Source organism: Dromiciops gliroides, chromosome 1, assembly GCF_019393635.1.
Source record: "Dromiciops gliroides isolate mDroGli1 chromosome 1, mDroGli1.pri, whole genome shotgun sequence".
NCBI classification, from domain to species: domain Eukaryota; kingdom Metazoa; phylum Chordata; class Mammalia; order Microbiotheria; family Microbiotheriidae; genus Dromiciops; species Dromiciops gliroides.
The window spans coordinates 136,689,445-136,833,623 of record NC_057861.1 but is presented as its reverse complement, the minus strand read 5'-3'; the positions used below and the strand labels follow the sequence as shown (position 1 = coordinate 136,833,623).

General features: G+C 38.5%; 3 protein-coding genes across 3 annotated transcripts; 2 read left to right on the top strand and 1 right to left on the bottom strand.

Moving 5' to 3' along the window:
- The first annotated feature begins 29,020 nt into the window (after positions 1–29,020).
- Positions 29,021–54,940, top strand: CTHRC1 (collagen triple helix repeat containing 1). Its single transcript, XM_043977305.1, has 4 exons — positions 29,021–29,295; positions 41,955–42,176; positions 50,378–50,594; positions 54,570–54,940. The coding sequence occupies exons 1-4, from the start codon at positions 29,134–29,136 to the stop codon at positions 54,710–54,712; spliced, it is 744 nt and encodes a 247-aa protein (XP_043833240.1). The 5' UTR covers positions 29,021–29,133; the 3' UTR covers positions 54,713–54,940.
- A 9,239-nt stretch (positions 54,941–64,179) lies between these two features.
- Positions 64,180–87,265, bottom strand: SLC25A32 (solute carrier family 25 member 32). The gene is made up of 7 exons (XM_043979258.1): positions 86,763–87,265; positions 79,646–79,796; positions 73,304–73,389; positions 71,523–71,680; positions 67,548–67,661; positions 66,818–66,963; positions 64,180–65,549 (listed from the first exon to the last, which is right to left on the bottom strand). The coding sequence occupies exons 1-7, from the start codon at positions 86,914–86,916 to the stop codon at positions 65,414–65,416; spliced, it is 945 nt and encodes a 314-aa protein (XP_043835193.1). The 5' UTR covers positions 86,917–87,265; the 3' UTR covers positions 64,180–65,413.
- A 115-nt stretch (positions 87,266–87,380) lies between these two features.
- DCAF13 (DDB1 and CUL4 associated factor 13) lies at positions 87,381–121,926 on the top strand. The gene is made up of 12 exons (XM_043979640.1): positions 87,381–87,508; positions 96,768–96,967; positions 97,533–97,640; positions 98,710–98,799; positions 100,026–100,181; positions 101,423–101,500; positions 104,767–104,849; positions 108,140–108,304; positions 113,569–113,704; positions 114,392–114,555; positions 116,018–116,130; positions 119,483–121,926. The coding sequence occupies exons 1-11, from the start codon at positions 87,439–87,441 to the stop codon at positions 116,103–116,105; spliced, it is 1,338 nt and encodes a 445-aa protein (XP_043835575.1). The 5' UTR covers positions 87,381–87,438; the 3' UTR covers positions 116,106–116,130; positions 119,483–121,926.
- Positions 121,927–144,179: the final 22,253 nt, after the last annotated feature.

Sequence of the window (144,179 nt, the reverse complement as noted above, 5' to 3'; positions counted from 1 at the left end):
GATAATACATGTAAATGTACTAGAGAAATTTATATTGGATGTGAGAGGCAATAAGAACCCATTGGAATTTGTTGAGAAGGGGAATGAAATGCATTTTAGAAAAGTCAGTGACAGCTTTGTGAAGGATAGATTGGAGTAGGAAAAGTTTCAAGGCAAAGAGACCAAGACACTAGTGCAGTATTTCAGGCAGTACATGATGAGAGTCTAAACTAGGGTGTTGTTATATGGGAGGAGAAAAGGGAGAGAAGTAAGAAGTGTGAAATCCTTGACTTAATAATTTCAATTTATTAAACATTGATTTTATACTTGCTATGGTAGAGAATAGGTACACAATGTTGGTTCCTTAGGAGCAGGGATACTGTCTTTCTGGATAATTGAAATAGCCTTCCAGTTGGTCTCCATGTTTCAGGTTTCCACCCTAGTACATCTTCCATTCATCTGCCAGAGTTCTTAAAGCATAGGTCTGACCACATCACCCCAACCCTCTACTCAGTAAACTCCAGTGGCTCCCTTTTACCTCTAGGATCAAATATAAAATCTTTTTGATGACTTAAAGCCCTTTACAAACTGGCTTCTTCCTACCTGTCCAATCCTCTTACATTTTACTCCCTTCCATATGACTATAATACAGTGACCCTGGCCTTTTTGTTTTTCCTTGTCCCAACTCCTTGTCTTTTCACTGGCTATACCCCAAGCCTAGAAAGCTTTTTCTCTTCACATCTGACTCTTGCCTTCCATGACTTCCTTCAAGACTTAGCAGTGAGTGACATAGGAGGGATGTACTATGTTTGGATTCCTTCCAATACTCCAATAGAAGAATGCATCTCTGCTCTCTAGATTATCAAGGAGAATGAATTGTTCTTTAAAGGAATGGAAGAGGCACTTCAAGAATGAAACAAAAAAGGAAAAGTCTGTAAAGAAGAATGGCATGCTAAACTGTACCAGAAGATGAGAGTGGAAAAGAATGATACAGGAAAGCAAGGGAAGGTTCACTGGAAAACTACAGGGAAGTGATGAATGCTGTGCATTTTGCTTATACTTATTCTTTTGTCCTTTTTCTCATGATAGTATGATACTCTGGTCTTCATAACCACCATAACTAAGAGTCCCTAGCACATAGTTGTTACCTTTTAAGAAGATTGTTAAGTGAAATCACTTTAACATTGATTAATTGATTCCTATGGAGAGGGAACTTCGCTGTCTTAGAAGAATGTAACTTCCTATGCTCCAAGGAATCCATAGTTCTTATTAAGTGAGAGCTCATCCAATAATAGCCAGAAAATGAAAAGGAGAATAGTAGAAACTGACAACATCTTTCTGAGCAATGTGGAGGTGGCTTTCCATCACCCTAATAGTAGCTGCCATCTTCCTAGAGAATATATCTGGGACATTGTACTGACTTACATTATCATTGATTTAGAGCTGGGAGGTACCTTTGGAGTCATCACCTCAAAATGGTTCATTTTAAGGAGGAGAAAACTTAAGTCCCAGATAGGTTATGGGTGTTGATGAATGTCAGGCAGGTAATAGGAAGCATTGCTGGAATTTAAACCCAGATCATTTCACTCTAAATCTAGCACACCACTATATGAAAGCTTAGATGTCAAGGTTTCAAAACTGGATACCTCCTAGATAATTGAAGAGTTGGGGGAATTTATAAAGAACTTTCCTAACAACAACTTTTATGAGGTATGTAGTGAAAGGACTATTTTATAGCTGAGGAAAGTAACATTCATATCTGTCTATAAATAACTTATACGAGATCATATAGCGAGTAAGAAGTAAAGCTGGAAACTTATACCAAAGTCAGTGAACTCCAAGTTTAATGTCCTTTTCCTTATACCACACAAGTAGTTTAGGGCAAGAAGTCCAGAGTATGGAGCATCTGGAATGGCTATGCCTTTTTGAGGTTATAGAAGTGTCATTCTAAAGATGGAATGTCGAGAGAGTATTCTAACATGAAATTGAAATTCCATTCCTAAATGCCTGGGAGGTGAAATTATCTTTCCCACTGTTGGAGAAATTGCAAAGGACGGGTTGAGGAATTGGGCAGATAATTGAAGTAGATTTTGCCAAGAAATTCAAGTGAAGGAATCACAGAGGAAGAAAGACACTAGTTGCAAAGAAATGGGTACCAATGGAAAGGTAGATCCAAGTCATTTTAAAAAGTAAATTGAACATGATGAAATAAGGACTAATTCAGAGCTCCAGCAGATGTAAGATCTATTAGTATACCTATACTTATGAAATGAAAATAGGGAAAGTACATTTGATTATTTTTGTCTCAAATGTATGAGAGAAAAAGAAGATGGACTGGTCATTTGATTCAGAGGTAATGCATAGGGCATCTAGGTGGTGCAGTGGATAAAGCACTGGCCCTGGATTCAGGAGGACCTGAGTTCAAATCTGGCCTCAGACACTTGGCACTTACTAGCTGTGTGACCCTGGGCAAGTCACTTAACCCTCATTGCCCCACAAAAAACAAAACAAAACAAAAAAACTAGTCAATGCATCAATCAAGTTCAGGTCTGACAATATGGGCAGTGTTCCACCCTCCTGGTCCCCCACCTCTGCAGAGACAGGAGGAAGGTGCAATCTCATATCTCTTTGAGGGTGTGTGTGGTAAATTTAGTTTAAATATATGTAAAATACCTTTCAAACCTTAAAGTACTAGATAAATGTTAGTTATTATTATTAGTGTTTCATAGCATTTGGTTTTGATTTTATGTGTATGTTATTTTCATTTATGTTGCCATAGTCATAATGAATATTTTTCTGGTTCTGCCTATTTCACTCTATATCTTCTGAGTCCTCTAGTCCTTCTGAGTATTTTTCTTACAGTATAGTAAAAGCCCATTTTATTCCTATATCGCAGTTTGTTTAGCCATTCCCCAATTGATAGACTCATAATTTGTATCCAGTGTTTTGCTACTACAAAAGATGCTTCTATAAAGCACTATGGGGGGGGGCAGCTAGATGGCGCAGTGGTTAAAGCACCGGCCCTGGATTCAGGAGTACCTGAGTTCAAATCCGGCCTCAGACACTTGACACTTACTAGCTGTGTGACTCTGGAGAAGTCACTTAACCCCCATTGCCTAAAAAAACAAAAAAACAAAAAAAGCACTATGGGAACTTTCTATCTTTGACCTTCTTAGGGCATATGCCTAGCAGGAGAATCTTAGTCAAAGAATATAGATGTTTTACTTATTTTCATACCATAATTTCAAATTACCTTTTCAGGATTACTGGATTAATTCACAGTTGTTTGTCTTTTATTTTTGAAGCAGACCAATGACATCACAAGGTGATGTCTTGACTTCTGTGTGAATTCGATTTAAATGAGGCAAACTTGCACAAAGTTGTCAGTCTCACTTTCTCTTCCAGAGTCATCCAAGTCCAATGGCAAGACAAAAGTCAGGACAATTAGTAATGGTTCAGGATGGCATCACGGATATCCAACCAAGCTCTAAGCTCTCTCCGCAGCACCTGCATCAGCCATCTTTATGGCAATTGGAACAAATTGTTCTCATCCACTCATTCTGCTGGGGCAAGTCTTCAAGTGGTTGGGGCAGATATCCCCCAACTGACCAAAGGATTTGAGACCCCAACCTTCAACCTGAAACCCTTCTTCCTAGATGATTTTATAAGGAAGTGGCCACTGTTCATGCTACAGCTTCTTGGAGCCACTGGTAAGAACTGGGTGACCTAACCTGTTGGACACCCTGAAAAGGGCTTGGCAAGGCCTCACATCAGAGGTTCTAGTTTTCCTTGAACACCCTGTACATCCCAATTCACAGTTACACCAACAGTATTTATTATGCCTATTTTTCTAGAGCTCCTCCAAGAACTGCTAGAAAAAACTTTAGTTCGGCAAAATTTGGTTTCGATGAATATCTTACATTATGAACCACAACAAATTCAAAATGCAGACTTGACTTGAATATTAAACATCACATTATTAAAATATTAGATTAGAATATACATGACAAAACAGACACAGGAACTATATGAACTAAACATAAAACACTTTTTATACAAATAAAGTCAGATCTAAATAATTGGAAAAATATGTATTGTTCATGGGTAGGTAAATCCAATATAATAAAAAATGATGGAGGGCGGAGCAAAAGATGGCGGAGGAGAGGCTATGACTCCTACAAGCTCCAGATAAACCTGTTCACTCACTCCCAAATAATGCGGTAAAAAACAAAACAAAAAAACCCAGAGTGGCCTAATGCACATAAGAACAGAGTGAGACTATTTTTCAGCAAAAGAGGGCAATTGCAATCACCTACTGATCAGGCAGAACAGCTCAGCATGTAGTCTGGACCCAGCCAGGAACAGACTGCGTCCAATGCCCGTCAGAGTCTTCAGCGCCAGAAGCTTCTGAAGCTCCAATCAAAGACTGGTGAGGGGGTCCGGTGGTAGGTCAGGGTAAAGTGAAGGCAGTCTCTGCTGGATTTGGGGCAAAGCACCCTGGTTCTGAACCAGTGGGCTGAATGTAGTGGTGGTGGCCAAGTGGGGGAGGGGCACAGGCACATCAAGCTTCGGACCATAGAGAATCAGAGTTCAATCAGACTTCTGTTTCCAGGTCAAAGAGAAAGAGGCCATGGTTACTCACAGGCCATGCAGCCTGAGAAGAAGCCCAATCACCCCCTGGGCCATGCTGTAGCTCGAACAGTGTGTCCTGGAAGCAGCAGAACAGCAGTACACTTAAAGAAGGAGTTAAAAGCCAAGAAATAGCCAGCCAAGATGAGTAAGCAGAGAAAGCAGCAGACCATTCCTTAATCTGAAGTTTTGGGGGTTTTTGACTGTTTTCTCTCACAACCTAGCTAATGTGGGAATGTTTTCCATGAATACTCATGTATAAATTATTTTGAATTGCTTGAGTTCTTGCGGGTGAGGGTGGGAAGGGAGGGAGGGAGGAGAAGTTGGAACACAAAGTTTTAAAAAATTGATGTCAAAATTTGTTTTTACATAAATTTTGGAAAATAAAATTCTATTCAGTAGAAATGCAAAAAAATGACCATTTTACCTATTTATTTAATGCCATTCCAATTAAATTACTAAAAATTATCTTACCCAGGTAGAAAAAAATAATAACTAAGTCTATTTGGAAGAACAAAAAGTCAGGAATTTTAAAGAAACCAGGAGGAAAAGATGTAAAGGAAGGAGATTCAGTAGTGTCAGATTTAAACTATAAGGAAAGAAACATTGTTGAAGTGTAAAATGGATAATTTTGATTATTTTAAATTAAAATTTTCTTGTATAAATAAAACCGATGTAGCCAAGAATAAAAGGAATGAAGAAAATTGGGGAAAAACTTTCATAGATCTCTCAGATATGATCTGATTGTGCCAGATAGGATCTGATTGTGTCAGAATATTGCTGTGGTGTAAGAAATGATGAGCAGGTTGATTTAGAAAAACATGGAAGGGGAAGCTAGATGGCACAGTGGACAAAGCACTGGCCTTGGATTCAGGAGGACCTGAGTTCAAATCCAGCCTCAGACACCTGACACTAGCTGTGTGACCCTGGGCAAGTCACCCTCATTGCCCCACAAAAAAAAGAAAAAAGAAAAACATGGAAAATTTGGATCTATGAAGGAAGATTCTAGTCACCTTCAGAGAAAGAGATGACAAGTGGAAATATGCATAGTAAGGTCTTACATATATGTGTATATGTTTATAGGTATCTACGTATATGTACATATGTGTGTGTATTTAATTATAGCCTTCTTTAGGACAGGGTGGGGGTAGAGGGGAAAAATAAAGTAAAAAGTGCACAGCAGAGAACAAAAGAAAACCTATAAGTTAACAAAGGAAAGTTGAATAACTTTGAAAACAATAAATAGTATTTATTATATAGGTTTTATTTAATGGAAATTTATTGTTGTATATTCAATCCTCTCTTATGTTCTGCTGTGTACATGTTTTTGTTTTGTTTTGTTTTTTGCGAGGGGCAATGGGGATTAAGTGACTTGCCCAAGGTCACACAGCTAGTTAAGTGTCAAGTGTCTGAAGTTGGATTTGAACTCAGGTCCTCCTGATTCCAGGGCCAGTGCTCTATCCACTGTGCCACCTAGCTGCCCCTTGTGTACATGTTAATGTTCTTTTCTTTTCCTTTTTCATTTTGTATTTAAGTTAAAATAAATTTTTTAAATGAAAAAAAAATAGAAGCACCAGATTTGAGATCTTCCATAGCTATGGCTACAAGAAAATTTTTAACCAAACAATATGATAGAGGCAATCACAAAATATAAAATATATATAACAGAGATCTGATAACTATGTAACATTTTGTGATCTATAGTTCAGAGATATAAGCATTCCTCCTCTCAGTCCTGAGAGCTACATTGGACTATCTCACACTTTGAGCCAGAAAGTGTACTTAAATTATTCCCAGGACACACAGTATGAGAGACATGGACTGAAGGAAAGGTCAGGGACTTCAAGAACTATCAGACATGCCCCAAATCCACCTTCCAGTTAAAAAATCTCAAGAGTCTCAAATCACTCTTATAGCTAAAAGCAGAATGCTTATGCCTCTGAACTACAAATCCAAGGACGCCAATAAGCCCCGATTACGTAGATAATTTGAATTACATGACATTGAAGATCTTTTATGTGAATGAAATCAACACAACTGTTATAATCATAGGACCAAAGATTTAAAACTGGAAGGGATTTTGTAGATCAGCAAAAACAACTCCCTCATTTTACAGGAGAGGAAACTGAGGTCTAGGCAAGTTAAAGGATTTGGCCAGGCAAATGTCCAAGACAGTTCAGATTTTCTTCATTCCCACTCCAGGGCTTTTTCCATACTACACAGCCTCTCATAGTAGGAAAGAGAAGTAGTCAACTGAGTTTTTAAAAAATTGCATCAAATATTACTGATAAAGTCTGAAATCCAAAATATACGGTGAACTAAGACAAATACACAAGACCAAGAATCATTACCAAATGGATAAAGTGGTCAAAGGAGATGTACAAACACTTCTCAAGAGTTCTAGCCATTAACACTCATGTTAAAGTTTGCTCTAAATCACTAAGAATAAGGGAGATGTACTTCAAAACCATTCTGAAGTTTCATCTCACACCCAGCAACTTGGTAAACAAAATATGGAATAATCAATGTTGGAGAGGTTATGGAAAGAAACCTTTAAATTATAATGACTAGTACAAAAATTACTCAGAAAATTGAAACCCCAAAGTGAAAAGATAGTAAGAGAACACCTAGGTAATCTATGTGACTTCAAGTTTCATTCAGTTCAACAACTGTTATTAAGGCACCATGCTAGATACTAGGAGTATAAAGGCAAAAATGAAAACAGAATCTCCTGTAAAATGACTTGACTTGGTGAATAGACTCAGTGCTACCAGCTTTCATTTACCCAAGTACTCCAGCAAACTAGGGGACCAAATCAAATCATGATCGAGAAATCCAGAGGAACTACAGTAAGAGATTTCATCCAGCTCATGTCTGAATAAAAAGATAGCCAGAAGTCTACATGTAGTTTACGAGCAGAAAAGCTGGGGTGAGCATAATGCTAGGAAGCCTGCTAGCATGGATCAGAAAATAAGAGCCAACATTTATATAAGACTCTGAGATTTACAAAGCATTTTACCTTACTATCTCATCTTATCCCCACAAGAACCCAGGGAGGTAATTACTTTTTTTTGAGGCAATTACTTTTTACAAATGAAGAAACTGAGGCACATTTAGATCTTCCCAACTGAGGGTCCAGCACTCCATCTGTTATACCATATAGTTGTCTTGCTATAATAACAACAAATCTTTCTGATGAGGAACTTATATCCTACTGGGGAGAAGCAACATGTATACAGGTAAGTAAATATAAATACAAGAACATGGAGGGAAGTAAGGGAAGAGCTAGAATGGGGAAGTCAGGAAAACCTTAATGAAGGAGGTGTCCCTTGAGATACATCTTGAAAGATATGGGATTCCCAAGAAGCAGGGGGAGAAAGGAGAATATTCTAGGAATGAGGGGCAGCTTAAGAAAAGACATGGAGACAGGGAATAGTGAATAGGGCAGTTTGGCTAAAATCAGAGTTCTAGAGAAAGTGGGAAATAAGTATGGAAACAGGTCAGAAGCTGTATTAATACAAGTTCATCATTTCCTATATAATCCTTTTTTTTTGTACTTTGTATATTAGAATGCTCCTGTTGATGATTGTTACATCCATAGCAATAAAAAGGGGAATTTTAAAAAGATAGATTGAAATCAGATAGTAAAGGGATTTAAATGCCAGAGAGGATTGTGGTTTATTCTATAGGCAAGAAGGAGCCACTCATGCTTCTTGAGCAAGGGGATGACATGATCAGACTCATACTTTAGAAATATCAATTTAGTAGTTGTGTGGAGGATGAATCAGAAAGGGGAGAGATTTAAGGCAGGAAAACAAATTGCAACAGGCCAGGCAAAAAGGTAAAGAGGGCCTGAACTAGGATGATATGTCAATTTAGTGGAAATAAGAGGGAAGTGAAAGGGAAGAGTTGAGAAATCACTCCAAGGTTGCAATCTTGGATGACTAGAAAGATGGTGGCACCCTCAATAGAAATAGTGAAATTAGGACCAGAGTAAGTTTGAGGAGAAAAATTATGAGTTCTATTGGATATATTGGACATGTTGACTTTGACATCCAGATGATACCCAGAAGGTGATTGGTAATGTGAGCCTAGAGCTCAGAGAGATGAGAGCTGTTTATATAGATTTAGGAGTCGTCTACATAGAGATGATGACTGAACCCCACGTCAGTCTCCAGACCCATATAATTAAGTAATTAAAGGTACAGAAAGAACTTCCCAGTGTGAGTGCTAAATTGCTACAAATGATTTTTGAGGAATATTGAGAAGTGCAGGGATAGCATAGTATAGTGGATAGATTACTGGGCTGGAAGTTAGGAAGTCTTGGGTTTAATCCTGCTTAGATCAGTACCAAATCTCAAGCTACACTACAAAGTAGTAACAATTTGGTATTGGCTAATAAACAGAGAGGTTGATCAGTGGGACAGATAACTGCAGTTGCCTAGGAGCACTGAGAGGTTGGGATGATAGGATTATAAAGCTAGAAGGGACCTCAGAGGCCAGCTAGTCCAACCCTCTGATTTAACAGATGAGAAAACTAAGGTCCAAGGGAGGGAAATGACTTGCCCATGACCACACAGCTAAGAGTAGCTGAACCTAGATCTCCCTGACTCCAAGGTCAGCCTTCTATCCACTGCATGAAATATCCAATCAGCATATTATTTATTTTATCTTTGTTCCCAGTGTTTCACTTAAAACTAATGTTGGGTGAATGATTGATGTCTCTGAAGGGAATTTCTTGGAACTGTTCTAAATGGTTTAGTCCTCTACTGTCTAGTAAGCTAAATATTTCAAGATGGCTTTAGCCAGGCAAGCTTGACTGTTGGTATGCAGACTTGCACGAATCTCTTTAGAAGAATAATAATTAAAGCTGTTACTTTGGATGTGCAGCTTGGAAACCACTGTATCTGTTAAACATATTACCATGAGTCATAACCACATGAGTTAAATGCACTAAAGAATTAAAGGTTTAGCTCCTAGTACTTGCAGGGTCAGTGTAATTCCATCAGGAAAATTGTAGTTTAATTAGTCATATTGGATTGGATTTGACTTTAAGTTCCAATTTTTCGTTAATATAAATAAAATCTTCCAATGCAAAGAGAGGAGAGAAGTCTTCCTGACTTCATCCTCCTAGGGTTTCTGATAGCAAAAGAAAAATGCCAGCAGCCATGGATACAACTTGAGACCCTTGCGAAGTAATAGGAGCATAAGGTTTTCAAACTGGAAGGGATCATCAAGGCCATCTAGCGCTCCACCTTCATTTTATAGATGGGGAACCTCAGTGTTAAATGGCTTGACCCAGATGACACAAATAGGAGGCAAGATTCAAGCCCAGATCCTCCCAGATCAGAGAAGCAACAGCCACTGTGGTGCTGGCAATAAATGGTTCAGGTGAGGTGAGAAAGAATCCAAGGAGTTTCCCTTCCATTGTTGCCAGTGACCTTACCCTTCCCTGGCCAGACACTGGAGGTAAGTTTTGAGGAAACAGAGGGATTCTAAGAAGTGGAGGTAAGGAAGGAATACATTACAGGCCTGGGAAACAACCCAAGCAAAGGCATGGAAACAGGAGAGGGAATGTCATGTATGAGCAACTTTAAAGTAACTGTAGAGTTCTTGAAGAAAAGTATTGTGTCCTAAGACTGGAAAGGTAGACTGGAACCAGACCTGGAGGCTTTAGAAGACAGAGGAATTTATATTTCATCCTAGAAATAAGAGGGAGCCACAATAATTTCTTGAGTGGAAGAGTGATATCAGACCTATACTTTGGGAATATCACTTTGGCAGTTATGTGGAGGACTAGAGAAGGGAGAGAGAGAGGGACTGGGCATAAGTAGGCAAATGCCATCTCATACAAGTAATCCCAGACATGATGAGGACGAAGATGAAGATAAGGGCACTTATAGGAGAAGTTATAATGGCATAAATTAGATTTGGCAATGGGTTGGGTACATGAGGTGAGAGAAAAAAAGGGACTGAAGAAAGATAGAAGTGGAATAAATTAGATTTGGCATCTGATTAGGTATAAGGGTGAAGGAGAGAGAAGAGTCAAGGATAACTCAGAATTTACCAGCCTGACAAACTAGAAGCATGGTGGTTGGTAACAACAGAACTAGGGAAGGTTGAGGAGTGGGTTTGAGGGGAGAATATTATGAGTTCTATTTTAGACAAGTTTGAGATGCCTATAGTTTGAAATGTGCAACAAACAATTGGTGATGCAGGATTAGAATTTAGGAGGGAGACGAGTTCTGGATCCAGGAGTCATCTACATAACGATGAAAATTGAATCTGTGGGTGCTTATGGACTTACTGAGAGAAAAGAAGAGGGCCAAGAATAGAGCCTTGGAGGAACATCTCCCAAGGGAGAAACCTTGGTTAACATAAGGAATGGATAAGGGTATGGCTGAAGTTCCAGAAAGAGACCAAGAAGGAGCAGTCAGGCACATGGAAAAACCAAGAAATAACAGGGTCACAAAAACCTCCATAGACCATTGACTAGGGAATATCCAGAGAAAGAGGGTGATCAACAGTGTTAAATGCTGCGGAGAGGCCAAGAAGAATGGAGATGAGGAATTGCTATCAGCTCTGTCCATCAAGAGATCCTGGCTAACTGAGGAGAGCAGTTTCAGAAGAGTGATGAGGTCAGAAGCCAGATTGCCAAGGATTGAATACAGAGAGGGGCAGGGTAATGAAGGCAGCAGATAGAAGAGGGACCTTTCTAAACGTCTGGCTGTGAAAGGAAGGAGAAACAGGACAATTTTCTTATGAAATAGGTTTTCAAAGAAATGAGGGAGTCCTGAGCATTTTTGTAGAAGTAGCAGGAAAGGAGCAAACAGATAAGGAGAGATTGAAGGTTTTGGGGGTAGGGATGATGGTGGAAGCAGGGTGCCAGGGAAAATGAAAGGGCATGAAATGAAGGGGTGATGTAATTTTTCCTATATTTCTAGTGAAAGAGACTAGGATAGGCGTTCAATCTCAGGGTACTGTCCTGAGGTGTACGGGATGTTATGGGAGGACTAGCAATTCTGATATCAGGGTTTGCTGAGCCCTTTTTAGGACTGCTCATCCACTTTTGGTGTCCAACAGGTCACCCAGCTCTTACCTGTGGCTCCAAGAAGCTGTAGCATGCAAAGAGGTCACATCCTGTAAAATCATCTTAGCAGATGGGCTAAACCAGTTTGAGGGTAACCAACAGGCCTCAAACCCTTCAGTAAGGTAGGAAGATGTCTATCCCAAGCATGTGAAGACTTCCCCCAGCAGAATGGGTGGATAAGAGCAATTTGTTCCAATAGCCATGAAGGTGGCCGAAGCAGGTGTTGTGGAGGGCTTAGAACTTAGTCAGACATCTAAGATGCCAAGTTCACCCAATGCATCCTGGGCCACTGCCAATCATCCTGACTTTTGTCTTGCCTTTAGACTTAAATGACTCTGGGAGAGAGAGTGAGGCTGACAACTTTGTGCAGTTCTGCCTCAATTCATACACAAGTTGACATCATTCTTCGATGAAACACAAGAGACAAACGACAACCACACTGTCCTAAAAGTCTAGGTTTTCCTCAGAAGGTAAATGAACTTGAGGTTGTAGACAAACAACCACCTGACTTTCTGGTGAGTTCCACCATCATCCCCCTCCCCCACCCCCACCCCAGGAACCTTTAAAAGCTTCCACACTTATGGGACTGGAAGGATAAAGAAAAACATTGTTTCTAGAGAGGCAATCTCCTTTCCCATTGGACTTGTACCATTTGAATAACTCATAACTTGCAGAAAGCAAAGTCCAAGATTTTGCTCTTCTGTATCCTGGCTCAGTTTCTTACTGTTCCTCCAGCTCTGGGGACACATGCTTCATCCTCAGGCCAGGAAATCTGATGTGGATACTCTTCCAGAAGGCTAGGGATCAGGAACTCCCAGAACTTGGGCACAAGACTCCCCTTTCCACAGCTGCCATCACTCAAGTTGAAAAGTTACAACTCCACATTTCCAAGGCTAGATCCAAGAACTTGGGATCCCACAATTTCCTTGGGACCCACCATTGCCTCTCATTTCTACCTTTCAGGTGCATTGATGAAACATGCACAACTGCAGTGTGCTTCTGCCCTAAGGTTGCCAAAAACAGCTCCCCACAGAGGGGATGGAAGGATCCACGGGCTTTTCCCCAGCCCACCCTGGGGCCACATCTCAAGTCTTTGGTTCTCTCTGTCTCTGTCTCTGTCTCTGTGTGTCTGTGTCTGTGTGTTTGTGTGTGTATGTGTCTGTCTGTCTGTCTATGTGTCTGGAAGGTTCTTGTTCAAGTGCAGACCATACAAGATAGGCATTCGGGCCCCTTCCAACTCTGAGATCTTGTGATTCTGGAAAGGCCTGGATGGGTCACAATTTGTAACACTGTAGGCTATCACCACAATAATGAGATCATAAATCCTTTGAAGGGCTGGAGTATCATTTCTTCCCTCTTCTCTTTTTTATGCTTGACAGCTACAGTTCCCTCATGTCTTCTTTATGTGATATGATTTCTTTTTTAAAAAATAAAAGTATTTTATTATTTCCAGTTACATGTAGAGATAGTTTTCAACATTTTTTATATATGATTTCCAATTTCAAATTTTCTCCCTCCCCCTCCCCTAGACAGCAGATAATCTAATATAGGTTTATATATATATATATATATATATATATAACATTAAACATATTTCTACATTAGTCATGTTATAAGAGAAGAATCAGAGCAAAAAGGAAAAACTTCAAAAAAGAAAAACAACAGCACCAAAAACAAAAGAAATAGTATGGTCCAATCAGCATCCTTATTCCATAGTTCCTTTTTTTCCCTGGATTTGGAGAGCCTTTTCCATTATGAGTCCTTTGGAACTTTCTTTTACTGTTGGTTTAGTGAGAAGAATCTAGTCTATATGTGATGATTTCTAAAACCTGAATCATCTTCATCATCACCCCTTACCCCTTGAATGTCCATCTTTTCTGGAACTGTCTGGCTTTAAAAATGTGGTGCTCAGAAATGAACATAACATTCCCAAAGTGGTCTGACCAGCATACAGTCCCATGTGATTATCATTTCCTGTGATCCAGACATTGTATTTACATCAATCCAGCTAGAGGTTTCCTTAGCTTTTTTAGCAGAAACATCACACCAATGATTCACATTCAGCTTGTGGTCAAAGAAAATCCCCAAATAGTTTTCAAATGATCTACTACCTAAACTATTTTCCTAAATACCCTTTCCTCCATGGACAATTGATTTTTTGAACCTCAGTTGAGGACTTTTTACATTTTCCCTGTTAAATTTCATTCTAGTTGCTATCACCAAGATGATACTCAAGAAACTTGTCTGTCATCAGTTGTATTTGTTCTTCCCCTCCCTCCCCATCCCACCCATTAATGTCATCTGTAAGTTTGATCATTGGCTGTCCTATACCTTCTGGAAAGAAATCAGAGTAGGTAAGGAGTTCAGGAAAATGTGAACTAATAGTCCAAGCTAGAAGGAAAAAAAAAACCATGTCGGATCTGAAAAAAAACTCCCTGCCCCCTGGGGAAGGAGGCATTGGGTTCCAATTTTTGTAAGTGACAGTTGTTTAGATTCCTTTTAATCCTGAAGGTTATAACACCAGCCATTCAGAGGTAGCTTTTAAGTTCTAGCACAGATGGAGTCAATACAGCTAACTTACAAATTTTCTCCTGACTGATAAATCCAGCTACTTCGTTGTGTCTAAGAGCAAGATGCCCTTGTTTTCCCTTTCCTTCTGCTATCTACTACTATCTCCCTCCTTGTTAACATCTCTACTCAAAAGTGCTTGACAGCAATGGAGAACAGCCAAGATGCTGGTCAATTTTAATACTTGCTAACAGTTTTGGTGTGACAAGGGTGTCTTTGTAACACCTGGAGATTTTCACTATCCACATTCTTCCTCTCTTCCCCAGCCATGAACTGGTTTTTATATCAATAAAACTCTCACATAAACAAGAAGAAAGGGAACATGAAACAATGATACAGTTGCTTCTTGGTGAGTGAAGACATGCAGGGGCGGGGGGGGGGGGGGGGGGGGGGGAGAGAAACTGAATGCATGTCATAAACCTAATGACGTCAAGATGTACTTCCAAAAAAGGCTCCTTAATTTGGCTTTCTCTTATCACAAAACAGGCTGCTCTTTGTGCCTTGAAAGAGACACACAGACTGCAATGAGCCATCTGAATTGGCCCACAATCTCTTCCATCTTGACCATTTTCAAACACAGATCTCTGTAGTTCCCAATTTTCTGAGGAATGTTTTTACAATGCAGAGTCTGTTCTGAGGATACTGATTTAAGAAGCATGGGGAAGGTGTGTGGGGGAGGTTTATGTGTAATTTAATAAAAAGGGGAAAAATCACCAGGAAATGAAAGACTACCCACAGTGAAAGCACATAGAATGTTATGACTTTAAATAAAGGAACTTTAAATACTCTAGAGCCATCAAAAAAGCCAGTGGTTACCCTCAAGGCCTCCACAGAATGAGAATTCCCAGGTGTCTAAATATTCACAACTTGGGAAGGAAGCTAGGAAAGTTCACATATAATGTTGTCTGGCAAATTTGCTTGGAGTAGTCTTTCACCAATGAATTTCACCAAAACATTTCTGGTTTTCTATTAATAATAATAATAAGTATTTATTTTGTGCTTTAAGGCTTATAAAGTACTTCATATAAATTATAAGATATTGTTTATATTACATATTTATTACATATATTAGCTCAACATTTGTTCTGCAAAATGACTTCTAAAGCAACATTTCCAGCAGGCCTGGTTCATAGAAGCTCTTAGAAAGTTAATCTCTATCAGGAGTGGGTGAATGAGAAAAGTGGTCATATATCCAGTATCAACCAGGTAGGGGTGTGCTGCGCCTATTGTTAAATTTTCTGTGTCAGCATTTACACCTCAGAAATAGGAAAACACTTGATTTATTTATAAATCTATTTATTTATTTATATTATTTTTTGATTGATTTAGGAGGGATTGATTTATTGTTTTGTTGATTATCAGGACTTAAAAAAGTGAAGGAGAAAGTAATACAGATTAAATAAACTTGTGCCTGTGTAGCTACTTTATCCTGAGAGTTGGTACTTAAACATTTACCAGCCAGCTCCTTCGACTAGGACAGTCTACTACAGAGGAGGCAGCTAAGTGGCACAGGAGTCTGGAAAACTCAAATTCAAATCCAGCCTTAGATGCTTTCTACCTATGTGACCTTGAGCAAATCATTTAACTTCTGTTAGCCTCAGTTTCTTTAACTATAAAATGGGAATAATAATAATGATGCTTACCTCTTAGGGTTGTTGTAAGAATTAAATGAGACATTTTAAAGCTCTTATTACAATGCCTAGCACATAGTAGGTGCTGTATATAAATTAGCTATTTATCATAAAACATGCAGCTTGTAGCACTCATGAGGAGGACCAAATTAAAATTTCATTAGGAAATATTTGACAAATTAAATAAAAATACAATAGAACATTGAAAATGTTAATATGGGTTTTCTAAGTTAACATGAACTTTCATGGATCCTTGAACAGTAAACTGTTCATTTTAAAATTTTAAATTTATTTAGAATTTTCCCCAAGTTACATATAAAAAGGTTTTTTCACATTGATTTTTTAAAACTTTGTGTTCTAAATTTTCTTCCCCCCTCCCTAAAAATCAAGCAATTCAATATGTCATACATGTGCAGTCATGCAAAACATCTTCACATTAGTCAGTTTGTGAAATAAAACAGACAAAATAACTTTAGAAAGAGGACCTAACAAATAAAATTATACTTCAATTTGTATTCAGATACCATCAGTTCTTTCTCTGTTGATGGTTTGCATTTTTCATATATCCTTCTGATAGCATCCTGCTCATCATTTCTTTCACAATTACTATTGCTAACTGTATTACCATCCATCCTATTCCCTCTCCTTGATATTTACTCTATCTTCTTTCATCCTATCCCTCCTCAAAAGTGTTTTGCTTTTTACTGCCCCCTCCCCCAATATGCCCTTTCTTCTTTCACCTCTCTCCCCTTATTCCCTTCCCCTCCCACTTTCTCTCAGTGCAAAATATATTACTATACCCACTTGAGTATGTATATTATTCCCTCTTTGAGCCAATTTTGATGAGAGTAAGGCTCACTCACTCCCCGACTCCTTCCCCATCTCCACTCTATAAGCTTTTTCTTGTTTCTTTTATGTAAACTACTTTACCACATTCTACTTCTCCCTTTCCTGTTCTTCCAGTGCATTCCTCTTACCCCTTAACTTTATTTTAAAGATGTCATCATGGGTTGGCTAGGTGACACATTGGACAAAGCACCAGCCCTGGACCCAGGAGGCCCCGAGCCTAAATCTAGCCCCAGACTTAAGCCACCCCCACCCTGCCTGTCCCACAAAAAACAAGGATAAACAAAAAAATAAATGATTTACAGATATCATACCTTCATATTCAGTTCACACCTGTGCCCTCTAAGTAAATTCCTCTTAGCTGCCCTAATACTGAGAAAGTTCTTATGAGTTGCAAGTATTATCTCCCCATGTAGGAATGTAAACAGTTTAACCTTTTAATATCCCTCTTGATTTCTTTTTCCTGTTTACCTTTTTATGCTTCTCTAGGGTCTTGTATATGAAAGTCAAATTTTCTATTCAGTTCAGGTCTTTTCATCACAAATGCCTCAAAGTCCTCTTTTTCATTGAAGTCCCATTTTCCCCCTGAAAGATTATAATCAGTTTTGCTGGGTAGCTAATTTTTGGTTGTAATCCCAGTTCCTTTGCCCTCCACAATATCATATTCCATGCCCTCTGGTCCTTTAATATAGAAGCTGCTAGATCTTGTGTTATCCTGACTGTAACTCCACAGTATTTGAATTCTTTTTTTCCTAGTTGCTTGCAATATTTTCTCCATGACCTTTTAGGAGCTCTGGGATTTGGCTATAATATTCCTGGAAGTTTTCCTTTTGGGATCTTTTTCTGGAGGTAATTGGTGGATTCTTTCAATTTCTATTTTACTTTCTGCTTCCAGAATATCAGGACAATTTTCCCTGACAGTCTCTTGGAAGATGATGTCTAAGCTCTTATTTTGATCATGGTTTTCAGGTGGTCCAATGATTTTCAGATTATCTCTCCTGGATCTATTTTCCAGGTCAGCTGTTTTTCCAAGGAGATATTTCATATTGTCCTCTATTTTTTTATTCATTTGGATTTGCTTTATTGTGTCTTGATTTCTCATACAGTCATTAGCTTCTATTTGCTCTATCCTAATTCCTGTGAGAAAATAATGGGGTTTGGGGATTCCAAGAGGGCCCCCACCCCTGGCCTCCACTCAACGGCCTAACCCAGATAGCCTTGTCTGACCTTTCTCGGGGCCAGGCCCGAGTCAGGAGAATTTCAGAGGAAATGTAGATTTACCTTGCTGATGAACTCACTTAAAGTTAACTCACTTAAAACCATACCTACCTGAAAGTCTTGCCCCTCAGAGGGTCTGTCCTCTGAACTCTTACCTCAGCACATTCTGCTCATGCACCACCCTCAAGTCCAGCAAACCAATAGATTTGAATGATGCTAGCCAATTAGCTTTGAACAGTGTGGAAGGGCCACCTCTACTGTGGAACAGAAGGATGGGGGTACACTTGGGGACACACTCTTGGAAGGGGACTTAGAGAAGGAGGCAGCCACGCTGAGCTCTAGCTCTCCTGTCTCCTAGACAGGCCCTTCTGAACTTTCTCAGCCATGTGTTCTCTTTTTACTAATATTTGATATGCTTTAATAAATACTTAATCCCCCAAACTGGTACTAAAGCCTCTAATTTATAAGTAGCATTATATTAGGAACCGCAGCTAAGTTTCCCTAATACTTAGGACAAAAAATAGGGTGACCACATATAATTTAAATGTCATATTCTTAAGCAATGGTTTTCTTCAGAGAGCTTTTGCACCTCCTTTTCTATTTGGCCAATTTGGCTTTTCAAGCTGTTGACTTTTTTTTCATGACCCTCTTGCATCACTTTCATTTCTCTGTCCATTTTTTCCTCTACCTCTCTAACTTTTCCCTCTACCTCTCTTATTTAATCTTCAAAGTCCTTTTTGAGAGCTTCCATGGCCTGAGACCAATTCATATTTTTCTTGGAAGCTTTGGCTGTAGGAGCTTTGACTTTATTATTATCATCTTCTGAGGGTGTATTTTGATCTCCTTGCCACCAAAGAAACTTTCAATGGTCTGCTGCTTTCTCTGCCTGCTCATCTTTGCTGCCTGTTTCTTGGCTTTTAACCCCTTCTTAATTTTGTAGTGCTGCTTCCAGGATGTACTGTCCCAAGCTACAGGGGGTCCCAGGTGGTTAGATTACGCTCATTCTCAGCCTGCCTAGCCTGTAAGTAACCACAGCCCACTTTCTCTTTAACCCAGAAACAGAAATCTGATAGAAATCTGATTCTCTATGGTCATAAGCTTGGTGTGTCTGTGCCCCTCCCCAACTGGGCCTGCTGCTGCTCAAGTCTGCTTACTGGTTCAGAATGTGGGTGCTCTGCCTTAGCAACAGCAGAGACCACAGCTATTTTCCCTGGCCAACCACTGGACCCCCTCACCGGTCCATGAGCTGAGTTTCAGAAGAAGCCACTGACCCTGAAGATTATAAGCCTCTGGAGGTGTGGCCTGCCTGAGGCTGCATCTGCACTGTGCTGAGCTTCTCTCTTACCCTGAACAGCCAATGATCCCTGTTGCCTATTTAAGTCATCTTTGGCTGCAAAATAGTTTCACTGTTCTTTTGTGGGTTTTTCTGCTCCAGGAGTTGTCTTATGGCATTTTTTTTTTGGAGGTATGTGGACGAATTTGTTGGGAGCACAGAGAGTCACAGCCTTTCCTCTGCCATCTTCAGTAAACTGTTCAATTAAAATGTTCCCCATTTGTACCTGCATTTGATATCACTGGTCTAGGATTTCAGGCCATTCTCTGCCTTAGTGTTTAGGAACCTAGCATGAACCACCACTGTTGGATTCCTAGGCTTCCCAAACTAACAAGGTCAGTAGGTAATTAGATGTGGGGTGGGAAGGGGTGGTTTAAAATTGAATTTTGTTGAGTGGAGTCAAGGGACTCTTACTGAGTCACTGGTGTCCTATTATATTTTCCTTCCTCTTCAGTAAAAGCAAACACTGTATTTGTTTTTACAGTGATACAGAGCACTGTTAGGCACTGAAAGAGATGTAAACTTTAGAATGATACCTCTGCCTACATAGAACTTACATTCATATATGACCAAAACCCACCAAAACAAATTGCTAGGATATACAAAGAATATGGCAAATGGATTTACTCTGTGGGGTCCAAAAGGGAATGTCATCACTGATGGGGAGAGAAGCAGGGAGAGCTTCCTAGAGGAGAAGGCATTTGGATGTTGGACTTTAAGCAATAGATAGGATAGTGGTGGGAGGGAAGGCCTTGTGAGTGAGTAAAGATGAGGAAATGCAGAGAGGCAGGAGGCTCAGTGAGGAGAGTAGTACAATGGGGCAATTTCTCTTACACCACTTCATGAGTGTAATAGATTATTGTGAATATGTTTCAGCCTATTTGCTCTCATTGTCTGTCTCCTTGTGGCTCTTTGGTCCCTCATCCATAGAATGCTCTTCCTCTTCATCTCCTGCAGGCTTCCTTGGCTTCCTTCAAATCCCATTTCAAATCCTACCTTTCAAAGGAAGCCTTTCCTAGTCCCTCTTAATTCTAGAATCTTCCTTCTGTTGATTATTTCCTACTTGTATCTTGTATCTAGTTTTTTTTATAATGTGTTTTTTAAATTATTGGGGCTAAACTGGACTTTTTAAAAGTATTGTTACTAGGGGGTAGCTAGGTGGTGCAGTGGATAAAGCACTGGACTTGGATTCAGGAGGACCTGAGTTCAAATCTGACCTCAGACATTTGACACTTACTAGCTGTGTGACACTGGACAAGTCACTTAACACCCAAAGTATTGCTACTTATAAATTAATGGCTATTGCATACATTTTGGCAGTAAGCATTTATTGTTAATTAATGTTACATATTAGTAAAATATTAACCCATTGTCTGCCTGGCTTCCCCACTAGCTTCAGGCCTACAGGTCTAAACAATTACATACCCCTAAGAGACAACATTCCGAGTCAAGAGGGTGAGCAGGGAGTGAGAGAAGAGAGTAAAAGAGACCCTGGTGTGCCCAGGAATTTAATCCCCCTTAGATAGAGGTGGGTCACCATATATTGATCTAAGCTAATTGGTTATAGCCTCATTTGGTTCCCTTGATTGACATGACTTGGGGGGTGGTCTTCTTCCCCTAGCTAAACAAAAGAATCAATCTGCATTCCTTTTGTTCACCTGGGCTCAACCCAGGCAAGATTTAAAACTTCCTCCTAAGAATTGAACTTTCTGAGGTGAGGGGGAGAGAGCAACTAAAACTGGGTTTCTGAGTCTCCAAGAAATCCATCATTAATAATTATTTTCTCATAGGACATAATTGTTTGCATGTTGTCTCCCCCATTAGACTGTGAGCTCCTTGAGGGTAGGGACTGTCTTTTGCCTTTCCTTTTATCCCCTGCTAAGTATAGCTTGGCACAAAGTAATCCAATAGCAATTTATAATCATATAACATCCCTGGCAGAATTTCTTTTTTTCTACATTAGACTTATGATTTCCTTGACACAGAAACTCCTGGTGAAGAAACTCTCTCAGATCTGCAACTGATGTGCATCTAATGTTCTTAGAGAATTGCCCCGAGGGCCTTGAGCGGTTAAATGATTTGGTCAGTCTCATAGCCAGTTTGGGTCAAAGCCTGGACTTTGACCCAGGTCTTCCTGACTCTGATATCTACTCTCTACAATTACACACTGCTTTTTTCCCCTAGAAAATATTGATGCTTGAGAGGAAAATGACCTCTGCTCAATAATTCTCTGGAACTCAGCAGCAATGTGTCAAAGGCTCATTTATTTTCATTCTCGAGAGAATGGACACTTGCAAATAAATACTACAGCCAGCAAGTGCAAAGCATAGGGCTGCAAGCCCCATTTCAATCCCTAGTCCCTAACTCGAAATAGACCTTCCCCTTGTTCATCACTGGCCGATCACTTAAGGGTTACAATCTGCACACAAAAGCTAGTTAACCAGAACACAGTATTCTTTTTTGTTTTTTTGTTTTGTTTTGTTTTTTTGCAGGGCAATGGGGGTTAAGTGACTTGCCCAGGGTCACACAAATAGTAAGTGTCAAGTGTCTGATGCCCAATTTGAACTCAGATACTTCTGAATCCAGGGCCGGTGCTTTATCTACTGCACCACCTAGCTGCCCCAGAACACAGCATTCTTAACCCTAAATTGCATAATTATTCTCTGAGTTCTCAGGTAAGGGGGAGGGGACACAGGAACATTCCTGGGAGAGGACCTAGTTGAAACTAGCTCAGGGCTACTTGAACCATGTGATCTTATTTGCCAGAGGGGAGGGAAGGGGGACTGAGCCCTTTGTCCTCAGACAGGTCCAGAGGAGAGTAATTTGAATGGAGACCATTCATTACCCATTTCCTCACATGTTCAAAGATAAATTTTTGTCTCATGGAAAAACTCTTTAAAAGAAAATTAGGGGGCAGTTAGGTGGCGCAGTGGATAGAGCACTGGCCCTGGAGTCAGGAGGACCTAAATTCAAATCTGGCCTCAGACACTTGAAACTTACTGGCTGTGTGACCTTAGGCAAGTCACTTAACCCCAATTGCCTCACCAAAAAAAAAAAAAAAGAAAAAGAGAAAATTAGGATAACTTTTGTTTAATTATGGATTGGCCTTGATGGCCTTTGAGCTCCTTTCAAACACTGAGATTCTGGCTGGAATCTGGAAATACTGGTGGGGAGTACTATGAGAAAAATCTGGGAAGTTAGCATAATACCAGATGGTGGAGGACTATGAAAGTCAAGCTTGAGGGTGATGGGAACAATACGGATCAGTTGTAATTTTTCCAGCTGTCTCAATTTTCCTGTTGGAAGAGCATAGGTAGAGAGAAAGGGTAGAATAACCCAGACTGCCATCAATTATATTCTCTGTCAGTTCACATATATTCACTTAAATGTCTAGGAAAAGCATCATCAGCTTTAGCATCTTTCCCCAATCAATATGGTGAGAGAATGAGAGCACCACCACCCTGCTGAGAAAGACATTATGAGAACCAGGGCAGCTCCGCCCTTAGGAGAAAGCATGAGGTGACCTTTCTGAGATGTCGAAGGTCAGATTGTCATCTGGAAGTTACATCTACCACCTGTAAGTCATGTCAATCAATGGACCAGCCAATTAGCTTGGAGCTGTGTGTGGGGACTACCCCTCTTCCAGTCCACAGAGGGCTTCTGCTCTAGGAGACTGAGGCTTTGCCTTTTTCATTGGGGAACAGCTGTTGGTGGCAGGGACAGGCAGAATAGAGAGTAGACAAATCTATTTATTCACATGTTCTCTTTACTAACCCCTAATATACTTTAATAAATACTTAATGCCCAAAGATTGGTACTATGAGTTTCTAATTTAAGGTGACCACACATTAGATTTTTTAGACATCACAGTTAGATTTTTAAGCTTCACAGTGGTTAACAATACATCATATGGTAAGAGAGAGACTGACTGGCAGACAAGGTGAGCAAAAGGATATCTCCTTTCAAAATGGTTCTGGGGGCAGCTAGGTGACGCAGTGGATAAAGCACCAGCCCTGGATTCAGGAGTTCCTGAGTTCAAATCTGACCTCAGACACTTGACACTTTACTAGCTGTGTGACCCTGGGCAAGTCACTTAACCCCCATTGCCCTGCAAAAAAATAAATACAGAATGGAAGGTTCTGCACTTGTGCCTTCAGCAAATACACCTGATGAGCTTCAGAAGAGTGAAAATATGTTCAAAAAACAAGGAGTCATCAAAGCTCCTTCTCACACTACGTGACAATCCATGACCCTCGAACCAAAGATTTCAAGCTGTAAGAGACCATTGGAAGCCATCTAGTCCAAATGCTCTCATTTTACAAATGAAGAAACTGAGGCCCAGAGAAGGGGAAATAACTTGCTTGTGGTCATACTGTTATAGATTTAGAGCTGGAAGATGCCTTAGAGACCATCTCTCTCACTTTACAGATTAGAACTGAAGCCAGTAGAGGTTGTGACTTTTTCAAGGTCATGTAGGAAGTAAGTGGAAGAGCCACAATGTAAACCCAGGTCCCTAACTCCAAATCTAGCACATTTTCCACCACACCAGAGTGCCTTACCAACTGAGCAGCTAGGAACACATGTTCTTTTGTAGAATTTTGGCAACTGGTTTAGAAAAAAAAATTACACTTTTCCCACTGTTGACCATAGGGGCTAATGTAAATATTTCTTCCATGAATGCTTTCTGCCAAGGTGCTTCAGACCTCTTCTCTCATCTACAATGAACCTTATTGAATCAGCCATATTTATATGGAGCACCAATTACATTACTGAGCTACAGAATGCACTTAAAAGTGCAGCTGTGGGGACTATTTGTTGTCTTCTCTCCCCTCCCTCTGCCTCCCCCCAAGTCAAACAATGTCACCTTTTATTTTTTTTTGCCTTTTATTTTGTTCTGTTTTTATAAGCCTTTTATAAGCCTTATTCATTCTCCTCTAAATGGAACTTTCCTTTGTAACAAAATAATTCAGACAGCAAGCAAAAATCTATGAGACAGTGACTGAATCTAATATATACAATATTGCACTCTAGTAGCCCCCTATCCCAGCTGAGGAAAGGGAGAATACACTTACTAATTGTGCATTCTCTTAAATCAGAATATTCACAATAGGTCAGAATGTATCATTTTGTTTTATATAGCAGTCAGAGTAATTCAATATTATAGAATTGTAGATTCAGAGCTGGTGGGGACCTCAACAGTTGTCTAGTCTAATGCTCTAATTTTACAGTTGAGGAAAATGAGGTCTATATTGTGACTTGTCCAGGGTAACATAGGAGGTATATATAATGTGTCTGTAGGACTAGTGGTGTCACTGTTGTTTAGTCATGTTTGATTCTTTGTATAAGAATTGATTGCAATTTGGGACCCCATCTTTGGCTAAAATTAGAAACCCTGCACGGCTCCCTCCGCCCTGGGCATGCCCCGGCTCCCTCCGCCCAGTGCGGGTATGCACGGAAAATCCAAACACACTCTGGCTTCCTCTGCCCAGCAGGGATACACAAGGAAACCCCATGCCCCAGGTGGCCTTGGGTGCCACTCCTAGGGGTGCCAACGAATTAGCTTGGGGTGTGTGGGTGGTCGGCCTGGGTTTCCTGTAAGAGAAGGGTTTTTTTATTCTGGGGGAGTAGAGAAGAGGGAGGAGGAGGAGATGAGGAGGAGACGAGGAGGAGAAAAGGAGGAGATGAGAAGAAGAGAGAGAGAGTTCAGGCGGCAGGCAAGAAAGTTAAACAAGGACAGACGGGGGATAGAGAGAGTTAAAGGCGAAGCAGCTGAGTGGTGAGTTTACAGGTCGTATTTCCTGCTTTTCTTTGTCCTTATTTCTAAATTTGTTCTCATCAATAAACCCTGTTCTTATTGTTTATTTTGAAAGGAGGCTTTTTAATCTCCTTTCTTATCAGTCTGGGAGGAACAGTTGGGGAGGGGGCAGCTCTTCCCATATTAAATTTGGCCCTTACAGATTGGTGGCCTGTACAGGGCTTAATGAACCTGGGGGATCTTTTAAACCCCCCCCCTTACTTTTGTGACCCCATTTAGGTTTTCTTGGCAAAGATACTGGAGTGGCTTTCCATTTCCTTCTCCAGCTCACATTACAGATGAGGAAACTGAAGCTAATAGGGTCAAGTGACTTTCCCAGGATCACACAGCTGGTATCTGAAGCCAGATTTGAACTCAGGCAGAGGAGTCTTCCTGACTCCAGGCCCATTACTCTACTGTGCCACTTAGCTGCCCCTATTACAGTGCCAGGATTCAAACCCAAGCCTCTGATACCAAATTCAGTGTTTCATTGTCTCTCCTGCTTTTCTTCCTAAAATACTCCTTTGCCAACCCACTGTTTAAAAACATCACTAGTTTCCAATTACATACAGGATAAATCTCAATTCATTATCTTGGAATTCAAGGCTCCTGCACAATTTAGCTGGATCATAGTGATTATGTAAATGCAGCCCAGCCCAAGGAGGGTAACCAGAAGGGCATGTTAAAGGGATGAAGGATATTTAATTTGAAGAAAAAGAAGTCAGGGAGAGGCATAACCAGATAACAGTCTTAAAGTATTTTGTTTTGGTGGGACAATGAGGGTTAAGTGACTTTGCCCAGAGTCACACAGCTAGTAAGTGTCAAGTGTCTAAGGTCAGATTTGAACTCAGGTCCTCCTGAATCCAGGGCTGCTGCTTTATCCACTGCACCACCTAGCTTCCCCCTTTAAAATGTTTATTGTTTGTTTAAAGTATTTTGAAGAACAGTTATATAGAAGGGAGATTAGGTTTGTTCTGTTTGGCCCCATGGGATAGAACTAGAAAGAAAGGTAGAAGCTACAAGAGACAAATTTTGTCTTGATGCAGAAACAATCTCCCTAAAATTTAGAAACATCCCCAAATGCTACCTCAGGAGGTACTGAGTTCCCCTTCTAGATCACCAGAGTTCTTTAGGTTAGAGCTCATAAATGTAGAATTGGAAGGGGTCTAAAAGTTTCCTGAATGTAATCTGTTCATTATACAGGCGAGGAAAGAAAACACAGTGAAGTTAAGTGAGTTACCCAAGGTCACATAGAACTCAGTTCATTTGACTCCAAAATCAATAATTTCTATTATACTTCTCTAAGTAGAAGCTAAATGCTGAAACTTTATAGAGGGGATGCTTGCTTGGGAATAGACTGACTTTAGAGATTCCTTCCAACTATGAGATACTCTGATTTTGTGGTTTTGTCTTTGCTGTGGACTTCTCTCCCTTTAATACAAACTAGTCTACTAACTGATAAAAATCCTAGAAGACCAGCCAAGATGGTAGAGTAGCAGGAAGCAGTACAGTCAAACTCTCCCTCACAACTACACCACAAAGATCTATCAGACTGAGTCCTAACTAGGGAATCCAAGAAAAAAAAATCACTAGTCATTTTTTCCAGTCCATATCAGAATAGGGAGAGAGAGATTTTATTTTAAAAATAAAACAAAATGTAACTCTAATCCCAAACCTCATTTGTATGGGACTCTCTCCTTATTGGTGAAGATTAATTTACTGAGCGAGCGTCAGGAGAAAGATGGAGGTGGCAAGAGTAGGAGAGAGGGGACCCCTTCAGTTCTTATCAAGTATTCTTTGAGTTGGCTTTAAATCATTTTGGGTATTTCTGGCTTCCAGCTTCAAGAAAGAAGATGGAGGACAAGGCAAACCATACCAGGTGCTGAAGGAAAACTTTGGGAAGACATGAGAGGACTTGGCAGTCTTCACCATGTCTCTATCCTCAGTTTGCTACACTAGAAACTCTGTGGAACTTTCCCTTGGGTGAGATGTAGGACTCTCCCTAGTGCCTTTCACTCCATTTCTTACATGTGAATTCTAGTATAATAATAGCTAGCATTTATAGGATACCTTAAAGTTGCAAAGTGCTTCACAAATATTATCTTAGTCAATCCTCATGACAACCCTAGGAAGGAAATGCTATTATCTCAATTTTACAGATAAGGAAACTGAGGCAGACAGTGGTTAAGTGACTTGCCGAGTCTCTAAGGCCAAATTTGAACTCAGGTCTTCCGGATTCCAAGTCTAGCACTCTCTCCAGTGCACCACATAGCTGCCACAGTATATTGCTAGCATTAAATCAGATTTACACTACCATTGAGGATGGTATTATTACATTGTGGATTATTCAGTCTAGTTCAGGCAAACATCATTTTCAGGCCACCACCAGGAAGCAGTACAGTGTGCTTGAAAGGACACTGGCCAGGGGACTCTGGCACAAATTAGTAGTATGAACTTAGAAAAGCCTCAACTTTCTTGGGCTTTAATTGTACCATGGTTTACATGATTCCTTAAGGTTCATTCTTTCCACAGTGTTAGTATTTGATAATTCTGCATGAAGTCAGATCAAATTCAGAACAGGGTCTTGAAGTAGCTGACATTATTGCTTTCCTTAGTGGAGAAGCTGCCAAATGAGTAAGTCATCTAGGAGACGGAGGTTATGAATAATAATAACAAGCATTCGTATCATACTTTAGGGCTTACAAAGAACTTGCATTTACTTTTGCATTTGATCCTCACAAGAATCTTGGAGGGGGGTGTGGATGCTATTATTATCCTAGTTTTACAGATGAGGCAACTGAGGCTGAGAGAGGTTCATCGTCCAGTGTCACTCAGCTAGTCTGGCACTTTAACCACTGCTTATATAGACCCATGCCAGTTTTATTGCTGCATCATCACCACCACCACCATTGGCATCACTAGCATTTATATAGTGCTTTAAGATTTGCAAAATGCTTTACATATATTGGACTCTCACTGTACCTTTAATTCAGATTTTCATCCTTTCTTATATAGTCATGTCTCCTAAGATATTTCATGGCTCTGAAGAACATTCTCCAACCCATCCTGAACTTTCTCTCTCTCCTCTCTCCTCCCTCCTCTCTCTTCTCTTCTCTGTCTCTGTCTCTTACACACACACACACACACACACACACACACACACACACACACACACACACACACACACCTCTTTCCCTCCTTCCCTTCTCTCTCTGCCTCCCTTCTTTCCCTCTTTTCCCTCTCTTCCCTCCCCCCCTCCCCCGAGATCCTAGAGACAGAGTGAGAGATTTAATAGATGGTTCGTTACAATATCATGTAAGGCTGTAGCTATTCCCTATGTCTTCAGCTACTTCTGCTTGAGGATATCATCCATACAAACTTTTTATCCTGGAGTTCCAACCCCTTTCACCAGTCTCGAATGCCTAGCTTTGCTGGGGTACGGCGAGAACAGCGCTGATTTTGGAAGCAGAAATCTTGGGTTTAAATCTGCTTCTTAATACATGTGTAAGTTTGGGCAAGTTATTTAACTTCCCAGGGCCTCCATGCCTTATCTGTAGAATGAGGAGTGAAAACAGCTGTCCCCTAAAGACCCTTTCAGCTCGAAGTTTGTGGTCCTCGGCTTCCTTCGCTGCGCGGCGTCCGACCCTCTCCACAAGTTTCACCTACCCGCCTCCCCCCAACGATCTTCCAGTGCCCTCCCCTTCCCCGGAGGGTCTGTCTGCTTTCTGGCAGCAGGAAGGGGCTCCGGGGCGTGAGCCAAAGGGGCGGGGTCCCCAGCAGTCTCGGCCCGCCCCGCGGCCAGGCTCTGGGGGCCGGGAAGGAGGGGGAAGAAGGGGGGCAGCAGCGGACTCCCAGCCTCTCACAGGATGGAAATTCCTGGTGTCCGCAGGGAGGGTGCGAGTGTGAAAGGCGCATTGATGCGGCCAGAGGCAGCGGCTGCAGAGAGCGCTAGGGCCAGACACTGACCGATTCAGCCGCTTCCCACCCCGTCTTCCAAGCCGGCCAGAACTCAGCCGCGCCTCTCAGCCGCTCCTTCGGCGGGACCATGCGCTCCTCCGACCCGGCTGCTGCCACCGCTTCTACCCGGCTGCACCTCTGTCTCCTGCAGCTCCTGTTGCTGCTGCTGTGGCCCGCGCCTTTGGGAGGCATGGAGAACCCCAAAGGAAAGCAGAAATCGCAGCCCCGCCCCAGGGAGGTGGTGGACCTGGTGAGCCCGTCTCATCCCGTCCCCTCCAGTCCACCCCGTACGGTCCAGTCGACTTCGTCTCGTCCCGTGGGAGGGCTGCGGGCCCAGGGAGTTGGGGAGTAGAGGCGAGTTAGGACCTCAGGAGGCTAAGGGAGTAGATGGAGGTGATGGAGACTGGCCCCAGCAGTGTGGGGGCAAACGGGGCGGTATTGGCAATGCTGGAGAGGGAGCTTGGGTCCTGAGACTGGAGAGATGATCAAAAGCTACAGATGGTACCGTTGGGTGTGTCTGCCAGCCTGCCCCACTGCCTCCTTTATGTATGCTTTTGTCTGCTTGCCTGCTTGCCCATCCCTATGTGTCTGCCTGCCTATTCCACTTGGGGGGCAGGAGCAGGGATGGGTCGTCTAAAGTCTGTCTACGTGGAAGGAAGGACATGTGCTATGGGGCTTGGGATTCTGGAGAGGGAAATTAACTTGAAGAGGGAGAAATCTTGGAGTAGTGATGGCATTGTCAGAGTGAAGAGGGTGGAGCTCCCCATAAAGAACTTGCCCTACCCATTTAGGTTAGTACCTTTGCAACGGTCTTAAGGGGTTGAAAAAACCAGGGTTAGCTCAGTGCCTGGATGATGCAGTGGAGCAAAACTTTTTTAGGTCTCCCTATGGGTTACTAATGAAATATCTGCAAATTTTGTTAGTTACTAGAAGACACTCAAGAGGATTTGGAGTCCAAGGACTTGGGTTCAAATCCCAGCTCTGTTTTTTATAACCCATGCATCTCAGGTCGCTACTTAAAGCTGGGCTTCAGTTTCCTCATTTGTAAAATAAAAAAAGCTAGAATAGGTGATCTCTAGGGATATTAATTCTATGAGCCTATGAAATCATGTATCAAGGGATCCTCTGGTGTTGAATATATATTCTTCTCCCTGGTGGTTTTGTCAGGAAAAAAGTTGTATGTATGGTAAGGCAGTTTTCCTCTCTCTGCTCCTGGTTTCCATTAAGATCGTTTACTTTTAGAAGGAAAGTGGTTTGAGTAAGCAGACCCCTTTTTGCAGCTCTCTTGAAGGATTTCACCTTTCAATTGGAGGTTGTTTCCCCCACTCCCTTGAAATCACTCTGTGTATATTTTGTACTTATTTGTGGATCCAGTTGTATTCCCACCAGGGACAATGTAAGCTCCTTGAAGGCAGAGATAGTGTCCATTCTTAATATTCCTATCTCCAGTACCCAGCACAATTATCCCCCTTATCCTATGTTTTCCTAGTCTAGTAAACAAAAAAGGGTTGGGAACTTCAGGCAATTGCACTAAAGTGACTGGAAAGGCTGCATATTTAACTAACTATGGTTCAAATCAGAGCAAAATTTGCCTGTTAATATTTAGAAACCTGATTTCTCCCCCCTTCCCTTACAGTGAACTCTTCCTGACCATTGCTGTGGTCACCAAAAAGAAGTAAATTGCAGCTCCTACTCCCTGGGTAGATGACCCAGAGGCACTCTTCTCTCCTGGTCTTCAAATTACAAAGGAAGTTAGACAACATGGGTTTTGTGGATTGTTATTCTTTTCTACTGGCAGAGAGGTTCACTTCAGCCAAGAAAGGACACTTTGCATGGTCCAGTCCTTAGTTAGGGGACTAGGACAAATCAAGGATTTCAGTGCAGGAAAGTCTCCCTGTCCTTCCATTCTCCACTCTATTTCCTCCTTCCTGAAGACTTCCAAGCTTCTCTTCTACCCATCTAAAACCTACTTCCTACATTGATGAAAAAATAGGGCAGGGGGAAAAAGTAAAGATGAGGTTAAAAAAAAAAATCACAGAACAATCGAGCTGAGCCCATGGTCTGGAAATCCTAGCTTGAGTACGTGGACTAGGTAAGTGCAAAGACTTAGCCACATTAGTCACAGGGTGGGGGGTGGGTCAAGAACAGGATAAATATTGTGGAAGTAGCAACTCAACAAGACTATCTGACCCAGTGAATGGGGTTGTATTCCTTGTGCATGCAGGGAGGGCCCACACCATGGGAATCACAAAACCTTCAAGTATTGAAGACACAATGGACATTTCCGATGATGAAAGGATTTATTTATTAATATCTTCCTGTGCTTAACTCTTATAGCAAGGAATAGTGGAAAAAGTACTGAACTTGGAGTCAAGAAGGCCTGAGTTCAAATCCTGAACCAGACACTACTTGTTTAATTTTGGGTAAATCATGGCACCTCTCTCAGCCTCAGTTTACCCATCTGTAAAGTGGGGGTGATAATAATAGTATCTCCTTGCCAGATAGGTTGTGCAGTGGATATAGTACTGGGGCTGGAGTCAGGAAAACCTGAGTTCAAATACAGCCTTAGACACTTACTAGCTGTATAACCCTGGGCAAGTCATTTAAACCTGTTTGCTCATCTATATTGCTCATCACTTAACTCAGTTTCCTCATCTATAAAGTGAACTGGAGAAGGAAATGGCAAACCACTACAGTATCTTTGCCAAGAAAACCCCAGAAATATGTCACAAAGAGTTGGACACAACTTAAACAACTGAACAACTTCACAGAGTTGTTGTCAGGATCAAATAAGATAGTATATGTAAAGCACTTTGCAAGTCCTAAAGTGCTATCTAAATGTTAACCATTATTATTATTCTACCGTAGGTGCTTACAAACTGTGTGAAATTAGGCAAGTCACTTAAACTCATCTGTAAAATGGCTGAGAATAATAATATTTACCTAAGAAAGCTTTTGGGAAGACCTAATAAGGTACTATACATGAAGGCATTTAGCAAGCCTTAAAGCACTATACATGTGAATACACAATATATATGTATACATATAAGTATATATATATATAGTAAGTATATAATAACCATATTTAAGTATATGTTATATATTTATTGTATATAAAAATGTATGTGTGTGTATATATATGTATATATGTGCAGCATGGTGTTATGGATTAAGAGTTGACTTTGAAACCAGGAAGACCTCTGTTTCTGACAAATACTAGTAAGCCACTTAATCTCTCAATTCTATAGACCAAACTAGATGTCAAACTCAAATAGAAACAGGAGCCAGTTAATCGTACATGAAGATTCCTATAGCTATATATTGACTTAAAAAAACGCAAAATAACATTATGTTGTATTGTATTTTCATTTATTTTGTTAAATATTTCCTAATTATAGTTTAATCTGGTTCAGGTTGCACTTGGGAATGTTGTAAACTCCATGGGTGTTTGACACTATAAACTGCAGAAAAGACACCTACTTTCTTTGTTTTGTTTTGGTTTTTTTTGAGAGGCAATTGGGGTTAAGTGACTTGCCCAGGGTCACACAGCTAGTAAGTGTCAAGTGTCTGAGGCCGGATTTGAACTCAGGTCCTCCTGAATCTAGGGCCAGTACTCTATCCACTGTGCCACCTAGCTGCCCCAAAGATACCTACTTTCATTGGTAGACTCTCTTCACTCTATACCAATGAAATTACAGGTCCAGTCTCTATCCAGGAATTTCAAATATTCCACCTGTCAACTCTAGAAGTCTACTAATTTGTCTGGTGTTGGCATGTCATTTACATGGTATAGATTTAAAATCTCTTTCTTTTGTTGCTTTTCCTTTAAAGTAGATGTGGTAGGCAGTGCAGTGTAGTGGAATGGGTATTTTGACTTTGAATTAAGAGAGACCTAGGTTAAAATCCTTCCTCTGATTATTAGTTGTGTGTGATCATGGTGAATTATTTAAAGTTCAGGAGCTCAGCCACTTTGTTTGTGACATGTGGATCATTATACTTTTTATACTTCCCTCACAGGACTGTGATGAGGTTCAAATGAGATGTATTGGTGGTATATTGTAAGACACTAAACTTTGTGTAAATGCCAGCTATTATTATTGAAGCCCCTGGCATTTCTGTCCCCAGCATGGATATGAATTTGACTAGATATCCTCTGAGATTCCTTCTAATTTTAACATTTGGTTATTCTTTAAACCCTCTCCTATGCATGATCTTTTTGCTATAGTCACCCAGGTTGGATCCGACCCATTTCAAAAAGCTATTTTGGACACTCCAGCATGCATTCTCTCTCTAAAAAAAGAAAACAAACCAAACCCCTAATCAACTAATATATACACATATGTATACACATATGTATATGTGTATGTATATGTACATATATGAATATATAAAAATTATTTCTATATATAAATTAAAAGCTGGAAATGGCCAATTTATTGACTATCCATATTTCTTACAAGGATTTAATTTTTCTTTTTTTGGTTCAATTGAGGGGGGTGGCATGAGAGGGAAAGAAAAGAAATGTTTTTATTTGAACTAAATTTAGTGTCTTACAATAGAAACAGGATCTTGAATCCATCACCTCTCTGTGAAGTGGTGAATAAAATTCTTAATTTTCAATCCTCTGGCATCATTGTTGTTCATTGTCTTGATGAGAGTCCTCAAGTATTTCAAAGTTGTTTTTCTTTATAATGTTGAATTCAAGATGGAAGAAAGCATGAAAAAAGCTAGTGAAGTTTTGACTGAGTAAGGTCTGAATAGAGTACTTCTGAAAGCCAAAGAAAATCCTGATGATGAAGAAGCCCAGAGAGCAAAGCAAAAGTTGATGTCTACATAGGACTATGGAATCAGTTGACCCAGGAATAATTCATATCTCACCCACTGTCCTAAGTAAAATTATTCGCATGATAAAGATCAAAAGACTTGGAAGCACATTATATGTGGCAAATCCGAATTATAAAGTTGGCTGGAATAAATTGAAAGAAGCATTCTGTATGGTTGATGTACTATTTAGAGTAGACATTATTGAAGAAGAAAATGGGAAAAGTCATGGAATCAACACTGTTACTTTTGAACCACTAATTGAAACAGTTTATTCTACATTAATATACAATGATCAGCTTCTGTTTTACAGACCAAGACATGTGAAAATGGATGAGAAAGCCTTACCGAAATGGGGGCTTTTTGTTTTGGAGTACCTCTAGTAACTCTTTTATAGAATTGATAGCATTGACATGAGACTAAAACTAGAAGAAATTCCCACAGATGCTAATCATGTAAAAAAGAAAAAGATAAAAGAATGGCAAAATATGACCTGAAGCAATAGAAATAGAAGGCATGGGTTTAGAATTAAAGTTGGAAGGTTCTTTTAGTTGTAGTGGCATGAAAAACACGGGTCAGTTTAGATCTAGAATGAATGTGGGACAAATGAATAAAATGGATTGAGGAATGGCTGGAGGATTTGAGAGAAACTTTGCTTGAAATGAGATGGGAATGGCTCACAATTTTTGAGAAACTCTTCTGAGGGGAATGGGTGGTAGCAGTGGCAATGATCCTGTAATCAAGTGGATGGGCCCCGAAATTGACCATATAAATGGTACTGACATTAAAAAGATTGGTCTGGCCTAGTCCATGGAATGGACAGAATAGGGTCTAATATGAAGAGAATGGACCTTGTCATGGATTGAATGGTGTCCACTTTAGAAGAAATGGGATCAGGAATAGAGCAAAAAGATCCTTTTGAAATGGGCTATGTGACCAAAAGTATTGAGATGATGGGTAAACTATAGGATACATATAAGGGTAGAGGAAATGGGAGCTGTCCTTGTGTTTTGGTATTGAGAGAATGGCTACTCCTGTAAGTTGGGTTGGTTCAACTATAGATTGAATGGAATTAAGTGTGGATCACATGGATCTGAGTATGCACTATTTATTACCTACTGGCATGGGAACTGGTATAGCCTGCAAGGTCCAAGTTATGAATTAAATGTTTACTGGTTTGAGCCCTATCAGTGCTAATAATATAGATTGCACAGGATTGGACCTTATAGGAGCCAATAACATAGAGAGAATTAAACTCACTATGGGCCCAGGTCTAGGCTCAAGAATCTAGCACATGAGAAATAGCTTTGATGGAGCTATGGAAATGAATGGAGCAAACTTTGGAGACAAGTTCATGGGTTCCTTTGGAGATGCTAGTGGCTATGTATGTGCCTTTGGTTATCCAAAGTGTCTGCCAGATATTTATAAGAAACCTCCCTTTTCACTTCTTGTGGCAAATGCCCCCCAAAACCCAATTCAACTAAAGTTGCCATATATTTTATGCAGTCATCAAATTGAACAATGGCAATCCCAAGAAGCTAGGCTGTGGTTAAGTGTGAGTTGTGAGGGGTGTTGAAGAAAGCCTGCTGGAGCTAGAATAAGATAAAGCTTAGAGGTGGAGAGATTGTTGAATTGATGGATAAAAATGCTTAAAAACATCCCTTTAAAACATCAATTCCAGGCTTCCAAATTTGTATTTTCTTCTTTGTTAGCCATATTGATTTGTTTTATGTATCTATAAGGAAGTTTCATTTACTTTCTGAGGGAGGAAGATTTCAATTACTTTTTAAATGACTGGGACTCCATTTGATTGTTTTCATTGAGGATGAGATGTCCACCATTGTTTTTATAGTTGTGGTATCCTGTTGATATTACTATTTTGGTAATAAGCAAATTCTAAAAACCTCTTAAAAAGGAAAAATAAGAAAAGCTCTTCTACATCTGAGATCAGTTGCAGTCCAGGAAATAGGATTTTACTTTAACTGAATCTGTCCTTTAAAATTCCTTGTATACTACCTTTCAAAATGTTCCTTTCACACTTTCAGCAAGGTCTGCCCCCTGGTGGTGTCTTTGTTTTGGAATCTAGGCAGAAGGATTTTTCTTTAACTTTGCTCCATATAGAAAATATAAAAGATAGTCAGTGTTAAGACTCAGAGGTGGAAATGGGTAACGTTGGTCTTGATGGAGCTGACAGTAGAAGGCTAGCAGAGAATGAGGTGAAGTAGGTCATTGGGGGACAGTAGTTTTTACTTGATTCCACAAGGACAATTGAGAGACTGTGAGTAAGGGATGTAGTCACATGGTATTCCTGTTGGATTTTTTTCTTTTTTCTTTTAAGGGATCAGTGATCAGGAGCAGACTTAGAGGAAGAGAGGTTCAGCTGCGAAGCTCTGTAAGAGGAAATTAGGCTTTATTCCTACAGGGAGAGTCCAGGTACAAATAGAAAAGATATGAATGGGGCTATAATGCAATGGCAGCTAGATGGGGCAGTGGATAAAGCACTAGGATGGGAGTCAGGAAGGCTTTAGTTTAAATTGGCCTCAGACACTAGTTGTGTGACTCTGGGCAAGTCACTTAACCCTGTTTGCCTCAGTTTTCTTATTTAAAATGAGCTGGAGAAGGAAACGGCAAACCACTCCAGTATCTTTGCCAGGAAACCCCCCCGAAGAATTCACAAATAGTCGGATACAACTGAAATGATTAAATACACTGTTTCAGAAATGCTGATTGTAGAGGGAGGGTGGATGGAGGCAAAATGCTCATGCAGAAAAAGTAAAGTCTAACTGTCCAGAACTCTAACTGGAAGACTCACCATCAATCAGTTAATAAACATTTATTAAATACCTACAATGTGCCAGCCACTTCAAAATAATGGGGATGCAAAAACAGGCAAAAGAGCATTCCTGCTCTCAAGGAGCCCCCATTCCAAAGGGAGAGAAAATAGCAAGCAACTATGTAAAAAACAAGCTATAAAAATAACAAATGGGATATAAGGGATATGTAGGCATATGCCCATATGTAAATATATATCTTATATATACCTATATATATAGCTGTAAATGATAACAAATAGGATATAAAATATATAATTATATTACACATAGGTACAAAATTTAACAAAAAAGGATAAATTGTAGATAGTCAATAGAGGAAAGACACTAGATTTAAGCGGGATTAGGAAAGATTTCCTGTAGAAGATAGGATTTTAGCTGGCACTTGAAGGTGGCTAGGTAAGCCAGGGGACTAAGATGAATAAGATGAAGAGGGTGAGTATTCCATGCATGAGTGACAGTGAAAATGCCCAAAGTTTGGAAATGGAGGGTCTTGTGCAAGAGACAACAAGGAGGCTAGCGGCACTGGAATGCATATTATATGGGAGAAGAGGGGAGTAAGGTATAAGAAGATTGGAAAGGTGAGAGAGAATATCAAACAGAGGATTTTATATTAGATCCTAGAGGTGATATAGACTCAGTAGAATTTGAGTGGGGAAATAACACTGGTCAGACCTGTGCTTTAGAAAGACCACTTTGACAGCCGAGTGGAGAATGGACTGAAATAAGTAGAGACTTGTGGTAGGCAGATCAACCAACAGGCTATTGGCAATAGTCCAGATAAGGACACCTGTGCCAGAGTGGTGGCAGTGTCAAAGGAGAGAAAGGAACTTATACCAGAGATGTTACAAAGGTAAAACTGACAAGCTTTGGCAACAGATTGCATATGGGGGTGAAAGGAAGTGAAGAATTGAGGATGACACCTAAGTTGTAACCCTGAGTGGCTGTGAAGATGGTGGTCCTCTCTATAACTGGTAATAGAAAAATTTGGAAAGGAAAAAGTTGGGGGAGAAAGAAAAAGAGTTCTATCATGGGCATGGCACATTTAAGATGTTTTTGAGACATCTAGATTGAGATGTCCAATAGACAGATGGAGATTTGAGACTGAAGGTCAGTAGAAAGGACAGGGCTGGATAAGTTCATTTGAGAATCATCAACATAGAGATGATAAATTAATCCAGGGGAGCTGGTGAGATCACCAAGTGAAGAAGTATATAGAGAGAAGAAGGCCCAGGGCAAAGGCCTGGGGGACATCTATGGTTAGCAGGCATGACCTGAATGAAGAACCAGCAAAGGATACTGAGGAGTAGGTAGATAGGAGAACCATGTGAGAATGGTGTTCCAAAAACCTAGAAAGAAGAGAATATCAAGGAGAAGAAAGTTATTGGCAGTATCAAAGACTATAAAAAGGTCAAGATGAGTGAGGGTCATTAGATTAGGTTTGGTAACCTTGGAGAAAACAGTTTTATTTGAATGATGAAGTCAGACAGCAGCCAAACTATAGAGAGTTCAGAAAAGAACAAGAGGAAAGTAAGTAATGACATAATTTTTTTGGGGGGGAGTGGGGCAATGAGGGTTAAGTGACTTGCCCAGGGTCACACAGCGAATAAGTGTGAAGTGTCTGAGGCCATATTTGAACTCAGGTCCTCCTGAATCCAGGGCCGGTACTTTATCCACTGTGCCACCTAGCTGACCCCCAATGACATCATTTTAGATGGCCTTCTCAAGGAGTTTAGCCATAAAAAGGAGGAAAGGTATGGGAGGATAACTACTGGAGATGGATGAGTAAAATACATTTTTTGGAGGTAGCGGAATTATGAACATATTTGTAGGCAATAGGGAAGCAGCCAATAGACTGGGAGAGATTGAAAAGTGAGAGACTGGGGGTGATAGAGGGGAAATCTGCTGGAGAAGAAGGGAGAGAATCAGATTATTTGTGCATGTAGAGGAGTTTCCCTTGACAAAGAAGGGTTGCCTCTGTGTGAAACAGGACAAGGAAGATGCAGCTAGGTAGCACATTGGATAGAGCACCAGCCCTGGATTCAGGAGGACCTGAGTTCAAATCCCACCTCAGACACTTGACACTAGCTGTGTGACCTTGAGCAAGTCACTTAACCCCAATTGCCTCACCAAAAAAAGACAACAAAAAAAAAGAATTAAAAAAAAGAAATAGGACAAGAAATAGTGGAAGAAGGCAGCTGGATAATGTGAGATGGGGGAAGAGAGAAAAGGAAGCTCTTGTTGAATAACTTCATTTTTCTGTAAAATATGAAACAATGCATAGAAATCATAGATTTAAAATACAGAAAGATGTGCATATCTGGACTTGGACAATATGAAAATTTGTGTCACTAGACATTAAGGGTTTTTGACTATTGCTGTTTTCTGGGATGGGTGGCAGAAAGGGAGGAGAATAAACAGAAGGTGAAATGATAAAAATATATGAAACAATGTCCTCAGCATTGAGAGTAGCGGGAGAGGGATCTTTTCTTGATTTGAGGAGGGATAAAAAGAATTTGGAAGAAACTGTATGGTGAGTGGGATAATGAGTTGATATAGGAAATTTAAAAGAATTGCCTTTCAGCAATGAGAGCCCAGTTGAGGTTCTGTAACATAAAATTTTAATGAACCCCATAAGCATGGTTTCATGATTTTCTCTAGCTTTGTTTAGTAGTACGTTTACAGGCGTGAAGGCAACTACTGGTGGGAGTGATCCAAGGCTGAGGCTTGTCACGGCTATATCAGTGATAAAATAAAAAGTTAAGGGACTTAAGAGAAAAGGACAGTGAAGAGTTGAACTGGTTCACCAAGGGAGGAGGGAGGAAAGTATAGGTAGTGCTAGAATCATGGCCTGGGAAGAACCAAAGGGTTGAGGGATTGGAGGACATGGTGTGGATGAAGAACAGGTTTTGGGAATACAAGGGAAAGGTAAGCTTTAGTGGTGATAATGCTACAAAACAAAATACCAAAATAAGGCATAATGGTTTCTCTACTTCTGTGCCATTTGAAATGCAACCCCCCCCCCCCAAACCAAACCAAACCAAACCAACAGAAATGCAAATCCCAATAGCCTATATATTTCATATATTTGCTGGTGAATATGAATAATACTTTTAGAATAAAAATTAAATCCAAATAGAACTTTTAAAATACTTTGCCAGTAACTAAATTTTTCAACTAAGTCATCAAAACATCTTTCCATGTATTGACTCACTTTCACACTTAGACAATAAACAAGCTTCTGTCTGTGTGTCTGTCTATCTATTGCTCCATATTTTTTGTTTGTTTGGGGGTTTTTTCGGAGCAATGAGGGTTAAGTGATTTGCCCAAGGTCACACAGCTAGTAAGTGTCAAGTATCTGAGGCTGGATTTGAATTCAGGTCCTCCTGAATTCAGGGCCAGTGCTTTATCCATTGTGACACCTAGCTGCCCTCTATATTTTTTGAGAAAATAGTGATGTCTCAAATCATGAGGAAATTCAGTTCCAGAGGAAGACGGTTCTTTCTTTTTTTCTTTTTTCTTTTTTTTAGTGAGGCAATTGGGGTTAAGTGACTTGCCCAGGGTCACACAGCTAGTAAGTATCCTCTGGCTTCGCCCTGCCCAGGTATCCTAAGACGCACGCTCGTGCGCCACCTACCCGGTGGAGCGGGCGAGACGGGCTGGTGGTGCGCCCTCAGCAGGACGGGAAGAAGGAACGAGGCCTCGGGATCCCACCTCGGCCGGAGGTTGCCGGCCTTCACCTTCATTGCTCCACGGGTGGCTTTCGGGCGAGCCCCTGACTCGCGCGCAGAAGGTTCTTTCAATGTCAATGAGACATATTGGAAAGATAAGTCATTAAGCTTACAGGCAAGCTCCAGATGTGTAATGATCGTGCCTGAGCCCTTATCGTCTTGGTCCTGGTGTTCTGACTAAATCCCGTTCCTAACTAGTGAGGATTGAAACATATCCGTTACAATTAAACAAACAAACAAACAAACAAACATGGGGGCAGCTAGGTGGCACAGTGGATAAAGCACCAGCCCTGGATTCAGGAAGACCTAAATTCAAATCCTGCCTCAGACACTTGACACTTACTAGCTGTGTGACCCTGGGCAAGTCATTTAACCCTCACTGCCCCGCAAAACAAAAAAACAAACAAAACATTTATTAAACAACTATTATTTGCAAGGTTCATTGATAACTGCTGGGGATATAGACAAAATTAAAAAAAAAAAACAGTTCCTGCCTTCAATTGCAGGGGGATCTAACCATTTACATGCATAAGCATATCACAAGCTTATTTGAGAAAGCAGAGCAGGAGGAAAAAGATTCTTTTAAGAAGTGACACATAAGCTGATCTTTAGAGGAAGCCTAGGATTCCATGGAGGGGAGATGAGGAGGGAATGAATTCCTGGCTGGGGAGACAGTCTGGCAAGGGCAGGGAGGTGAAAGATGAGATTCCAAGTACAAGGGCAGTAATACAATAACAGTAGGTTATTGAGACTAGAATATAAAGTACACAAAAAAGAGTGTTGTGAACAGATCTGGGAAGACATGGAACAGCAAGATTGTGAAAGGCTTTCAATGCCAAGCTGAGGAAATTGCATTTTATCTTAAAGCCCATGGGAAGCCATTGAAGTTTCTTTAATAGTGAGTGATATGACCAAATTCTTTCCTTAGGAAAGTTATTTTGGCAACTGCGTGGAGGATTGGAGAGGGGAAATTTTGGAACCTGGCAGTCCAATTAGGAGGTTGTCACACACGTCCAGGGAGGAGGAAGTGGTGGTGGCAGCAATATGAATGGATATGAGTAGGATGTGGGTGATCTTTTAGAGGTAGAATCAGTGAGACTTGGTGTCCAATTGGATCTATGGGATGAGAGAGAAAAATCAAGGATTTTAGATGTTGCAAGCCTGGGGGACTGGAAGACTGGCAGTAGTTTTCAGGGTTCATCATTACCAATAAGGAAACATGTATTTCCTCTTTGATCGTGGGGGTAGCCAGTGATATAAAATGGTAGTACCAAATGCTTCACTGAAATATGTAAAATTATACTTTTAAAGTGATAATCTGGATTGTGGGTGGCCAACATAAAGTAAATACTACTTTTGTTAAAGTCATGTATCATTATTTCAAGAAAATTTTGTCAATGTTTTCTTAGGTAGAGCCACAAAAGTGGCATTTAAAAGATTCTCAGATGCTGTTTTCCTAATCAGGAGGTATCTTTGCATTACAATTAAGCTGTATTGTGATGGGTTTTTTCCCTCTTTCTCCCTAGTATAATGGCATGTGCATACAAGGACCTGCTGGGGTGCCTGGCAGAGATGGAAGTCCTGGAGCCAATGGCATCCCAGGTACTCCTGGAATCCCAGGTCGGGATGGATTCAAAGGTGAAAAGGGTGAATGTCTGAGAGAAACCTTTGAAGAGACCTGGTCACCCAACTATAAACAGTGTTCATGGAGTGCACTTAACTATGGCATAGATCTTGGGAAAATTGCAGTAAGTAAATTCAGAATTTTTCTAAGCTGAGATATCAAGATTGCAAGGTTTCAGTGTTAAATTTCTGGTTAGATTTCTTTCATCTGGCCCAAAGTCATCTCAAGACTTATAATTCAAGAGCAGAAACTCTGACAGCTTTAATCTAAGTTAAAACAAACAGCTCCAGTTTCCAAGTATAAAAAAATGGGTCATAATTCAGGGCCAATTTCAAAAAAAGAAGTCATTAGATTTCACCCTGTTGTTTTACTCATAGTGTCTAAAAATTACTCTAAAAATGTTTGGGTAAAAAGTAATATATGTGAATATATTATATAGGGGCAGCTAGGTGGCACAGTAGATAGAGCACTGGCCCTGAATTCAGGAGGACCTAAATTCAAATCCAGCCTCAGATACTTGACACTTACTAGCTGTGTGACCCTGGGCAAGTCACTTAACCCCAATTGCTTCACCAAAAAAAAAGTAATATATGTGAATATAGATGCTTCATTAAGTGAGGAACTCTTAAGGGTATGTCTAGGGATAATTCTTTAGTCATAGCAGTGAGCTTGGTATGAAATGGATTGTCACAAAAGCTTGTGCAAATTTAAGGCAAGAGATTATGCCTACTACTCAGATCACATTGCTTTATAATATTTGTATTTGAACTAATAGCCTGGGGGGCAGCTAGGTAGCACAGTGAATAAAACACTGGCCCTTGATTCAGGAGGACCTGAGTTCAAATCCGGCCTCAGACACTTGACACTTAACTAGCTGTGTGACCCTGGGCAAGTCACTCAACCCTCATTGCCTTGCAAAAAAAAACCCCAAAACAAACAAACAAAAAACCCAACATCATGTGGAACAATGCATTTTGATCAAAGATCCAGTCAAACTAATTGGTTAAATCTGCTTCAGAAATAGGCTATGTGAGTGTAGGGATGGAATAGTGCTGAAGCACTCTCTGGGATCTAACAACCTTGGGCTTACAATTCTGCAGTACAATTTTCTTTTGTTATTTTTTATTTTTCTAATCATAAAAGTATTTATTATTTTCCAGTTACATGTAAAGATGGTTTTCAACATTTGTTTTCATAAAGTTTTTAGTTCCAAATTTTTCTCCCTCTCTGATATAGATTGTATAAGTACAATCACATTAAACATATTTCTGCCTTAGTCATGTTGTGAAAGAAGAATCAGAACAAAAGGGAAAAACCTCAAAAAAGAAAATTAAAAAAAAAACAAAAGTAGAAACAGTATGGTTCAATCTGCATTCAGAATCCACAGTTCTTTTTTCTGGATATGGAGAACATTTTCTATCATGAGTTATTTGGAACTGTCTTGGATCATTGTATTGCTGAGAAGAGCTAAGTGCATCACAGTTGTTCATCACACAATGTTGCTGTTACTGTGTACAATGTTCTCCTGGTTCCTGCAGTACAATTTTGATTGATAATTCTCAGATAGAAACTTCTAACTGCCCCCATACCACAACATTTGATTAAGAGTAAGTTTATGGGGGCAGCTAGGTGGCACAGTGGATGGAGCACCGGCCCTGGTGTCAGGAGGACCTGAGTTCAAATCTGGCCTCAGACACTTAACACTTACTAGCTGTGTGACCCCGGACAAGTCACTTAACCCCAATTGCCTCACTAAAAAAAAAAAAAAAAAGAGTAAGTTTATGGAGTAGCTAGGTGGTATAGTGGATGGAGCACTGGATCTCGAGTCAGGAGTTCAAATCCAGCCTCAGACACTTGACACTTGCTAGCTGTGTGACCTTGGGCAAGTCACTTAACCCTCATTGCCCAACCAAGTGAGAGATAATCAGCCTAAGCTAAGATGGTTTCAGTGGTAGTGGAAAGGAAAGGAGGGATATAATACATACTTTGAATAAAATACAGATCTTGGCAACTGGGAAAGGAAAGAATCAAGTATGATTCTTTAATAGGGCAAAAGGGCAGGTTTGGAGGAGAGATGCTGATCTGTTTTGGATTTGTTGAATTTGAAAAATCTACAGGACATAAAGGAACCCAGCAGACAGTTACACATGTGGAACTTGACTCCTGGGAGGTAGATGTGGACGCTAAAGAACAGATGTGGCAATATTGGAAAATGGTGATCACTTGAAGCTAATGTGGATGAGATTGCCAACAGATAGAATAGGAAGTTAGAAGCCAGCTTAGGACAGTCTTGGGGAATGGATGGCCATTCTCAGGGGTTGGGAACAAAAAGAAAAATTGAAGTGTTATCAAGATGAGTGGTTAGAAAGATTTGAAAGAGAACCAAGAAAACAATGTCACAGAAACCAAGGGAGGACAGAGATTCAGGAAAGATTGGGAATAGTGACTGCCAGTGTCAAAAGCTGAATAGAGATCAAAGGATGAGGACTGAGAAGAAGACCTTTGGGCTATTTTAATAACAGCTAACATTTATACAATATTTACTTTGTGTCAGGCGCTGTGCTAAACACTTTACAATTATTAGTTCTTTCAATCCTTATAACAGCCCTGGGAGGTAGGGATTATTATACCCCTTTTACTGATGAGGAAACTGAAGCAGGCAGGGGTTAAGTGACTTGCCCAAGGTCACACAGCTAGTAAGTATCTGAGGCTGGATTTGAACTCAGGTCTTCCTGACTCCAAGCCCAACAATCTGTCCACTATGCCACCTAGCCGCCCTAAAAATCATAGCATTAGCTTTTTTTAAAATCTCCTTTTCCATTTGACTTTTCAAGCTGTTGACTTTTTTCTCATGACTTTCCTGTATTGCTCTCATTTCTCTTTCCATTCTTTCCTCCCTCTCTCTAAATCTTCCTTCTATCTCTCCTACTTTCTCTTCAAAGTCCCTTTTGAGAGTTTCCATGGCCTGAGACCAGTTCACATTTTTTTTGGAAGCTTTGGATGTAGGGGCCCTGAGGTCGTTGTCCTCTTCTGAGGGTGCACCTTGATCTTCCTTGTCACTGAAGAAACTTTCTATAGTTCTGAACTTTCTTTGCTTGATCATCTTGCCAGCTTTTACTTGACTTTTAACTCCCCATTGGAGGGCCCGCCTTCTAGGCTACACTATTGTCCCCAGCTTCAGAGGGTCCCAGGTATTTTGGTTTGAGGGAGGTCAGGTTTTTCTCTCACCTGGCCTGTTCTCTGGTCTGAAGATAACCTCAAGCCTACTTACTAAACAACCAACCAGCAAAACTTTCTGTGGTGTGGTTCTTAGCTTCGATGAGCCTGTGCCCCTCCCCCCCTGGGCCTCCTGCCACTCAGGATTTCTTCCTGGTTCCCTGCTGGGGTGCAACCAGGTTATATATGTACAATTCCTTCCTAGGTCCCACTGACACCCCAGCCCTTCAGCCCTATCACCCGACAGAAAGCTCAGTTCCAGAAGATGCTGGGGCTGCAGCTGATTCTGAGGCTTGGGGGTTAAGTTCCTCTGGTGCTGCGTGCCTGGGGTCTCTGTTGGTGAGATCACAGGGTTGGACTTTACCAGTAGCTCAGCACAGCCCCCTTTAATCTGTCTATGGCTAGAAAATAATCTCAGCCCATATTTTTGTGGGTTTTTCTGCTCCAGGGGTTCTTTTATTTCTGCTTTTGGGGTAATTGTATCAGGAGCTCTGTGCATTTAACGTCTTTCCTCCACCATCTTGGCTCCGCCCCTTGTTCAATGTCGCATTAGCTTTTTTTTTTTAACAAACATTTATTTTATTTTTTCCAGTTACATGTAAGGGTAGTTTTCAACATTCATTTTAATAAGATTTAGAGTTCCAAATTTTTCTCCCTCCCTCCGTCCCTTTCTTCCTCCCTCCACAAGATCGCTATCAGGTTACATATGTACAATCCACAAGTGTTCTTTTTATCAGTTCTTTCTATGGGGGTGCATAGTAAGCTTCCTCATTAGTTCCTTGGGATTGTCTTAGATCATTGCATTGTGAGAGTAGTTAAGTCATTCACAATTGCTCATTGAACAATACTGCTGTCACTATGCACAATGTCCTCCTAGCTCTGCTCACTTCACTATACATCAATGTTCATTAGTCTTTCCAGGTTTTTCGGGGATCATTCTGTTTGTCATTTCCTGTAGCACAAGACCATTCCACTACAATCATATAGCACAGCTTTTTCCTCAATTGATGGACATTTCCTTGATTCTCAATTCTTAGCCACCGCAAAGAGTTGCTATAAATATTTTTTGTACAATTTTCCCCCCTTTTCTCTTTTTCATGATTACTATTGTTAACTGTTTCCCTTACATCCTATTCCCTTCCCCATGATATTTATTCTATTATCCATCTTCTTTCATCCTATCACTCTTCAAAGGGGATTTGCTTCTGTCTGTCCCCTCCCCCACTCTGCCCTTCCTTCTTTTGCCCCTCTCTCTTTATCCCCTTCCCCTCCTATTTTCCTGCTGGGTTAGAGAGATTACTCCACCCAATTGAGTGTGTACATTATTCCCTCCTTGAGCCAATTCTAATGAGATTGAGGTCTTTGGGCCATTTCTGATGAGCGTTAGGCTAATTTACTGCCCAGATTAAAGAGATTACTCTACCCAGTTGAGTGTGTGTGTTAGTCCCTCCTTGAGGCAGCTCTGATGAGTTTAAGGTCTTTGAGCCTTTTCTGATGAGAGTAAAATTCATTTACTGCCCTGCTCCTCTCCCATCTCTTCCCCCACTCTATAAGCCTTTTCCTGTTTCTTTCATGTACAATTTTACCTCTGCCCTTCCCCTTCCCCCAGTGCATTCCCTTCACCCCTCAATTTAACCCTAAAGATATCATCACCTAGCTAGGTGACACAGTGGGCAAACCATCACCCCTGGACTCAGGGGGATCCCAGCCAAAACCTGGTCTTAGACACAAGACAGTCGCCCACTGTACAACCCCAGGTATGTCCCTCAGCTCCAATTTATTTTTTGTTTGTTTGTTGGTTGTTTTTTTTTTTCGGTGGGGTAATGGGGGTTAAGTGACTTGCCCAGGGTCACACAGCTGGTAAGTGTCAAGTGTGTGAGGCCGGATTTGAACTCAGGTACTCCTGAATCCTGGACTGGTGCTTTATCCACTGCACCACCTAGCTGCCCCCTCCAATTTTTTATGGTTCTCTAGGGTCTTGTATTTGAAAGTCAAATTTGCCATTCAATTCAGGTCTTTTCATCACAAATATCTGAAAGTCTTCTTTTTCATTAAAGTCCCATTTTTTCCGCTGAAAGATTATGCTGAGTTTGCTGGGTAGGTGATTCTTGGTTGTAATCCCATTTCCTTTGCCCTCTGGAATATCATATTCCATGCCCTCTGGTCCTTTAATGTAGAAGCTGCTAGATCTTGTGCTATCTTGACTGGGGCTCCACAGTACTTGAATTCTTTCTTTTTGGCAGCTTGGAATATTTTCTCCTTAACCTGAGAGCTCTGGAATTTGGCTATAATAGTCCTAGGAGTTTTCCTTTTGGGGATCTCTTTCTGGAGGTGATGGGTAGATTTTTTCAATTTCTATTTCAGCTTCTTCTTCTAGAATTTCAGGGCAATTTCCCCTGAGAATATCTTGGAAGATGATGTCTAAGCTCTTTCCTTGATCATGGTTTTCAGGTAGACCAATAATTTTCAAATTATCTCTCCTGGACCTTTTTTCCAGGTCAGCAGTTTTCCCCAGAAGATATTTCACATTGCCCTCTATTTTTTAATTCATTTGGATTTTCTTTATTGTGTCTTGGTTTCTCAGAAAGTCGCTGGCTTCCATTTGTTCAATCCTTTTTCTTAGGCAATTATTTTCATCAGAGAACTTTTGTACCTCCTTTTCCATTTGGCCAATTTGAATTTTCAAGCTGTTGACTTTATTCTCATGTCTTTCCTGCATTACCCTCATTTCTCTTTCCATTTTTTCCTCTACCTCTCTAACTTTATCTTCAAAGTCCTTTTTGAGCACTTCTATGCCGAGACCAATTCATATTGTTCTTGGAAGCTTTAGATATAGAGGCCCTGATGTGGACATCTTCCTCTGAGGGTACACCTCTGTCTTCCTTGTTATGGAAGAAACTTTCTATGGTCCTCACCTTTCTCTGTCTGCTCATCTTGCCTTTCTTTTTACTTGACTTTTAGCTCCTTAAAGTGGGGCACTGTTTCCAGGCTGCAGTATCCCAAGCTTAAGAAGTCCCAGGTGGTATGATTTAAGGAGGATCAGGTTCTTCACTCACCTGGCCTCTTCCCTGGTCCTAGATGACCCCAGATCAACTTGCTAATCAACCAGCTTTGTGTGTTGTGGTTGTTAGCTCTGACAAACCTGTGCCCCTCCCCAACCAGACTGTGAGCTTAGTTCCAGATGACACTGGTGCTTCAGATGATTCAGAGGCTCTGGGGGTCTCCTTCTCTGGTGAGGCCTTCCTGGGACTGGATCTGTGTCAGGGTGACTATCAGGTTGGGCTCGATTCCTGTCTCCGCACAGCAGCTCCCTCCTTCTGACCTTCCAAGCCGTTCTTGGTTAGGAGATGATTTCAGCACATTGTTATGTGAGTTTTGCTGCTTTGGGCATTTTCCTATGGTGTTATTTGGATGTTTTTTGGAGTGATTGTGTCATGAGTTCGAGAGCTCACTGCCTTTCCTCCACCATCTTGGCCCCCACAGCTTTTTAATATTAGTTATTTGGAGAATATTTTTCTTTGTAATAGTTGTAATCCTTTTGAACCTTTGTGAATACAAAATAATAGGACCATATTATTCTCACAAAGGACAGATTTTGGCAAAAATCAAATTTCCATTAACTAAATTAATTAAATATCCTTTAATTTTAAAAGATGAAAAAAAATTGTCCAAGGGAAAGAGTAAAATTAAAAGACAACCTTTTACCGATATCATTAAGGTAAAGACTGAATAGAGCTGTCAGTACAATGTTAGAAGAGGTGATGCATGGACTATATAGTCTCTCATCACAGTCAGTGCATTTGATTGTTTTGTCACTTAATACATGGGATGGCTTTATAATGGAAACATCAGTCAACCAACTTTTCTACTATTAAAATGTTTTCCTCCCGAAGTGTTTAATTAATATATTGTTTTGGCCATTGATGAACCTCTTTATTTTGGAGCTTTATTACTACTTTGATGTTGAAGATGTGCTTATATTTGTTCCATTTGTGGAAATAGTATGAGTAGGATTTAAGTACAATGTTCTTCAGTTTTTAATATTAGCAACAGAACTGGCTGGTATCTAAGTAGTTTCATGGAATCTTTGATGTGTCCTAATGCTTTGACAGCTTTTGTGAGGAAGCAAGAAAAATTGAGCCTTAATGTTCAGACTTGTACAGAATAAGCAACAGGATTGTTTTCTTTTTTTTTTTAATGCAATAATCTTTGTTCCAATATTGGCACAATGCCTGAGACCAAAAAATGTGAATGGACTAAAAAAATTCATCTTTTAATATCTCTGGGGTTTTTTCCCCAGTTTTGTAATGAGGAAAAAAGTTCATAAGAATGATTTCAATAAAATACAATATTTATTTTTGTACACAGAGAAATACACAAATACACACAGAGGTTGAATAGAGTGCAGTTAAAAGAGCTACCCTTACTTTACCTTAAGAGGCAATATAACACAAAGGGGAAAGAAGTCAGAGGATCTGGCTCGAAACCTGTATTTGCTCTGTCTTTCTGTCTATCTCTCTAAATTATAGAGATATAAATTATAGACATAATACACATACATACACACAATGCACATACATACACACACATGTGTATTGTGTACAGTGTGCACACATGTATAAGCATGTATGTGTATATACATACATGTACACGTTTTGTGCATATATCTATCTATATATACATTAATATATGTATATATCTTTATATCTATATAGCAAAATTTGGAATTCATTTTCCTAATATTTCAATTGCAGGCATTGGACTAAACAACCTCTAAGATCTTTTCTAGTTCTAGGTCTATGATCATATAAGGTTAAACTACCATTAAACTGATCTCTTATTCATAATCAAGGCATGTATTGGCTTAGCTCCATCCAAATGCTAGTAACTCAGCTGTTTTGTCCCATTGATGCACAGATAGTGTGCATAAATCTGAACATGACTCAGATTTACTTTCCTACCATAAAAATACATAATTTGGCTAGTTATACTTTTAAAGTATGGACTGTGGGGTTGAAGACAATTCACATTTTGAAAGCATGCTTTAATTTTGGAGGAAGTAGAATAGCAACTGTGTGTCTTAAGTCCACATTTGTGTTTTTGCATTAGGAATGCACATTCACAAAGATGCGCTCCAATAGTGCTCTCAGGGTGCTTTTTAGTGGATCCCTTCGACTGAAATGCAAAAGTGCCTGCTGCCAAAGGTGGTATTTTACATTCAATGGTGCCGAATGCTCTGGACCACTTCCCATTGAAGCCATAATTTATTTGGATCAAGGAAGCCCAGAGATGAATTCAACTATTAACATTCATCGAACTTCTTCAGGTATGAAAACTGACATATGTGAGAGAATGTTCTGTGAGATCTTCCTTGGCTTCTTTTGTTCTGTGGAGAGGAATGATTAACAAACCACTTTTTAAGTTTTGCTCTCACATTAGATGAATAGATTCCTATAATCTGTTATAGCATAGGCCTCTGGGCAATTTACAAACTCATGTCAATTTAGTCAATATCTTTTTGTGCCTAGTATGTGCAAGTCACTCTTCTAAGAGTTGGGGCTACAAAGATGAAAAAACAATAGCCCCTGACCTCAAGGGGCTTACATTTGATTTACATGTGCCTAGCATACAGTAAGTGCTTTATAAATGCATATCTGGTTGTTGTTGACTGACATTTTAACTTAATGTAAGTGATCATTTTTAGTATTCTGCAAGATATAATAAATTAGTTGATGGATTACTGGGGCCAGTACTAAACAGTAATAGGAGCCTGATTCTCTTTTCTGCTCTTGGAAAGGGAGAAGCCATATAGCCAACATGAGGGGAAAACCCTCACAATCCATCTTATTTCTGGTTTCTCCTCTTGAATCAAGTCTAAGGTTGCACCCAGTTTGAAGGGAATGATCATTTCCTTGGGGCAGAGGTTTTTCTTATCCTTTTAGGTTTTCTGTGCATGGAAACAATCTGGAAAATTGATGTAGGCTTGCTGTGTATATGGCATGTTTGTGAATGACATGCTGTGTATATGACATATTTGTCACTAGTTATATAAACTGCTTCCTTGCTTTCTAAGATCTTTTGTAGCTTTAAACCTATGCTTGTATGTCCCTCTGATCAGATGAGAAAATGCACCAAAAGCTCTTAGTAATCTTGAAAGCTGAGGTTAGATGCTATTATTGATGTTTATTAGATGGCATGACTTCTCTCCTATGTTTTTATATACAAGTTCTTTGGAGTAAATAGTCAGAAGGGTGTGGTTTGAAGTTTTATATCTGACTTCCAGTTTGGACCTTAGGACTAAACGAGATAAATTCTGAAAGCATTAAGAAAAACCCAAATAACAAATGTAACAAAGCAACTTAAAAAAATAAAACCAGTGTTTCCTTATTTAGTATGTGAATTTTGATATACATGGTGAGTTCTGTGCCTCTTTTGAGTGAAAGGGAGGTGTTTAGTATGTATGTGTATGTATATATGCATATATTTGTATATGAATATATGTATACATGCATATATCCCCAGAGAGAGCCTAACCTCTTGTGGGGGCTCAAAGGCATTAAACAATAATAGCAGCACCACTGGGAGTGGCCATAGAGCTACCCTGCATGTAATCAGACTGGTCCTTCATTACAGATGTATAGGCCAATGTGGGGGGGCAGATTTTTGAGGCACTTCCAGTGTGGTAGGTCCTCTCATAGCCTGTACTCTTTTAGTGTACCTTCAAGAACCCAAGGCCACCTTCACGTCACAATGAGACATTACAGTAGGACTTCAGTGGAAGTATAAGTACCACATAGGATAGGATACTCTACCAACTAGTTTTGTGACCTTGTACAAATTGTTTAATTGCTCAAGACTTCTTTCCTCATCTGGAAAACAGAAATTAAATTAAATTATGACTAATGTCTCTTCTATCTCTGTTATATGATAGAGAATCATAATGAGGCAGTGAGGTGGATAAAGTGCTGAACTTGAAACCCAGAAGACTTGAGTTTGAATTCTTCCTTAGATACTTACCAGCCATATGACCCTCGACAAGTCACGTAACCTCTCAGCCTCAGTTCCCCATCTGTAAAATGGGAATGATAGCCCCTACTTCACAGGGTTGTTATAAGGATCAAATGAGATAACATATGTGAAGAGCTTTACAAATCTTATATAAATGTCAGCTATTATTAGAATATAGTGGGTCAAATGCCAGTTCAAGTTCACATATTTGAAATTTAGGCCTGGAATGCTGAAATTATTAGGAGTGATGTTGAAGCACTTTTGGACTAATTTCCAGGTGAGTCAAAGACAGTAGAGAAATTTGAATATTCTTGGACGCTCCCGTTAGGGATCCAGGTTCTTCCACAGTAGCTCTGGTTTCATATTGAGAGTCTTGAACTGGACGTGATTAGATGGGTAATCCCCATTGATTTAGTTCATTCATTTATATATCTGGGACTCATGCTAGATAGCTACATAATGAGCTATATCCAAAATCAAATAGGAAGAGAAGATCAGACTGAATAACATTTGGGAAACTGCACAAACTCCTCACTGTTGCAAAAGTCCTTCCTTTTAACAGCAATATTCTCATAGGACCAGAGATTTAGAACCAGAAGCCAAAGTCACACAGGTAATAAGTGGAGGAACTGGGATTTAAGCCCAGGTAGTCTGATTCGAAACTAAGAAGAGTTCCACAATATTAAAAACAAATTACGGGGCAGCTAGGTGGTGCAGTGGATAGAGCACCGGCCCTGGAGTCAGGAGTACCTGAGTTCAAATCCAGCCTCAGACACTTAACACTTACTAGCTGTGTGACCCTGGGCAAGTCACTTAACCCCAATTGCCTCACTAAAAAAAAACAAAAAAATAATAAATAAAAACCAAAACAACAACAACAACAACAAAAAACAAATTACAAGCGAAGGTCATCCAAAGGGCAATACAAAGATACATGGTGAAGATAACCTGGTTGGATTGCCAACAATGATTGGTGCCCAAGAAATAGCATTAAAATGCCTCAACAAGGTGTACCTCCACCTTAAGGATGATGTACCATCATCAGAAGAACAGACCCACATGGTAGGTCATGTGCGAAGAAAAAGAGAGAACAGATGGCCAGCCTCAGTGCTGAATTAGCATCTATAAAAAGGATCACCAGCATCCTCATTGGCTTTTCTATGGAAGATTTATAAAATTCAATAGAACGAAAAAGCATAGGTACCAATTGCTGTTGGAGGGGGTAGATGCATTATAGAAATGATATTGCACATCTATAGTCCGTGCTGCCAGGGAGGCTGGGGCTGGTGGATTTCTTGAGTTCAGGAGTTCTGAACCGTAGTAAAACAAAGCCAATTGAGTATCTAAACTAGATTTGGCAGCAATATGATGAACCTCTGGGACCAGAAGCCACCAAGCTGCTTAAGGAGAAGTGAACCAGCCCAGGTCAGAAATGGAACAGGTCAACATTTCTAGGCTGATCAGCAGTGGAATCAGGCCTTTTGGCTGCTGCACTGCTAGCCTGTGTAAGATGGGTGGGTGGGTGAGTGAAGGAGGACAGGGAAAGTCTTCTAAAAAAAAGTAGGAACTGAGCCTAGATGAGTATTAAAAAGCCTTTTTAAAAAGTCAGAACTGAGTTAAGATGAGTCAGAATGTTAGTTTTACCATGGTTCTTTTGTATTTTAAAATTATGTGACTGCCATGGATTCTCTGTAAGAAGCAGTCTTTGTAAACTACAAACAGAAAAGGAAAGCAACATATAAAATTATGATATAAGTTGAGCACTAAGAAAATCATTTTGCTCTAACCTACCCCTACCCCTGCCCCATGGAAGCTGTCCTCTGTTTCTGATATGTCAGCTGTCAGAAAGAATTACAACAAAATAAGAGGCACATCTCAAATCAAATTCTTCTACTTTGAAAAATAGAATAGATTTCTATTGGTTGGTTGGGGTATTGTGGGTTTTGTGTTTTGGTTTTTGGTTTTTGATGCTTTTCTGTTTCTCCTGGAAGTTAAAAATTATACTATAAAAGTTTCATTTTAATACATAGGCTGCTTCCATAGCAATGATAAGTTTAAAATTTTCCAAAAATTATTTATACAATTTAAACTAAGAAGGAGATGGCCCATTATTTGTAGTAACCCATATTGACTATATGAATTTAAAATCAATAAGTCATGCCAGTTTCTGTATTAAGCAGCTTTGGGTTTGGTGGCAGACTTGTAATAAGCTAAAAGAACAGCAACCAACAAAAGTGGATTGACTTCATTGTGAAATCTCATGGAGGTTCTAACTGTGGTCCTTGTTTCCCAGTGGAAGGTCTGTGTGAAGGAATCAGTGCTGGGTTAGTGGACATCGCTGTCTGGGTTGGCACCTGTGCAGATTACCCCAAAGGAGATGCCTCAACTGGATGGAATTCAGTGTCCCGAATCATCATCGAAGAACTCCCAAAGTGAATCCTGCAAGTCCTCATTCCCTACCTCCTTTTGAATACATTTTAAACAGTTTATTTTAAGAAACATTTTGTACTTAAAAATATAAGTTAAACTTTTTTAAAACAGATGTAGTCTAGTAGTGAGTATTCAGGCTTTCTTCTTTTTTAATGTCAAATTACACATGTTTAAGACAGTTTGAGGATTTTGCTATTGGTATGAATACTTACCCCTAAACTCTCAGCCCCGGATCCCATTACTGGGAGCCTCATTTTTGTCAGACAGGCTTTCTCTTCTTCTCTCCTTCCCTACCTCTGCTCTGTCAATGTAGCATCTAAACAAATTCATAATGAGAGCCATTGTGAAAGTTGGAGTTGTTTAAAATTGTTATATGTCTGTTGAATAAAGCCTACTACAAAAAAATTTAAAGCCTAAAGTATCTAAATGAGGAGCTATTGAAGATTTTAGAGCAGAGATCTGACATAAGCAGAGCTGTCTAAATTGGTTCTTTCTTTCATCTGGATTTTTCTTAAAATGGAAAAAGGAGGTCATCAGTCCCTCTTCTTCAGATTATTCCCCTCATCTAATAGCAAATGCCTTTCTAAATCAGTGATTTTGTGGTTATATCTATGTCCACATTGAGAATGGAAAAAGAGAAAGACTACACATAAAATTTATGTATCCAAATGAGATTTTTCTTTTTTAATTTAATATTCTATTTTTCCCCAATCCCACACAAAATAATCTTCAACATTCATTTTTGTAATTTTTGAGTTCCAGATTCTCTCCCTGCCTCTTTCCCCATCCCCTCAGGGAGAAGGCAAGCCACCTGATATAGGCCATACATGTGCAGTCACGCAAAATGCATCTCCATGCCAGCAACTGAAATTTTTTTATAGCACTTTGTTTTTAGAGGTGAGTCTAGTTTTAGAGAAGGTCTCTTCCTGGAATCCTGGAGATGGGGATACTGCAAATCTGCAAATCACATCAACTCACAGAGGAAGGGACGGGGTGTATAACCAGCTTCTCTTTTTTATGTGGGAAAGGTCCCATCTCTGATGTGTCTTTAATGTTTCAATATTCCCCCCTCCCCCAACTTCCCAGGATTCTAGGTCAGTGATTGGTGGGGAAGGAAGATGTAAGTTGCTGACTCTTCCCACATAATTTTGTTTTTTAAAGTGAGGCAATTGGTATTAAGTAACTTGCCCAGGGTCACACAGCTAGTAAGTGTCAAGTGTCTGAGGTCAAATTTGAACTGAGGTCCTCCTGAATCCAAGGCCAGTGCTCTACCCACTGCGCCACCTAGCTTCCCCCTCCTCCTGCCCCCCCATAATTTTGCTTTGGGATCTTTGAACCTTGTGATTGGTTGAGGGACAACCAGTTCCACAATGAACACATATAACATTTAGCCAAGGAAACCCATTTATCCCAATCAGTAGTAAAACAGAAACCAGAGAAAGTATGCATAGAAGAATATATAACAGATAATACAGAATGAGTTATTCCTAAATCTCATCCAAGGGGAAACTCCCTAAGTTTTCTAGTGTAGCAAGTTGGGGTTAAGGACACAATCGAGACTCCTGGATCCTTTCATAGCTTTCCAGAGTCCTTTCCTTCAGTAACCTGAAGTAGGATTGGCCTCTTCCATTTTCTCTCTTGAAACAGGAAGCTGGAAGCACTGATTGCACACCCCAGAGTGACTTGAAGCTTGAAGAGTCCTGCCTCTTACACAGGGAAGGGTATTTTTCTTTACCACTGAGGAGAGAGTCCCATACCATTGGATTTTGGGATTGGGGTTACACTGTGAAACATTCATCTGTAAATTTCCCAGAACCCACGGACTCATCCCTTTTACAAGTGACAATTAGTTCATAAACAATCTCATGGCAAATGAAGAACAAAGGTGCTATTGTTTTTGCTTGGTCTGAATTTGTGATTTTATTCAACTTTCCTGAGATAGTCTCCAAAATCGAAGGCCTGTTGTAAACAGAATAAACAGGTAAAAATTCACATAGGGCTCTTTGTTTATTATTTAATATACTGAACTGTTTTGTGTTTATAAGGTGAGTCAGCCAACAAAGTACTAAGATGTATGAATTTTATTAATACTGTATGAATTAGGGGCGGCTAGGTGGCATAGTGGATAAAGCACCAGCCCTGGATTCAGGAGTTCCTGAGTTCAAATCTGGCCTCAGACACTTGACACTTACTGGTTGTGTGACCCTGGGCAAGTCACTTAACCCCACTGCCCCATAATAAAAAAAAATACTGTATGAATTATCTTCCAAGTAATGTCAACTCATTTGTATTAAGAAAGAAGAGTTGCAGTAAAAATTGTAAATGGTGAATATCCTTATGTACATTATGAGAAGGGTCATAGCAGCCATAATCATTTTTAGATGAATTTGAGCTGTTCTAATGTAGCTAGCCCTGCCACGTGTACTGCAGGGAGATTAATCTGGTTGTAGTGTATGTAATGGCTTGAGGGTTGGGGAGAGGGAAAGATTGGAGGCAGGCAGAACACTTAGGTTATTGTAACAGTCCTGGTGAGACATGGTGAGGATGAAAACTAGGATGATAGCAGTGAGAATGCAAAGTAGGGGAGAGATCTGAGAGATGTTTTAGAGGTAGAGTTGGTTGGACTTGGCAACAAATTCGATGGTAAATGAAGAGGGAATTTGGGAGAGGGAGGAGCTAATGATACTGAAGTTTCAAACTTGGATGCAGTTGAAATTAGAGCAGAGTAAAGGAGAAAGACTGGAAGTCTGAGTTACAGCCTCAGAATCTGCCATCTATAGGGGATGGTTGGAGCTGTGGGAAGAGATGACAGTGAAAAAGAGTTGCAAATCAACTGATTTCACTTCAGCAAATATTTACTGAACTGGAGTGCACTATAAACCTTATAGGAAAATCATGGGATAGAGGAAGCATAATAAAATGAAAGGGATAAAGATTTATGAGTTCAAAAGTTCTAATGGATTAATCCCAATCCTGTGTACCAACTGAAAAGAACTAAGACCATTGTTAAGAAAAGAGGAAACAGCTGAGGACAGAACCTCTTTGTGCCTTGGTTTCATTATCTATAAAATGAGAAGGTATAAACAAATGGCTTTTAGTTCTAACTCTGGGGGGCAGTTAGGTGGTGAAGTGGATAGAGTGCCAGACATAGAGTTAGGAAGACTCCCTGAGTTCAAATATGGCCTCAGACGCTTACTAGGCCTGAACACACTTATCCCTGTTTGCCTCAGTTTCCTCATATGTAAAATGAGCTGAAGAAGGGAATGGTGAAACCACTCCCATATCTTTGCCAAGAAATTCCCAAATGGGGTCACAAAGAGTCAGACACAATTGAAATAACCCAAGAAAAACAACAAAAAAATTCTAAATCTAAAGTTATGATGATTCTATGATTCTTCTACGACATATCCAACAAGTGGCCCCCTGGCAGTTTTAACTTTCTCTCATCTCAGTCTTGACTTTTCTTGACTGAATCTGCTCTTACAGGGAAGGTTGCCTCTTGGATCTATGTCCTATATCAGACTCTTCTATCATGAAGCTAAACCTGTTTTTTGATCTTTCTGAGCCCAGGCTCCCTAAACTTCCTACATGTTATCTCCTCTTAAACTAGTCTTACTTCACATTTTCAACTTTGTACCAACTATAGGCTCCTTCCATTGAGCCTAAAACAACCTCCCCCTGCATTATTTCTGATTTTGCCCTATGAGGGAAAGCTGAGCAAATCTAATTTAATCAATCTTCCTTATGGCAGTCCTTCAAATTTTTTTTTTTAGCCCTTCAAATTTTCAAAAAAAATTTTTTAAAATAATTTTTGATTTTATGGTAGTAATGCAAATTAAACTTAAAGTAGGTCTTGATTTTGGGAGGAGGAGAACCCATTGTTAAACACTAAGTAACATACACTTGGACATGATTACCATTTTAAAGTAGTTGAAGTATAAAGAATACATGCTAAAAGTCTAGAATGGTTTGATTATTCCAAATTGCAACCCAGTTTCATTTTCCATGACGTAACATGAGAAATTTATCCTTGATTTGAACACTTTTCTTTCTCCTCTACAGAGTCTCCTGTTCATTTCTTTTCTTTCGTTTTTTTTTTTTTTTTTGTGAGGCAATGAGGGTTAAGTGACTTGCCCAGGGTCACACAGCTAGTGTGTCAAGTGTCTGAGGCTGGATTTGAACTCAAGTCCTCCTGAATCCAGGGCCAGTGCTTTATCCACTGCGCCACCTAGCTGCCCTTCCTGTTCATTTCTACTCATTGCTAACCAAAACAGCATTCAGGTTATTCAGGACCAAAAATGATGTCAATGCCCAGTGGAGTCTGGATGGGCCTGTCATTGTCCATTTAAGCTCCATAAGGCTGGCTATAAATGTCTATGACTGCTTCGTCAGCTTTCAGTTTAAGCAAAGCTTATTTCCAAGCCCTGAATTAGGAAGCCCAGGCACACATCAGCAGTACTTTGGCTAAACCACAATTCTAGGTTTAAACATAGGATAATTTTCTTAAGGTTTTAGAAATATTGGGTGGAGCTCAGTAATGGAAGAGTATAACATAGCTGCTGGTCACCTCCTACAGAACAACTTAGAATGCCACCCTGCACAGACCTAGGGACTGATTTTAGCATTGGCTTTTGCATATTTCAAGTCTTACATAAAACACTCATTTCCATTTCAAAGAAATAATGGTTAAGAGTAAAAGCAAGTCCCTTGAATTTTTCATTTCAAAGAGCACACTGAAAGACTTGTTAAACTTGACTTAACTTTCTTACGGTTGGGAGCGTTGAGCTGGTTTATTTATTTTTAATCCGTTAGAGAGCTACTTCTGGATCATGTGATTGGCCATATGCCAAGATTGGGTTTTTTCCCCACATACTACTTCATCCTAAAAAAAAAACAAACTAAAAAAAAAAAGACAGACTATATACTACAAATCTAAAGTATTTAAGGATGAATTCACAGGATTCAAATGAATCTCACGATAGAAGGGGAAATGAAAGGGTGTCATTAAAGAATGTCACTGTGGGCAGAAATGTATGTGGAAAGAGACAGAGGCTTTATTATAATGAGCTTTGTCTGGGAGGATTTATTATAATGAGCTTTGTCTGGGAGGAATGGGCACAATGGGAGACCACTTTCTCTGAGAAAAGATTAGAAAATGGAATAGAAGCATTTGGTGTTTACTGTCAAGCACTTTGCTGGGAGATGTGAATAGAAAAACAAGATGGTCCCAGCTTTTCAGGAACTCACATTCTTTTTAGGGAAGACAATGCACATAAGAAGGTTTAGCATCACACCGATGGAAAGGCTTAGTGGTCCTTTAGGTATATCAGCAGGTTAGATGGAAGCCCTCCTCAGGTCCTCAGGGATATATAATCAGAGACAGGATTAGCTCTCAGGTCCCTTTTGATATAAGAATCCAAGTCACCTACATTCATTGGTTCACTGTTGAAGACATGTCTGAAGTCAATGGACAGACCACTAGTATTAGAAATAGCTATATTTTCTAATACAAACAACCTGTGTTGACTTAAGACACACCTTTGATAATGAACTACTGTATCCTCGAATTAAGTGTCCTTGAATCTTACTTTTAGGAAAGTGACCTTAGAAGTTCCTCTCCAACTCTTCCCTAAAACATGAATTCTATCTACAATTTTTTTTAAAAAGGTCATCTATCCCTAATTGAAAAGCTCCAGTGATAGGGAACTCATTACCTTCTCAAGAAACTCATTATACTTTCAGACAGCTCTGTACTGGTTAAGTTCTTTTTACCTAACTGAAAATTGCCTTCCTTTAATAGCTTCTATCCATCAGCCCTGTGGGACCAAAAAAAATTGTTAACCTCTTTTTCCCCCCTTTATGATACCTTTCAAACACAACCTTCAAAAACCTTTAGTTTTCCTTCTCTAAGCTAAACATTTCCAGATTATTCAACTTATTCTCCACCGATGGCACCCACATTTTACTCTTATTTCATATTATGTACTTGCCTTCGTGTAATATCCATTCCAATAAAACTGTCACTACCTGGTTTTGTTACATGACATTCCATCTTCTACCGCTATGCCTTTGCTCAATTGATCAGGTGTCACCTCCTACATAGTTTTTTACTGAAACTTCCTATTGCTATTTTTCTTTTCCTCTTGAAATTTTGTACATATTTTGTATTTATTCAATGTAACTGTTGCATGTCCTAATAGAATATGAGGAGGGGTTGTTTTATCTTTGTATCCCCCGATGCATGTAGTATATGCATAATAAATGCTCATTGAATTGAATCATGTCAATATAGCCTTGAATCTTCTCATCTTTATCTCCTTTTCTAAGAGGTATGTCAATGTCATTCCTGAATGGAACACAATACTAAAGATATTGTTTGATCAGGGCAGAATAGGGAGTATAAATTCCTTCATTCTAGATACAGTATTTCTATTAATGCAACATAAGGTAGCATTTGCTTTTTGGCTATCACATCACATAGTTGATGTATACTGAACTCTTAATCCACTGACTGATCTTTTTTTTTTTTTAATTTTAATTGCTGCATAGCCATGTTTTGTACTTCTGCAGTTGGTTTTCTGAGTCCAAGTCCAAAACTATTTTACATTATTTATCCAAAGAAAATTTCACCATGTTAAATTTGACCTGATTCCAGCCTGTTGAGAAATTTTTAGTATCCCAGTTTTTTATCCATATTAGCTTTGTGACATTTGAAAATTTTATTGGTATGTTTGTTACATCTTCATCTAAGTAATTTAAAAACATTCATGAGAACAGAGCCAGAGCAAAAATGATACATACCAACAGAAACAGAATCATAAAACCTCAGATTTTGAGAATTGGGATCTCAGCAGATAGCTAGACTAACCCATACTTTAAAGAAACCCCCACTGTCACTTGAAGACCTCCAAGGAATGAGAACCCAACACACTTCTCAAAGCAGTCCACTCTTGCAAAGAGTTATGAAGTTTATTTTCTCCTCCTTTCCTGACCCCCCTAATACAGCTTAAATTTGCCTCCTTTTAACTTCTACTCATCACTTCCTGGTTTTATCTTGTGGAGATGAACAAACCTAGTACTTTCTCCACAGCCCTGCAAATTTTTGAATAGTTTTCATGTCTCCCCCTCTTTTCTCGAGGCTAACCCCTGATTTCTTCAACTGATTCTCACATGAAAAGAACTCAATGGTCAGGTGTAAATGCTTAAAAAAAGATAATTTAATGACTGGCTCTTCTGATTAGGAACTGGTTTCAGCATACCCTCGACTTTATCACTCTAGTTTCCTTCTTCTGGATTCTCTCCAATGATGGTGCCCTGAACTTAACACACAATATTTCAGATGTGGTCTGATGAGGGCTGAGTATACTCGAACAATCATCTAATTCCTAGAAGCTATTTCTTAATACAGTCCAAGATCATATTAATTTGTTTGGTTGACATTCTATATTGCTATCTCATATTGAGTTTAAAGATTGCTAAAATCCCTGGACTAAGGGGTTTAGCAATTTTTCTGTTAAGTTGGCACTTGGATATCCTTCTAATTCTTGAATTCTTTTATTTGGGTCATCTCCCCTACTAGATTTAACTGTAAGTTCTTTGAGGGGAGAGTTCATATCCTATTTATATATATATATTTTTAAGCAGTTTGTGTTAGAGTAGGGTAGACTGAAGTCTCAGTATTGCTTCGATATTACAGTGCTTGGTTTAGGTTTTTTTTTTTTTAATGACCATTTAAACAGAATAAAAGCTTTTATAACCTTAGTTGCAATCAGACAAAGCTTGTAAGGATGAGTCAAAGGGTTTAAGTAGGTGGGGTGGGGCAAATAAAGCAAGTGATTAGGAGAGACAAATACACTCCATCCAGATGGCAGTACAACAATTCCCAAGCAAGGGCAGAGCTAAGGAATGATTGGCAACCAGCAGTTTTAAGATCTTGACAAAGAGAAACAAATCAGGTGATCGATAATGCCCTCGGGTGCTGATCATTAAAACATAATTCTCCTTTCTTTGGCTCATCTTCCTCCTTCCAAATTCTAAATATAAGCATTGCCTAGGGTTCTGTTCTTCCCTTTTTTTCTCTGCTTTCATTTGGTGGGTCTTATGCATTCCTACCTCTTCAATTCTCACCATTAATAATTTCAAATCAGTCCAGACCCACATTTACCACTGCCTATTGGACAGATTCACCCGGATTACCTAGACTTCCTCTCCAAACTTGTTTCTCATCCTGATTTTTTCCACTTCTTAGTGGTACTACCAACCATTCCCAGGATAGACGCACATCATCTCTGACATTTTCCCTTTCTTTAACCCTCCCACCCCTAACCTTAAAATTCTGTGGATTGCATGAGTTGTCTCTAGCATACCTCTCATCCTCTTTACTCCTAATGCCACCACCTTTGTTCAGGCACAATACCTGGTAGAGCTCAGGATTAGAGTAAATTCTGGCTTTGCTATTTATAATTCTGTAGAGGTCACTTCATCTCCTAGCTCACTCATGTCCACAACTATAGTTATAGGAGTTAACTGTAAAAATGGGTATATTTTTAATCACTTCCCAGGGACTTGGTGAGAATCAAATTTTTAAAATGCCTTAAAAACATTATTCTAATGTGTTAATTATTGTTCTCTAGGTTGCATTAGCATTCCATCTGGCCATCCCCCCTCCAGCCTTTTCCTATTCCCACCTGCCTACCAAATTTTTCTAAAGCACTGCTTAGATTAGCTTCACCATCCCCACTCCCCTCTTCATTATTCATCTTATCTGCTGGTCTAATACCTAAACACTTTTCAAAGCTCGACTATTTCTTCCTTCTTCCAATTACCAGTGATTTATCCCAGGGCTCCTTAAACCTTTTCCACTAGTGACCCCTTTTTGTCTGAGAAATATTTACATGATCCTGGACATAAAGGTAAATAAAATAGGTATACATAACCTTTTACTTTTGCTAAATTCTTCACAACCACCCACATTCAGTTATGTGACCACATAATGGGGTTGTGACCCACAGTTTAAGAAGATTTGATTTATACCATGTAATATAATAGGCATTTATTAAGTATTCCTTTGTATTAGTTGACATTTGGATAGCCTTCTAATTCTTAAATTCTGATTAGGGTCATCTCCCTTACTAGACTTGACTGAAAGTTCTCGAGGTGGGGGTGGGAGTTGGGTGGCGGCGGGTTGGGAGAGTTCATATACTGTTCTTATTTTCATTTCCTACAACACTCTGCCCAATTCTGGTCGCAAAGCAGGCACCTAATAAGTGATAACTGAGTGAAAAGAAAATTCATGTTGTTATGTAAAAACCCATTAGCTTCATCAATGTTATGCATATAGGAATCAACATCAGGATCTCATGAACTTTTTTGTATAATCTATTAGTTCTTGAGAAGCATGAATGAAAAGATTTTATTAGAAACTTAAAACACATTTCCAGGCATAGCATCAATGCCTATATAGGAAATACACATAACATTATTTATGATTTCATCTTTATTTGAAAAACAATGCCATTCAAAATGTAAAAATAGATCAATTTTCAAAGAACCATTTAAATATGGCTTTGAAAATTGCAATGTTTTATTTACAAGAGACAGATGATAGTGCAATAGCAGTCATAGGTATTTATGATAAATAAGACTATAAGTACTATTTCAACATTTTAGGGAGAAGGGAAAGGGGAAGGTCTTTTTATTTAAGCCGCTCCTGCAATGCCTTATGAAAATATAATCAACAATAATGGGCATAGGTACAAATGATATCTAGAAAATGAATTTGACCAACCAGTGGGATCCAGACCCAGATATCCCAAAGTCACAAGCATAAGTGGGAAGATTGTTTCCTACTTTATGTATAAAATCAACCTGCCAAACAATGCAACCCCCACACTTCTGAATTTGCAAAGGGGCTCTGCTGTAAGCATCTCTATTAAATGATATGTATATGTTAAATCAAGACTGAGACACTCTTAATCTTGGAGCACGATGAGGTTTGCAAATCAAATGTACATTCAATGCCAAGTTTTCAGAAAATTCGGATCCAGAATTAAACTTTAAAATGGGGGGGGGGGAACTGTTATTACAATAGATACTGACTCCTTAATCCTGAGAAGGGTATGGAATCTCACCAAAGTGCAAACTGACCTAAGATTAAAGTATATCACCAGTGAATGCTTATTTCACTGTCCACTGATTCTGATATACTCTGAATCTGGGCACTTTTTTCAGCAAACCTTCTAAAGTTTGAAATTAATCCTTTAAGGTGAACTATTACATATATGCCACCATGTATCCTTGCAAGGACAACAACTTACTATTGCACAAGAGCAGATTTAAAAACCAATCCACATAGTTCAGTTTAGCAATAAAGGCAGATCCATCTAATCCACTATACAAATATTGCAAAATCAGCTTCTATTTGAACAATGAAATGGACAAATTCACTGAGCTATACGCTTCATGTCAGTTTTAATATTGTTTTGATGGCAGCTATTCTAGGCAAAGGCAGCCAAGTCACATAGACAAGTGAGAGAGCAAAAGCAGGGAATTTATGAGGATTTATCAGTTCTTTGACTTTCAACAGCTTGAGGTTGATTTAAATCATGAAATATGTTGCTGTGCACTATTTCTTGCATGTTTTGTATTTCAAGCACTAAGGAGTACGTTGCTGCTGCAGCAGATATTTTTGTGTTATCTTCTTCAAACTTACTCTTCTTCTCCTCTGAGGTCAAGTAAAAAATGGGAGACATTTTCATAAACTAGAAAGGTAATACAACAGGCTGGTGTCACTCTAATCAAGTTAGGGACAATTCCTTTGTAAAATCCAAGGATGCCTTCTTTCCTATAGAAGGGGAAAAAATAAGTCAATATCTAAAATAACTAGTATGAAGATACTGTACAAAATTAAATCAAAACACTTAACATGGTAGGAAGAACATCTAAAATTTTCACATCTTTTTGAAGGAACTGCAAAGGATCACTTTAAAAATGATTTCATCTTAAAATATGGCTGCTAAAAAAATTTCTCCCATAAGACTGAAATTGTTTAAGCTTACAGAAATGCTATACACCAATTACCACAATTTAATTAGTCCACAATTTAACTTTATTGGCACATAGTCTATGTGATATTGGTACAAAATTCAGAAACTAGGTACAGAGTAGGTTCTTCATAAACACTTGCTAAATAGAACTAAAGAGAAAGTGTGTGGGAAGGAGGGTGTTGAATTGAATAGAAGTAAATTTATCACACATTAATACTCAGCTGTGGAAAATATCTGAAACAAAAGAGAAATGTGGGGATTTCTACCACTTCCGATTCAGCTATACATGCACAGAATAACAATATATTTGTTGGGTTGAGTTCCCAACACAGAACAAGTATTTTTTTTTTAATCAGAGTATTTTATTATTTTTAGTTACATGTAAAGATAGTTTTCAACATCTGTTTTCATAGGATTTTTAGTTCCAAATTTTTCTCCCCGCCTCCCTTCCTTCCACCCCTCCCCAAGATGGAAAGCAATCTGATATTGGTTATATATGTACAATCACATTAAACATATTTTTGCATTAGTCATATCGTCCAGGGTTTGCTTTTTTTTTTTTTTTTCAGGGCAATGAGGGTTAAGGGACTTGCCCAGGGTCACACAGCTAGTAAGTGTCAAGTGTCTGGGGCTGGATTTGAACTCAGGTCCTCCTGAATCCAGGGCTGGTGTTTTATCCACTGTGCCACCTAGCTGCCCCTGCATTAGTCATATTGTGAAAAAAGAATCAGAACACAAGGGAAAAACCTCAAAAAAGAAAACAAAAAGCCAAAAAATAGAAGCAGTATGGTTCAACCTACATTCAGAATCTACAGTTCTTTTTATTGGATGTGAAGAACATTTTCTATCATGAGTTCTTTTATACTGGAAAACAAGTATTACATTGAGATAAAGTATATACAAAGAGTCAGTCACTGAGTTGGGGCTTTCTGAGAATGTTTTAGAGCAAAGATTCTTATTCCACATAAAAAGCCAAAAAACAAAATCCAAGGTCAACCATAGGCTAGTCACCACTATTGCATCATAATCAATTAGATTATCTGAAGCATTTATACTGCTACCTTACCTCCATGTTCTTTTGATTACATCAAATACACCTTTGTAAAAAATGTGCTGATCTTGAAGTCGGGCTCTCACTACTTGATATGGGTATGTTGCTGCCACAGCAAATATTTTTGACATCGCTGCAACTGATATATATTCTATTGTGCTCTAAAACAGTAAGACAAGATAGTTAGGTCTTTTCTGGATATTTCTTAAACTGAACATATTTCCTACCTTGAGCTTATAAGGTCTACTTTTAAGGCCTCTTAAATGATGTGGTGAAGCTAAACTAAAACAAAGCAACAAGTACTTAAAATATGCTTTAAAATTTCTTAAATATATCCATTTTCTCAATAACTGCATATGGTATTTTAAAAGATTTCCAAGTGTTAACTTTACAATTAGAACACAATTTGTGGAAAATTGTAAATGACAAATGGGGAAAGGGGAAAAAATCCATTTTTAAGTATTGAAAATTAACACCAAAAGGTTAGTATAACAAATTTCTAGTACATTTGATAACTATCTTGACAAAGCTAATTTTAATTTACACATTTTTTTTTTTTTAGTGAGGCAATTGGGGTTAAGTGACTTGCCCAGGGTCACACTGCTAGTAAGTGTTAAGTGTCTGAGGCCAGATTTGAACTCAGGTACTCCTGACTCCAGGGCTGGTGTTCTATCCACTGCGCCACCTAGTTGCCCCTACATTTTCTATAAAAGTAAATTAGATCACCTTTTTAAGAATTTCTTACCAACTGTTCATCTGGTAATCTATTGATATGTGTATTGTACTTCAATTTCAGCAATTCATATGCCATGAACTGGAGTGCTCCATGTGACGTTCCAATTAGCCCAGGCAGAAATCCCTAGAAGATAACCATCTTTTCTTTAAAAAAAAAAAAAAGCTGTAATATCTAATTTGAAATAGTAAATAATTTTCCATCTCTTCTTAATAGGAATGCTTTATTTAATATGTAAACACTACAAAAACTTAAAGAGTTACTATGGTAAAAAAAAAATCTGTCATAGAATTGTCATTCTGGAGCTAGAGAAGATGTTAGAGGCCTTCTGGTCCAATGCCTTCATTTTACAAATGAGGCCTCTGAAGCCCAGGCAGGATAAGGATAGGTCACACTGGCAATAACAATGGATGGGATTTGAACCCAGGTCTTGATTCAAAAACCAGGGCTCATTATACTGTAGTGTCACCACTTTACGACTAAACTTCAGGTGATAAGCCATTCTAAACTGAGATCAGTGGGTCATCAGATGGCAGAAAACCAGGCACAGATCCATACTTGAGTCTAATACTTCAGTGAACCTGTCTTTTCATCAGTGTGGGAGAGCAAGCACCCTTCTGTGGTGCAGAATACAAACAACCCACGTCTTCTGATGCTGTGTGTTCTTGCTTATATCCTTTTGAAAATTATTCAAAGTACTTTCTTTAAGTCTCCTGACATTATGTGGACACCAATGAAGAATGTAAATTTTCTATTATTCCTCATTCTTAGTGCAGCCCACCTTCCTTCTTATATATGTTAACATTTTATGGATTTTTTTATTGAGCATTTCCAAATACTCTCTTACCCTAAAACTTCACGCCCACCTTTGTCACAAAAACAATAAAACAAAATTAATTAATACAGCAAATATCTTTGAAAGCAAATGAAATATTCAGCACCTCTAGTCCCCTACCCCTCTACTGAGAAGAGATGAAAGTCCAATCATGAGTATTCTGGAACCAAAATTGGTATTTTTGCCTTTGAATTTAGCTGCCATATAATATTGCCTTTAGTTATATTACTGTAATTAATGTTCATATATTTTCCTTGCTCTGGTTTGCTCTGCATAAATTCAATGATTCTTATTTGCTTTTTAAGACATAATAACATTTAATTATATTTATATAAATTGCAACTGTCTAAGGCATTCCCTAACTCATCTATACCTACTTTCTATACCTACTTGCATACCTCACCCCAACAAACAGAGATACTACTAATACTCAGGTATATATAAGGCCCTTCTGCCCTTGACTTCCTTGGGGAACTTAAGAAGTAGTAGCATTGCTAGGTCAGAGTATAAACAGCTAATAAAACTTTTCTTGAATTTCAAATTCTTTTCCAAAAAAGCTGGTTCATTTCACAGCTCCAGCAGTCATTCATCTTTGGTATTATCATTTATGCCCCTTCTTGTGTGCAATTCTTCATTAATAATATCCTGAGGTTTACTCTCACCTACTATACATTTCTCCACTGTTGAGTCATCTGTAATTAAAATTCTTTAGAAACTATAGTGCAACAGGATGCAGACATACAGTATCACTACAAAAACATCATGTTAGAAGTTGCAACTTTGTTCCAAGAAAAACCTTTGAGTCATTAAAAAGTACTACAAAATTTACCAAATGCAATTTGGGCCTCTTATTGGTTTTAGGCTCAGTCCAACCAGTTCTGTTTGTCCAAGAGATATAAATATCTATGTATCTCTCTATATATCTACAGAGAGACCAGCTCTAGAGGCTGTCCATCTAAATGTATATACCTGGAGGTTTTCCCGACTTCAAACACAGCTATCAACTACATATCATTGGCTTAAAAAAGAAAAGAAAATGAATCTTTCTTTAAATATGCTTAGGAACTCGTTATTTAAAGGAATTAGAGAATCTTAACCTTAGAAAAGACTTTTGAGGGCATTTAGTTCAACTTATACTTAATTTTATTTAAAAAATGTCTACGTGAAACTAAAACTCACTTGTTTAGGGCCAATATTCTTCTAGTGCATTAATTAAGCACTATTGTGTGCCAGAGAGGAGACACAGTGTAGTGGATAGAAAATTGGACTTAGAGCCAAAACATCTAGGTTCAAGTTCTGACTCTGAAGTACACTGACTGTAAGCCCAGTCAAGTCATTTAACCCCTCAACATTCTATGCAATTTTCTAAGACTAAGAAGGTGCTGACTTGCAATGGTAGAGGGAATTTCCCTATGGAGTGTGCATTATACTGATGAAATCACAGGCCCAGTCCCTATCCTTATTCTTCCAGTGAAGCTATATGGCTACAAATCATGGAATATGATAATCTCTGATGAATCAAAAGTGTGAGTGACCTAGGGTGGGTACATTGCATGTAAGAAGAAGCGCACCTAGAAAAGAAAGTAGGTTAGTCATTTTGGGAGAGAAGGATAACACAATAAACATGTGCATGCTGCTGCAGATGCAGTTTTTTAGGCCTGGGAACTGCTGAATTGGGTCTTGCTGAGATGGCCTGTAAGGGAGAATCTGCCTGTGATCCATCATAAGACTCCCTTGGTTAGTTTGCCTATCATTCCTACTTGTGACTGCTATCTGTGGTAATTCTGGTGGACACATAAATAATGTTAAGAGAACCACAGAGAGGCCTACAACATGAGTAGATTCTCCCTATGAAAGAAATATGGGAGAACATGGATAAGAATTGTATAACATAATAAGGCATGGATGAGTTTTGCACTGTTGAAGAATACACAATAATGAGATGAAATCATAAATCTATTTTGCATGTGATGTTTTTGTTTTCTGGGGTGAAGGGACAGGGTACAGTAAGGCTGAAAAACTATGGAGATATTTACATTTTAAAATACAACAAACTATTTAAAGATGTAAACACCATTCTTAGCTGGGCCTGTATAAAAATTTGACCAGCAGGGTGACAACACCCAGGATACAGAAAAGACAAGCAAGGAATATAATGAATTAAATGATGATTTAAAGACCTTAATCAATTTCTTGCACATAGTAAGTAATCAATACTCTCCTATGTTGACTAAAGCAGTATAATAGGAAAATTTCAGGGCTGGATTGAATCATAGGATTACCACTGATCCAGAGCTCATATATATGGGACTCAGAGGTCTAGTATAACCCCTTCAACTTATAGATGAGAACACTGAAGCTCAAGATGTGAAGTATTCTTTCCAAGGTTAAACAGTAATAATAATAATAATAATAATAATAATAATAATACCTATCTATAATGCTGTATCCTCTTTTATCCACAATTATAAAGGAATCATAATTATTTCTGAGTTTATCTGTAGATATCTGGGAATGAATTTTGCTTATCTTGTCCACAACCTTAGAGAGGCTAAAGGTCTAACTAAAGATAGGTTAGTTAAAATATGAATTGTAATTAACAGAAAATATAGGCCATCATATCTGTACTGAATTTGAAGCTGACATTTGTTGCCATCATGTGCATTACCGATCTGACACTGGTAAGAGTTATGTTGCTAATCCTCTTTTTAAACATTTATTTAGAACTGTTAATTCTAAAAATCTGAATGAGTTTGCTTTTCTTATAACTTAGTCTGTAAAGCACAGAAAAATATTTTTCTAAACACCAGAACTGTTTAAAGTCTAAGCATTAAATTCCAAATTACCTACATATTAAAATAAGATACCTATGAATTTTAAAGAATTCTATCCCCCTCCCATCCACATCACACTGATGAATGACATGGCAGTGAATATAAATAGTCTAAGGAGATATAATACCCGTACTGTGAATTATATTTGTTTTTATTAAAACTTGCTCATAGGCTTGTTTCTTTTTAGAATTGAGTACTGGAATCTTTCAGAATCTGAACCTAAAAGGTAAATGAAAATGTATGTGGCAACTAACTAGGCAAATAACAATTGATATAAATCTCTATTATAATTATTTAAAACAACCAAATGAAAAGTACCTTGTACAATCCACGCACACCTTCAAATTTATATATCTTTACAAGTGTATCCATCATTCCTTTGTACTGCCTTTGTGAAGTACTGACAACATCATACTGTAACATAAGTCGAGTCTTTGTTACCCATAATGGATTTGTAATACAGAGTGTCATGGCCCCTAAAATAGAGAAGTTTAATTACATATGTACTTTTTGACTAACGAATGTTACAAATACTTAAAATTATAGCTAGGAGACAAAAATGAACTCTCCTTGGAAAATAGGAGGTAAAGAAGTGACCTGAATCACTGTGCTCTTGTCTTATGGTAGACCACCCAGTGGCCTTAGCTGCAGAAGGATAGGACAGAAGAGGCATTTTGGGGAGATGACAAGATTTTATTGTGGACAGTGGGGCCTATTGGTTATAGCACTCTTTGGAGTGGGGCTAAAAAGTGGAATGTAACTCACTCCTTGGGTACATTTTCAAGAGCTTGACTTGGAGTGGGAGTCTGGGTGTCCCAAAGTAGGTAAATAGTGAAGGTACTTAATGAAGCTGGCTTCTTCATTGATCTCTCCTTCCCTTTGGTTCCTAGGACTTACTCTCCCAATTCCTTTCATCCTCTTGTTTAGATGCTTTGATGGGAGGGGGTGGGATAGGGAGGGGGAAAGTGGAGGGAGAGAAGGGGAAGGGAGAGTTATATTTGCTGGGTTTCTGCATTGCCTTTTCTGTTGTGAAGAATGGAATGCTTTTCTCACAGAAATATTTTAAATGATTAGGTTGCCATAATACCCATCTAAAAAAGCTATCTAACTTTAAAAAATACAATAGGAATGCTCACTAGGAGTAAAATAGACTTTTATGGTATAGCATGGGTATTTAATTTCCACATATTACATTGTTTCTATGAAAAACATATAGGAAACATGGAAAATATCTTCTGAGTTCTAAAGAAGTGACTTATAAATTAATTTTGGATCATGACCCATTTGTCATTTGGGGTTCATCTGAATATATGATTTTAGAAATTCATACTCAGAGCATTTTGCTCCTTTAAGCCAATTATTTCTGCATAACCACACCTCCACTAGGACAAGAATAAATGCCTTATTCCAAGTTGCATTGTATTGGGCATTTTATGTAGCAAAGTAGACACAGGTGGATAAAACAAAATATTTACAGATATAAACCCATGTTGTCCCCTGTATTAAATACCCCAATAAACAAAACCAAGTTCTCAATTATAGCTCATTCCACAAAAATGACAAACAGAAAGTTACAAATTACCATGAAATTTTAATGAATTTACAAATATGTAAAACTATAAAAATAATTTTATAATCTCTTTAATCTCTGCATATTTTCTGGATTTTCTATGCAGTTAATCGATGTATATTAAATCTATAGTATGTATATTAAACCATGTTAAGCACTGAACCAGAAGTTATAAAGGAATAAGTTATACTTTATATTTGTGTTCTACAAAACATACACATACCAGAATAATTAAACGATGTTCTAAATTAAATAATTGGTAAACCAAAATACTATTTTTTTTTCCTTTTTACAGACTATATACCATATGTTTCCTGTTACTAATGGATCTACAACTTTGCTTAGATGCTGAAAATAAATTATTTAAAATGTATCCAGAGTAAAAAGTTATCCGAAGAAGTCCGCATAATATCCAGTTTCATCCAATTGATTAAGTTGAGTTGAAAAGTCACTAGAAAGTATGATAAAACAACCCTGCAATTTGTATACATTGATGTACAGGATTTTTATAGATTACACATTTTCTTACCAGCTTCAGCAGCTGAAACAAGGTATTCTGTTGCCTCTAGCCGTTCTGTTCTCCCCTCTGTCTTATATGATTTAATAGCATTGTAGCTAAAAGAATTAAATGAGAGATTTCAATGAAGATAAAGAAAAATAACCTCTACATTAGTGTTTTGAGTTCTTTGGAATTTTGTTGCTTAGATTAATAATTGTAATATTTAAAGATGAACCATAATACAAACAAAAATGCCTTATTTTTCAAACACTGGGCTTCAGCAGAAGAGGTTTCTCCAAAGCATGGCAGCTGAGAAGCATGAAAGCAAAAAGGAGTTCTGAAGTATAATTTCATTCTGTATCTAGTAATATCAATATTTCCTTCAAGGTGTGGAGGGGTATGGACTAGATTTTATTTAAGCACATATAACAATCTGATTACAGGGGGGAAAAAAAGACCAAAAAAAGAAAAGAAAAATGGGATTTTTAAAAGGAGAAACATTCATTCAACAAATATTTATTGAGTACTTAGTACATGCAAGGTATTATGACAGAGGGTGTGAGGGATAAATACAAAGTTTAAATATCAAGTTTTTGATCCTAAGGGATTAACAATCTAAAAATAGACATAAATTCCCTAACAGTAAGAGCCATCAAAACATGAAATGGGCTGCCTCAGATGGTTCTGGTTCCTTCTTAATAGAAATCTTTGGATGGCTACTTTTCAGTTATGTTACAGAGGATAATCCTTTTTGTTGAAGGATGAACTAAATAGCTGTAGACATTGATTTTAATTTTCAAACTTTGTGATTCTGGGAATGGAAAGGAAAGGATAATAAAATGAGGTATTATGAAGGAAGAACCAATAGCCCATGAGAAACAACTGCTTACATAATAACTCATAAGGCTTACAAAGCACATTCTTCACAACAACCCTGTGAAATATTATTAATCCTATTTTCTAGATAAGGAAACTGACCCTCAGGGAGGTTGTGACTTGCTCATAGCTACACCAGTTATCAAGTAGGAGACCAAGACATGAACACTGGTCTTCTGATTTCAAGTTGACTAAACTGCATGTTTTGAACCTGAATGACTCGGAGAACTCTGTTGGCATTAACTGAGATTAGGTGAAAAAAGAGGAGCTGCTTAGAGTAGGGTCAAGGAAAGGCTGAACAGCTACTATAGGGTAGGTGATGATCAGTCACTGTAAGATTAATAATAAAAAACAACAACTGCAGAGTAGCAGTCAAGGCCCAGTTTGGTTTGGAGAGTATAATTCTGTAATGAAGCTGATTGCCTACTTTAATGACTTTAATTCTGCAGTGAAAACAGACAAAGTAGATGTTGTGAATGACTCTGGTTTTACAGCTGGCTTAGTGGGAAAATATTAAGGGATTTAAAGTTCCTAATAAAGCACTGTGGTGAGTAGGCTGACATGGCTAATCATGGGTCTACAATGGAAGCAATGAAACCAAAAGGGGACTGAGAGACTCAATCACTCACCGCTTAGAACCTCAGTTTCCTTATTTGTAAAATAAAGAGGCTGAACTAGATTATCTTGAGGTACATTCTAGCTTTAGAATTCTATGATTCACTCTCACTGCCCTGCAGGAAAAAAAAAAAAAGAAATTCTTTGGGGGCAGCTAAGTGGTGCAGTGGATAAAAGCACTGGCCCTGGATTCAGGAGGACCTGAATTCAAATGCAGCCTTAGACACTTGACACTTACTAGCTGTGTGACTCTGGGCAAGTCACTTAAACCCTCATCCCCCCCCCCCCCCCCGAATTCTATGATTCCATAATTAGAAGAATAGAGACCAGAAGACACTATTAGGGCAAAGAATAATTTCAAACGATATGAAGAAATGAGAGTAGTTGGGGAGAAGGAACTCAAGAATCTGAGAAGATGGAAATGGAGTATTCTGGGTAATGAAAAATACCCATGTGCTGCTTACTGCTGAGAAAGCTGAAGTCTTTAAGTCCAGTGTGTCAGATGGGTAAACCAGTATGAATAGTGAAAATGGCATGAAATTTTAAATGTCAGCCAGTACTGAAGTCATTAAGGAAGTTAAGAATTATCTAGAAATCAATAGTGCCACTGACACGGAAGTGGAGACAGTAAATATTCATGTTCTACACTAAAAATCAGTAAATAAACATTTATTAAGTACTTGTTATGTGCCAGGCACTATGCAAAGTGCTGGGAATACAAAAAAAGGCAAAAGAAGGAGCTCACAATCTAATGGGAGAGACAAGAAGCAAAAAAAAAAAAAGTACAAATAAGCTATATAAAGGATAAATAGGAAATAATTAACAGAGGGCAGGCACTAAAAAATTAAGAAGGGTTGGGAAATGTTTTATGTAGAAGCTGAAATATTAGCTGGGACTTAAAAGGAAGCCATTAAGTAGAGATGAGGGAGAGAATTCCAGACATAGGGGAGAGTCAGAGAAAATGCCTGGAATCAAGAGACAGAGTGTCAAAATGACTAATATGGAAATGCTTTACATGACTGCACACGTATAACCCATATTCATCCATCCTTCCTTCCTTTCCTCCCTCTCTTCCTCTTCTCCTTTCACCCACATCTCACCTTAAGAAATCAAGTAAGAATTCTTCCTCCAAAGGAGGAGGAAGAGAGCTAACAGAATTCCCACTCTATCCTGTCTGGGTTCCAGAAAACAATTATGATTTTCTTGGGAGACTTAAAAAGGGGAAAGAATATCCATTATTTTCTCATCAGATGAATGTGTCTGGACCATTTGACAATGCCCAATGCAATGCTACTGCTTTGTGAATACATGCTTTAACTGAGGGCAAAATATCAATAGGAAAAGATTGCCATCACCTAATAAACACTCCGTGGAGCCTTTAAAAAAAAAAACAGGAAAATTAATCTACTTTAAAAGAATTTCTTGATTATGAAGAGAAGTATGGAATTGAGGACAACAAAAATGAAAACTATCTGTAAAGATGTTATTACAAACTTGTTTCACCATCAAAATCAGTGCAGACACCATATATGCACTTTAACATCTCATATAGATGTGTCCATTTGCTGCATGAGGAAATGGAAATTATACTGAAGAAAACAAGATGTAAAGAACAGCTGGACTAGACCAAATATACATAAAAGAGGTCTGACTAACAGGTGACACTATTTTTAGGGTGCTGAGGAACTAATTCTCAAGAACTGTGCCCTCAAGAGGAGAGTACAAAAAATATGGATTCTAATACAAAATTAATTACTAAGCCATATACCTACGTTTCTCTTCTACAAAATTATTCAATTGTTTGTTTTATTGATGCCTTTAGTTTTTATATTACATTTATTTCCAAACACATAACTCCCTCCTCCTCTCCCTTGCAAGCCTTGTCCTTACAAGAAAGATTTCAAAAGAAAAAGCAGTTCGACAAAGCCACCTCTCATGTCAACTGAGTCTGATAGGTATTCCACATCCATAGTCCCTTACCTCTTCAATGAGAAAAGTGTATTTTCTCAACTCTTCCCCCTATCCAAACTGGATAATTTTCCATTTTTTATTGGTTTTTTTTTTTTTCAGTTTAAATTGCTGTAGTCATGTATACTAACTCCTTTGATCAGCTTCATTCTGCATCAATCCATATAAAATTTTCCCATGTTTTTCTAAATCCCTCATCTTTGTTTCTAAAGAATATAAGCTCCTTGAGGCCCAGAACTTTATAATTTTTGTCTCTGTTGTTCCAGCACCTGACCCATAGTATGCATTTACAAATTATTAATAAATTCATTAATATGCAATAATATTCAATGGCTTTTCTGTACTACAGTTTATTTAGCAATTACCTAATTGTTTAGCACCTCCTCTGTTTCCAGTCATTTGCTGTTAAGAATATTTTGGTGTATACAGGATCTTTCTTCGTCTTTGACCTCCCTAGGATATATGCCTATCAATGGGATATTTGAGTCAAAGAATAACTGAACCAATTTACATCTCCACCAACTGCCTGTGTACACATATTTTCATCATTTTTTACTATTTACCACATTTACTATCTCCATCTTTTACCTTTGTCAATCTGCAGGGTGAAAGGCAATATATATCAGAATTGCTTTAATTTACATGTTTATTACTGTCTATCAAAGTTTTATAAGAGTTCATTTGTGATGAAGTTATGAGAAGGAAAAAGCACCCTTCTGCAAAAAAATGTTCTACCACAGGTTACATGTTTACAATCATACAAGAGACTGAAAGATAGAAAGAAAACAATATCTAAGTTGTTTGCTGATTACAAAAAGCATTTGCTTTTAAGTAGGGTTCTACTCCAAAAGTGTTTCCCATGCATATTTTGAAACCATATAAGGTACCCTAAAAATGTAACAAAAATTTAACTTTGTTCAAATATTGTCACATATGCCAAGAAGATGAAGGTTTGCCAAAGGTGTTTACCATTTTGCTGGTTGCACCAAGCCCCCAAACAATGCAGAACCATTTAAATAAGATGTATAAGAACTCAATAGTTTAGTCTAACTACCCACCCTTGGGAAAAAAACAAAACCAAAAGCAGATAAAGACTGCCTGTTGCCTAGATTGTCAGACAGAACTTAGTCCATTCATCAGTAAATATAATTTAGATAAATACTACAAATGGATAAATAATGTACTTTTCAGAAATTACACAATTATTTTATTTAGTTAGCATCATTCTTTTAATAAACCCAAGCTTCTCCATAAAGCAAAGGCTGATTTTTAAAATACCAAAAAGCTACTGATGATGCTGTAAGTCATAAAATACAGTGCCTCGCACAGTTAGTGCTCAACAAATGCTTGTTGATTAACTGGATAAATACTGTAGCCCCTAAAGGACTGAACTTGAGGATTACCCAAAAAGCAATGAAAAAGATACTTGGTGGTTATGAGAACACTGGAACCCATTACAAATGAGGAATTATGTGGGCAAAGCACCTTAAAATGTGGCAGAGAAATAAATAAATGGGTAAAAAAGATGGATCAGGGGGCAGCTAGGTGACACAGTGGATAAAGCACTGGCCCTGGATTCAGGAGTACCCGAGTTCAAATACGGCCTCAGACACTTGACACTTACTAGCTGTGTGACCCTGGGCAAGTCACTTAACCCCCACTGCCCCAAGCAAAAAAAAAAAAAAAAAAGATGGATCAGTCAAATAGTGAGAAAGAGGGATAACTGATTGTGCTTCATTAGTATTCATGCAACACCAATCGACAGATTTACAGGAATCAGAGACAACAATCACATAGCATAGACATGCATGGATGGTTTTCAATCTGTATCAACTCAGGCTTTCTTCCTGAAATGTGGCTGTGTGACATGGTTGTGTTATTGTGTTTCTGTATATTTATGGTAGAGAATGTTGAGAAAGTATTGATGTTTATGGTATATAAAAGTACATTTGGAGAATTGGGTTTAATAGTGGAACTTTGCTCCATGTGTGATCCCAGGCAAGTTGCGTAAGTTCTCTGGGTCTCAGTTTCATCTATCAAATGAACCAACTATCAGATGGTACCTTCTGGCTTATGAACAGCAAAAGAATTACAACGTTACAGTAATATGTGTTTTGTTGCTCCTTGTATCCAAAAGAACTGCAGCTATTTCCAAATGGGAGAGAGAGAATAGGTTTTAAAGTAAATCCAAAAGAAGAACTCAGGAGAAGTGGAAGTTGGTCAAATGCTAGAAAGCAAAAAAGATGTGAGCCCCTTGAAGCATCATCATTTCTGTCGTCTTCTCAGCTATTTGAGCTCTCTCTTTCACAGTTCTCATGTAGCACTGTTGGTTGCTTTTTTAAGGTTATGTGAGAACCAACATTCACCTCTCACTTCGCTCTCCACCCTTCTAGGTTCACAGTGTGGAATTCTGTATTATTGGAGAACTCTAGAAACAACACCTCTTCCCCAATAAATTATTGATAATCATAGACACTACATGTGACTACAATCACAGTAAAAACATTTTCATTTTAAGTGTTAGATTCAAGTTCTATACTTTCCCACAAGTGCTCAACCACAACTGTTAAATAATGGCAAAGTCAAGGTAAATGGTGTTCACCTTTTTGCCCTGTACATAAATTATCCATTATCAGAAGTAAATATGGACAATTAATTTCTTATAAGTAAGGGAAAACTGGGTAGTAAATCTACCTTAAAAGAGCCTTATCTTAAATGGAAAGCTCTATTCTATATTTATAATCAGAGACCATGAAGACTGTTACATAGCACCTTTACACAAATCACAAGAAGTTGGTGAGGCTGGTCATTTAGCTTTATCAACATTATGCTGTCAAAGGAAGTATAAAATATTACTTTAAAAAATCCATGCTTTCTCATAGGATATAATACAATTTCTAGAGATATACTTACAAGAAAAAGTAGAGTCCCCAAGATAAACCTGCACCCCACACATTAGGAGTTACTCCTTGATAAAGGCCTCGTAGTCCATCAACTTTCCAAATAGTGGTCAGACAATGTACTATTCCTTTATATTTCGGTCTCAGTTCCAGTCCATCACTCACTATACATTAAAGCATATTAAAAGTTAGTAAAAATTGAATTCTACATATTCTTTCTCAAATGAGACATTGGTAAAGTGCTCAGTACAGTGTTTGAATAGTAGGTACTTTAGTAATATTTATTCCTTTCCCTTTCCACCTTCCCCAGGTCAAGGACTTGGGAAGGACCTCAAAGGTCATCTAGACCAACCCCTTCGGTTTACAAAGAAAACAGGCCTTGAGGTTAAGATTATCATTGATGCTGACATTGTAAAAATCTTTTTTTTTTTTTTGGTGAAGAAAAATTTCTTAAGATAAAATCCTTTATGTAAAGCAACAATTTTACTTTATCTTTCATGTCTACACAGTACTTTCCCTTGAAGTCCTCAAAATTATATAGAAACGACTTGTTTATAATCTTAGTTATTATTTTTCTTTAATTGATGACTAGACCATGTTGTACAACCTACTCAATAAACTCCGGTGGCTCCCTACTACTTTTAGAAAAAAATATATAATATACATATAATTTATTTATTCATCAATTTATTTATCACAAACTTTATCAGTGTGTGTATTTATGTATGTATGTATGTGAATACACCCCTTTGTTTAGCTTTTTTTTGTTGTTTGTTTGTTTTGTTTTTTTGCGCAGGGCAAGGAGGGTTAAGTGACTTGCCCAGGGTCACACAGCTAGTAAGTGTCAAGTGTCTGGGGTCGGATTTGAACTCCCGTCCTCCTGAATCCAGGGCTGGTGCTTTATCCACTGTGCCACCTAGCTGCCCCTTGTTTAGCTTTTAAAGCCTTTTGCAACCTGGTTCCCAAACTATATTTCTGGCCTGGAAAAAATATTTCTTCATTCTTTTTATTTGTATTTCCAAGCCTTGGCCCAGTGTCTGGCACGTAGTTGATGCTTAATAAATACTTGTTGATGTATTAAATAGTGTTTTTGAACCTAAGTCTTTCTGATTCCAAGGCAACTCTCTACACACTACATGATGAAGTAATAGGTAGATGTTTCAAAGAAGCAAATTTAGACTTCATGTGAGCAAAATCTTTTAAAAAATATGTATTATTTTTTTCCATTACATGTTAAGACTTTAAAAAATTTTATTTAACTCCAAATTCTATCCTTCCCTGAGACAGTAAGCAATCAGATAAAAGTTATACATGTGCAATCATGTAAAACACTGTTATGAACATTTCTTAATGGAGTTATTTCAAAGTGTAATATGCTGTTTAAAGAGGTACATTCTCCCCCAGTGGAGGATGTTTATGAGCAAAAGTTGTAATCACTTGTATATGTTGTAAAAAGCATTCTTTTTTTTTTTTTTGGTGAGGCAATTGGGGTTAAGTGACTTGCCCAGGGTCACACAGCTAGATTAAAAAGCATTCTTTCAGGTATAGGTTGGACTAATTGGTATCTGAGATCCATTTTAACTCTAAAATTATTTGAAAATCAACTTGAAAGGAAAAACAAAAAAAGTCAATTCTCCTAAACAATGAATGACAACATACTGAATGTGTGTGTATGTACACACACACACACAAAGGGAAAAATCAAGATTTTTTTTTTTGAAACTGACAATCATTTCAATTTGTAAAAAATGAAAATGACTGTTTTAGTTACAAAAATTTAGTTACAAAAATCCAAAAGGCTTTTTAAAAAACCTATAAACCCAAAATTTCTGATAGCCTTGCATCTCTAAATTCTTTCCCCCTCCCCCCATGGAGATTAGAAAATCATTAATAGCTGAAAGGGAAAGTCAATTCCTTTTATAACTAATCTGACCAATAGTGCAATTTAGCTACTCTTTTAAATGAATTATTCAATTTTTCTCTCACTCAGATCTTTCTGATGCTCTCCTTGGGTTTCAGGTTTCTCTTCCTCTTGCATAAATCTTTTGATCCAGTAAACCACCTCCCTATTTTTCTCTCCTGCATTCCTTTCAACATGAAGTTCATATCACTATAATATTCCCCAGGTGCAGCTAAGATGCACCTGGCTTTTCAAAGCCCAACTTCTTATGGCTCTAGTTCAAAGATCTCTGCATTTACTTTTTTGAAAAGTTATGTGTCACAATTCTCTTAATTATAGGTAATTTTCATCCTTTTTTTCAGACAATTTTATTCCTTAAAATAATATTTTACTCTATACTATACTCAGTCATGTCCATGCAGTATTATTATATGTTATTTGGTTATTTCAGTTGGGTCTGACTCTTTGTGACCCCATTTGGAGTTTTTTCTTGGCAAGGATACTAGAATGGTTTACCATTTCTTTCTCCAGCTCATTTTATAGAGGAGAAACTGAGGCAAACAGCGTTAAAGTGATTTGCCCAGGATCACAGAGCTATTAAGTGTCTGAGGTCAAATGTGAATTAAGGTTTCTCGACTCCAGGCCCAGCACTCTACTGAACCACTAGCTGCTCTAAATCACCTGACAAATAAAATAATTATAATAATAGCTATCATTTATACCAGGCTTACTATATACTAGTTGCCCTAGTATACTATTACATGCAGAGCTTAAAAAGAAAAACATTTTGCCAGTTATATCACTAGAACATAAAAATTCCTATTACTAGAATGAAGATATCTCATTCTGCATGATCCCCCTATCCTACTCTAACCTCCCTGCTAATTTCACACTTGTCTTAAAATTTTTAGCTGCTGAGAAGTTGGCTAGTAATCAGTCAACAAAAATTGAGCACCTGAAAGGCAATGTCAGTTGCTGGGGGAGTGGTACAGAAAATCCCTTAAGGAATTTAAAATCTACTTGAGGATAGAAAGCATAGACAAGCAAAAGGTTAAACAATACAAACAATATCATAAGGCAATGTGTGATTGATAGCCATTTGAGGGGCACAGCTAATTGGTACCACATTGGGAAGAAGTCTTATGACTTCCAGTGGCCTGGGAATACCTAGCCTCCTTGGATACTATAGGCATAAAAAAACAGTCACTTTTTTTGAAGCTAGAGCAAGGAGGCCAACACAAAGAATAAACAACGTAAATATAATCCCAAATGTTTTCAAAGAGTGATAGAAGTCTACTGGAAATTGCTTTGAAAATTGCAGATAACATGGTGAATCAATCACAAAAATTCAACTTAAAGCATGTTTATTAAGTACCTAACTATGTACAAAGGACTAGATAGAAGGATAAAAATGAAAGACTGATCCGGCCCTTGAGAAACATGCATGACAATAGGGAATATAACAAGTTCACAGATAAAGAAATATAATTTAATTTGAGAAGGAAAAGGGCATTAATAATTAAGAGTATCAAGGGTTCTTAACCTTTTTTTGTGGCATGGATCCTTTCTCAAAATGTTTTTAAATGCATAGAATTATGAAGGAACACAATTATATTGAAAATTACCAAAATGTATTTTAAAAAAAAACTTTATGGACCCCAGTTTAAGAATGGTTGCCTTATAGTATCTTGCTTGTTGAACAAACATATCAGCTCCCAAGGTTTCCATTATTAACTCTATGCTGCTAATTCCAAGATTTAAATCTACAGTACGTTATCTTTTCACTCAAAAGCTACCACCAAAGTGCAAACTTTGCCTTATGCGTAGGTTGGTGTTTTTGCTTCAAATCTCTAAATATAAAAGGTTCTATGCGGCATTTAGTCTTTTACCACTTGGTCTAGTCTTCTTAAGACTATAAAATCCAGCAACACCTGTCTTCTTACTGTGCCAAACACACTGCACTCCATTTCTTGTTCCTTGATTCTGTGCATTTTCATTGACTCTTACCCATGCCTGGAGTGTTCTTCCTCATGGTCAGATACTGACTTCAAGACTCAGCTCAAGTCACACCTTCTACAGAAGGCCTTTTCTGGTCCTCACACTGCCTCCTCCCATGCCTTCCCTCTGAGATGACCTATCTACTCTATATTTTCTTATATGTTCATAGTTTTTTGTATGCTGTCTCCCTAATTAGAATGTGAACTTCTTGAGGGTAGGCATCATGTTTTTTGCCATTGTGTGAATCCCCAGCACTTAGTACAAGTGACTAGCACAGAGTATAAGCTTAAAAAATGCTTGCTGACTTTTGACTAACTGCCTTAGTCTGGTCATTATTGCTATTTCTTCCTCATCTTCCCTCTCCCATAATGTAGAAGTTAACCATTAGGATGCTCTGATAGGTATGTTTTACACTGATCTTGAAAGGAACAAGGCTTTCATGCTACTTCTACTAAGTTATCTTTACACCATGCTCCTATCCCTTTACTTATTGTCTTCCCCCTATTAGAAAGAAAGTTCTTTGAAAGTAGGATCTATGTCTTGATTGCTTGTGTTCATATTAAATGCTTAATATTCTCATTCCTTCATTCCCTCATTCATATTCTCTTTTCCCTCTCCCTCTCTCTGTCTCCCCCCCTACCCCCCCCCCAGCTGTCATTCTGTTCCCATTTGAACATTTCCAGGGGCAATACTTTAAAAGACAGGTTGCTGTATTTTCAGACTCAGCTAAGTCTTAAAAAAATCTTTCCAATATTGAGCCAAAATATCATTTTGCACCTTCTACAATGAATATGTTCTGGGCTGTACTATAGAGTTACAAAGAATAAGTTTACCCTGCCAAAAAAAATAAAAGAATAAGTTTAGCACTCCTTGACTAAATGATAGTTCAATTAGTTTGACTGCTTGAGTGAGGAATAAGTGATATTTATAAGGCCTATTAAGGTATGCAAAGTGGTTTACATAGTTTCATTTGATTCTCAGGGCAAATGTGTGAAGTAGGTACTAGAGGTATTATCTCCACTTCATAGATGACAAAACTAAAGCTCACCAAGTCAATAAACATCAAGGATGAGATCACTGCCTCATGATAATTCATTATCTAGTGGTCTGAGATTTGAGTTTTCCTCAACAACCATTTGAGGTAGTTGTATAACTATATCCCCATTTTACAGATGAGGCTCTGATATGACTTTCCTATGGTCACATAGATTGTTGTTTGTCTTTCATTCTCAAGACTTGCACTGAATTGGATTTAAGTGAGAGCTGTGCAAGGTCACCAACCTCATTCTCCCCTCTGGAGCCATCTGGGGCTAGTGGCAAGATATAGATCAGGACGACTGGATATGGCCCCAGGATGTTTTTTTTAAGGCAATTGGGGTTAAGTGACTTGCCCAGAGGTATACAACCAGTAAATGTCTGAGGTCACATTTGAACTCAGAGGTCCTCCCAACTTCAGGGCTGATGCTCTATCCATTGCACCCTAGTCACATAGATATAGTAAGCTCTTGAAAAAAGACATTTAGCCCAGAATGCTATTTGTACTGTGCTTCCCACATTATTGGTAGAATCATAGATTTACATCTTGGAGTTTAGTCAAACTGGCATATTTTACATATGAGAACAGAGAGGCATTGACTTGTGCCCAGTCACACGGAAAATAAGTAGTGGAGCCAGGATGTGAACCCAAGCCCTGACTCAAAATCTGACACCTTTTCCCACTGAACTATACTGAATACTATTGTATATCATATGGAATCCTTCAATTATTCCCCAAGGAAATGAAAATTTGTTTGTTTGTTTGTTTTTTTTAGTGAGGCAATTGGGGTTAAGTGACTTGCCCAGGGTCACACAGCTAGTATGTGTTAAGTGTCTGAGGCCAGATTTGAACTCAGGTATTCCTGAATCCAGGGCGGGTGCTTTATCCACTGTGACACCTAGCCGCCCCGAAAATTTCTAAATGATCAGATTCACTACTTTCCAGATCTAATACTTGAGACAAAAACTGATCTGTAATTAAAATTATAGGCAATAATAAAATTAACAACTTTAAAGTTCAGTTGTCCAAGTAGACTTTCCTGAACTTGCAAGAAAATTTGCTGTTTTTATTTTTAATAGTTTTAATATTGTTTTCACAAAACATTTCATTTGATCCTGAGGTAGATATTAGATATTATTACCTTCATTTAACAGATGAGGAAGCCCAAAGAGGTTAAATGCTCACCTAGTGAATAACATCAAATCAAGCACTTATTAAATAAATGTTTTAGTGCCAGGCAATGGGCTAAACATGAAAGATTTGTTGTCTCCCTCAACAGATTCTGAGCTCCTTGAGGGCAGGGCCAGTCTTTTGCTTCTTTTGTATTCCCATCATTTAGGAGGCACTTAATAAGTGCTTACAGATTGGTATATTGGGATCTACAGGTGTTCAACCTACAGGTGGAGACAACAAGCAAACAATGTCTGTAGATACAAGAAGTGTACTGGAATAATTGGAGATATACACTAGTATTAAGAGGACCAGGAAAGGCTGATTCATCAGGGAACAGGATTTGAACTTGACCATATACACCATTATAGCTCAGAACATCTTAAACATAGAAAGCTAATATGACACTCAAACTTTCCAAAAATGTACTGTGGCCTCTCATGTATTTCTTCATGAAAGGGAGTTAGGCATGCTGTGAGTTCTTTGAGAATAGGTTTCTTTGCATCCCCAGCGCTGAGAGTGCTCGGCACGTAGTAGGCACCTTGTGGACAGCGTCGAGCTGAACCCGGGTTCAAGTGCTATCGCAGCTGGCTCAAGTCAATTACTCAGGTAACTACTTCGGGTGTTTCAAAAGGAGCTGTTCGGAAGGCAAAGGTGCAGACCACAAGAGGAAAACCACTGACTCCCAATCTCCCCCAATCTCCTGCCACCACGCCGGGTGTCCTTCCCCCCGCCCCCGAGCCTGCTGTCGTTGGGTGCCCCGTCATGTGCTCGTCACCCCGTAACCGCCCTCGTGGCAGCGACTCCAGAGCCCTCCGCGCACAGAGCAGGGGGAGGATTCCCGCACCTAGAGTCGGTCCGAGAGCTGCTCCGTGTCGGCAGCCTAAGGGCCGGGATCCCACGGAGGGGGAGCCGCCCGAGGCAGGCTCCCTGCCCCCTGCCCCCTCCCCCCGCCCGCCCGCTCCGTCGGTCCCCCGCAAGGCAGCGCGGGGCCGCCGCCTCCGCCGAGCGTGGGCAGCCTCTTACCGGCGAAGCGGATCTTCACGAGGTCGAGCGGATGCAGCGCCAGGTTGGAGAGGACGCCGCCGCTCACGCCCGCCACCAGGTTCTCGTACCGCACATGACGGAACACTGTGTACAAAGGCGACGACCCGGCCGTCGACTGGCCCTGGGCCGTCATGATGTCGGGAGCCGCGGACACCACGGCGCCCAGGGCCGCGGAACTGGGACGAGACGCCGTCGCCGCCACTGTAGCGACCGTCGCCGCCCGGATCGGCGGAACAGCGCGGGCCGCGAGCTGGGGTCGGCGCGACCTGCGCGCGGGCAGCCGGAGACACCTCGGGAGCCGAGGGCGGGGGGCGTGGCGGGGGCGTGGGGGGGCGTGGCGCGGCGGAAGCGGCAGAGCGAGCGTGCTTGCCAGGGGCGCGAGGTGGGAGAAGGGGCAGCTCACGCAGCCGCGATAGGGAGGCTTGCTCCAAGGGATCCCATCTCCTTCCGAATCCCCGCCTCCGCTTTCCCAAGAGGAGTAACTACAAACTGCCGAGTCTTGGGCGGGGTCTGGGGGGATGGGGTGGGAAGATGAGTGAAAGACAGTTTCCGCTCGGCTTCGCTCACGTGAGCGGAAGTAGCGGGGACGATCCGAGAGGAAGGCGGAAGTCGTGTGTGCCAGGAAGTTGGTGTGGCGGGATACGCGGCTGGCAAAATGAAGGTGAAAATGTTGAGCCGGAACCCGGACCATTATGTCCGAGAAACCAAGTTGGACTTGCAGAGAGGTGAGCGGGTTGTCTAGAGTGGGAGAGGTGGGACCGAACCGCTCCCACGAGCGCCTCTCCTCCACGGAGCCCGTGGGTCTCCTTGGAATGAGGGCGATGAGGGTTTGCGGGGCTCCAGTGTCTAGAAGTGGGGTAACTAGTCCGGCCTTGTTCTTACCCTCCCTGCCCGCGTTCTAGGCTCGGGTTCCTTGTCCCGAATGGGAAGTCACGTGACGCGCCCACTGGAGATCCTTCGTTCCCCACCGTCGCTGGGGGGAGGGCCCCAACTCTCCCTGTGGGGGGACAAGAGTTCACAAACTACTTTTTCAGTAACTTGCTGAAGCGAGCAGTGCACGTGTTAAATCAGAAGCGCTGAACGTTGAATTGGAAGAGGCCTTAGAGATAATACTAATATTTACATAAGGCTTTAAGGTTAGCTAAGGGCTTTGCAAATATCTCGTTTGATTTTTTTTTTTTACAGCCACCCTGGGAGGTGGGTACTGTTATTAACCCCCATTTTCCAGATGAGGAAACTAAGACAGAAAGAGATTGTGATTGTCTAGGGCCAAAACGTTATTAAATGACTGAAGCTGGGTTTGAATTCGGGTCTTCCAGACTCCAGGTTTTTGCCACTATTATCTAAGCGTTTTCCCTTTGTACTGCAAACATATTAAGATCCTGCCACGTGCCACTGACAGTGCTAGGCCCTGGAGCATACCAAGACAAAAGTAAAACTGGCCCTGCCCTCAGGGGTCTTATAGTTTATACCTTATAGTTTCTTATAGAGAAAGAAGTAGTTTTCCCAAGGCCCATGGCAGAGCTCAAGCTCCAACACTGGGTATTCAGAATTTCTTTATGTACTATTTACACTGAGTCAGGTGGGGAATTGTCATCATGTTAGCCATGCCTGCTTTCAAGTCCAAGTTGGAGACTAAACAGGTTGGATGGTTGAGGAATGAAACTACTTAAAAGCTAAAATAGTTTATTCCAGGGACCCAGGCTCTTTAAGAACTGTACAGGCCCAATACTTATCCTTTTTCTTTGTCTTACGCCTTCACTCCTAAGCCATCTATTTTGCAGACCAATCTAATTTGCTGTCAGTTTAGGTGACAACGTGGTGATGAGAGTTTGAAACTAATGTTTAAAATTCAGACTGTCCCTAATTTATTCACACTTTTCTTATTGACAGGGATAGTTAAGAATTACTGGGGGCAGCTAGGTGGCACAGTGGATAGAGCACTGGCCCTGGATTCAGGAGGACCTGAGTTCAAATCCAGTCTCAGACAACTTGACACTTGCTGGCTGTGTGACCCTGGGCAAGTCATTTGGCCCTCATTGTCCTGCAAAAAACAACAACAACAACAACAAAACAAAACAAAAAAGAATTACCAACTTTTTATGAAAATAGGATTAGATGGCCACAAATCAAATCAACAAAACCTAAGGACTTACTGAGTGCATTGATTGCAGCAGCACTTTTGAAGAGGATGTTCACTTTCCTGGAATACTTTTCTTCTTCACCTGTGCCTTGTAAAACATTTGTTGTTGTTAAGTCATATCTGTCTCTCTGTGACCCTATTTGGGGTTTATGATATATACATATTATATGCATAATATACACATATACATATCATATGCATAATATACACACATACACTTATACATAACACCCATATATAATGTTCTCATGTATAAATGTGCATGTGTATATATGTGTTTATGTATACCTATATGCATAGATATACACAAATATATATCAAGTAGATAAATACTAGTTTTCAAACCTAGTTTGGGAAAGAAGGCAAATAGTTGGGGGAAACAGGAAAGCTTCATGAAGAAGATAGCAATTGCATTGCATCTTAAAAAGAGAAGAACTCTTGAGACTGAGGTCAAGGTGGAGTGCAAGTCAGGCATGAGGCCAGTGCAAAGGCATGGAGGTATAAGGAGCAGCGAGATGGCCTGTTTGAAGGTTTGAAGAGACTGGGAAAGGGGATAATGTCCATTGAGGCTGAAAAGATAGATAAATAGTAAGGACAAGTTGTTAAGGGCTTTTGAAGCTACGCTGAAGAGTTTATATTTTTTTCTTAGAGGTACCTGCTACATCATAGGGTTCCTTTCCTTCTCATACTCTTTCCACTAAATTAGTTGGTAGTTATCCTGTATATGTTTATATTAATTTTTTGGGTACATATTTTCCCTCCAGTAGAATAAAAGCTCTTTGAGGTTGGGAATTGTTTTTTCTTTTTTGGTTTTCCTATACTCTGTTCTAGTACTGTGCTTGCTTGTTTGTTTTAAATTGAGTTAAGCCCTTGGAGTAGCTACACAGATCTTGTGATCTAGAAACAGTTTATTAAGGTAGTTCCTGCTCAAGTGGAATTTATAATCTAGTAAGGTATAAAACCTAAACACAATGTTATACTAATCATGGAAATTTTAAGATAGGCAAACCGTCTTATTATTGTTCAGTGATGTCCAACTCTTATTTTTATTTTTATTTTTTTGGTGAGGCAATTGGGGTTAAGTGACTTGCCCAGCGTCATACAGCTAGTAAGGGTCAAGTGTCTGAGGCCGGATTTGAACTCAGGTCCTCCTGACTCCAGGGCCAGTGCTTTATCCATGGTGCCACCTAATTGCCCCAGTGTCCAACTCTTCTTGACCCCTTTTGTTTGGTTTGGTTTGGTTTTTGGCAAAGATACTGGAGCAATTGCTATTTCCTTTAGCTCATTTTACAGATTAGAAAACTAGGGGCGGCTAGGTGGATAGAGCACTGGCCCTGGATTCAGGAGTACCTGAGTTCAAATCTGGCCTCAGACACTTGACACTTACTAGCTGTGTGACCCTGGGCAAGTCACTTAACCCCAATTGCCCTGCAAAAAAAAAAAAGAAAGAAAGAAAACTGAGGCAAGCAGGGTTAAGTGATTTACCCAGTCACACAGATAGTAAGTATCTGAGGCTAGATTTGAACTCAGGTCTTCATTACTCCAAGCTCAGAACTTGATTCACTTTCCCACCTAGCTGCCCTAAACCATCTTACGTATTATAATAATAGCTAACATTTATGTAGTCCTTACTATGTACCAAGCACTGTACTAAATGCTTTACAGTCATTATTTCATTTGATTCTCACAACAACCCTGGGAGGTAGGTTCTGCTGTTATCTCCATTTTACAAATGAAGAAACTGGTAGACAGGTTAAATGACTTGCCCAGTCATATAGCTGGTACGTGTCTGTGGACAGAATTGAATTGTGGTCTTCCTAAGTCAAGGTCCAGCACACTATCCACTGTTCTTAATAGCTCAGTGAGGTAATGTTAGAGTTATTAGCTCTAGCTCTAGCTATTAACTCTAAAAGATTAGTTAGAATGAGATGAAATGAAACTTCTCTTCCTGTTGCCTTCAAAACCCTTTATACACATGTATACATGTGCATGTGACCACACAGCTAATATGTGTCTAGTAAGGCAGAAGAGAGCCACTGAAGATTGTCGAGCAGAAAATGATCAACTAAGATATTTCAAGGTTATCTTGGTAACTTTATAAAGTTAGATGGTGGAGGGAAATTAAGAGGAATGGACAAGATAGTCTTCGTATCCCCAGAGCCTGGCATGTTGCTTGGCACAGAGGAGTCTTAGGAAATGTGTCGAGTAGAAATGGAAGAGCAAAGGACCTGTTGGGCTATGGTCCAGGTGGGTGGTAATGAGGACATGCAGTTGACTGGTAGCTCTGGTGATTAATAGCTTTTCAGGAAGGAAGCTTCTAGATTGTTCATATTTCTCTTGATCTGTGTGAAGTCTAGAAATTGTGTGAATAATTGAAATCCAATAATAATCTCCCAAATTTCATTTTGGGCATGAATTTTCACCTTTATTCTCAGCTTTTGTGCATCTTGTAAAGGAAGTACTGATAAACAGATGGCAGATTAGAAGTGTTGTGGTTCAGGAAATGACAATGTGAAAAACATTCTGTCACTGTATTTTAATTACATGATGTTTACACTAGGAATAAATTTTCTTGACCATTTAAGTGCCAAATGGTACTTAGTTAAGAGTATAACATAATATGCAAATCCTATACTTCAAGGTCCAATTTAAGATCTACCTCCTTTATAAAACCTGTAATTCTTACATGACAGAGTGCGGCGCTCAAATTCTTTTCTCTTTTTATTTCCCCTTACATTCTTAATCACCATAGAACCTTTTATAATTGTTTGTAATTTCAGTCACTGCTTCAATCAAGAAAACTGATATTTTAAAAAATGAAGCACAGGGGGAATTGTGAGAAAATTATTAATAATAGGTTGTTTTCTGGTTCTGTGAGACCCAGAGAGCCTGGCCAGACCTTTCTTGGGGCCAACCCCTGAGTCAGAAGAATTTCAAAGGAAATGTGGTTGGACCTTGGGACTGCGAATAGGGATTAAAACCACACCCACCTGAAGGCTTTTCCCCCCATCAGCCAGACCACCCTCAAATCCAGTAAACCAATAGATTTGAATGATGATAGCCAAAATTAGCTTTGAGCAGTGTGGAAGGGCTGCCTCTCCTCCAGATCTACAGGAAGCTTCCAGAGGGAGGGATATGGGGAGGGGGAGGTTCAGGTTCAGGTTCAGGTTCTTCATGCCTGTGGTGGGGGCCTTGGAGAAAGAAGGAAGCCAGGCTGAGCTCTGTCTCTCCTCTAGGCTAGATAGGCCTTCTTAACTTTGTGAGCCACATGTTCTCTCTTTCCTAATATTTGGTATGCTTTAATAAATGCTTAATGCCCCAAACTGGTGCTAAAGCTTCTAAATTATAAGTAGCAATATATTAGAAACCCCAGCTAATTTCCCCTAAACTTGGGACAGAAACCAGGCGACCACATATAATTTTAAATGCTATATGCCTGAGGATCAAATGTAACTTGCCCCTTTCTCTAAGGCCCATGAACTAAAAATGGTTTTTACATGTTTAATACAAATTTATTTCAGCATGTAAAAACCAATCTTAACTCTGTGTACAAAAACAGGTGGCCAAAATACGCTGCCAGCTAGATTTAGATGAAACTACAGGCTCCTGTTCTAGACAACTCTCCGAATTGATTCAGTTGAAGAAACAACCTTCCTAACTGGGAGCTCTGTATACCAATGAAATCTCAGATCCAGTGTTTTTCTGTGAAGGGGGAAACAGAAGCCTAAGACACTCTCTGTTGTCAATTTATTTGGAATCATTGACTTTAAGATCTAGAAGGGAGCTCAGAGAAACCATTTTATAGCTAAGAAAACAGACCACAGAAGTTGGGACTTGCTTAGGTCACATCATTAGTTTCTGGCAGGGTGAGGACAAGAACTCATATCTTCTGTTCCTAGTTGTGTGCCCTTTGTTTTTTGTTTTTAAACTACACATGACATACCTGTCTTGGGCTTTATGGTAGAGTTGTAGAGAAAGGCTTTGTTTTGTTTTGTAAGGTCTAAAATTCTAGCTGTGTTATCTAAAATCTAATGAGTGGTTGCCTTAAATTAGAAGCATTAGCAAGAGTTTAGACTTTTAAGTATTTATTAAAGTGTATTTGAAGTTAGTGAAGGGGGGGGGGGTTAAAACGGCCTTCATCTAACTATCTCTAAGAGCCAGCCTCTGATCTCCCGCCAAGCCGCAGTCCGGAGCTGAAAAAGACCTCGCTCCTTCGGGCTTCTCCCAGAAGCCTCCTGTGAAACAGGAAACAGGGCTGTCCTCACACATAGCTCCAAGCAAATTGGTCGGTAGCACTGATTGACACTGCTAACAGGTGGCAGCCATGACTTCCTGACGCCGATCTGACCTTCGAAACCCCAGAGAGGTCACTTCCTAATGCTAAGTCACATACTTTCTTTTCATGGCGTAACTTCCCTGCAGTATCTTTCTCAACAGGTTGGTAGCACTCTAATTCTCACAGTCCCCCCCGTGCTTCATGTGAAGAAACATGGTTTCCTCACATGAAGCAATAATGTTACAGACACCTATGACTAACAAAGTAAAGGGAATGAAAAGAGAGAAAAAGAAATTGAACGATGCATTAACAAAGGCTAAAGGGGGCATTCCCCTATTAGCAGGTGAACATTACCAACAGAAAAACTAAAGGGGGCACTCCCCTTTAGTAAGTGGACATTATAAACAATGTATACAATGTGGAAAAGGAAAACAGGAAAATGTCCATTTAAGTCCTTTGGAAGTCCTCTGGGTGTAGTTGTGGAATGGAAGTCTTTCAGGTGTTTCAGATGCTGGTAATCAGCCAGGAAAATTTTCCTACAAAATTGAGCTTAAGACAACTTTAAATAGCTTTGCCAATAATCAAATCAAACAATGAGAGTTCTCAAAAAAAAATGTCTAAGGAAATTCAGAATCTTAGTTGTTACACATGAAACATAATTAAAAAAATTGAAACATTCTCTAAAACTTAATATTATTACACTCCTCTAAAAATATTACTACACTATGGAGGATAAATTGATGTAATATTAATTTAGAAAATAATTTTATCTTTGTTTCATCACTTTTTGCATTATGTGCCTAATTATCCTCATGCCACTATGAGAAATTAAAGAATCTAATATAATTGGTAGCAGATGGTCAAGCCCAAATCCAACATTGTATTTATCATGACACCTGAGATAATTATGGGGGTTACCATAAAAGAACAGAGAAGAAACTTAAGTCAGGCTTAATCGGATGCATAGGATTAAGATGTCCATGACATTAGGCATATAGAAGGGGGAATTGAACTCAGGCTCAAATGAGATAGCATAGTCTGGCCACCCGGTGCCATGTGGAGGAAAATTAAACCAAGAAAATCCAATCTCAACACTTGTCAATAGCCATTTTCTCTGCCTTTCCCAAAGCAGTGCAGTACCTGGACATCCTGCATGTCTCCCCTCATGTGACAGTTCAATATCTGCTCTTGTATGTATTCCTCTTGTGATTGGATGACATCTTGGACAACTGGCATTTAATGACTTAGAATGAAGGCAATTAATGTCTTAAATCATAAATTCCCATAATCCAAGTCTCATATGGATTTAAAAGTTGAGGATAATAATGATTGCAAAAAGTGTGAATGTGCCTAGACTCAGAATATAATATATAATTATGCAATAATTCCAAGTAATAACTTTTTTTACTAAGTATACAATTACTTTTGTAAAAAACCAGAACATATTTTAATACAAGCTAAAACACAATCTTAAAAGAATAAGAATCTCTACAAAAATAAGCCTGTACTATTGAGTTCAAAATGTAGTTGCAATAGCATAAAAAAGAAACCCTTATGTAACATTTGAACTGACTTTTTTTAATTAAATTTTTTTTTGCCTAGAACATTTTTAAATTTCAATATCTAAAGTCCCCAAATCACATGTTGTTATATTATACAATATGTCCCTATTTATGGCAATAATAAATTTGAATACATGAATATGAAAAAACTTTTGCAAATGTTCTTCTCTTTTTTGGTTGTTTTTTTATATGCTTATCAAAAATAATACTTCTAGAATTAATTTACACTTGTCATAGCAACCAATTTGCCAGGGAAATGCTTTATAGAATTTGATCAAATAATCAGTTGGAAAAAAACAAACAATTTAGAATATGGGAGAACAATACTCCCAGAGTTAACATTGTATTATGAAATCAAAACCATCTTGCATTGGTTGAAAAATAGATAGATGAATAGAACAAAATACACATGGAAGAATAAGAGACAATGAAATTCAGTGGTCTACATGTGCTGATACTGGTTTTACGTGGGAGCAGTATATCCATGAGTCCTTCTCTCCGATTTTGATGGCAGTCAGTTGCTAGCAATACTTGGAAAGGACCTTTCCAGGCTGGCTGGGTACCACTAGTCCACTGAAAATTTTTGATACATACACTGTCTCCTGGTTTCAAATCATGTAAGGAGAAGTCCAAGGGGCCAGCCTGTACTGCTGCTCCTGCCTTGTGGAGTTCACTTGGTCTGGCTTGTAATTCCTGTATATAGGAAGCAACAGAGATGTATCCCCCACCAATGATGTATATACTGGTGAAAAAGGTTTTGCTTGGATAGGGGGATGGCCAAAAAGCATCTCATAAGGTGATATATGTAGTTATCTTGGCCTGCTACACAAATAGAACAGTGCCAAGGGTATAGAATATGAGGCTACTTCAAATGAGTTTCAGTGCTCAGTTTGCCAATCATGCTCAAGTTCTTCATTCATATGTTCACCTGGCCTGAGCTTTGTGGGTGGTAATGGTGTATGGAATTTTGGAATAACTCCCAAGAAAGAGTAAATTTGGTATAAAACAGAATCAGTAAAATTTGTGCCTTTGTCAGAATCAGTGTGGGCTGGTTGGCCAAAGCAAGGGACTATTTCTTTAAGGAGGGTTTGGGCAACAAAGGCAGCTGTGGCTCAGAACATGGAAAAGCTTCTACCCACCCAGTGAGTTCATCAACTATAACAAGACAAAACTTTTAACTTCCTACCTTATGCATTATAATATAATCAATTTGTAGATGCTCAAAAGGTGTATGTGCTAAAGGACATCCTCCATAAGCTTTATCTCGGAAAGCATGTTGATTATAGGTCTGACAAACTGAAAAAGAGGCACAAACCTTAGAGGCCACATTAGTGACTCCAGGGCAATCCAAACCCTTTTTACTGAGTCCACAATTCCTTGTGTGCCAAAATGGCCATTTCTGTGAGTAGATAGGTATACCTGAAGATAGAAGCTCTGGAGGAGAAGTGGCTTCCCCTCCGGAGTCACCCAGACCCCATTGACTTCTTTAGCCTTGAATTTCCTTTTCCACTTCTCTACTTCAGACTTATCATAAGTAAGAGAGATGGAAACATCATCAGAAGAAGAAAGATTAAATACATGTTCAGGGGCTTCCAAAGCGCAAGCTTAGCAACAGTATCAGCTTATTCATTCCCTTTTGAAACAGGGTCGCTTCTTCCACTATGAGCAGGACAATGAACAATAGCTAAGGCAGATGGGAGTTTTAAGGCAGATAGGAAATCTTTAATAAATTCTCCATTAGCAATAGCTTTGCCAGCAGAGGTTAAAAATCCCCTTTGCATCCAAAGCATGCCCACAGCATGGCACATACTAAATGCATATCTAGAATCAGTATAGATAGTAGTACTTTTACCTCTGGCTAGAGAATGATCATGCAGTAAACCCTTAACAAGAATTTGTTGAAAAATAAATCAGCGAATGGGGAACATCGCAGGAAATGGTAGGTGTACTTTTCTCTACAAAAGAATGTGATGGAGTATTAATAGTCATTATTTTCACTTCAGTTCCAAGAAACTATGATCCTGCGTTGCATCCTTTTGAAGTTCCACGAGAATATACAAGAGCTCTAAATGCTGTCAAACTGGAACGAGTATTTGCAAAACCATTTCTTGCTTCCCTGGATGGCCATAGAGATGGAGTAAATTGCATGGCAAAACATCCAAAGAGCTTGTCTACTGTGCTTTCTGGAGCCTGTGATGGAGAGGCAAGTGTTAATAAAGTTAATAAAAGTGTTATTCTAAAAATAGTTCTCTTTTAAAGGTTGTTTAGTTCCTATTTGTCACAAGCTATGCTCTTTTGTTTATAATTTACAAGTTTTTAATACCCTATTTTAGTAGTCAAGATGCAGTTCAGTTTGTCAGAGTGAATTTAGTATTGCTTCTGTTAAACTATAAAAAAGTTGCCAATACAATTTGTAAGACCTTCCAGACGCACAATTTAGCAGTTGACAATTAAGTAGTAAATCACACTTAAAATACCACTAGTTAAGTATTCTGATGGAAGACAAAATTTATTTGCATTTCATTACAATCTCTAGTAAGGAAAATGCCTTCAAGTGCGGTAAATAAATATTTAACAAACTGAATCTTTTCTGCTTGACTTATATCACGCTTTATTTTTCCTTGAGTCTCTCTAAAGGACTTTATTTCTACAAATTTAATAATGACATATTTCACTTGCAATCGATTTTACTTTTTTCCTGGAATGCAGTTCTTCTTTGCCTGAACATTTTATATTTAATAGAAATATCCTGATGTGATTTGTCATAGGTTAGAATTTGGAACTTGACTAAACGAGAATGCATCCGTACTTTGCAAGCACATGAAGGTTTTGTACGAGGAATATGTACCCATTTCTCTGGAACTTCTTTCTTTACGGTAAGGTACTACTAATTATTGCTTTTATACCTGTGTTCTGTGGTATTACTTACCCAGGGTCACAAAGCTATTAAGCATATGAGGTGAGATTCAAACTGAGGTATCTTATCTCCCAGTCCCTCACTTTATCAAATATATGATGCTTTAGACATTCTGAATTTGTGCTTAATTTTTATTGTTTTGTATATTCTTCTGCATCTCTCTAAAGAAGAGCCTTGTGCACCCTGATGTGCCAGGAGCAGGAAAGATCTGGGGATATAGAAATCTAGGTACTTTGTAATTCCTACTGCATAGGCTATCCTATTAGGTCTGCTTCGTCCCTCTTCATTCCAGCCTACTCCATTTTCATTCTTCTCCAAGCAGCTTCCTTAGCAGCTGTGTGTTTGAGATCCTTTCTGCATACTTTTACCCTTCAAGGTTCTACTTTTGTTACTTAATGTACCCTGGTTCCTCCAAAAAATCCGAGTTTCCAAGGAGCCCTAGTTTACTCCAAGAAAGTAGAAGCACAGTTAATGTTGAAGCTTAGGTCTCTCCAGTATTTTTTTCTCCTTGGTCAAAACCTGTCATCAGTATAGGGAACTCTTCATGTTGAAACTAACTTTACCTGTGCATATTAACAACTTCTTTATAACTTAGAAAGCTATCTGTCTGAGGATGTTGAGAGCAGACATTAAGTGACTTGTCTGTGACCACACAGCAGGTATGTGTTTAGTAAGATTTGAACAGCCGGTCTGCCCAACTCCCAAGTTAGCCCTCTGTTCACTGTGCCAAACTACCTCTTTGGAGAGTAGCTTGAAAGAGGTTTCAGTTAAAATTGAGGCACATGCTATATTTTTTGGTTTTTTTTGCGGGGCAATTGGTGTTAAGTGACTTGCCCAGGGTCACACAGCTAGTAAGTGTTAAGTGTCTGAGGCCGGATTTGAACTCAGGTACTTCTGAATCCAGGGCCGGTGCTCTATCCACTGCGCCACCTAGCTGCCCCCACATGCTATATTTTAAAAATTGAAGATACTAATAATTTGAAATGCATCAAGTCTTTATAACTTAGACTTCTCCAAATCATTTATAGGTTGGTGATGACAAGACTGTGAAGCAGTGGAAAATGAATGGACCAGAATATGGAGAAGAAGAAGAGCCTTTACATACAATATTAGGAAAGGTACCAAAATAAATCTGTTTTGTTTATTACTATTTTTACTGCTTAATATTTTAAGTTAACAGTAGAAGGACCAAGTGCATCGGTTGACACAAAAACATTAGAATTTTGCTTTGAAATAAAAATTTTCATCCTAGCTCTATTTTCTTTGCTTCATGAAGAAAATATACACTGTGCCAACTGACAGAACGTGGTCCTTCCAAGTACTCTTAAATTCTGGTTCTTCTAATGTTAAATGTTATTATAACACATACTATTAAAACAAAAACCACTGGGGTTTTTTAAACGATAATATTGGAATGGATCTTTAGACTTCGGGGTTTTTTGTCACATTTGTATTGGCCACTATCCTTGGCATATGTGTAAGTTTGCCACATTTTGAGAAAAATTGAATACTCTTGAGCAAGAAAATAAGATAGGGATATTTACTGGTGGTAAAACTTTGTTTTCATACAATGCCTTTACTTGATTTTCAAGTGGTCTATTAACATTTAATATTACATAACCCTGTATTAATTAGGTACCAGTTATTTTTATAGTAATGAAAATGGAAAACATACCATAATGAATAGGAAAGAATGTAGTTTTGTTGATTATATACAAATGGGTGGCAAAAGAATATTGTGCTTTAAAGTTGAATAAATGTTTCCTCTGAAGTCTGGTTCACATTAGTTAGCTTAAACCATTTCTTCATATATGGTAAAGGTAAAGTTGAGCCTGGCTTTTGTCTGAATTCAGTTTCCAAATTAGTATTCTCAAATCTGAGCATACCAGTCTAACAGAACAATGTAAAGTAAGCGTTCCTTCCTCCTCCATTTTAAGCTTGATGTAGGTTAAGGAACACCATTTAAGTGTACGTCAGCACCCAAAATCTTTATTAGATAAGTGTGGTCTAATGAAAAATTTCTTATTACTTTTCTTGTTTTTTAGTAGATTTAGACATCTGAATACCTTGGGGATGCTTAAAAGATTACTTACAATGAGATGAAATGAAACTTCTCTCCCTATTGCTTTCAAAACTTTTTACATATAATACATGTAACATAAATATCACTGATTTACAATCCTTTTTTCTTTATGTCAATATTTCATAAGAGTTTCTATGCCAGTAATGGATTTTTTTAAAAAAACAAAACAATATGGAAGACTAGGTAATTATACTGAAAACATTGCTATGTGTATTTGAAGTCATAATGATTATTTCTATAACATCCTATTTGCTTTTAAAGACTGTATACACAGGAATTGATCATCATTGGAAAAAAGATGTTTTTGCTACATGTGGGCAACAGGTGGACATCTGGGATGAACAAAGAACCAGTCCTATTTGTTCAATGACTTGGGGTCTTGACAGTATAAGCAGTGTTAAATTTAACCCAATTGAGGTAATGTTCTTTTAAATTTTATACTCTGAATAGTTGTTTTTTTGTTGTTGTTGTTTTGTTTTGTTTTTAGTGAGGCAATTGGGGTTAAGTGACTTGCCCAGGGTCACATAGCTAGTAAGTGTTAAATGTCTGAGGCCGAATTTGAACTCAGGAACTCCTGACTCCAGGGCCGGTGCTCTATTCACTGCACCACCTAGCTGCCCCCGAATAGTTTGTTTTTAAATATAGCTTATTATTTTAAGCTTTTTGTAAAGTTTTCATGTCAGAATTATCTGTATCTTAACATTCTTAAATTTCTAATCTTTGAATGATGATATATGTATGCCTTATCTACCTTAAGAATTGCTAGGAGAATAATATATGCTAACTTTTCAAAATTTTAAGTGACTAGGTGTTATTTTTATAATAAACATCTGTGTCCCCATGTCCTAAAGAATAGACGTATTTTTTTCTTTCTCCCTGGTAAATTTTTGTTGCAGATCCATTGGCCAGTTCTAAAGCAGCAGTTACTAATTATGAGTTTGAAAATCTATTTTTCGAGACTTGTCAATAAAATTCCTTTTTTTTAGTGATGGATTTATTAAACCCGAAGAAGGATTAGTAGCACTGAAAGCAAATTGTGTGTGCTTTTTTAAATCTTGCATTAATAGATTGTTAACATCTTTAGTGTTTTTTTCTTCCATCAATATAGACTTCTAAAACCTTTCCCAACCTTTTCCTCTTGAGTGATTCTTGCATAATTTTTGTCTCTGTATCTTATGTCTAGCAAACTGGGAAAATAATGTTCCTATGTTAAAAAAAAATTCTAGAGTTTGTGTTAAGCATTAGACCTTGTGTAAGTTGTTAGTAGTATACAGAAATCAAGAGTTGTGAGATCTTAGGACTGTAGACAAAAAAAGTAAGGAAGAATGGCACCGGGAAATGTTGGTATTAAGGGAGTGTTGGATCCATACTCATCCTCTTGGAGTAAGAATTACAAAGAATACACTGAAATGTACAATGCTTCCTATCTAGAAGCATGTACAAGGTGTCCCAAAAGTCTTAGTGCACTCTTAAGCTTCAGCAGCTCAGTTATCAAAGCTTAAAATTGTACTAAGGCTTTTAGGACACTTGTGAGCACCCTTCAGGCAAATAACTTGTGATAATAAAAAATTAAATGTAAGTAGCTATTAGAATTATCTGATTTGCAGTGTTTCCTACCAAACTAATTTTGAACATGTTATTGTTACACTTATTTTTAGACTAATATCTTGGGAAGTTGTGCTTCTGACAGAAATATAGTGCTATATGATATGAGGCAAGCCACTCCTTTGAAGAAGGTGAGTTTCTATTTTCTCTCCTCCTTTGCATTTGTTAATGTGTTTCTCTATTTAGGTCACGGTGGTAAAAAAGAACCAGTTTTTTTTCTTCAGAATTTAAAGTTTAAATAGCTCTTAAAAAAGAAACTTTGTCAGAACTGTATGCACTTAACTTTTTTCATAATATCTAAAGCATTTGTAATCAGATGAAAAAATGTGTATTTAGAGGCCATGTCAAACCTGAATTTTGTCATGTGCTGGGGAGGATAATGGTAGGGTGAGAGAGAGTGCTGACCTGTTTATTTACTTAATATTCTGAAACTGATAAATGGTAGTATAGATTTATACATGGTACTCTAACCAGTTTCTGTAAGATTCCTCATATTGTTTATTAATCGCAAGATAAATAGATTTCCAGTGAAATTGGAATGTGGGTATTGGGCAACGAGGTGGCACAGTGGATAGAGTGCTGGCACTGGAATCAGAAGACTCATCTTTGTTAATTCAAATCTGGCCTCAGACATTTACTAACTGTTTGACCCTGGACAAATCACCTAATCCTGTTTGCCTCAGTTTCCTTATTTGTAACATGAGCTGGAGAAAGAAATGGCAGACCACTTTAGTATGTTTGCCAAGAAAACTCCAAATTGGGTCATGAACAATCAGACAGAACTGAACCGACTAAACAACAGAAAGATCAATCAGGAAGTTCTCTTATCTTATTAGAGCCCTGAAAAATGCTATTAGTTTTTGTTAGCATTTAAAACACACATCTTAATATTTTAAAACCAGATTTGATACTTGATTGTTATCAGTAACAAAACAGTAACTTAAAAACCCTGAAGCTATAAAAATGCTTTATTGCTTTTATTGCTGGTTATTGTCTGATTTTTGAGGAGCCAAATTAGCCAATCCTTGACTTGGCTTGGGAGGTACCCTGTGTTGTCTTCTGGTTTTGGTGGTGAGATATTCAGTGCTTAAAATAGTTGAAAGTGTGCAGAGGCCCTGGATACCATGGAGAAATTAGCAGCTGGCCCTTTCATACCTTCAAGCATTGCTTTGCTTAACTTTAGAACCACCTTAGAAAATTACAGGGCCTAGGTTGTGCTGGGGTGCCTGAGACTTCTGATAAACTCCAGTGTGCCTTTGCCCCATTCCAAATGCCCAAGTCTTACTCTAAAGTTTTTGGAGTGAATAGTTTTAGGCTGACCCTGATAGGCTCATTGACCTAGACATGGAAAAAGACCACAGAGGCTATCTTGTCCAATCTACTCATTTAACAGACGAAGAAGTAAACCCATAGAGGTTAAATGACTTGCCCAGAGTCAAGCAGGTGGCAAGTATCAAAGCTGGGATTCAGACTTGTGTCTCATGACTTGAAGTTTAATAGAAAAGTTCAGTGCTCTTTTTACTGTACCAGACTCACTCCATGTGGTAATAGCTTGATCCTAGTTAGAGAACACAGTTATTTCAGTACTGTGGGTATGTGAATTGACTAGTATATTTTTGATGGGTTTATTTATCTGCCCTGCTCAGAATCTCTCACAGACTCCTACTGCTCACAGGATCAAATCCAAGCTCTTTAAATTAGCATTCAAGTGTTCTTTTCCTTATTAGGTTGCCCTTTTCCCAATACTCCCTCCTTTCCCCCCATCCTTGTAACTCTTTTCAAGTCAGGTCATTAAGCACTTATTAAACCTCTGCTGTGTATGAGATACTATGCTAAGTGCTGGGGATACAAAGAAAGGCAAGTACAATTCCTACACTCAGGGAGTTCACAATCTAATAAGGGAGGCAACATGCAAACAACTCTTTGGAAACTAGATATTTTCAAGATAAATTTGGGATAAACCACAGAGGGAAGGCATTAGCATTAAGGGGAACTGCAAAACCTTTCTTATAGGTGAGATTTTAGCTGGGCCTTGAAGAAAGCCAGGGAAGCCAGGATATGAAGGTGAGAGAGAATTGCAGGCATGTGCCAGTGAAAATGCCTTGAGTTAGGATGTGGAGTGTCTTGTGCAAGAAACAGCAAGGAGACCAATGTCACTAGATCTAAGACTATATGAAAGTGAGTAAAGTGTAAGAAGACAGGGAAAGTAGGACAGGGCCAGGTTCTGAAGGACTTGAAAAGCAAAATAGGACTTTCTATTTCATTTCAGAGGGGTTAAGGAGCCACTGTAGTTTATCAAATGAAGGTGTGACATGCTCTGACCTCCATTTTTAGGAACATCATTTTGATAGCTGAGTGAAAGATGGACTAGAGTGGGGAGGAACCTGAGTCAGAGACCAACCCAAAAGTTTCTACAGCGGCCCAAGTGTGAGGTGATGAAGGCTTGTCAGAGGATGGTGGCAGTATCAAAAGAGAAGGAATGGGGCAGCTAGGTGGCGCAGTGGATAAAGCACCGGCCCTGGATTCCAGAGTACCTGAGTTCAAATCCAGCCTCAGACACTTGACACTTACTAGCTGTGTGACCCTGGGGAAGTCACTTAACCCCCATTGCCCTGCAAAAAAAAAAAAAGAGAGAGAGAAGGAACAGTATAATAGAGATATCAGAAGAATCAACAAGACATGGCAATAGATTGGATATGGGCATAAAAAGAGAGTGAGGTGTAGAGAATGGTACTTTGGTTGTGAGGCTGGAGGACTAGAGGATAGGAGAGTAAATAGGATGTGTTCTTAATAAGTCTTGGCTTGGCCCAGATTCTCTTTGTTAGCTCATTGTGATAGTGTGACTTTATCAGGGCATCCCCAATACCATTCATCACATCCTATGCTTTGGAATGTATTCCTAAGCCTGGAGTAGCTCCACAGTGTGGTTAGACACAGAATGCTCAAAGGAGAAGTTAAATGTAAATAGATACAGAGAAAGATAAACAACCATTTATCTCTACAGCCATATTTCTTCTTTACAGTAAGGTCCTATAGCTCTCCTTTCCTTTTCCCAAGTATTGTGAATGCAATCTTGTGAGTATTTGCTTCTAGACATTGGTAGTGAAGACCTTGATTCTCCATGCTTAAATATGCTGACTGAGGCATTTCTAGTGTGGACAGGGTTCCTTTCTATTTCTTAGGCTTCTTGGCCTATTTTACTTCCTGCTCCTACAACCCTGCTGTTTTCCTTTCTCTGTTGTGCTTTAGAGACAGAATAAAGGACTGGATGGACATTCTCCCTAAATCTGTATTTATGGTATTAAAGCACAAGTGCTGAAGCTAAATCAACAACCAGAGAGAGATTTTTGAATAGACAATATGTTAATTGTAGAAATTATGTGTATTTCCTTCTTAGGTCATCTTGGATATGAGGACAAACACACTTTGTTGGAACCCGATGGAAGCTTTCATTTTCACTGCAGCAAATGAAGATTTTAAGTGAGTAGCTCTTTATTCTTAAATATTGTTTATTCTCATAAATTGATTAATTATCCTTAAATTATAGTAATAATGATTCTGCTTTAATTTTTTTTAAACGTGGGCTGGTTAAAATTATTTGTCATTGATGGTGGTTTTTAAAAAATTGTTATTTCTATCTTTTGTTTCCTATATCATCACAATTTCTCCTAGTATCTCTCCCCCTTCCTTCTTTGAGATGATCCATATAACAAAAAAAAAATTTAAAGGAAAAAAAAGGAAGAGTAAAAATCAGTAAAAACTGTCAGTACATTAAAAAAATATCTAGTCAGTGTGCTTTAGCTGTGGCCCTCCTACTTTTACAGAGGAATGATATGAAGGTGTCTTCATATCTCCTTGGGGCCATCTTTGTAATTTTGCAGTGTTCACTTTTGATTGTTTCGCGCTTGTTCTGTTTACATTGCTTTCATTGTGTCTTGTTTTCTTGGCTCTGCTTCACTCTGTATTAGGTGATGTAAATCCTTCCATACTTCTCTGTATTCATATTTGTTTTCTTAGAGCATAATAATTTTCTTTGACATTCATGTACAACACTTTTATTTAGACTTTCCCCAATTGATATTTGTTGATTGAAAGTGTTAGGTTTTATAGACCCTTGTATATAAACAAGGTGAGCACCATTTCAGTTTTTTAAAGGAATGTTTATAATTATACCTCCCATATGGCCAAGCCCTAATTTAATTGGAAGGACATCTATTAAATGCCCACTTTTTATAAGGCATCTTGTTAGGGGCTTGTTACATAAACATGAAAGGATGTAGTTCCTGCCCTCAAAGCACTTACCATCAAGTAGGTAATGAAAATACACAGATATTTGTGATACAAGGTAGGGTATATGAAGTTCATAGGTTTGTCCTCTTATGTAATATATAGACAGACATTAGAACTTGTCAGGGAGAATTCTCCCTAGCTAGGGAGATGAATCATTTGTTTAGCACTTACTATGTGCTAAACAGTTTGTTAAGCACCTAGGACAGTTATAAAAGCAGAAGCAGTCCTGCCTTGAAAGAGCTGAGATTCCTATGGTGATAACACATACAAGGTTGGTGGCTAAGGAGGGGGAGCTTTGGTTCTGAAAGAATAGCAGATTTGCTTTGATCATAGTTACAGAGATCTGGGGGAAGCGGGGTTGGAGGAGGTCAAGTAAAGCATAGCTGTAAGTTCCCAGAGATAGTTTGGAGCAGTTACTGATCAGATGATGGAACCCAGGACCAGGGCATGGATTTTGGTGTGGGCAGCAAGGTGAAGAGGCTCTGGTTGGAGAGGAGGGAGACTGGAGAGATCTGATTACGGTCTAATGAAGAGGTGACTATTTGTTAGGTAAAGAAGTAGAGGATAGTATATTCCAGATGGTCAAGACTGGAAGCAATATCAAGGACAAGTGTATGGAGTCAGAATGGCATTAGGGATCAATTAGTAGTCCAGTTTGGCAGGATCTGAATAAAAGCTTATTAGAAAGATGATTTCTAAAATTGATTATTGTGAAGTTTCTATGTAGACTGTTATGGGCCCATAGCATCCCAGAAGATCTCTGGGGCACATCAAAGAACCTTCTCCTTGAGAAACTAAACCAGAGGACAGACTAGCCTAGAGAGATAAGTGGAACCAGATCGGACTGAGCTAGCTCAGGGACCCCCCCACCCTTCATTCTAGTCTCCCTCAACCCTGGGGAGATAAGATGAGGTGTGACTGCTTCTTTTGTGTCCTGAGGAGATGGCTTGAGAGATCTGCAGCCACCCCTCACCCAACTCCTCCAGCCACCACCAGTGGGGGATGGTTCTTCCTCACTAAAGGAACTTTCCATTCAGATGGTCACCCCCATCAGTCCTCTATAAAAGTACCTGCCAGTCTCCTGCTCGAGGAGATTGGATTCTCAGAGCCACGCTCCGTGCCTTTCTCCCCATGAGAAGTCCAAGGATTTCTTCCATGGTTTTCCTTCCCTTCCCTTCCCCTGCTACTAAATAAATTACTATCTTATTCTAACTGCTTTGGTGTGTAAGAGGGTGTAATTCTTTAAAGAGGAATTCCTAAGGACCCCTAACCCGACTCCTAACCCTACCCCTACCCAAACCCCCAACCCCATTTTCCCCATGACATAGACTATTAATTAGTATAAAGAACTATGTCTTTACAATTAAGTTGTGTTTTAAAGGAACAACAACATAGTTAATTATGGAAGAGCTAGTGAAAATTTGATAATAAGGTAGAAAATTGTAGATCTGCTTTAGAAATTTTTAATAATGTGTTTATTGAATTGTAATTTCTGAGTTATAAATAATGGTAATATTTTTATATTTGCTTATATTTCAATATTTTCCAAACACTTTCACATGTATAATTTCCTTTCAACTTAAAGAACTATATATAAAGTAGATAAAGGAAGTATTGTTCTCCCTAATTTATAGATGAGGAAAGATGAGGCTTGTCCTAAGGTCTACTAGATTATAGGTTCCTTCTGGGTCTGGAACATGTCTTACTTATAGTTGTATCCTATAATGTCTAACATATTTTAATGAATGAGTGACCGCTACATACTGAATTGGATGTCCTTACAGCACTTTTTTTGTCCCTTACTCATTTGCAATTCTATAGCCCTTATTGTATTAACTAAATGTGGAAAGATGGAAGTAAAATATGTGTTCTTATAAAGTGTGAAAGAGGCTAAAGTCAAGGTTCTGTATGCTCATTTATTGTCATTCTCCAGACAACGGGCCATTCCCTAGCTGAGTAAACCAGGAAGCAGGTTCAGCTGGACTGTTTTATCTCTTCCCATCCCTAATGGTGACTGGCCCTTCCTCTAGAGTTAAAATCTTCACCTTATCAATCAAACACTGCATCCCTGCCTCATTGATTTTTCTCTTGGGAACCTCCCATGGGAAGTTTTTCTCTATTTGAATTAACCCCCCTTTGTTAGCATTTGAGTGTCTGCTTCTATTCTCCCACCAGAATCTGAATCCACTTCTCAGACATTAAATCACCTGTGTTTTCCCAGATAGTTCTAATCAACCAAGAGGAGTCAACATTTTCCCACATTAGCTATGTAAATTTTGGGAAAACTTTTCCACCTTTCTTTTGCTATTATCAGCTTTGCTATATCCCCTCCCCCACATCAGTATGTAGAATATAAGTAATGGTAGTTAAATAATGACACTTAAGAGATAGTATATGTAGATCTTTTTAGAAATTACTTTATACTGCAGTTTTATTTCTGGAAACTTTGTATAAAGTTTATTTGAATGAATCTTTTATAGCTTATATACATTTGATATGCGTTCCCTTGATGAACCTGTGACAGTACATATGGATCACGTATCTGCAGTCCTTGATGTGGATTACTCACCTACTGGGAAAGAATTTGTGTCTGCTAGTTTTGACAAATCCATTCGAATCTTTCCTGTAGACAAAATTCATAGCAGGTAAGTGTCAATAAATTGCTAAACAACTCTTTGAAGACATTAATGTTTTGATAGGATACTTGTTTCTTCTCTTTCTATTACAATGTTAGCATTATAATCTTCACACAGCTACTTCCAATTGCTCAAATAAATTTACCTTTCTCAGTTTATTTAGACTCATTTATTTTTCACAGTTCTTACTCTTTTGTCTGGTAAGTTTTTCCCCATAGGATTATACTCAGCTTTGTAGTATGTTATTTTTTATTGTAAACATATCTTTTTGCCTTTTAGAATATGTAGAAGCTGACAGATTTTGTGTGATTCTGATTGTGGTTCCTTGTACTTGAACTGTTCTTTCTGGATATTTACAGTATTATTTTCTTTGATGTGCTCTGGATTTTGGCTGTACCATAGATTCTTTGGGGGGGGGCAGTTGGGGTTAAGTGACTTGCCCAGAGTCACACAGCTAGTAAATGTCAAGTGTCTGAGGCTGGATTTGAACTCAGGTCCTCCTGAATCCAGGGCCAGTGCTTTATCCACTGTGCTACATAACTGCCCCTTTACCATTAATTCTTGAGACTTTCTTTTGTGGTTTATTTTAAGAGGTGATCAGTGGATTCCTTCTGTTTCAATTTTGCCTTCAGGTTGTTGATTTGGCCAGTTTTCATTTGTGATTGGTATCCCGCCTTTTTTTTTTTTTTTTTTTTTTTTTTTTTTTTTTGCGGGGCAATGGGGGTCAAGTGACTTGCCCAGGGTCACACAGCTAGTAAGTGTTAAGTGTTTGAGGCCGGATTTGAACTCAGGTACTCCTGAATCCAGGGCCGGTGCTCTATCCACTGCGCCACCTAGCTGCCCCCGGCCTATTTTTTTTTTTTAATCATATTTTTCTGAGAATCCAATGATTCTTAAATTCTCTCCTTGATCTGTTTTCCATTTAAGTTGCTTTTGATATCAGATATTTTATACTTCTTTTTAAAAAATCTTTTACTTTTGTTCTAATGTTTCTTGCTGTCTCATAGTGTCATTGATTTCTGTTTGGCATTTTCTTGTTTTCAGGTAGCCAGTTACTTGGATAAAGTTTATTTATACTTTCTTTTGTAAGCTATGAATTCTTCTAGTTCTTTGCTCTAGAGCTTTTGTTTCAGCTTTCATCTCATATTTCATTTCTTTTAGGTTTTCATGTAGTCCTTGTAAGAAATATATATATATATATATATATATATATATATATATATATATATATATATATTTTATTTTTTTTTTTTTCCTTTGAGACTCTCTTTAAAGTCGTGTATTTACTCATCCTCTTTTGGAGTCCTCTAGATTTACAGTAATTTTTTATGCCGATTGGTGTCTTCTTTGGTTTACTCACCTTTCCTGCTTTAATTCCAGAATTGGTTTTTTTTTCCAGATTCAGTAGCCATACTTTTTTTGGATGGGATTGCCAGCCCTGCCGGTTTTCACCCTGGGTCCTATGCTGACTTTCTTTCTCCTCTTCTTGTTAGGTTCCCTTGGATCTTTGAGCACTGAATCTTCAGAGCCCTTAATGGTGTTTCAGGACAGGGTGCTCAGACACACCTGGAATGTCCTTGTCCAAGATTTACTTATATTGGTCACTGCTGTTCCTTTCTGCTTTATGGGAGGAGCCCTCCCTTCTTGATGCTTCCAGACAGAAAACTTTGTAGGGAGGCATCTTTTTGACCCTTCTCTAATCATGCTGGGAGACTATGGTTGCCAGGCTAGTGCTGGTTTTGCTAGTGTTCCCCTTTTCTATTGTTGGGGGCTGGCTTGAATATTTGTATTAATTTCTTAAATATCTTGAATGTCAGATGTCAGAGACATTTGATGCAAAGATTTCCCCATCAGTAACTCTTCTTATGGGGGGGGGGGGGCGCACTCAAAAGGTTTTCACTTTAATGGAAATTTAAGAATCAAGCTTGCGGGCGGGAAGTGGATAAAGCACCGGCCCTGGATTCAGGAGTACCTGAGTTCCAATCCGGCCTCAGACACTTGACACTTACTAGCTGTGTGACCCTGGGCAAGTCACTTAACCTCCATTGCCCCGTGCAAAAAAAAAAGAAGAAGAATCAAGCTTGCTTTTTTAAATCATTTTTTTCTGTGTTAGACCTATTTTTCTATCTTATATCCTGATGCTTTTGAAGGCCTCACATACAATAACCTTAAATAGTATAAATTCTTTTTGGTATCAATGGTAAAGGATATTTCCTCACTGGACCCAAGTTTCACTTTTTTATAGCTTTCTATTGAGATGACCCTTCCTTATGGATAGTGACATTGGAGAAATCATTTCACTTTTCTGGGCCTCAGGTTCTGTGTGTGTGTGTTTTTACATGTATATGTTGCAGGGGAGGGGCTGGAATATGGTGAAGAACCATAGAAGGCCTTGAACTCTCATAAGACAGTAAAAAGTACATATACTATATTAAAAAGCAATTTACATTTTCCCCATAATGCATATATAAACAAAGCAAACCAAAAAAGTGTTGCTTCCTTCTATGTTTTATTCCTTTAACAATCCTATTGCTTTTGTTGTCAATGAAACCTTGGTATTGTTTTTTTAATCCCATTTAGAACTGTTTAGGGAAAGGTTGTTGGAACAACTCTTCATGGGAAAAGGCATTTTTTTAAACTAACTTTTCTTACCTATGGACTGTGATCAAAAGCAAGTATGCTAAAAGGCTACAGATTTCCTACCCCTGGATCTCACAAATCCCTTTCAACCCCAAGAGTCTATTATATCCTATGGTAATAGCTTTTTTTTTTTTTTTTTTTGCGGGGCAATAGGGGTTAAGTGACTGCCCAGGGTCACACAGCTAGTAAGTGTCAAGTGTCTGAGGCCGGATTTGAACTCAGGTACTCCTGAATCCAGGGTTGGTGCTTTATCCACTACGCCACCTAGCTGCCCCCTAAAGAAACTTTTTTTTTTTTTTTTTTTGTGAGGTAATTGGGATTAAGTGACTTGCTCAGGGTCCCAGCTAGTAAGTGTCGCGTCTGAGGTCAGATTTTAACTCAGTTCCTCCTGATTCCAAGGCCAGTGCTCTAGCAACTGCACCACTTAGCTGCCCCCACTAATAGCTCTTTAAAAAAAGAAGTAAATACACTTATCTTTGTAGTGACAATCAGAAAACATAAAATCTTTCTTAGAGGTACTAGATTTTTGAGATAAACTGTGAGTAAATAAATACTTTTAAATGCTACATAGAATCAATACTTGAAAACAGTTCTATTTGGATTTCATTCAGAGTTTTACTGAGCAAAGAACTAGATCAATAGAATTCTTACAAGGCAGTTACTTTGTTTTGACTGGATATAGAAAACCTGTTAAGTTTATTTAAGTTTTTAAAATTCCCTTTCTAAAGAGGCATTAGAATGTTTTTATGAACTTTGTAATAATTTAAATCTTGTGTACCTTACAAATTGTATGTAGTCTGTTGAATTGGTTGACACTCACACATAAGAAACATGCAGATTAAGAATTTGGAAATTATGTATCATAAAGGAGTGGTTTAAGTTGGTTTACTTACTAGTCAAAAAGTTGTATTTGATGGTCAAAGGCAGTGTTCAAATCCTTCCTTGGACACATGGACTTTGTGACCCTAAGCAAGACATTTAATCTCTTCCTGCCCAGGTACTCTCCAAATATTTAAGTTTCCAATAAGCTGTTGACCTGTGTTGGGAGAGGGAATTTCCTCCTCTAAAGCTCACTAAATCAAGGAAATCTGGACTAGTATCACCATTATATACAAGTGATTTACTGTAGTTTTTATTATTTTTATTTTATTTTATTTTGTTGAGGCAATTGAGGTTAAGTGACTTGCCTAAGATCACACAGCTAGTAAGTTGTCAAGTGCCTGAGGTCAGGTTTGAACTCAGGTCCTCCTGACTCCAGGGCCAGTGCTCTATCCACTGTGCCACCTAGTTGCCCCGTTTTATTGTATTTTTAAAGATAGACTTAATTTCCTGCCATTTAAGCCACCCCTTTACCTTATTGCTGTCAGGGAAAAGTGCCTTGGATGCCTTTCTTGAATAGGGGTAAACCTTGAAAAAGTTGAAAAACAAGAATGGGACAGCTTGTTCTGGAACTCAGTGGCTATTTATATCCAGGTGACACTGTCTTAGGATACTTCTAGTCTCTCTCTGTGTGGTGTGGGAATTTCCTAGGATCTTTTATGTGAGTTTTGTATTTTCAAGAGCCTGGAACTTATTTCATTAGAGCTGACAATTTACTTTGAGGTCTGCAAAGTGCTTTATTCATGATTATTTCACTTTATCTTCAGTAAGATAAAGATATTTCCATTTCTCAGATAAGGGTAACTGAGGTTCAGAAATGAAATGACTTGTCTGAGGTCAGTGCCAGATTTGCAGTTTGAACCCAAATCTTCCCTGGTACTAAGTACTTTTTTGCACTATTTCCTCCTACTCCTCGTTTTTTGAGACTAGAAAGTAACACATTTGTGGTTATGTTTGGGAAGACCCAGAAAGAAGTTTATTTTAGTATGGAAATGAATTGACAATACTCTCATAGTTTTCCTTTCCTATGGATAATTTTGCCCAATTTATTTATTGCCTTTTTATTTTTCACTTTGAGTCTTGGATCATTTTCTCTTTGGATTTCTTTTCTCTTCCTTTCCTTTTACCTCTTTCCCCTTAGATCTCCTCTTTTCTAATTCTTTTAGACTCATTTTAATTTTCCTCTTAATGCTGTTTATGACACTTCCCAATATAGTATATTCTGTGATTTTTTTAAAAAATCATGTGTTTCACAACATTTCCAAAGAGTTATGATGTTTAACTTCTTTTACTGAGTAATTCTTACCTCAATCTACTAGGTGTTTTTGTGACTCTCACCTTTTTTCCACACATGTAAATCAACAAACACTTCAATTTTAAGCCAATTTGAGAGAATCAAATATTTCATAGCACAAATTAGGAAACATTACCAAATTCAGGAAGCTGACACCACCCATTGTATTCCCTTTATTTTTTAAATATAACCAAAAAAAAGATTGTGATTTTTTTTGTTGTTGTTCTTAGTAAGTATAATTTTTTTTTTCTGTTTTAAATTCTCCAAGTATGTGCTTTTACTTACTGGATCATTACTTATTCTGTGAACTCATTAATGAGATTTAGAGTACTGTGATCTCAGATAATACCTTGTATTCCCTTAAAGATTTAGAGAAAATATCTGATACATGAAAAGTATCATGGTATTAAAGGGTTCTAAACCATAGGGTTCTAAAGGTTTTGATAAATTTTTTTAATAGAGAAGTATATCACACAAAGAGAATGCAGCACGTTATATCTGTGAAATGGACATCTGACAACAAATACATTTTGTGTGGATCTGATGAAATGAACATTCGACTCTGGAAAGCCAATGCTTCTGAAAAATTGGGTGTGGTAAGAGATCCTGTTCATTTTTTTTTATTGCTCACTTTATTACTGATTTGGCTTCTCTTTTACTAAATGTTATTTTTTGACCAAATAAATGTTCAGAACAGTTTAGTCTTAAGGTAATTACCATAGCTTAAGGCATTATAGAGTACTGCATTTTACTATGATGCTTAACTTACTGGGTGGTGTATTAATGTTTAATATCTAATTTTTAAAATCTGACTGTAGTGTTAAGCATTTTTGTTTTAAATTATATTGGGCTTTCAGGTTTTTTTTTTCTTTTGGAGCATGTTTCTGAAATTCACATAAATGTAGGAATAATTTCATTTTCAAGAAATAAAGTTTATGGGGGAAGCTACGTGGCATAGTGGATAAAGCACTGGCTTTGGATTCAGGAGGATCTGAATTCAAATGTGGCCTTAGACACTTGACACTTACTAGCTGTGTGACCCTGGGCAAGTCACATAACCCTCATTGCCCTGCCAAAAAAAAAAAAAGAAATATAGTTTAAAACAATGCTCCTTCAAGAATACAAAAACAGTTGTACTTACTTATAACTTGGGGTGTAAGTTATAAAGAATTCTGTGTGTATGTGTGTTGGGGGGTGTTCCTAGTATAAGGTGAGTCTTTGCTATCAATGTCATTAAATAAACCTAACAACTTAACTGTTCTTGACACCATGATTTTTTTAAGCTTACATCACGAGAAAAGGCAGCTTTAGATTATAACCAGAAGTTGAAGGAGAAGTTTAAATACCATCCTCAGATAAGTCGCATATCTCGCCATCGTCATTTACCTAAGACCATCTATAGCCAAATTAAGGAACACCGCATCATGAAGGAAGCTCGTCAGAGGAAGTATGTTTGACATTGTACTCCTGGCATCCTTTCTCCTCCCTCACTACATAAAACAAAACAAGAGAAGGAAATGGCACATAAACAATGCCATCATTGTCTTTCAAGGGGTCCCTTTATGCGCTGTTACACATTAATTCTTTATTTGGTTTGGAAAGAAAGGAAAGGAAAGGTACAATCATTCTAAACTCAGCTGCTCTCCAGTGACTGATAAACATGGAAACATTAGTAACCTTACAGTGAAGAAAAATTCACAGTTCCTAAGAATATATGCCAGAGTTAGATGTTGTCAAAGAAATTCAAAGTGAACTATTTCACAAAGAATCTGCTGCTTCTGCTCATGTTATTCACATTCCTGACTGGTACAAATGGAAAATAATAAATCCCTGCTAATCGAGTTGGATGTGAGGCATTTGTTTTTTAGTAAGAATGTTCAAAAGATTCTTACAATTAAAAAAGAGGAAAATTTTTAACCCAAAGATGCAGCTTTTTCCGTATCCTTGTGGTATTTGAGATAAACTGAAGCTCAATCGTGCTCATCCCAGTTTGGAATCACCAGATTGGAGCAGGCCTTTTTCCTAGAAAATCCTTGTGGTTGTAATTTTTTGATTTGTTAAAAGTATATGGTTGGTGGGGGTAGCTAGGTGATGCAGTAGATAGAGCACCGACCCTGGAGTCAGGAGGACCTCAGTTCAAATCTGGCTTCAGATACTTGACACTTCCTTGCTGTGTGACCCTGGGCAAGTCACTTAACCCCCATTGCCCCTCAAAAACAACACAAAACAAAACAACAACAACAAAAAAGTATATGGTTGGGGGCAGCTAGGTGGTGCAGTGGATAAAGCACCGGCCCTGGATTCAGGGGGACCTCAGTTCAAATTCAGTCTCAGACACTTGACACTTACTAGCTGTGTGACCCTAGGCAAGTCACTTAACCCCAATTGCCTCACCCAAAAAAAAAAATAGTATGTGGTTGGGGGCAGCTAGATGGTGCAGTGGATAAAGCACCGGCCCTGGATTCAGGAGGATCTGAGTTCAAATTCAGTCTCAGACACTTGACACTTACTAGCTGTGTGACCAGGGGCATGTCACTTAACCCCAATTGCCCAGCAAAAATAAAATAAAAAAAAAAGTACATGGTTCATACGGCATGCTGTATCTTTTTAGACTAAGACACCTAAAGAACCACATGAGTAGATTGTGTTGCTAGATGGACTTGGGGATGTAGATTTTAAAATATCTAAGATCTTCAGGTTGGGGCATTTCTATTTATAATAATGAGTCCTAATGTTTAGTAGAGTAGGATATTAAAATGTTGACAAGTTCTATTCTGGTTTGTGGGTTGGGTTTTCTGTTTGTTCAGTAGGTGACTTTCTAGTGAAAGAATGTTTTTTAAAATTATATTTTAGTTAGATTAATTTTCTTATAATCTCATGTACATTTTGTTTATTCTTTTTTTTTCTAGGGAAATGAATCGTATCAAACATAGCAAACCTGGATCTATACCGCTTTTGCCAGAGAAGAAGAAACACATAGTAGCTGTTGTGAAATAATATTTGAGAGTTCTACTAATTTTTGGTATGTAATTATTTGTTATGTATAGTGTGATAGATTCTAAAAATAACATTACAAGCTCTCCTTAAAAGCAGAGAAACCTTAATTACATGTAAGAGGGTTTTCCTTAGAGCTGTTTTTTAAATCACCTTAATTTAGTGTGTTTATTTTGAGTAGCCCTAAAAATTCCTCTATAAGCAGTATTTCATCCCACAGCCACTGTCTTTCAGTAACTAAAGGAGTACAGTGTTTGCAAGGGAACTTTGGTGTCAGAAAAAAATATGAACAATTTGATATTTTTCTCCCAGCGTTGTATTAATCTCTATATTGAACATAGTATATATAGGGTTTTTTAGTGTGGTTTCTGTTATTTTTTTATTTGGGTTTGACTGATAATTAATGTTCATTTTCTTCATGAGACTAGTGTTTGTAACACTAATTTATAAACTCTAGAATGTTTTAAAAAACTTGTTTATAACAACTAATGTAGATATTTGACTTTTTGTAATCTTCAAGATGATTAACCTAATAATATTTTTAATTGATAGTAAGGCAGGATTAACATTAAAGTGCTCAGGGGCGGCTAGGTGGCGCAGTGGATAGAGCAATGGCCCTGGATTCAGGAGTACCTGAGTTCAAATCTGGCCTCAGACACTTAACACTTACTAGCTGTGTGACCCTGGGCAAGTCACTTAACCCCAATTGCCTCACTAAAAAAAAACAAAACAAAACATTAAAGTGCTCAATTGGTTTCAGGTAACCTGTACCCACTGAAGTCATTAAGTCCTTTTTTCCATTAGTTCCATTGACATTTTTTTATAAGTTCCACATTTTTTAAAACCTTGAAAAACAAGGAACATTTAGATAGGTGGAAAGGAAAAGAGAGATTATTCAAGGAGGAAGTCATAACATATTAAGAAGCACAGAGGAAGAATTGAACATAGTATATGAGGGGAACCTGAGTTCAAGTCTAGTCTTAGACACTATGTGACTCTGGGCAAGTCACTTAAGTTCTGTCTGCCTCAGTTATAGGAGTAATAGCACCTGCCTCCCAGGCTTGTGAGTATAAAATGAGATGTTTTTAAAGCACCATATAAATGCTGTTATTGTTGTTGCTACTATTATTAGCCAAACTAGAACTGAAGGCAAAAATTGAGTAATTCTTAATTTCTACTCTTAGTGATATGAGTATTCTCTTCTACATTGTAGATTACAACCTATCTATTCTTCATTTTGTTGAATTCTTTTCCATTCCTTTTTTGTTTGTTTGTTTGTGCAGGGCAATGGGGGTTAAGTGATTTGCCCAGGGTCACACAGCTAGTAAGTGTCAAGTGTCTGAGGTCAGATTTGAACTCAGGTACTCCTGAATCCAGGGCTGGTGCTTTATCCACTGCACCACCTAGCCGCCCCCCTTTTCCATTCCTTTTCATCTGACCTCCATGATGTTGGGGGCCTTTACCCAAGTCTTAGATCTCTTAACTGTTAACTTGGAGCCTATTTAACATGTGGATTGGCTACCCTTTGTACCTCATTTTTGCTGCTACATGCCCTTTGTGCTAATTATCCATTTTTTTTTAAAGATTTTTACACTGTTGCTTTCTTATATGTTGTTTACCATTGACAACGTGTTGCAGCCTGCAGTTTTTTGCAACTATAATATCAATAGAAGAACACTGGTATTAAGAAAAAGGGGTTCTGTTTCAACAATCCAGAACTTCTTCCTGAAAATACGAGGCATATTCCCAAAAGCATTTCAGTCCTTTCTCTTTCTTCTTCTCAAATCTGTACACCATTATTTGAATTCTTTTGAGGCAAATAGGTGGTACAATGAATAAAGAAAGCACTGACGTCAGTAAGACTGGAATTCAAATTTAGCTTTGTGACCCTATGCAAGTCAGTTAACTGCTTTTTGCTTCAACTTACTCAATGGTACAATGAGGATAATAACAGCACCTACCTTATTGGGGTTTTGTGTGAGGATCAGATGATATGATATTTGTGCAGTGCTTAGCACAATGTCTAACACATAGTAGGCACTGTGTAAATGCTTATTCCCTCTTTGCCTATAATATCTCTCCAAAATAGACATACTAATGGATCAGTTCAATTGACTGTCCATTTTACTATATAAGTCTGGAAATAAGTATTCTTCATATACTTGACTCTCCCGTATTAGGCCAAATTCTTTTGAACAATATGCAATCTCATTTGGTAAGTTGTGAAATGTTACAGAGCTTGATACATTCGGCATAATTTTTGCCAACAGGAGTATCTGGAAAACCTCACCATCTACAGAGAATCCCTTTTCCATTTGTACTGTTCTGAATATCCTGTTTCAATGTCCAGGTTAAAGTAATCTCCTTGTTTTATGCCTTACTTGGTATTAATGATCAGAGGATTGTAAAATAAAGATGTTTCTGTTATCACACCTATCAGTGAATTTTTTTTAGGACCTTAGTTGCATGTGAGGTACCTTGTTGGAGCAGAGCCTTTGAAGTGATGTTTTGCTCTAATCAAATTCTTTAGTGTTATAGTCAAACAATAAGCCCATTGTCACATTCTTTTTTCTCTGAACCTTGCTTTAAGTTTTATGATTATGAAAATACCTACTGGGGAATATTGGGAAATGAGGAAAATAAGTTTGATCATGTAGTGCCAATTACTGAAGACCCTGAAAGCCAGGAATCCAATTTAATAATGGTAGGAAATAGAAGGCCACTGGTCAGATATGAATAAGGGAATGCCAAATGAAAGTTGTTTGGTAACAGAATGGATAAAAAAGAAGAAATTAGTTGGGAAGGTCAGTAAAAAGGGCTTTTAGAATAAGCTGAGTGTGAGTCTATGAAGGCCTGAATTAGGTTGGCTATAGTAGGAATGGAGAAAAATTAATAAAACTGAGAAACTTGTGTCTATCAAAATTGGGTGTGTAAGGTAGTACCATTGAGAAGAGGAGCTGGCAGGGCAGCTAGGTGGCAAAGTGGATAGAGCACTGGCTCTGGAGTCAGGAGGACCTGAGTTCAAATCCAGCCACAGACACTTGCCACTTAGTAGCTGTGTGACCAGGGGCAAGTCACTTAACCCTTATTGCCCTGCCCAAAAATAGAGAGAGAGGAGGAGCTGGCTTTGGTGGGAGAATGGTAGATACTATTCTAAACATTTTGAGCCTGAGATCGACTGAAAGATATTCCAATATCAATTTTTAATAGGTATCTGGAGATGTGGGAATAGAGTTTGGGGGAGGAAAGGGACGAACAAGATAGATTTCAGTATCAGATGAAATGGTCAAAATAATTGTGATCCTGCAATTCTTCTACTTTATGCTACTTAGCCATTATAAAATTAACATTGATTGGGGTTTTTTCTTCCCACATTTTAGAGACTCACATAACCTTGGAGCTGAAAGAGACTTTAACAATCACCGCACCCAATGTACTTATGTTATACATGGGGAAATTGGGGCCTACAGAGGTGTGAAGTGACTTGTCCAGGCCATACAGTGGCAGAACCAAGACCAGAACCCAGTTCTTCGGAATCCCAGTCCACTGCTTTTTCTACTATATCAAGCCATCTTATTCTTACTTCGATTTGGGAAAGCACCTCTGTATTTAACTTCTTCTTATGTATTTTTTGGTGTGTTTTCAGAGTTGTCTTAATTTAAAACTTAAGATAGAACATGTCTTTTTCTAAAACCTTTGTACATTCTTCCATAAGTTTATAGATAATACGTGCAATCCTGCAAAACTTAATAAATTCTAGTACTGAAAAATGACTAGCAAATATTCATTTTATGTACTTACTACCTAAAAGATAAAAAACAACCATTAACATAGATCTTGACCAACATCGTGTTAAGGCATTGGTTTGTTACTTATTTGCAAGAAAACGTCACCTACCGAGTCACTGGCATCATCACCTGCAATAACTTGTGGTTTCCATAGTGATGTCTCACAGTGAATTGTGCACAACAGAACCTGACTCATTAATTAAAGACATGAGCAATTTCCTGCAATTCAAAGCAATTTCCTAATTTAGAATTGGGAGCACAACTTTAATCATTTTAGAATATAAACTTTAATGAGCACAACCTGTTGAAATTCAGTGCCCAAAAAACACCTAACAAGCAAAGTTTTCAGTTAAAAACTAGAACTATAATGATCTAAACTAGACCCTTAAGTGGATGGAATATTGCTTAGGGACTTCTAGTATTCCTTAGAGGGAAGAAGAAGAATCCAGAATGCTGTTCAACATCATTTTTTTCCTGTTCTGCTGAACCACTGCTAGCACACTGTTATGTAATGGGGCCACAGAGTAAAGCATTAATATCCAACCAATGGGTGATTTTGATCCTTATTCACTTCTGTTTCTTGAATGGAGGGTAAATGATACCCTGTATTTTCCCTTATGTATTGCTGTCTTTGGGGTGTCACTGCAACATTATTTTGAGGATTAGGTATGTGTTAGTGATAGGAATTAGACCGTTTTGTTAACCATTTTATACTAAGGAGACAAAGAATAAAATGGATAGCCAGGATTATCAGAAATCTTAATAAGGATATTGTCTACTTTTTCTTGAGCACTGAAAATTATGTTTCAGTCCATGTGACATAAAGTGCTTAGTACCTTTGTGTTTTACATAGAATTGGTATTTTATAAACTTGATTAATAAGGTTGGTTGGTTTTAAGAATATGGTAAGCACCTGTGGTTTTGTCAGGATGAAAATTCTCCTTGGCACATCATAACCAATTTGTAATAGAATAGTGATTCCTAGTTTCTTGGAGATTAGGCAGTTCATCATTTGCTTTATTTTTAGGAATCCCATTGCTCCTGAAGATGTTGAGTATCATTCATTTTTTTTTAATTAATTTAAAATTTTTAAAAGAATTTCCAAATATCACGTGATAATTGAAGCCTCTTGTCAAAATCAAGTCTAGGGATCATTCTAATAAGTGAAAGCTGAATATAAGGAACCATAAAATGATTTGAGATGATTCCTTATGTGTCAAATGGATTAATGTGAATCTATAGCTGTAAAACATGCCACCTTTAACAAAGATAACATTACATGTTCTCATTTTGTTAGAAACTTTACCAGATTTAGAAATGATACAAGAGATAGATCTCTTCGTATCCACATTCTGCATGTGTGAATTTGAGATAAAGGGATTTATTATTTAGCATAACTTTAGATGTGCTAGAAAATGTAAAATATGAAACCTGTCTTTAGAGAAAGAGGTTTATTTAGTGGGCCCACCTCTATTCAGGGGAAGAAACAAGAATATGATGTCAGTATCTGGTGTGGGTCAGAAAGGGTTCCAAAACCTAGAAAAAACCTATAACATAGGGGCATCTAGGTGGCGCAGTGGATAGAGCACTGGCCCTGGAGACAGGAGGACCTGAGTTCAAATCCGGCCTCAGACACTTAACACTTGCTAGCTGTGTGACCTTAGGCAAGTCACTTAACCCCAATTGCCTCACCAAAAACAAACAAACAGAAAAAACCCTATAACATGAGACAAGATACCCCTATCCCCAGGAGTGATCAGGAATAAGCCTGTGCTAGCCACACCCTGACTCAGCTCATCCTCCCCAGGAGAACAAGATCTAGAAATAACTATCCTATTATTTTGATGCCTCCAAGTCATCTAATCCAAAGGACTAAATCAAGTTCACTTGGGCTTGCCTTAGAATAGGTCTGGAATGGCACAATAGCACTGGCCCTGGAGTCATGAGGACCTAAGTTCAAATCACCTCAAATACTTACTAGATGTGTGACCCTGGACAAGCTACTTAACCCAATTGCCTTAAACATCCAGAGCCATCTCCAGTTGTCCTGATGTATATCTTGCCACTAGACTCAGATGGTTCTGGAGGAGAGAGTGATGTTGTTAACCTTGCATAGCCCTCTCTCACTTAAATCCAGTTCATTGTAAGTTATGACATGTCATGGTCCTCTTTGATAACGGACAAACAAAAACAACAAGGTCTAGAATAGTGTAATTTCAGTATTCTCTTCCTGTCTCTTCCCTGCCCCCCCCCATTTACATACTGATTCCTAAAATTTTCTAATTGGATAAACTTATTTGTACAATTAGAGGTAAAAAGGCTTAAAATGCAGATTCTGGTTGAGGTAACGCATTGACTAAAACTTTCACACTAAGGTATAATATATTTGCCACTCAATGTGCAAATGAAGGTAGATAGATTCTTCCCTGTTTTGATAAGTATAGAAATGACAACAGGAAGGCAGTGGGTGCCAGAAATAGCTGAATATGTCTCTTCTTGGGGTAAAAGGGCCCACAACAGTGGGGCTGAGGATGAAGACAAACCCTCAATTTCACCCTTTTTACCTTTAACTGAACAGAAATACTTAGGCATGTGCAGGAAATTCTGTCAAGATTTTTTTAAGCACCTAATGACTTCATTGATGAGCCATTTTCCCAAAAGACTTGTTAACCAAAGCATCACTATAACAGTTTACTTTTCCAGTGATGAGGGGCCACTGGGCCTGACCATCACTTTCTGTACTGGGAGCTTGAGGCCTCACAGCTGGTACAATGGCCTGCTGTGGTGGGGCCTATAGGGCCTTGGTTGCTGACCTGTCCTGGGGCTTGGGGCCTCCTGCTGGCTTGCTCAGCCTGCACTAGGCTGCACTCCCCTTTTACCCAAATCAAATGGACCTTTACTACCAACTTTCTAAATTGTCTTGGGCTGGAATATCATTTCACCCCATCTTTTTGTTGGTTCTGCTGCTCCAAAATTTGTTTTGAGGCATTATTTTTATAGCTGTTTGGAGGTGATTGGAGGGAGTTCCGGGTGAGTTCCTACCTTATTCCGCCATCTTGGTTCTACCTGGCTTCCATGATCAACTTTTGTAAAGCCACTGTTGATGCTGAGGAATATGTGTACTCCTTATTATCATTCAGAAATAGCCAAAGGTCTTTCAGATATTATTTTCCCATCATTCTGTTCATATGTACAATTTTCTTATTATTAATAAGTTCAATTTATGCAATTCTGTAAGAAAAATATTATAAAAATATCATACAATCATGTTACTGTCAATGCTTTTTTTTTATTTGTAATTTGAGAATTTGGAAGATATACCATTTGGTGGACACATATAATTATATTATTTGCCTATGGTATTTTTAACCACAATGTCTTTTACTTATTTCTCCTGACATTATGGGTATTGATTGTTGCCTAATCTGAAATCATGATTACCACTCCTGCTTTGGGGGGATTTCCTAGAGCATGATAGATTACATCCCAGCCTTTCACTTTAACACCAATCTTTGTATTGTGAGAAAATTATTAATGCCACAGTATATATTGAATAATTGTTGTCTTCTTCATCAAGAATATAAACTACCTGAGGACAAAGACAAACACTATATTGTGCTTAATAAATGTTTTATCTATCCGTATAGCAAGTTGTTGGATTTTGTTTTATCATTCTTATGGTGTCTTTCTAAGAATGTTAATTCATTTACATTTAGAGTTGTATCTCTTAAATTTTTTCTTCCCTTAAATTGCTTTTTATCCCTAAGTTTCTTTGAATTTAGTACATAATCTCCATGGTTGGTTTTGTTTGTGTTTACTTTCATTGATGATGTCCATTTGTTTGTTTGCTCTTTTCTTTGCTAGTCTAGATAATTGTTATAAAGACTTCCCTCCTTCCTACCCTTTACTCCTTCTTAGGTGGAATGTTATTCCCACTGGCTCTTTGAAGAAATATTAATTTTACTTCCTGATCTTCCATAATATTTTAGAATCTAGTAGATTATGTATTTCTTTCTCATGCATTCCTTCTTTGTTCTATGACTTTCATACAAAGTGTGGCTTCTGGCACTCAAACTTTGCTCCTTTGCCTAATTGGCCCAACTCTTACTTGACTGCAAATCTTTGCCATGTCCCTCTTCCTTGTTTACCTCTGAGGAGAGTATGCTATACCTCTGTGTCCTATGTCTCCACGACTTTTCCCTTTTTCTAAAGTTCATAGAAGAGGTACTATAATGAAAACACACCCCACCCTCCTTTCTCCTCCTTTTTCTCCTTCTCCTCTCCTCATTACCTCAGAAAAGCTGTTCAGTACATTTCCTGATTTCCCCTTCCCTCTCCTCACCTGAGAAAATTCAATCTGTGCTGTGCTTCCCCCACCCACTTCCCAGTATTGATTTACTGACAAGGAAATGTAGTTTTATTCAGTTCAAAAACTATTCGCTCAATTTTTCTTCCTTTCACTTTTTTTACCCACTTTATATTCTTTACTCTTCATTCTTTTGCTCATGACTATTCTTAGTTTACTCAATGCTCTTCAAATATGAGGGCATTTTTTGGGGGTGGGAGGAGCAGGGCAATGAGGGTTAAGAGACTTGCTCAGGGTCACACAGCTAATAAGCATCAAATCTGGATTTGAACTCAGGTCCTCCTGAATCCAGGGCTGGTGCTTTATCCACTGAGCCACCTAGTTGCCCCTGAAGGCATTTAAAAAAACAAACTTAGCTCTTTTTCTTGGCCTAGCTAGATGACAGCCTCTACCCGTGATTCCTTAGATCCTCATATAATTGACCTTGTCTGGTCAAGCTTAAGCTTTGGAGTACTCAACTGAGAATCTTGATTTTTATTTTACAGAAAAAAATGAACTTATTCACTAAGGTCTCTCCTCCTATCCTCTCCATCTCATCCCTTAGATACCTTCCTCCACTACCTCCTACTTCTATCTCACATGAAGAGGTGGCTCTTCTTTCTAAGGTAATCCCTCCTACATGCACAAGTTAGGCTATGTCATCTTGTTCTCTATATTTCCCCTTCTATATCATTTCTACCATTTGATCTTCAACTTTTCCCTATCTACTAGCTATTTCTGAGTTCCTCTGATTTGTTTATGATAGCACCTTTTATATCTAGATGAAGTGTACATTTGGAGTTTATCTTAACATATAGTATGAGGTTTAGAATTGGAAACTACATCTTGCTAAAAGGTACTATAAAAAGCATAGGTAGGGGCAGCTAGGTGGTGCAGTGGATAGAGCACCAGCCCTGGAGTCAGGAGTACCTGAGTTCAAATACGGCCTCAGGCACTTAACACATTAGCTATGTGACCCTGGGCAAGTCACTTAACTCCAATTGCCTCACTAAAAAAAAAAAAAAAAAAGCATAGGTAGGGGGCAGCTAGGTGGAGCAGTGGATAGAGCACTGGCCCTGGATTCAGGAGGACAGCTGATAAGAGTCTGAGGCTGGATTTGAACTCGTCTCCCTGAGTATATTTTGTAGATGCCCTCAAGACATAGAAATACAATGACAATACTCTTCACAGAAAAGAGACTCAGATAGTAAAGTTATTTTCATTGTTCAGGGTTGGAACACATCAATATAATAAATGATGATCCCATGTAAAATTAACATAGAGACTTAATGCTATGCCAAATATCAAGGAATTATTTTTTAGAACTACAGAAAAATAAGGGCAGCTAGGTGGCACAGTGGATAAAGCACTAGCCTTGGATTCAGGAGGACCTGAGTTCAAATCCAGCCTCAGACACTTGACACTTACAAGTTGTGTGACCCTGGGCAAGTCACTTAACGCTCATTGCCCTGCAAAAACAAACAAACAAACAAAACCCAAAACCTACAGAAAAATAATTTAAGAATTACCTTGAAAAGAGGAAATTTGAGGGGAAAATAGGAAGGAAGAAAGTTTAACATTGCAAGATTTTAAACTATATTACAAAAGCAATAGTCATTAAAGGTAGTACTGGTTAAAAATTTTTAAAGTATATCTATGGAATAGATTATATGATCAAGAATTAGAAACAATTGAACTCAATAGCCCACTCAATAAATCAAAAACATAAACTATAGAGTTCTTCCTTAGTTAACATGAAGTACCACTTCGTTTTCAGAGACTACAGTAGAGGAGGAGAGAATAGGGTATGATTTCAAAAGGTTTTGAAACCAAAGGGGAGAAGATAAAATTCATGGAATATGGTCTATTTTTTCAGTAAAGTATATGATTAAATCTCCTGAAAGACGAGGGGCTGGGGTCTAGTGAGAGGCTTGAGGAGAGGTAAGAAACTTAATGGGGCAGCTAATTGGCACAGTGGAGCACCAGGCCTGGAGTCAGAAAGACCTGAGCTCAAATCTAGCTTCAGATACTTACTAGCTGTGTGACCCTGAACAAGTCACTAACCCCATTTGCCTCAATTTCCTCATCTGTAAAATGAGCTGGAAAAGGAACTAGCAAGCCATTCTAGTATCTTTGCCAAGAAAATCCCAAATGGGGTCATGAAGAGTTAGACACTACTGAAAGAACTCAAAAACAACAAAAAAGCTTAGTAACAACCACTGTTGAGAAGTGTGATACTGAGCCATTTAGGGGAGTGTTTGTCTCAGGGCAATGAGGGCCTACTTGAGATTAGATGACAAATGTGTAGTGAATTTTGTCACAACATAGTTGTGTGCCTTCTACCCTTCAGCTTCTCTTGTGCTAGAGTGGAGAAAGCTGATAGAGTAATCTGAGGTTGGAGTTTGGCAAGGAATGAGCAACAGTGACAGGTTAAGGGGGCAAGAAATTTGAGAGTAGAGGATAGTATAAAGTTGATCTAGTTAACCATAGTATTAAGACTAGGAAGGGAGGAAAGTGAAGTCAGGGCAATAGTGATGGCCTAGGGGGGACAGCTAGGTGGCACAGTGGATAAAGCACTGGCCCTGGATTCAGGGGAAGCTGAGTTTAAATCCAGCCTCAGACACTTGACATTTACTAGCTGTGTGAGCCACACAGCTAGTCACTTAGCCCTCATTGACCCTCAAAAAAAATTTTTTTTAATTAAAAAAAATCACACAATAGTGATGGCTTCAGAGAGTACTGAGAGATAAAAGGACTGGAGATCATGCTAAGATGAAAAAATTGCACCTTAGCAAGTATCTGCCAAATAGAGGTGCTTTCTGGGTTCTTTTTCTAGGCTTTACTTGGTGTGGCAATAAATTTGTATTAATTACATTTCTGGAAGAAATTATAGTTGGTATAAATATCAGTTCTGTTGTCCATTTCTCATATTTTTTTTATTTTCAATAAGTCACTTAGATAATACAGAATTAAATCATTTAATTGCATTCCATATCTTTTTTTTCATTATTCATTCTTTTTGTTTTTGTTTTTCACAAATTCTGATCTTAGCTCTGATCAGTTGATGATCTGAATATACATAGACTGCTTACTAAAGGATAATTCCCACATCAATAATAAGTCATTTCCCCTGTTCAATAAAATATTAATTATTTAATAAATAATTTAATGGATATTTATTAAATAGGAGGAACCAATTTTCACATAAGCTGGTGCTCATTTTTCTATATCAAAGCTCCTGACAACCTGAGCTTAGTTATTGGCTATACAATTTTAATAATAGAACAAATAACAGTAAAACATACTCATTTACAATGTGTTTTTAACTGTGAGAAAAACCACAGCCAGAGTTACCTCAAACCATCCAGACAATTGCAGACAGCTTTGTAATACTTTTGAAAATAAACTTACCATTCAGTTCATTCAGGGTCCAATTAATATCTCTTCAAGAACTCTTTTCACCTTCAAAAGATAAAGGTTAGAACAATTCCATTGTGAAAAAAACGTTTCTCCTCTTTTTCTCCAATTTCTCTCAAGTTTTCCTCTAGATTCACTCATTTTAGAATAAATTGCCTCAACATTTTTAAGCTTCTTAAAGATACAGTAATCATATCTATAATCTCTGGAGGAGAGGTTATTGAAGTTGTAAAATACCTCACTTTAGTCCCAGAGAACAGATGGTTAAACATACTTCCTTCTTCCTGGTAGAGAGGTGGTTATAGGTGCAGAATGTTGCATGTGCTTTCCAACTCAGTCTCTTTATTAGATGTGTTTTGCCTAACTTTTTCTGTTAAAAAAGAAGAATCATAGGATCATATAATTTTTTTATCCTTTTTTTCTTTTTTAGCTGAGGAAACAGATCTAGAGAGGTTAAATAAAGTGCCCAGACTTACACAGCTAACAAATATTTGAGGTGGGATTTGAACTCATATTTTTCTCAATTGCAAACTAATGGGAAATCATTGTGACTTTTTTTTTTTTTTTTAGTGAGGCAATTGGGGTTAAGTGACTTGCCCAGGGTCACACAGCTAGTAAGTGTTAAGTGTCTGAGGCCAGATTTGAACTCAGGTACTCCTGAATCCAGGGCCAGTGCTCTATCCACTGCGCCACCTAGCCGCCCCCAGATTCTTTTTTAATATCTCCTTTAAAAAGTCACAATGAGGGGCAGCTAGGTGGCGGGGGCGGCTAGGTGGCGCAGTGGATAGAGCACTGGCCCTGGATTCAGGAGTACCTGAGTTCAAATCTGGCCTCAGACACTTAACACTTACTAGCTGTGTGACCCTGGGCAAGTCACTTAACCCCAATTGCCTCACTAAAGAAAAAAAAAAAGAAGAATCTGAACCATTTCTTAATTTCTTGAACCATTTCTTAAAGGTTTGCATGTATGTGAGCAAAAGGTGCTAATTTGCATTGTTAGCATTTCCTTACTGGGTGTTCCCTATCCTGTGATGAAATCTTAGCTCCAAATATCCTTCTAATCAATCAATAAACATTTATTAAGAGTCTACTACGTGCTAGACATTGTGCTAAGCACTAGGGATACAAAAAGAGACAAAAGACATGCCCATAAGGAACTTACAATCTAATAAGATTTGATTATGAGTTTTCTTCCCCTCAAAAAAAATATGCTGATATGTGCTATAGCTGGGCCTTTGTAGCCATCTGTAATAGATGGAAGATTATGACATTTGATGTGAGACAGGCAGCACAACTAGAATACCCACTGTACACACACAAACACATACACATTATGCTCATCTATGCCTTACATAGATTTTAGAAATTATTCAGGAGGCAGCTAGGTGGTGGAGTGGATAAAGCACCAGCCCTGGCTTCAGGAGGACCTGAGTTCAAATGTGGCCTTTAGACACTTGACACTTACTAGCTGTGTGACCCTGGGCAAGTCACTTAATCCTCATTGCCCCGACAAAATAAATAAAAACCAAACAGATAGATAGATATAGATAGATGGATGGATGAATGGATGGATATATAGATAGATAGATAGACAAATAAATATCAACCATGAAATTATTCATTTAGATTTTAAAAAATTTATCTTCCAGTAATGCCTCCACAAAAGACATTCTGATGTCTTATTGTGGATTGCTGGTAACCTGGGGTACTAGAAGGCTTTATATGAGTTAGGGCTTCTTAAACTTTTTCCACTTGTGAGCCCTTTTCACAAGGAATTTTTATGTGACTCCATGTATATAGCTATATAAAAAAGGTATACATAACCTTTACACTTTTCAACTTTTTTGCCACCCCACATTCAGTTAAGTGACCCCATATGGGGTTGTGACCCATAGTTTAAGAAGTTAGGGAATAAGCTATGGTATATTCTACTTAACCAGAAAGGATTCAAGTATTGTGCTAGTTGTGTGATCTTAGGCAAGTCACTTAACTTCTGTTTGGTTCAGTTTTCTCATCTATAAATGGGGATAATAATAGCACATACTTTTCAAGGTTGTTGTGAGGCTCAAATGAAATAATGTTTATAAAGCCATTAGCATAGTGTCTGGCACATAGTAATGTGTACTTTTTATAATAATGAATATTAAAATATGTTAAATATTCAATTGTTTTTAATTAAATATTTACCTAATAAATAATTAAAATAAAAGTAGCCATATAAATGTTAGTTATTATTATTAGACTATATTTACTCTCAGGGCTATATGCAGATTGTTGACTATTTGGCCATTAATTTTTGGGCCTCAATGATAAAAATAAGACAGCTCATAGTCACACATGGCCTACTTTTATTTTTACATTTAATAACCATATAACAGGAGCTTCTAGGTATTACTCTGCTCCATATCCAAATGAACCAAAACTGAGTTCTAAGTGTTATAATTTAATAAATGTTTGTTGACCAATGGATTGCCCCTCCAACATCACTGTGGCATTTTCTCTGCAGCTCCTTTCTTGGTTTCCCCTAATTCCATTAAAGAATAAAGAACAAAACCAGCAGGATATCAGAGATTCTGGTCAATCTGCCTAGTTCCTAGGTAATGAGCTGACTCACCAGGCTTTCATGACATTAACTCTATGAGCTATGCAAGCCCAAGTTACAATAATGAGAAAAGTAACAACATTTTCATATTTAGTACTGTCAAAGGGCCATTATTAAAATAATTGTCATTTATATGGCACCAACGGTTACTGAGGATGAATCAATAGGGAAATCCTCCAAAGAAGGGCTCTCCAAACCAAATCCATGCACATTCTGATACGTGATGATCTCTTTGCAAAGGTAGGAAAAGGTGAGGGCGGGGAGAACTTTTTAGGGATGTGTGATTCAGAAAAAAAATGAAATGAGAGGGACCAATAATCTACAGATTACGCATGCCTCTATATTATGAACACTTTATTTAAAAACAAAAAAAATTAATAGGTGTTAGATATAGCAAGAACCTTATAATATTGTAAAGAATGAATATCTGTCCTGGAGGTGAAACAATTGTATGGGCATTGAGGGTACAGTAGACAAGATACCTGAAGGAAGGAAGGATACCAAAGCATGGAAAGCCCTGGAATGAAGAGCATTCTCTTTTTTGTTTTTTTTTTGTAGGGCAATGAGGGTTAAGTGACTTGCCCAAGGTCACACAGCTAGTAAGTGTCAAGTGTCTGAGGCTCGATTTGAACTCAGGTCCTCCTGAATCCAAGGCCAGTGCTTTATCCCCTGCGCCACCTAGCTGCCCCTAAGAGCATTCTCAATGAGGACATTAGTAGGGAACTGGTAGGCTTTCTGTAAGCATTATTCAACAATGGATCACATTTTTATGATCTTAAAATTAACCAATAGATATAGAAAGTTTAAGACACCAGAGTGCTTATTATTTGCTGAACACAACTATAAGGATGGGGTGATTGTTTTAAGTCAATCCTACTTCTCTTGAAGCCAATGATAAGTTCTAATCAGTCTCATTGGTTGAAAAGTCCTACAAATTGTAGCAAGATATATATAACCTATATCAGATTACCTACTGTTTAGGAGAGGGGGGAGGGAGGGGAGGGAGGGGAGGGAGGGAGAAAAATCTGAAATTGGAAAGCCTGTATAAACAAAAGTTGAGAACTATCTTTACATGTAACAGGAAAAAAATAAAATACTTTATTAAAAAAAAAGATTGAACAAGAACTGTTCTGTCAGGCCAAGGACACTTGACCATTCCCCAGGGGTCATCATAAATTAAAATATTAAATAAATTAAGTTGTTTTTAACACCATAAGTACCTTTCTAGTCCTCTCCCTATTTTCACCCCAGGGTAATTTTTGTTATTTGTGCCTTCCTTGCTTGTTGTATTTGTTTACATTTCTTGTATTGACTGAAGTATCTACAAAATAAATAATCTGCTTTTCCTTTTTTATTTTGGTGTATGTGTAGGGATATTTCAAATGCATCTCTTTTATTGAAATTACTTTCATTGATGGGCTAGGGTTGTAGGATCTATGATTGGGCATTGTTACATCTTGAGCCATTTGCTCTTCAGAATATGTTATTCCATTAGTCTATGGTTTTTGGTGAGTGCAGAAAAGTCTTATGTTATTTAGATTTCCTTTCCTTTATAATTGAAGGTCTTTCTCCTGATAACTTACAGAATTTATTATTTGTCAATGGAATTGTAATAATTAATGTGTGTGGAATCTGCAGCATAGGATTTTTTTTCCTTTTCTTTCTGGAGGCAATCTGCAGATTCTTTTGTTCGGCACTTTGTTTTCTATGTTCAGGTTTTCTGGGAAACTTTCTTGTTATGTCTTGCATTATAGTGTTCTACTCTTTTGACTTGTATTTTTCTCGGAGATCTCTAATGCTTAAGTTGTCTTTATGCATCTTTTTTTGAGATTAATACATTTTGCTTGTAGTGAAATAATTTTTTAAACATTATTGCTTTTTGTTTCCTTCTTCCAGATTGTCCTTCACTTCTTATATATTTTCATTCCTGTTCTCTCTTTTGTATGCTTGATGTGACTTGCTACCATGGATAGATTCAAATTTTCCTTTTTTTTCCCAACTATTTCTGCTATGTAGGTCATAAATTCTGCTTTCAGGATTCTTATTTCTCTCCTAAATTGTTCAGGAACATCTTGGTATGGTTTCATGCTCTCTTGGCAATCAACAGAGTCCAAGTATTAAATAATTTTCCTTTGTCTTTTGATATTTATTTAGAAAAGATTGCAATTGTTTGGATGTCCTGCAGGCCATCTTCACTTTTTAATTTTAATCTTAATTTTGTTTTTTGCTAGGCAATTGGGGTTAAGTGACTTGCCCAGGGTCACACAGCTAGTAAGTGTTAAGTGTCTGAGGCCGGATTTGAACTCAGGTCCTACCAAATCCAGGGCCGGTGCTCTACCCACCGTGCCACCTAGCTGCCCCCACTTTTTTATTAACAAGTTCTTTATTGGTTTCTTGACCTATGCTCAAAGTTTTCACTGAGTTTTCTTCCTTTTAAGATTTTTGATAATTTCAGTCTTTTTTTCCTTATATTCCCATATCACTCATTTTCTGACACATTCTCTTTTGATGGCAGATTCCTGGAGGGCTAGACTTCAAAGGTGTGTCAGCTTTCTTCCATGATGAGGAATTTACTTCTCAGAGGCCTCAGTCATTGCTCCAAGTAACTTCTAGGGATACAGAACTGGCCTCAGTTGGATACTAGTTCTTTTTCCTTCATGCCTGGTGGAACCCAACATATATATTAGTGCCCTGCCCTGGCTCCTGTTCCTTAGTTTTCTGGATGAATACTGCTCCAGAGTTTGTCAGTCATTTAGTAAATAAGCATTTATTAAGTGCCCACTATGGGCTAGTCAGTAGTGTGTGTTTGCAGCTTTCCCAGGCAAAGCATGCTTCCACTTGCTGTGGAAGAGTTGGGGGGCAGAGTTGAATTTCTGTTGCTTATTGCCTCATAATGGTGGCAGGGCAGACAGGGGTAGGGAGCATACCAGTAGAGACTACAGCAGCAACAAGGGGATTTCTGAATGGACCCCACAGCACATAACCATGGGTATTGCTGTTCAGCACTGCCAGAGCATGGGTGTGGTGAGGGGTGGGAAGCATGCTCAACTAGTGAATTATAGATTTGAGATAAACTTTCTCTGCTGTTAATTTACCAGATTGTTACTTCATTAGGGTTTTGGTGTCTTCATTGTTAACAGCTTCAATTGCTTTATCTCTTGTACTTTATTCTTATTTTGGAGGGATTTGAGCGATCAAGAGGACAGGACAAACTTCTAGTCTTCCATCTCGTTGGCTACATGACCCAGAAAATCCCTCCATCAGTGAATTTTTAATTGTTAAATCCATTGACCTTTGACCTTCAATTCCCCTAACTTTCAACACTATAAACCACCTTCTCCTGAATATTTTCTTCTTTTTAACTTTATGTATTTGTCTTGTTCTTTCTACCTATCTGACCTCCACTTTGGTTCATTATCCTCCTCCTGAACTCTAATAATAATTGTGCCTTAATATTTTGTCCAAGGCCTTCTGTCTTTATACTCCCTTAGTAATCTTACCACCTCCCATGGTTTGGAACTCTATTGCAGATAAGTGCTCCATTCACATACACAGCCCTTATTCCCAGCCTCTGAACTGCAGTCCCACATGTCAAACTACCTGATGGTCGTCTTTACTTGAGTTTCTTTCTGGAACTTAAAACTTAATATATCTTAAAAATAAACTCATCATCTTTCCCCCAAACCTTCACCTTCTTGTAACTTGCCTGTCTTTGTTGGTATCACCATACTCTAAGTCATCCAAAGTCATAATCTTGAAACCATCTTTGACTCTTTCCTCTTCCTCATCTCCCATATCTAATTACTTTCCAAGGCTTGGTCAATTCCAATTCCATGACATTCACCCCCTTTTTCCCACTTATATTGCCTTCAACCTAGTTCATACCCTTATTACCTCTCTGAAATATTGCAATAGTCTCCTAAGTTTTTTTTCCCTTCTCCAATTTATTATTCATGCAGTTGCCAAAATTATCTTCTTATGCATATGTCTGATGATATCACACCCCTACTCAAAATCCTTAAGTGACTCCCTGTTCCTAATAGGATAAAATATAAACTTCTTAGGGTGGCATTTAAACACCACCATAGTGTAAACCCATCTTACTTTTCTAGCCTTATTTCACATTATTCTCCTCCATGTAGCTTGTATTCCACCAAAGATGAATTACTCACTACTTCTCAAATTCAACACCCTGCCTTCTACCTCTATGCATTAATGCATCTCCTCAGTTCCTGGAATGCACAACCTTCTCATCAGGGTCTTTCAGAATATTTCTATTTTTTTCCAATTTTTAGGTCAGTTTCCACCTTCTCCTCATAGTTTTCCCTGGTACCCCAAGTGAAAGTGGACCTCTCTTTTATCTCCATTACAACTCACATTATACTTCTCTGTGAACATATTCTAGTAGAATGTAAGTTCCTTGAGAACAGAGAATACACCATTTTTGTAATCTTTGCATCCCCAATCCTGAATATAGTGCTTTGTGTAGAGTAGTTACTTAGGAAATGTCTGATGAATTGAAAAATCATAGCCTAATTGAAGGATGAATCACATGTCCTCCTTGGAGACGTGAATAAAGTATGTGATTTCATCATGCACCCACATGAAGGAAGAAACATTATTTCATGTGACATTTGGTTATTTTGGCCTATCAAGGATCATGATGATCATAGGCAAATAGATTGCTATGAAGATGGTTGTAGCTTATGTGACAATATCTAAGGGAGAGGTTGAAAAAATAACAATAATGGACCACCAAGTAGCCTTAGTGGTCTAATGAAGGATAGCCCTGAAAAAATGTGTATGTTTTGGAAAACATGACTCCCAGTTGGCTAAGATAATTTTGGGAGAAGCAGAGAAGGAAAAAGAAATAAGGCTGAAGGAAACAAGGAATGGGCCATGAATGGTGCATGGGATATCTTTTGGAGCTGCAGGCATGTGGGGAAAAAGCTGGCACCCCTACATGTCCCTTGATTCCCAGCACCTACACCTGCAAGAACTTCTAAGTGATGAGCTGAAATTTCATCTCACTCCTGGGTCTCAGAACCCTCTGACTCTTGTATATTGTTATTATCTAAACTACTTTGTTTTGTTTCCCTAATAATATTCTTATTCGCTTGCTTTGATAAATGTTTGTTCACTATCTGTGATTGTTTTTTTATATAATAAGTGTATGGTGGGAAAGGGAAGCCTGAGCCAATTGAGATTAAACTGTTAACCTCCAGGTTTGGGCTAGAACGACTTCCCCCCAGATCAAGTAGAAAAAGTGGCCTCTATCCTGAATCCCCGAAACAATTGTAGCCAGATTTCTGTCCAAGTCTGTGGAAAGAAGGCTGAGGCAACTCTGTGTACCTCGTAAGGGACTTAGGGAGTTGGTGTCAGAGTTTCTCTAGGGAGAGACCCATGGACAAAAGACTCCGGGGAACAAAGAGATGGTTTTCAGAGTCAATTGCCAAGATTTCCCCAGATTCTGAGACAAAGGGTAAGCTGGAACCCTGATATGCCAATGCTTGTGTTCTAGAGCAGGGCTTCTTCAACTTTTTCTACTTGAGACACCTTTTTGCCTGAGAAATTTTTATGCAACCCTGGGTGTATAGGTATATAAAATAGGTATACATAACCTTTTACTGTTGTCAAATTTTTCATAGTTATAGTTCTTTAGTTACATGACCCCACATGGGGTCACAATCCACAGTTTAAGAAGCTTTGATCTAGAGGGTATTCTGAGTGAGACTGGCCTCTCCTTCCTGGTTTGAGCTAAAGAGCTCATTCACTTTTGTATATTTTCTGATATATTTTAATCTGGAGAATTTCTCCCATTTTGATTTGCTGTTTTGTTTGGATAAAGGGGCTTCCTCACTATTCACTGTTTGTACAGGTCATTTTTGAAACCAGTGTTTGGTGAGGAGAAGCTTAGTTGGTGGGTATAAGCTGAGACCTTACCCTCACCCTTAAGAATGACAAGAGAAATGGCTTTATTCCTGAATCCAGACTCATATGCCTACACCAGAGATGTCTGAATGGGGAAGGTAGGTCTAATTCTACCCTGATACTCATCTTGAAGACTGGAGAAAAGCATATTTAACTTCAGCAGCACTCCTGGACCTTGCCTATTCCTCCTTCTCTTCCTCTGCCCTCACCATCAGAAACATGGAAGAACAGCCCTTGTCTCTCTTTCTGTCAGCAGAAGCAGGCCAGACCAACAGCTCTCCATGTATCTGCAGTAGGAACACAGACTCTCAAGCTTGTTTGGGGGCCTAACCCTAGCATGGGTACCTATTCATGTTGCATTCACTCTAACAGAACAGTCAAGAAATGACAAATGTTGATTCAGATGAAGGAAAGGAAAGCAGAGGGAAGAATCAAGAGGGGGTGTCAGTGTGGTCATCTCTGCTGGGTCTGAAAGAAAGGGGATTGAAACTCAGCTGTGGCCTTCCTATCCCAGCCTCATGTAAACCCCAGCAAGTGAGGCCAACAAACCTTATATTTTCCAACATAAAGATACTGAGGCAGCCTTGGAGCCTAATCTTGGGATTCTGTTCACTGGTAAAAGGGGCAAAGGCTAAAAAGTGAATGATGGAGGAAAGTAATAAATTGCTGAAATACTAATAATAACAAGAGAAAAAAATTCACAAATATGTTAATGGAAAGGCTCCTAAACCAGAAAGAAGAAAGTAAGACCTCAAAGAGTATACAAAGCTCTCAACAAATAGTATTAAAGAAAATGAACCTTGGAAACAAACTAGATGCCCATCAGTTAAGGAATGGCTAAACAAATTGTGGTACATAAATGTAATGGAATATTATTGTTCTGTAAGTAAAAAATGATGTATGATGGATACAGAGAAGCATGGAAAGGTCAATATGAACTGATGAAGGGTGAAATAAGCAGGGCCAAGAAAGCAATATACATGGTGACTACAACAATGTAAATGGAAAGATCAATGACACACCAAAAAGACAAAAGTAAATGTAACAAAATCATAAAGATCAAGAAGGATCTGAGTGAAGAAATATGAGAAGACACCCTCAATCCTCTTATTTGTAGAGGTGGAAAGTTCACGTGTTACACATTGCATACATTTTTGGTCTTTGTCAATGTATTAATCAACTGTGCTGATTTATCTTTTTCCTTTCTAAAAAAATACTATTTGTCATATGAGATGGCTTTCTGGGAGGGGAAAGGAGAGGGATACTATGGGGATGTAAGAAATAGAAAATATCAATAATAATTTATTTTTAAAAAATAAAAGCAAGTGAACCAAAGCTGCTTGTTGATAAAAGTTAAAATTCCTTAGATTACCCTGGAGAATACAAAATATCAACAAGAAACTCCAGAACGCATCAAAAAAGAAATACAATTAATTTAAAAAAAGAAATTAGGAATGAATATGATCAGATATTAGATTTCTGAACATATACTTTAAAAAATGAACCTGATGGGGGCAGCTAGGTGGCGCAGTGGATAAAGCACTGGCCTTGGATTCAGGAGTACCAGGGTTCAAATCCAGCCTCAGACACTTGACACTTGCTAGCTGTGTGACCCTGGGCAGGTCACTTAACCCCCATTGCCCCACAAAAAAAAATGAATCTGATTATGTCTTAACTGATAGGCAATATCTGGTTGATGATGATTTGTTTTCCCTTTCAGTCTCTTCGTATCTGCTGGCTCCTTTCCCAGTGTCTACAAACAAGGACGGTAGGTCTCAATTTATAATTGTTTTAGATTCTAGAGTCATTTTAGAATCAGTTGTCTGTGTACAGTCAAATCACTGACTGATTTTTGCAAAGGTCAAAAGCACTGCCAAATTAGAAGAATGGATAAAGATAAAGAAAGATCCTATGTACCATTTATGACAGCTCATATTCAACCTGTTTAAACTGGTTGACTCTTTAAAATTGGAAAGGGAAAGAAGCCCACTGACTAGCATCAATTATTGGGAAAAAGTTGCTACAGTGAGAAGGCAGAAAAAGCTCAAAATCTGCCTCAATCAGCAGACACTTGATCTCTTTACTAAGCAGAGAGACATTGGCAACCAAGGGCAATACTAGTTGAACTCATCTTAGGATGAAAGCTTACTTTGCCTCTTAAAACATAAAGAAAAAGTCAAAGAGACAACTAGCCTACAGAAAGCTTGGCTTAAGAGCCCTCCAAGTCAGATCATTCCAAGACAATTTGTAGGCAAAACTGGAAGGACAACAAATAGACCAAAATGTAATATTTCTCTGCTGAAGTCTCTCATTAGTTACAATACTTCATTCCATCAGTACCCTATGTACTTTCACAAAGAGGTAGTAATGGCACTTAAGAAAATTGCATTAGTAAGAGCCACTGGAACTGACAAAATACATATAAAAGAAATCCACAGTAGAAGCAACACAATGTTTAAGGCACCTAGGGCTTATTTTTTCTATATATTTCAGAGAGAAAAGTTCTTGAAGAATAGAAAAGATCATGGATGTTGTTATTATTATTATTATTATTTTTAGTGAGGCAATTGGGGTTAAGTGACTTGCCCAGGGTCACACAGCTAGTAAGTGTTAAGTGTCTGAGGTCGGATTTGAACTCAGGTACTCCTGACTCCAGGGCCAGTGCTTTATCCACTGCGCCACCTAGCTGCCCCATTATTATTTTTTAAAAGAAAAGATGACAGGAAACCATCAGAAACTACTAACTCTGTCATCTACTACTTGTGCAACCTTGGGAAAGCCGCCTGATCTTCTGGGGCTCAATTTCCTCATCTGTAAAATGAGGGGGTTAGACTGGATAACTTCTACTAGCTCAAAAAGTATAATCTTTAATTGTAGGTAGTATGGTACAGTAGAAAGGGTATTGGGGCAGGTAGGTAGGTAGATATTAGTGAAATGGATACAGTGTGGGACCTGGAGTCAGGAAGATCTGAATTCAGGTCTAAGCTTAGACACTTAATAACTGTGTTTTATTGTTGTTCAGTTGTGCTCTCTTTCTGACCCCATTTGGGTTTTTTGTTTTTGTTTATGGCAAAGATACTGGAGTAGTTTGCTATTTCCTTCTCCAGGTAATTCTGCAGATGAAGATATTGAGGAAAACAGGGTTAAGTGATTTGCCTAGGGTCATATAGCTAGCTAGTAAGTGTCTGAGATTAGATGTGATCCTTTACCTTCTGTCTGCCTCAGTTTCCTTATCTATAAAATGAAGATAATAATAGCACCTACCTTCCAGGGTTGTTGTGAAGATCAAACAAGATAATAATTGTAAAAGACAGCATAGTCTTGATACAGAGTAAACACTATTTAAGTGTTAGATATTATTAGTTATTATTCTTATCACTGGATTGGAAGTCACCAGACTTGAATTCAAATCCCAGTTCTGCTACTTTATAACTCTTGTGGTTTTAGGCAAGTCACTTAATGTCTCAAGCACTTAATTTCTTCAGCTGTGAAGCAAGTAAGTTAGGCTGCATGACTTCTGAGGTCCCTTCTAGCTCTAAATCTAAGACCCCATCACCCTTATTACCAAGGTAATTTATCTGTCCAAGGTCACATATCAGTGGTGGAAATGTCTTTAGAATCCCAAGTTTCTAACTTTCTTTCACTAGACCCTTCTACCCCTTTGAAATTCTCAACTCTAAATACACAGTGCTAAAAATAGCATGTACTTATATAGGGGAAAGAAAGCAATTAAGCAAGGCTTGGCCTAGGCAAAGGCAGGTTGTGACTGAGTCCCCCTTGCCAGGAAAAGGACAGGAAATTATCATTTCTCTAGGGAACACACATCTCTCTGAAGCTATCACACCTGAAAAATGAATTTATGTAGCAATATTGCAGGGAACAGCAGCCAGATTTACAATGACATAAAATGCATTCTATTTATAAAATAAATAAATAAATGAAAATCCAGCTTCTTCTTTGTTATCCCCAGGACCTATCTTCCCTAGCCAGGCAATGCAAACTAAGCTTTGACAAATTTCTTCTCCGCAGAAAATACTTGCATCAAATGGCAGATTTTTTTTTTTTGAGGTTGAGGATTCGTAATTACTTTCTGAATTTTGAAGAACAGATTGAAAAGCTACATGAGAATCTGAATATTGCTTTCTACACATCTTTCTGCTAACTGCCTCATTTGAGGTATGATTAAATGGGTTTTCCCTGTTTCAGAAGCACTTCCTGGGCTGGTTGGTGTCACACTGCCCTGGACATTAAGTGACAAATGATTCACGAAAAAAAAATTATACAAACTCTGCCATAAATGAAGGCAGCAATATGATGAGATGAAATTCACGGAAATATTGAGCAATGCGTATGGGATGGATGAGAGGGGAAGGAGTTAGAAAGAAGCACTTTCTTAAGCATTTTTCAAGGTCAAAAGGTAACCTCCATTTTAGGGTTTTCTTGGAAAACATCCTGGAGTGTTTTGCCATTTCCTTTTCCAGTTCATTTTACAGGTGAGGAACTGAGGCAAACAGGGCTAAGTGACCTGCCCAGGGTCAACACAGCTAGTAAGTGTCTGAAGCCAGATTTGAACTCTTAAAGATGAATCTTCCCGACTCCAGGTCCAGCATTCTGTCCACTGTGCCACCTAGATATAGCTACCTGGTTCTTATTATTAATAAAAGTTATTAGAGCCTATGATGAGTGTGCTACTTTCTCCTGCTCCATCTTCAACCATTAACACCTCTCTGCCTTGCATATATGTAGGTAGGATACAGAAATGAAAATTAAATACTTTTGCCTAGTAGACCTGAATGATTTATTTTAAAAATTCTTAATTAAGAAATTGCTATTTCCACTAAATAATAGCACATTTATAGTAATGCTTTAATGTTTGCAGAGCACTTTATATACGTTATCCCACTGGCTCCTCACCATAATTTTGTGAGGAATGTGCTATTATTAACATTAAATTATAGAAGAGAAAGTTGACCTTGGAGGGATTAAATGTCTTGCACAAGGTCACGTAGCAAGTAAATGTCTGAGTCAGAATCTGAACACCAATTTTTCTGACTTCAAATTCAGCATTCTATCCAGTATGTCAATCAGCTGCCTAAACGTCGACCTCAGTGCCTCACTCACTGTGGCGTGGCAGTGACCCTGGGTCCTTGGAGGCTGTATCTGTGGAATACAAAATAAGTGGGAAAAGCTTTGAGTGTGGGCCCAGTAGAAGGCTATAAATCTGTCAGAGGCTTGGCTCATCATTGAGTTGGCCAGCGGGTGATGAATTTTTTCAGGTATCTCAAAGATTATCTCCTAAATTCTAGCTGTGTTGCAATGTGCATTATTAGTAGAAGCAGCACTCTTTCTCTTAAAGTCATGGATTCTTGAAGTATTTGCCAGAATGTCTCTATATGTTGGAGGAGTTAGTTAATATGGAAAAGACAAGACGGGGCAGGAAGAGAGGCACCTGGGAGGGAACATGAGTGCAATCTTCAAATAGATGGGTGTTTCATACAGAAGAGATAGGGCTTATTCTGATTGGCTCTAGAAGTTAAGAATAGGGCAAGCAGATGAAAGAGTCAGATGTTGCCTCTAATAAGCAACAAATCCTTCCCAGTTTAGGAGCTGCCTTGGGTGATCATGAGCTTCCTATCCCTGAACTTCTTCAAGTAAAGTCTGGATAGATATAGATTGGACAAGATGGTCCCAGAAGTCCCTTTAGCCTCTAGGACTCTGTGTTTCTTTGAGGCTGGGTTGTTTTGGTTTTTTTTTTTGAGGGGTAACAAATATAATTCTCCATACACTACTGTACTCAGAGTCTCTGAGTAAGATCAATTGCATGCCTGCTAATTTACTTAAAGCCGTGATCGGAGTGTGAATTTGTTCTAAAGCCCTTGGGCTTTTATAAATTGGTAGTTCCATTTTCAAGGGACCCTTGAGAGAAGTTTTTGTTTAGTCTTGTTTAAATGCTAGCAAATTTGTTATGCAAAGATCTTCACCATGTGAGTTCCAATTTCCATTTCCATCCCTACCTCATGTGCTCTTCATGAGTGCATAGACCATTCCCTTAAATATCCCCTACATCATCTCAAACCAGACTATTCTCCACATCCTTCATTTTAACTTCCATATCTTTGTTCACATTGTTCACTTCAACTCAGTTCAATTCAACTTTTAAGTGCTGACCATGTAAGACACTTTACTGAGCACTGAGTCTATAAAAACAAATAGGAACAAATCCCTACCCTTAAGTATCTTACATTCTATTGGAGCTTACGTTGTATCTTTTTTTTTTTTGACTCTTGTAATACTCTCCCGTCATATTTCTGCTAGTTGTAATTTTCCAAGGACCAGTTCAAATGCTACCTTCATGTAATCTTTCCTGATTCCCAGATGTGTTTGTGTGTGTGTGTCTGTATGTGTGTGTGTAACAAGCATTTATTAAGTGCCTACTATGTGCCAGGCACTGTGCTAAGCACTTTACAGATATTACTTCATTTGATCTTCACAACAACCTTGGGAAGTAGGTACTATTATGATCCTCATTTTACTGTTGAGGAAATGGAAGCAAACAGCAGTTGAGTGACTAATTAGTGTCTGAGGCAGAATTTGAACTCAGGTCTTCCTGTCCCCAGGTCCCATGTTCAAACCATGACACCATCCAACTGCCTTCAGCCATAGTGACCATTCCTTTACTTGAATCCTTCTTGTACTTCAAACTTTTCTTAGGTGCTTTCATGCTTTGTTTTATCTTATATCATAGCACCTGGTTTACCACCTTCCTCTTTGCATTTGAGGGCCCCAGAAAAACTACTCCAGACCAGTTTGAGGTACTCTGTGAGTCTGCATCTACTTAAAAACCATAGCTCACTAGTCCTCATCAATGTGTTTACCTTTAATAATCAATTAGAGAACATAGTAGTTCAAAGCAAAGGTATTTAATAAAATAGTATTGTAAAAAAACCATTTCTTCAACACACTCTTTCATAAACATGCACACCATCAGCAGGTTGTACTGTCCAGTGTGACTAATATATATGCATAGAGAGGTTGTTGTTTGTCCTTTGATTTTTTTTTTTTTTAGTAAGGCAATGGGGGTTAAGTGACTTGCCCAGGGTCACACAGCTAGCAAGTGTCAAGTGTCTGAGGCCGGATTTGAACTCAGGTCCTCCTGAATCCAGGGCTAGTGCTTTATCTACTGTGCCACCTAGCTGCCCCTTGTCCTTTGTTTTTGAAGAGGACTGTGACGTGGGGTGCTGTCATGACTTGCAGTGAATTGGATTTAAGTGAGGGAGGGCTGTAGAAGGTCACCAGCCTCATTCTCTCCTCCAGAACCATCTGGGTCCAATGGCAAGATATACATTAGGACTGGAAATGGCCTGCATGTTTAAGGCAATTGGGGTTAAGTATCCCACCAAAGGTCACACGGCTGGCTAGTAAGTGCCTGAGGTGAGATTCGAACTCAGGTCCTCCTAACTCCAGGGCCAGTGCTCTATCCACTCTGCCACCTAACTGTCCTATGAAGAGGTAAGAACGAGAACATGTGTAACCTGAATATATGTGTGAACTTCCACATCCCACACTATAAGGCTGTCCATTGTTGTCCTCTGGTGCTGGCATCATGCCTGCTTCTTCCAGCCTTCTGTGGCATGTTATCTTTTTGAGGCATGCCATCTTTACCAAGGAGAACCTCTGCTGTGACCCTGGTTGCTGCTGATTATTGCTGCACTGGGCAGGTGGATTGTTTCTCTGTTACCAGCTTCTGGCTTAAGTTCGATGTCTCAGCTGAAGTTCTACTTTTACCCTGTAAGAGAACTGATCTCTACTATCTCTTTTTAACTTAGAGTCCACAGGCTTAAAATTCATTTATCTTGGTGGAGAAGAGAAGCTTTTCATTGAATTAGTGTTGAGACTAGCAAGAAACCCTCAGTTGCTTTCTCTCCATTATGCAAGGGCATGTCTGCCCTTGGATTCTTAGTTTCCAGAGTGCATTTTTTTTCTTTGTAAGAGAG

Coding starts and splice junctions, on each gene's coding strand:
- CTHRC1 (XM_043977305.1), top strand. CDS start 29,134: ATGCGCTCCTCCGACCCGGCTGCTGCCACCGCTTCTACCCGGCTGCAC. Junction 29,296..41,954: donor CCAGGGAGGTGGTGGACCTG/GTGAGCCCGTCT, acceptor CTTTCTCCCTAG/TATAATGGCATGTGCATACA. Junction 50,595..54,569: donor CATTCATCGAACTTCTTCAG/GTATGAAAACTG, acceptor CTTGTTTCCCAG/TGGAAGGTCTGTGTGAAGGA.
- SLC25A32 (XM_043979258.1), bottom strand. CDS start 86,916: ATGACGGCCCAGGGCCAGTCGACGGCCGGGTCGTCGCCTTTGTACACA. Junction 71,681..73,303: donor TGTTTCAGCTGCTGAAGCTG/GTAAGAAAATGT, acceptor TCTCTATTTTAG/GGGCCATGACACTCTGTATT. Junction 67,662..71,522: donor GTGTGCGTGGATTGTACAAG/GTACTTTTCATT, acceptor GTTATCTTCTAG/GGATTTCTGCCTGGGCTAAT.
- DCAF13 (XM_043979640.1), top strand. CDS start 87,439: ATGAAGGTGAAAATGTTGAGCCGGAACCCGGACCATTATGTCCGAGAA. Junction 87,509..96,767: donor CAAGTTGGACTTGCAGAGAG/GTGAGCGGGTTG, acceptor TTTTCACTTCAG/TTCCAAGAAACTATGATCCT. Junction 100,182..101,422: donor TTAAATTTAACCCAATTGAG/GTAATGTTCTTT, acceptor ACTTATTTTTAG/ACTAATATCTTGGGAAGTTG.